A 144,179-nucleotide genomic window follows, 5' to 3' on the forward strand; every position below is an offset into this window, starting at 1 on the left:
TGCTAGCTGGGAAAATACCATACTAATTTGAGTATCCCAGATTGACTGTACTATATTACGTATAGTCTATGAGACCAGGCTGGAACAATCAAGTAAATGTGGAGGAGGAGTTGAGATGCATTGTTGACAGAGATACTTTAGAAGAGATGGGAAACGTGTTAAGGCCTATTGTGTACATTGCACATGCTACGTCAATGGGCCGCACGATGCATTCTGGGCTATTCTTGGAGTTCCGAGGTGGATGAGCGTTCAAAAGATTTTTCCCAGTCTGAGCTCGCTTTTTTCCGAGTTCCCAGTTGTCTTTAACGCACTGAAGTCGGAAATCTGAGATTTCCCAGTTGTTTTGAACTCGGCATTTGCAACAACGTGATGCAGAATGACAAGGTGAACGCGATTGGTCGACAGTCTGCGTGTGGGGCGTTATACAGTACGTTTCTCCAATCGTTGCCCAAATGAGCCCCACAGCGGATGACCTCATAATACCCATAAAAACTAGCAGTAAAACACGGAAATGGTTCCAACCCTTTTTCAGCATATAGTTTATTCATTGTGGATTTTTAGAAACACTTCAAATAAGTGTTTTGTGTAGGCTTACCCTGGCGTGACGTTTTGATAACAGTATAAATCTCTCTCGGACAAGGTGACTTTTATTACTATATTTGGCGCTCAGATTCAAAAATACTAATTAGCATCAAAGCAAACATCATGCAAGACTACACATCCTTGCAAGCTTCCGCATCATCATCACCTTTGCTGTCAGCAAGCTAGCTACTAGTTACCTTGATCCAAAACTAAAATATATTTAAATTTACTGTTCCATATGTTATTTAACTAATATTTGTTGTCTTATTTATACATTTGGTCTTGTGTCTTGCACATGATTCTATACTAGTAGCAGTCAGATATTTTTAATGTGCCATGAATACTAGACGTTTTTTGTTTTTTGCAAAGAAGCTACAGTGCATTCAGAAGTATTCAGACCCCTTTCCACATTTTGTTACGTTACAGCCATATTATAACATTTATTAAATTCAAAATTTTCTTCATAGATGGGGCGGCAGGTAGCCTAGTGGTTAGAGTGTTAGGCCAGTAACCGAAAGGTTGCTAGATCGAATCCCTGAGCTGACAAGGTAAAAATCTGTCGTTCTTCCCCTAAACAAGGCAGTTAACCAACTGTTCGTAGGCCGTCAATGTAAATATGAATTTATTCTTAACTGACTTGCCTAGCTAAAAAAATAATAATAATCTATCTACACACAATACCCAATAATGACAAAAGTGAAAACAAGTTTTTTGAAATTTTAGAAAATGTAATAAAAATAAGAAACAGAAATACCTTATTTACATAACTATTCAGACCCTTTGCTATGAGACTTGAAATTGAGCTCAGGTGCATCCTGTTTCCATTGGCCATCCTTGAGTTTCTACAACTTGATTGGAGTCCACCTGTGGTAAATTCAATTGATTGGACATGAATTGGAAAGGCGCACATCTGTCTATAAGGTCCCACAGTTGACAGTTCATGTCAGAGTAAAAACCAAGCCATGAGGTCGAAGGAATTGTCTTAGAGCTCCAAGACAGGATTGTGTCGAGGCACAGATCTGGGGAAGTGTACCAAAAAAATGTCTGCAGCATTGAAGGTCCCCAAGAACACAGTGGCCTCCACCATTCTTAAATTGAAGAAGTTTGGAACCACCAAGACTTCCTTGAGCTGGCCGCCCGGCCAAACTAAGCAATCGGGGGAGAAGGGCCTTGTTCAGGGAGGTGACCAAGAACCTGATGGTCACTTTGACAGAGCTCCAGAGTTCCTCTGTGGAGATGGGAGAACCTTCCAGAAGGATAAACATCTCTGTAGCACTCAACCAATCAGGCTTTTATGGTAGAGTGGTCATACGGAAGCCACTTCTCAGTAAAAGGCACATGGCAGCCCACTTGGAGTTTGCCAAAAGGCATCTAAAAGACTCAGACCATGAGAAACAAGATTCTCTGGTCTGATGAAACCAAGATTGAACTCTTTGGCCTGAATGCCAAGCGTCACGTCTGGAGAAAACCTGGCACCATTCCTACGGTGAAGCATGGTGGTGGCAACATCATGCTGTGGGGATGTTTTTCAGCGACAGGGACTGGGAGACTAGTCAGGATTGAGGGAAAGATGAACGGAGCAAAGTTCAGAGAGATCCTTAATGAAAACCTGCTCAGGACCTCAGACTGGGGTGAAGGTTCATCTTCCAACAGGACAACGACCCTAAGCACACAGCCAAGACAACGCAGAAGTAGCTTCGGGACAAGTCTCTGAATGTCCTTGAGTGGCCCAGCCAGAGCCCGGACTTGAACCTTTATCGAACATCTCTGGAGAGATAGGAAAATAGCTGTGCAGCGATGCTCCCCATCCAACCTGACAGAGCTTGAGAGGATCTGCAGAGAAGAATGGGAGAAACTCCCCAAATACAGGTGTACCAAGCTCATAGCATCATACCCAAGAAGACTCGAGGCTGTAATCACTGCCAAAGGTGCTTCAACAAAGTAAGGGGTCAGAATACTTATGTTAATGTGGTATTTTATTTTATTTCTAAAAACCTGTTTTTGCTTTGTCATTATGGGGTATTGTGTGTAGATTGATGAGGAAAATAAACAATTGAATACATTTTAGACTAAGGCTGTAACCTAACAAAATGTGAAAAAAGTCAAGGATCTGAATACTTTACGAATGCACTGCAGCTATCTACCTACCTAGATATTAGCAACATACATTTATTTTACCAGATCCTCTTCTGCTTCAGCCGGTGGAGATTTTTTCTTATTTCTGACAATTATATGAACAAGGTGAAATCTATTTCAATTGATGGTGTCAGAATGCACTGCTTTATTAAAGCAATTCAGAACTAACTTGTTATGTTGCAGACTCGAAAGCCTGATTAACTCATTGCAGAATGTATCCATAAGGATGAATGAATACGCATATTTATTTGACAATACACCTAATCACCCATCAATCACATTGTTTTAAAGAAATCAAAATAGTAAACAATGCATACATATGCCTTTTATACGCAAGATAACATATAAACATCTGAATTTAAGTAAACATTAAATTATTTATTCATCAATGCCACAAACCTTGGACATCGAAGAGCAACGTATGAACTATTGTTACTATCCAAGAGAGCACAGATTCTTCTGCTTTTCCCTTTTAGGAATTAGACCAGTAAAAATAACACAAAATGTAAAACAGCATATTGTGCTTTTTAGGGTGAGTTACAAATGGATACAGGCTGCTTAAGGTAGGTTTTATATAAGATACTAGGTCAACTCCAGCAGAATGAGAAACACTTAGACTCAAAACAAGGAAGCCATGCCTAAACGCAGCTACTGTATATCAACACCCTTGTAAATTTAACAGGTCCATGTTGCTGGCAATTGTAAGCAGTACATTTACCACTGCATTCAGTCTGAACCCCAGAATAAGCAGGACCGCATTACACAGGTGACAAAAAGGTAGTAAAAACAGTACATCACAACACGTTTAAACATGTTATCAAATCAGGAGAAGAAAAGGCAAAGGAAGCAGCATAGGGAAAATGGGTGAAGGTAGGGTGGGATTACAGAGATAAGAAGGAGAGTTCCAAAGTGTTGACACAAATGATAAACTAAGCAATACGATGCAACAAACTACTACACATATGAAAGAATGTACTCCACAGGCCAGTACAATAGCCTACACATGGAGGGGTACCTAATGGCACATACAGGCTGTGTGCAGCAGTTAGTGGTTATGAGATGGTTTGGCTTGGAAAGGTTTTTTCACCTGGTCACAGACAGTCGATGTGTTGTTCACTGAAGTTCACAAGCGAAGGGAAAAGGTGAGAGGAGGAGAGCACGTAGATGCGAAAAGGAATTATACAAAGATCAAAGTTTACATGCTATTTGCATGTGGCTGCTATGAAGGTGAACTGTGTTTGCGTGTGATTAGTTGTGTATTAATTCCGCCGATTCTGTTGAAAAACAATTCTTAAACAGAACAAAACAGGAATAAACATACCTGAATTTGTCCAATATAAACTCTTGTTTGCAACTGTTGGACTAATGATTACACCCTAGATCAGCTAGATGCAGGCAAGAGTGTGCAAGGCGGTATTGAATGTGTCACTTTCTGTCACCTTGATTACTCAAATTTCTCGACCTGTGCACCTGTTGTAAACTTTTATTCATAGGCTAGGTTGTAGCAACCTCATCATGGGTATAAGGAAGTAGTAGCCTAAATCTATCGATGTTACATTGAGATGAGTGAATGGAATATGAATGACAGTCATCTAATATGCTGTAATAGAAATAAGTGGCCGATTATAGGGGTGGTAATGTGTGAGGTAATGGAGCCCAGGTGTTCCTCATGATGACGTACAGGTGCGTGTAATGATTGATGCCAGGTGTGCGTAATGATGGATCCCAGGACCGGTGGTTAGTATACAGTCGACGTTGAACCCCGGAGGGTAGGAGCGGGAGTAGACATGACAGAACCCCCCCCTGACGCGCATCTCCAACCTCAGGATGATGCCGACCAGAGGGACGGACCCTGAGGATGAGGAGCGGGCCAGTCCGAGCGGCAAAGGTGGAAATCACGGATGATGTTGGGGTCCAGAATGGTACTGAAGCCGACCCCCATGACGTTGGGAGTCCAGTAGAGATCTGACGGCATAGGCCAGACCAGGGGGGGGCGGAGGGGTGTCGTGGGGGACAGCATCAGCTAGGGGACCAGGAACCACCGGCCTGAGAAGGGAGACATAAAAAGAAGGTGAGATATGGTAGTCACTGGGAAGCTGTAACCTACACGTCACCTCGCTGATCCTCCGGAGAACCTTGAACGGTCCCACAAACTGGGGGCTCAGCTTTTTACAGGGCAGGCGGAGTGGGAGCTTCCTGGTAGAGAGCCAGACACGATCCCCAGGGATCGTCCATGGAAGGAATCGAGCCCTGACTCCTCAGGAACCTTCCCAGCTCCTGGTTTATCCTCTCCACCTGCCCGTTGGACTGAGGCCTATACCCGGAAGTGAGGCTGACTGTGACCCCGAGCTTCTCCATATAGGCTCTCCATACCCATGATGTGAACTGGGGGCCACGGTCAGAGACGATGTCCTCCGGAAGACCATAATGCCGGAAGACCTGCTGGAATAGTGCTTCAGCGACCTGGAGAGCAGTAGGGAGACAAGAAAGATGGATTAAAGGACAGGATTTTGAAAATCTATCCACAACCACCAAAATGGTGGTGAAACCGTCAGAGGAGGGGAGATCAGTAACAAAGTCAATGGATAGATGGGACCAGGGAAGCTGAGGCACAGGAAGGGGAAGGAGTTTCCCTGCTGGAGTGTTCCAGGGGGATTTGGTTTAGGCACATACGAAAATGGAGTTGATGTAGCGAGTGACGTCCTGCGCCAAGGTGGGCCACCAGTACTTCTCAGCGATGGATTGATTAGTGTGAGAAATACCTGGATGTCCAGCAGAGACAGCTGTTTGTGCCCAGGTCAGCAGCCAATCCCTTATCCCCATGGGAACATAGATGCGCTCGGGAGGACAGTAAGGGGGTCCGGGCTCCCTCTCCAAAGCCTAGCGAATGTCCACATCTACGTCCCAGACCACTGGAGCTATGTCTCAGGAAGGGATTATAGGTGCACTCTGGACAGGACCCTCTCCCGAATCGCAGAGACGGGACATCGGCCTTTGTGTTCTTTGAACCTGGGCGATAGGTCAGCATGAAGTCGAACCTTGTGAATAAAAGGGCCCACCTTGCTTGGCGCGGATTCAGCCTCCCCGCTGTCCATATGTACTCCAGGTTCTGATGGTCGGTGAGGGTGACGAATGGTTCCTTGGCGCCCTCCAGCCAGTGTCTTCACTCCTCTAATGCCAACTTCACAGCCAGGTGCTCTTGATCGCCAACGTCGTAATTCCTCTCTGCAGGGGACAGTTTCTTAGAATAATATGCACAAGGATACAATTTGTGGCTGATTTGGTAGCCTAAGTAGGAGACAGTCTTCTGATGAAATTGGCACTTTTAAGCCTTGATGAACAGGTGGTTAGCCAGGAGGCGTTCCATGACTGCTCGAACGTGAGTGATGTGATCCTCCAGGGTAGCCGAGTAGACCAGGATGTCATCGATATACACGACCACCTGGCGTCTGAGCATGTCCCTGAACACCTCGTTAATGAATGTCTGGAACACTGACGAAGCACTGGCTCAACCAAATGGCATCACCAAGTACTCGCAGTGACCAGACATCATGCTAAACGCAGTCTTCCACTCATCCCCAGATGAGATTGTTTACACTCCGCAGGTCCAGTTTGGTAAGGAACCTGGCCCCGCAGAGCTGTTGGATGGCTGCCGGCACCAACGGGAGAGGGTAACGGTACTTTGTGGTAATTTCATTGAGTCCTTTGTAATCAATACATGGACATGACCCTCCATCCTTCTTGGCCATGATGACGAAACCAGCCGACGCAGGAGAATTGGACGTGCGGATGAAACCTTGGAGTGCCTCTTGGATGTAATCCTCCATTGCCTGGGTCTCAACCACCGACAGAGGGTAGATGCGTCTGCGCGGAGGCACAGACCCTGCCAGCAGGTCGATGGCACATTCCCAGGGGCGATGAGGGGGAAGACAGGTGGCGTGGGTCTTGGAGAATACCTCCCGCAAGTCCTGGTATACCTCCGGGATGTTGGGCTGAAGGCCAACCACAGGACTCTCAACCGACGTGGAACCACAGGGGATGGGGAAGCAGGTCCTCCGGCATTCGGGTGACCAGTCTGATTCTCATCCTCGACTATGAGATGGTGGGGTTATGGCGTTGAAGCCAAGGGAGGCCGAGGGTGATCTTGTGACCTGGTGCACTGGTGATGAAGAAGGAGATGTTCTCCTGATGAATGGACTCTGCGGTGAGGATGAGTGGTTGGGTGATGGTTCCGGATCCTAGTGGCCGATTATCAAGGGCTTGAACCGGGAAAGGAGAGCGGGTATGAGATGTTAAGAGAGGAGATAAGGGTCTGGTCTATAAAGTTACCGGTGGCTCCCGGAATCCACTAACGCTGTAGACACAGTACATGAGGGACAGTCAACTAGTGTGATGGACACCAAAAAGAGTTTAGCAGAAAGTGATAAAGATGGAATACTCACTCCTGCCCTATGAGGTGGAAGAGCACGTATTCTGCCGTAATTAGAGTAAGCGCTCACCTCCCTCTCTGCCCTCCGGGGATGATCAAAGATGCATTTGAACAGAGACATGAACCCCTCATATGAATCTAGCTCTTCCTCTCTCCCAGACGGCCGTGGCCCATTCCAAAGCCCTCCTAGTCAGCAGAGAAATAACCATGGCAACCTTGGACCTCTCGGTGGTGGGGGCTTCCCTCTGGTGTGTAAAGTAGAGGGAGCACTGAAGTAGGAAGCCACGGCATTTAGATGGGGTACCATCATATTTATCCGGTAGGGACAAACGGGCATCGCTGACCTGAGCGGGTTGCTGAATAGGATGTTGTGCTGGATCGCTGGGTCGACTGGTTATAGAGTATCCTCCGCTAGTTGACAGCAACACCTCCTGGGTATGTTCGAGATGTTGCACACTGCGAAGAACCTCTCCCATAGCCGTCCCCAGTTGTGCGAGCTGGTCCTGGTGTTGACATAGAAGGTATCCCTGCTTGTGGACCGTCTGGGAGATATTTTGTTCTCCTGCTGCTTCCATTGTTTGAGTCAGTATTCCATAACGAAGACGCTGTGAGTCGAGAAGCAGGTGCAGCTGAAACATTTAATAAAACAACAAACATGGAACGAGACAATATAACAGTAGCATCTTTGCATAAACACAGGATCAATACTGACTGGGGAAGGAACCTAAGGGAGTGCCAGATATATGGGAGGTAATGAGTAAGGTAATGGAGTCCAGGTGTGCCTTATGATGACGTACAGGTGCGTGTAATGATTGATACCAGGTGCGTGTAATGATTGATACTAGGTGTGTGTAATGAGGGATCCTAGGAACAGTGGTTAGTATACAGGCGACATTGAACGCCCGAGGGGAGGGGAGGAGAGGGAGTAGACGTGACACATACAGTGTACAGTCTCCAAGCAGTTTAGCAGTTACACCAGTGGACCCCGGTGGCATTAAATTGATAAAAGCTTACCTTGACTTGAAAGAGTACCAGTGTTTGAATAGGCTAAACTAGCTAGCTGCATTTGCTAGCTAAGTAAGTGAAAGTGAAAGAAATATGAAATTTAGCTAGCTCTCTCTCGCACTCTCTTGCTTTCAGTACTAGATATATTCTCTGATCCTTTGATTGGGTCAACAACATGTCAGTTCATGCTGCAAGAGCTCTGATAGGTTAGAGGACGTTCTCCGGAAGTTGTCATAATTACTGTGTAAGTCTATGGAATGGGGTGAGAACCATGAGCCTCCTAGGTTTTGTACTGAAGTCAATGTACACAGAGGACGGAAACTAGCTGACTCTGGCTACACCATGGTGCTACCCTACAGAATACCTTTTATGCTATTGTAGACCTTATTATTAATACATTATTTTTTAATCAGTTATTTGGCGACGTGAGTATATTTAGTATAGTTTTATCTAAAAAGGATAACTGATATTGTTTCACTATTTTTATGAAATTCACTGAGGAGGATGGACGTTTGTTTTACTATCCTTGTGGGGACCAAAACATTTATTCCCATTCAAAATCCTCTTTTCCCCAACCTTAACCGCTAACTCTTTGCAATTACAGTTTATTGTTTCCTTTCACAATATAACAATGCAATTTAATCACATTTAACACTAAACAATAGACAGACAGGCATGAATATATATACAATAGAGAATATATTAAAGGAAACAAATATTTTAGCCCGTTTAAACATGAGCTTCTCAGTCTATCAATATCCTTAGTGATATTCAGTAATAGCATAGCAGGATTTGCAAGTATTGTGGTACCCATTTATTCCCCAGTCTATTCCGTTACCCTATGCCAAAAGCTTCCCAAACTTGGACATTTACAGAACATATGGATAATTTCACTTGTACTTTTTTATATATGTTTTTTTATTTTGTTTATGAATTCTTAAATATAATTTACTGTTTTTTTTACCCCCTTTTTCTCCCCAAATGGTAGTTACAGTTTTTTCCCATCGCTGCAACTCCCGTACGGACTCGGAAGAGGCGAAGGTCGAGAGCCATGCGTACTCCGAAACACAACCCCGTCAAGCCGCACTGCTTCTTAACACAATGCACGCTTAAGCTGGAAGCCGGCCGCACCAATGTGTCGGGAAGAAACACCGTACACCTAGCAACCAGTGTCAGCATCCTTGCGCCCGGCCTGCCACAGGAGTCGCTAGAGCGCGATGGGACAGGGACATCTCGGCCGGACAAATCCTCCCCTGACCTGGACGATGCTTGGCCAATTTAACGTCACCTAATGCCGGCTGCAACACAGCCCAGTATCGAACCAGGATCTGTAGTAACGCAGCTAGCACTGCGATGCAGTGCCCAAGACCGCTGCGCCACTCGGGAGGTCTATGTCAGCTGTACTTGATTGACATCTCCAGCATAGGTTGGATTCTATCAAACCTATTCTGTTCAGCCTCAGAGGAGTCCAATAAATCCCATTGAACACTTTAAATTGAATCAGCATCCCTCATAGGGATCTGCATCTGCATCTGTTGTACTATTTTGTTCCATTCCTCCTCTACAAATGTTACCTCTAGGTCTTTTTCACCATACAGCCTTTAGGCCCTTACAAGTTTCATTAAATCCACCTATAAGGTGGCGATATATAAGCCCTGCGGTATGTGGTCATTTTCAGAGGATTTCTATCTTAACATTTACATCAGAATATACAGGGAATTTGTTGTTTTTCAGTCCCACCGTAAACATACAATCTCTAAACTGGAGATAATGTATCTCCAAAAGTCTTGTTCCTGTAAATTATACTTGGACCTTAGTTCTTCAAAAGAGGTAAATGTGTTTTCTTGATTTAGACACCCAATGTTCTTTATCCCCTGTCCTCCTATTTTCAATTTATGGTTGTTCCATAACAAAGCAGAGCTTTCAAGAAAGGTGAATATTTCTCTCTCTTATGAATCTCACTCCACATATTTTTTGAATGGGACATTATTGGATTCTGCCATCCCACCTTTTGTTGACTCAGATAATCTGATGCTCCAAATGGGGCATTAAGTTCTTCTTCGATGTCCACCAAAATTGGCCTATTGGAGTTCTCAATGAAGAGAGAGCCTACTTGGGCAGTTATAAAGTCTTCTTGACATAATTGCATGTCAGGGAGCTTTAATCCTCCCTTCTCAGTCTTTGCCTGTAATCTTGCCAGTTTCATCCTGGCCCTTTTCCCGGCCCAAATAAAGGGAGTATTAATTTTGTCCCTAGATTTAAAAGGTACCGACAGGTATGGATAGTGGTAACATGCTGATGATGTAATTCAGTTTTGGGAGCTATGACCAATCTTTATATGCCTAGTTAAATAAAGGTTAAATAAAGAATAATATAAACAATTATAAACTGTTTCCTACCCCATAATGCGATTGGTAGCTTATCCCAGTTCTTAAACTGGAGTTGAATTTTGTTGAATAGTTGGTTAAGGTTTTCAGAAATCACGTTCTCTTGACTAGGATTTAAAGCAATCCCCAGGCACTTCAAGTTTTTAGGGACCCATTGATACCTCCAGTTAAGGAAGTCATGTTTTGATAGGGGCATTACCTCGGACTTGGTCAAATTTACTTTATACCTCAATATCTCTGAAAATTAATTTACTAGGTTGAGTAAAGGAGATATGGAGAGTTGGGGGTCTGATGTTAATAGTAATATGTAGTCTGCATAAAGCAGTAGTTTATTCTATCTACCTCCCACAGTAACCCCTTTGACTGACTGATGCAGCCTAATGGCTTTGGCTAATGGTTCTAGTGCTATAATAAATAGGAAAGGTGAGAGACAGTCACCTTGTTTTGTGCCTCGCCCTACTTTAAATGGAGATGACCGTAATCTGTTAGTGACTACTATGGATTTGGAGTCGTTGTACATAAGTGTAATAATATTCTGAAAGCCCTGTCCAAATCCAAATGTATTTAGAGTATAATGCAGGTAATCCCAACCCACTCTATCAAAGGATTTCTCTGCATCTAGGGATAAAGCTGCCACTGAAGTATCCACATTTTTTGCCTTCCAGATTACATGCAATAGGCATCTAAGATTATCAGATCAGTTCTCCACCTGGTCTGGATTTATGATTTTCTTAATTATATGATTCACCATCATAGACAAAAGTTTGGTAAATGATTTTCCATCACAATTTATCAAAGAAATTGGACAGTAGCTCCCACAGTCATGGGGATTCTTTCCTTTTTTAAGGATTAGGGCGATTACTGTCTTACTCATAGAAGGTAGGAGCTTACCTGTGTTAATCGATGTGTTAAATGTTTTCAATATCTCTGGGCTAAGCTGCTCTGCAAAACTTTTATCGAAATCACTGGGTAGCCCATCCAAGCCTGGAGTTTTACCAATGGTGCTTGTCTTATGGTTTCGGTCAATTCCTCCAAAGTAATGGGGCAATCTAATCAATTCCTGTCAATTCCTGTCTTCCGCTGTTAGATTTATGCAGGTTCAAATTCTGAAAGAACGTCTCTGCTTTCTGCATATCTAAAGGACCATCTGAAGTATAACGTTTCTGATTGAAGTCTCTAAATATATTGTTTTCTTTATGATTGGTAATCAGCATGCCTGTCTTATTTCTGATTCCACCTATTTGCTGAATTGTTTCAATTGACTGGCCAACAGTTTTCCTGCCTTTTCACCTGATTCGTACCATCTGCTTCAACCTGTACAGGGAATATTCAGCTTTTTTACTGAATAAAGTATTCCGCTCGTAGATCTTGGCCAACAACCTCCTTCCCTCAGTAAGAGCATTGAAGATGGGTTGTGGCTGGGTCTTCCAGCATGACAACGACCCGAAACACACAGCCAGGGCAACTAAGGAGTGGCTCCGTAAGAAGCATCTCAAGGTCCTGGAGTGGCCTAGCCAGTCTCCAGACCTGAACCCAATAGAAAATCCGTATTGCCCAGCGACAGCCCCGAAACCTGAAGGATCTGGAGAAGGTATGTATGGAGGAGTGGGCCAAAATCCCTGCTGCAGTGTGTGCAAACCTGGTCAAGAACTACAGGAAACGTATGATCTCTGTAATTGCAAACAATATCCCTCTCCAGCATTTTGAACTCCGTTTCAAATTTATAAACGTTCTATTTATCAATTTTTTTAATAGTATCTGATCGTTGTGTCATTACTTCGCGTATGTAAGCTTTAAAAGCCTCCCAAACAAGTATCTGTTTCGCACTGTCATTGTTTGTTTCAAAGAATATTGTAATGTTTGCTTTAAGGAATTCACAAAACACCTTGTCCTGTAAGAGGCTGGTGTTCATTCGCCAACACTTCAATGTTTCTCTTTCTTCTCCTATTCCAAACGTCAGATCAATGGGTGCATGATCTGTCATAGTTATTGTGCCCACACTGCAAGCACCCACTTTATCTATGAGAGAGTGAGATCAAACAGTAGTCTATGCGGGAATAAACAGTATGCTTATTCAAAAAGAATGTGTAATCATGAGCGGTTTGATTGATCAGTCTCCATATATCATAAAGACCAGCATCTTTACACAGTGTTGGAATTGCTTCTTGAGTTTGAGGTCCTGTTTTTTTTCTCCTTATTATTTACTCCTTATTTATGACGGCCTACCCCGGCCAACTCTGGGCCAATTGTGCACCGCCCTATGGGACTCCCAATCACGGCTGGATGTGATACAGCCTGGATCGACCAGTTTTAGATTAATCTAAAATGCATCAGGGACCTGATTATAATCCCTCCCTAGTACCAGAGGAAAATCATCTAAATCCAGTATTATTTTGCAAAATAACTGATGTCACTTGTTAAATCCACTTCAATCAGTATAGATGAAGGGGAGGAGGCAGGTTAAGGAAGGATTTTTAAGCCTTGAGACATGGATTGTGTATGTGTGCTATTCAGAGGGTGAATGGGCAAGACAAAAGATTTATGTGCCTTTGAACAGGGTATGGTAGTATGTGCCAGGTGCACCGGTTTGTGTCAAGAACTGCAACACTGCTGGGTTTTTTATGCTCAACAGTTTCCTGTGTGTATCAAGAATGGTCCACCATCCAAAGGACATCCAGGGAACTTGACACATCTGTGGGAAGCATTGGAGTCAACAAGGACCAGCATCTCTGTGGAGCGCTTTTGACACCTTGCAAAGTCAATGCCCTGACAAATGGAGGCTATTCTGAGGGCAAAATTGGGGGTGCAACTCAATATTTGGAAGGTGTTCCTAATGTCTGGTATAAATTCAGTGTGTGTGTCACCTCCGTGAACACATTTCACTTGTCCTGAACATCCTTGGAAAAGTCAGGGAAAAACTCCACCTTTGCCCCTTTCCAGTGAGAATTTCTAAGAGCTTTTGCTCTGAGCCAGACCTTCTCCCTGTCGGTGTATTGTAAGATTTTCACCAGGTTGGGGCAGTGTCGTCGCTGTCCGATGTGTTCTCTCGATGGTCATGTTGTTAACATCCTCAGGTGTGTCCTAAAATGTCTTTCACACAATCAAATAACATTTTATTTGTCACATGCACTGAATACAACAGGTGTAGGCCTTACTGTGGAATGCTTACTTAACCAAGAAAGCAATTTTAACAAAATAGAGATAAGAAGATATTTACTAAATTAAGTAAAAAAAAAAAAGTCAAGTAACACAAAATAACAATAATGAGGCTATATACAGGGGGTACCGGTACGGAGTCAATGTGCGGGGTACAGCTTAGTCGAGGTATTTTGTACATATAGGTAGGGGTAAAGTGACTATGCATAGATAATAAACAGCGAGTAGCAGCAGTGTAAAAACAAAGGGGGGGAGGAGGGAGTTCAATGCAAATAGTCCAGTTGGCCATTTTATGAATTGTTCAGAAGTCTTATGGCTTGGGGGTAGAAGCTGTTAAGGAGCCTTTTGGACCTACACTTGGAGCTCCGGAACCGCTTGCCGTGCAGTAGCAGAGAGAATAGTCTATAACTTGGGTGACTGGAGTCTTTGACCATTTTTTGGGCCTTCCTCTGACACCGCCTAGTATATAGGTCCTGGATGGCAGGAAGCTTGGCCCCAGTGATGTACTGGGCCGTACGCACTGTCCTCTGTAGCGCCTTACGGCCGGATGTCGAGCAGTTGCCATACCAGGTGGTGATGCAACTGGTCAGGATGCTTTTGATGGTGCAGCTGTAGAACTTTTTGAGGATCTGGGGACCCATGTCAAATCTTTTCAGTCTCCTGAGGGGGAAAAGGGGTTGTCGTGCCCTCTTTACGACATTATTGGTGTGTTTGGACGATGATAGTTTGTTGGTGATGTGGACACCAAGGAACTTGAAACTCTCGACCCGCTCCACTACAGCCCCGTTGATGTTAATGGGGGCGTGTTCGGTTCACCTTTTCCTGTAGTCCATGATCATCTCCTTTGTCTTTCTCAAATTGAGGGAGAGGTTGTTGTCCTGGCACCATACTGCCAGGTCTCTGACCTCCTCCCTATAGGCTGACTTATCGTTGTTGGTGATCCGGCCTACCACCGTTGTGTCGTCAGCAAACTTGATGGTGTTGGAGTTGTGCTTGGCCCGCAGTAATGGATGAACCGGGAGTACAGGAGGGGACTAAGCATGCACCCCTAAGTGTTGAGGATCAGCGTGGCAGATGTGTTGTTGCCTACCCTTGGGGCGGCCTGTCAGGAAGTCCAGGATCCAGTTGCAGAAGGAGGTGTTCAGTCCCAGGGTCTTTAGCTTAGGGATGAGTTTTGTGGATACGGTATGGTGTTGAACGCTGAGCTGTAGTCAATGAACAGCATTCTCACATAGTTATTCCTTTTGTCCAGGTGGGAAAGGGCAGTGTGGGGTGCGATTTTATTTGACCTTTATTTAACTAGGCAAGTCAGTTAAGAACAAATTCTTATTTTCTTATTTTTTTAATATAATATGTTTATTATTTTCCAATAAAAATAAAGTAAAAAAGACAGCAATACAAACAATGACATTCATTGTACTGTTGAATGGGATGGCCAATTTAGAGGACAAAACAAAAGTTAACTCACACTTACACAAAATAAAACAAAATCCTATTAGGTGGTACATGTATAAGAAGACAGCATATAGTCATTACAAGCAGTGTAGTTAAGCCAAAAATAAATATTGAGTGTAGTACAGCACCGAGTAGCAGCAGATCGTCAGCCCAGTTATGAAGCGGGACTAGACCATTTATCCAGTATCGGCTGCCATATTTTGTAAAACAATGGACTTCTATTGGAGGTGTTGTATCGAATCTTTTCCATATGTATTACATTCCCTAAATCCCGTAACCACATTTCAAAGGTAGGTACAGTCTCCAATTTCCAAAATTGCAATATGAGCCTTTTGGCTAATAGAGTACAAAGAGAGACAGCTTTCCCTTCCTGGTTATTCCCATCAACTGTACCAAACAGAGCGATCAATGGGTCTGGGGCTAGAACTCTATCAAAGGCCTTAGATAAGTAATCAAAAATGAGAGCCCAGTAAGCATGTAATTTAGGGCATGTCCAGAATAAGTGGGTCAACGTCCCCTCCTCCTGCTTGCACCTCTCACACAGTGGTGAGGTGTCCGGGAATATTTTATGCAGTTTTACTTTTGAGTAGTGTAACCTGTGTATCACCTTAAACTGTACAAGGTTGTGTCTGGCATTCACTGAACTGTGGTTTATATTCCTGAGAGCTTCTATCCAGTCCTCATTTGAGATTTCTGAACCAAGTTCTTGTTCCCAAGCGCTTTTAATGGTGTCTGTGGATACCTCTATGTGGGCCTATAGCACATCATACAGTCTAGAGACCGACCCTTTTGAATGGGGTTTGACAAGGATCAAGCTATCTAATGTAGGACTATTTGGCTTCATGCCATACTGTGGGATATGTGTCCTTAAGAAATTCCTGATTTGGAGGTATCTGAAAAAATTTGTTGTTGGCATGTTGAACTTTGCCTGTAATTGTTGAAATGAAGCTAACTGACCATCTATGTATAAATTACCAATTGTTGTGAGCCCCTTCTCCCTCCACTGTGAAAACACCACATCATCCAATGCAGGGTGGAAAGCATGATTCAGGCTAATCGGGCTGTCTATGTAAACAGTGGGTATGATAAGAAAATCCCTAATCTGTTTCCAGATCCTAAGCGTATGACAAATGACTGGATTGGAGTCATAAGTGGCTTTTTTCACATATGATGGGCTATTAACAAGTGCAGGGAGTGAGGAACGTTGACAGGAGGCCTGCTCGATCAAAAGCCATGAAGGCATATCTTTCTGTCTCATCGCAGGTAAACTTTCCCTCCAGAAAGACACAATGTTCAGATTAGCAGCCCAATAATACAGTTTGAAGTGAGGAAGGCCAAAGCCCCCCTCTATCTTGTACTTGCATAAATGCTTCTTTGAAATTCTGGCTGCCTTGTTATCCCATAAAAATGGAGTTACTATTGAATCCAGTTTCTTAAAATAGCTTTGTGGTATGAAATTGGGTAGACATTGGAAGAGGTAAAGAAACCTGGGTAGGACAACCATTTTAATAGCGTTTATACGACCAACCAAGGAAATAGGCAGTTTTCCAAAAATCTATATTTTGTTTAAGCTGATATATTTTCATGTCCCAATTCGCTTTCAATAGCTGATCAAGGTCTCTTGTCACTACAATGCCAAGGCTTGTGAACTTGTCCCTCACTGTTCTAAACGGGGTAGATTGCAGAAATTGCATATCCACAGGCCGTCAAATTCTTATTTTCAATGACGGCCTAGGAACAGTATTTGTGCCTTGTTCAGGGGGCAGAACGACAGATTTTTACCTTGTCAGCTCGGGGATTCGATCTTGCAACCTTTTGGTTGCTAGTCCAACGCTCGATCCACTAGGCTACCTGCCGCCCCGATTGAGATTGCGTCATCTGTGGATCTGTTGGGGCGGTATGCGAATTGGAGTGGGTTTTGGGTTTCTGGGATGATGTTGATGTGAGCCATGACCATCCTTTCAAAGCACTTCATGGCTACCGATGTGAGCTGTCAAATTATGGTTGCATACACCTTAATTAAGGAGGACAGTACACCATGAGTCACAGAACATTGAGTCAATTAACCGCTGGCTGCCTCTCCACCACAGAAAGCACCGAGCTAGGCTGAAACACCTGCATTTTGGAACTGCCTTACTCAAGAAAGCAAAAAAGAGACCATGTTTGTTTGCAAACTGCTATGTGACACGTATTAATGCCAAATAACTACACAAAAGTGTTTATCTTAACAGGTGGGGCAGAGCACTGAATGACGGGTCGCCACTGCATCCTGTCACTCGTTAAACAGTTACATATTGATGACAGATGCAAGTCTAACCTGCAGTCTAATGCGATTTAATTACCTGTGTTATTCAGTGCAGGATGGGCTACTACCACCTATTTCGACCACATTTTGAAGTGGTTTTGTATTTTCTAGTGAAGAAGCGAGTCATGTGGGGGTGCGGCAAGGCGTTCGAAGAAGTGGACCAAATACAAATGAATGGCATTCGTTGGTTTAACAAGAGCGAGTGCTGCTCAACAATTGTGTATTTTCAGTCAGCCGTCTCATTTGTTTTCATAATCAATTTTACTTACAAAGTTGTCGATTTGTAGCTTCCAACTTGCAAGTGTACATGCATGAGAATGGGAGTTGTTTTTCAAATGACTTAAGACTTCACAATGTACAAAATGTATAAGAAACAATATTTCCAAAAATGATGGCATGAGTTAACTAACATTCCAGATTTCGCCAGGACACTAATGAATTGCCTTTGTAATTCAATGCAAAAGTAACCTACATGTACCTCTCCAAATGTGTCCCCATAGCCTTCACCAATGTGCCCAACTTTCCCTTTCCTTCACTGCCGGTCTGACCCTATGGCCTGCCCGCCCTGTTTTCAGCACAGGGAAAATGTTTGTAAAGGGTGTCCAGGGTTAAACGCAAAACCAAAATTCCTAAAAAGTGTTTATTCCAGAACGACATTTCCACATTTGCCAGTAAACTTAGTTCCACACATTTCTAATGACTGTCACCATTAGATTTAACAAACAAATTAACCCTTTTATTTGACAAAAAGATAAATGAAAAATATGTTATGGTGACACCTTAAGTTGACCGCGTGGATTTAGTAGAATGATGAACGGTTTTACAAACATGACATTTTCCTATTATCAGATGGTGAATGTGTTCTGTAACATTTTATAACCTGTGACAAATTAAATCTCAAATGACAAACAGAATGTAGATACATAAAAAGCTTGAGGATTCTACAAAAACCTAAAAGCCAGAGAATTGAAAAGACTTGAAAGAGATTTAATGTATTAATAGAACAGTTCAGCATATTTCAGAATGTGTGCCTTCTGTCCTCTTCACAATACCATCCCTCCACCCATGATCTCCATCCTCTGCAGAGAACAGAAAAAGATCACAGTTTATATATTTGTACTACCCATTACAACAGGAACAGACATTGTACAATTTTATGCATATTAGGCTTATGGGTTGTTGTATGTATACTGAACAAAAACGCAACAATTTCATTGATTTTACTGAGTTACAGTTCATATGAGGATATCAGTCAATTGAAATGAATTCATTAGGCCCTAATCTATGAATTTCACATCACTGGGAATACAGAAATGCATCTGTTGGTTACAGATAAAAAATAAATAAAATGGGCCTCAGGATCTCATCACTGTATTTTTGTGCATTCAAAATGCCATTGATAAAATGCAATGGTGTTCGTTATTCGTAGTTTATGCCTGCCCATAACCCCACCATGGGGCACGTGGTCTGCGGTTATGAGGCCGGTTGGACGTACTGCCAAATTCTCTAAAATGACGTTGGAGGCGGCTTATGGTAGAGAAATTAACATTAAATTATCTGGCAACAGCTCTGGTGGACATTCCTGCAGTTCGCATGCCAAGTGCACCCTCCCTCAAAACTTGAGACGTCTGTGGCATTGTGTTGTGGGACAAAACTGCAAATTTCAGAGTGGTCTTTTATTGTCCCCTGTACCAGGTGCACCTGTGTAATGATCATGCTGTTTAATCAGCTCTTTGACATGCCAAACCTGCCAGGAGGATGGATTATCATGGCAAAGGAGAAACGCTCACTAACAGGGATGTAAACGAGTGTATAAATTCTAGAAAAATACGCTTTTCGTGCAAAATTTCTGGGATCTTTTATTTCAGCTCATGAAAAATGAGACAAACACTTTACATGTTGCTTTATATTTTTGTTCAGTGTATGTATGAGTATATTTAGGGGTTCACAACAAAGCTGATATGGGAAAAATAAATAAATCCAATCACTGACTTTGTTTTGTGGAACACCCCTCCTGCCCCTTGTCACCAGAAACAACTTAAATGACGGCAGTCTCAGACTAATGCATGTAGCGAACGACAAAGCAGCGGAAGAATTTAATGTGTTGTCCTCCATCTTGACATTTTGGAAAACCTTAAAAATATTATAGTCATGAACCATAAGTCCAAAGACCACAATGTGGCATGTAGGCCCATGGTACATCTCTTAACGCTGTTTGAGAAAAGCTAAGAGATTGGTTAAGAGATGGCTGAGTTATTGATAAATCAGGAAATCAGACTTGATGTGTCCATTTAAATCCACTCCACAATGGCCTATCAACTTTAGACTTTTTAGGGTCATCAAAGACATGACCATGATGAACCATGTTAATTTTGGCATTGATATCTTAAAGAAATAAGGGCTTGTTAGCTAGCATGAGTCATCTCAGCCATTTTCTTGTAAAACAGCTCAGCTAGCTAGCGAAATGCTAATTGACAATGCTAACGTTAGCTAGATAACATGTTAGCTAGACTGCTTCTAGACTTGGGAGCTCATGGGGGCTTCAGGAGGCAGCAGGTTAGATGATTCCACCATGGGCAACAAATGGCTACTAGAACTGAACTGATGTACATGGGGCAATGAAATTTGGTATGTGAACCTTATATAAACTCAGCAAAAAAAGAAACGTCCCTTTTTCAGGACCCTGTCTTTCAAAGATTATTCATAAAAATCCAAATAACTTCACGATCTTCATTGTAAAGGGTTTAAACACTGTTTCCCATGCTTGTTCAATGAACCATAAACAATTAATGAACATGCACCTGTGGAACGGTCGATAAGACACTAACAGCTTACAAGGCAATTAAGGCCACAGTTATGAAAACTTAGGACAATAAAGAGGCCTTTCTACTGACTCTGAAAAACACCAAAAGAAAGATGCCCAGGGTCCCTGCTCATCTGCGTGAACGTGCCTTAGGCATGCTGCAGTACTTAATGCAGCTGGTGGCCACACCAGATACTGACTGTTACTTTTGATTTTGACCCCCCCTTTTGTTCAGGGACACATTATTCCATTTCTGTTAGTCACATGTCTGTGGAACTTGTTCAGTTTATGTCTCAGTTGTTGAATCTTGTTATGTTCATACAAATATTAATGTTAAGTTTGCTGAAAATAAATGCAGCTGACAGTGAGGACGTTTTTTTGCTGAGTTTACGTCCTTAGAATCTTTGAATATAAAGTCACCAGATGGTGGCAGTATATATCATTGGCACCAGAGGATACTAGAGCAATAATTATTGATCAAGTGGACTTTATTTGATGCAAATTTAAAATTATGCAGATGGACATTGTGGATTTTCGTTATTCGTATAATCACATAGTTGCCCTCATTATTTGTATTTAACCTTTATTGAACTAGGCAAGTCAGTTAAGAACAAATTCTTATTTACAAGGACGGCCTAGCTGCCTTGTTCTGGGGCAGAATGACAGATTTTTACCTTGTCAGCTCGGGGATTCGATCTAGCAACCTTTCGGTTACTGGCCCAACGCTCTAACCACTAGGCTACCTGCCGCCCCTTATGTGGTCTGAACGCAGTGAAAAGTGGATATTTTATTAGGTCAAATTTAAAATGGGATGTCCTGCCACTTTCAGCCAGCGTTTTACAGCTGTGAGAGTGTATCAAAGTATTTTGGAACGCTAATGTGGAGTGTTCCAACAGATTTCAATTCTAAGTGGTAATTCTTTCAAAAACTGCACGTAAAGACAATTCCTACATGATAATGCATGCTTTGTTATCCAACTGATCATGTATTTTCTGTCATCCTGTGAACCCTGTTCATTGCTGCTAGCAACTATGACTTTTGCTGTTTTTCGTCTTTTTTTAAACAACAGCACAGGTAAGATTTCCAATGTATTCATTACACATGACAAACGTGAAAAACAAGTTAATAATCATCCTATAACACATAAGAGAACAGGAAATTGGACGGATAACAGCATAGAAAAAAATATCACCTGAGGCGGTTCTATGAAAGCGAGCCAATCAGAAGAGTGAGTTGGGAGAAGACCCATTGACTGACACTTGTAGATAGCCAATGCCGAGCCCAACAGGTTCCCTACAGAATAGACCAGCCCCTGGAGCCACTGCTGGTTAGAGTTCTCCAACAGCTTGAATGCTGAAGAGAGAAAGGGCAAGAGTGAGCAGTGATAACACGGTTATAAACGACATTATACAAACCGGGTAGTTAGGGTCCCAGATGCTGATTGGCTGAAACTTTATTTCAGCTTTGTGTAGATCAGACAATATACCACAGATATGACACAAATACTTATTTACTGTTCTACTTATGTTGTTAACCAGTTTATAATGGCATTAAGGCACCTCAGGGGTTTGTGATATGGCCAATATACTCCGCTTTGCGTTGTGCCTAAGAACAGTCCTTAGCCGCGTTTGATTGGCCACTATAAACTGGGTGGTTCGAGCGCTTAATGCGGATTGGCTGAAAGCCGTGGTGAATCAGACCGTATACCACGGGTATGACAAAACATTTATTTTTACGTTAGTAACCAGTTTCTAATAGCAATAAGGCACCTCTGGGGTTTGTGATATATGGCCAACATACCACGGCTAAGGTCTGTGTCCAGGCACTCCGCGTTGCGTTGTACAAAACAACCCATAGCTGTTGGTCTGTGATATATGGCTAATTGTACCACGGCTAAGGGCTGTGTCCAGGCACTCACCCCATACATGGAAAAACAGATAGTCCAAAAATAAATCAAAAGGAAGTTCTGGAGAGCTCAATGACAAAGGTTGGTGAACACTGCTGTAGTCTCAAAGAGCTAGGCACTGGCAGAGCTACTCTTTGGCGTATTTGTACAGCTGTAGTGACGATTGTATTGTATTATGGATCTCCTATATCTGGTTCAACCTGCCCAGAGACTATGGATGAAAATGTGCACTTTTGATAACTGACTCATACATTGACTGATGTGGAAACAAATGTTGATTGAGGTGCACTGTCTGTACCTGTTGAAACACATTTCTTTCATATTGTGAGATGCAGGGCACCCTTGCAAAAGAGACATTGGTCTCAATGGGACTCCCTGCTAAAAGAAAGGTAAAAATATATATACAATAAATACTCACTGGCAGACATGGACATGAGAGCCTGGATGGGCCTCCAGGCCATCATACAGACCATCATGATAGGGAAGATTGAGATGGTGTTCCCAGACATGTACATGATGAACAGGTTCATGGGAATCTGCTTCAGAGGGCCCAGGGCCACGTCCCAACAACGCTGTTATAGAGGAGGGAGGAGGTAGAGAGAAAGGGTGATGGGGTAAGGAAGGGAGAGCAAGTTAACAACAATATATTAATAAAGTAAGATGAAAAAGTAGAAAACGTAAACTTTGTGAACAATAGATCATGATGTTGTGAAATCACCCTCTTCTGGTGACCTACCTTTTCCACCAGGTTTTTGTCTGTTTCCTGAATGCTGGTGTCTGGGACTGGTTTGTCTGAGTATCCAATGGGGTACATCACATCTCCCTGGTTACTCTGTCTGTCTCCACGACCCCTGGAAGACAAAGAGGACAGTTAGAGGGCGATCCATGGGGAAGAGGTCAGAACAGAAGCTTTAGGTTATAAATTAGTTATAACAAGGTGGATCTTGAAGCATGTCATGCCTGTTTATCTGTGTAACTGTTAATCTGGACTCATTTGAAATGTCAGCAAAATATCAAGTGTATCAGATAGTGAGAGAGGATGACAGTGGGGAAAGATAGAGGTTGTGTCAAAGGGCAGGCCGGATTCAAACAAATGCAGACACTTTCATTTTGTATTTATTTAAAATGTAACCTTTATTTAACTAGGCAAGTCAGTTAAGAACAAATTCTTATTTACAGTGAAGGCCTATCCCAGCCAAACCCGGGCAACGCACTCCCAATCACGGCTGGATGTGATACAGCCTGGATTCGAACCAGGGACTGTAGTGATGCCTCTTGCACTAAGATGCAGTGCCTTACACCGCTGCGCCACTCAGGAGCACTGAAGACGTGAGCAGTAAAATGCAGTCTTACCTAGCATTGCCCAAGCTCAACTCCAGAGCCCATTTCATCCTCCTAGCTCCTGCTCCTCTTGTAGACACTGCCCCTCCTCCCTGTCCCCCTGGAGACGCCATGGCAATGTATAACTATGTTGAACCACAAGAAGAACACAATATTATAACATGAAAGGAACATGACTGAGTGACATTTGACAATGACCAAAACACTGATATTTTATTTTTGCTGCGCTTCATAGAAGATCTTGCTAGTGTCAGCGACTAGGTTATTCCTAACCCATTCAGCGCCTATTGACGACAGTATCTTCTGGCTGGGGGTGTTCTGTTAAGAGCCCCGGCAATCGTTCTGAACGTTTAAATGCATCGCTTACGGTAAGGTTTTGGAGCGTATCTTTCATATCTGCGAGGAATAATAATAAAACATGTTAAATTAACACACTTTATATGGCTGATAGTGTTGTTTACGGAAAGACAGGGGAGGCCCACTGTGTTAATTAGCTATGTAGCGTGCTTCGAAAAACGTTTCGCAAGCGATGTTTGACGTTTCTAAACGTTAAAACACAGCGTCGGAATGGACAGTTACGGATAATATTTCTTAAACTAGGCTATTCCAAGACAACCCCTGACTAGCTACGAAGTGAGGCATTGGCTTGACATAAAGCAAGATGGGGGTGAAATGTTCAGGTTTCTTAGTTTAACGTTACCTATCTAAGTTAGCAGCTAGGCCATCATTGCTGGTCATACAAATACTTGTATTACATATGCACTAGGGTTAGACTATAGGTTTATGGACTAACGCTACGCTAAATGACACACAATTATGATGCTGTCCAGTATTGCATTCATGAAAACTGGTACTACTGTTAACAACGTATAAACATGCATAGTTAGCTACTGCTAGGTTAACCGAAGCAGCTAGCTAGCTTGTTAGCTCACACATCTAGCCAGAGACAGAGGCTTAAGAGATGAAATGACAACACTCCTCACCTTAGAGACGTTCCAACTAGTGTTTACTTTACTTTTATGTTACTCTCGAGCAGAATTAGCCAACCGTACGTGAATATTCGGCTAATTATTCACAAGCAGTTAATTCAGCTTAAATCGACGACATACGATGGCCGGGCACACAATAGTGACGTTTTAGTATTGGCGTCGCGCTTCACTTCTTCTTAAAATGTTATGTCAGACTATACCTATTGGTGTATTTCCGCCACCTACTGTACGGGGTATTGAAACCAAAATAAATCAAACAACAATCCAACTCGTTCAGTCACATTCAAATCACATCCCTACACAGGCTCAGGTGCATCAATCGACCGGATTCCTTGTAATGCCTCTGCAGAAAAATCCCTGAGTCAGCTGCACTTACAATGATGCCTATTTTCTCAGATTTTCTCTGTTTGCGCTTTGCAGTTGATAACCAACGTAATGAGAAGGGAGACTCATCAAAAAAACAATAGAGTGGATGTTAGTGTGCTTCTGCACTCCATCTACCATGCGGTCAGTCATTGTGCACCAACCACTTGATCCAATTTGTCACGTACAGTGTATTCGGAAAGTATTCAGACCTCTTCACTTTTTCCACGTGTTGCTGCACAGCTATTTTCAGGTTTTTCCAGAGATGTTCAATCGGGTTCAAGTCCGGGCTCTGGTTGGGCCACTCAAGAACATTCAGAGACTTGTCCCGAAGCCATTGTCTCTGCTGTGAGCTTAGGGTAATTGTCCTGTTGGAAGGTGAACCTACACCCACAGTCCTGAGCGCTCTTGAGCAGGTTTTCATCAAGGATCTCTCTGTACTTTACTCCGTTCATCTTTCCCTCTATCCTGACTAGTCTCCCATTCCCTGCTGCTGAAAAACATCTCCACAGCATGATGCTGCCATCACCATGCTTCACTGTTGGGATGGTATTGGCCAGGTGATGAGCGGTGCCTGGTTTCCTCCAGACATGATGCATGGCATTCAGGCCAAAGAGTTCAATCTTGGTTTCATCAGACCAGAGAATCTTGTTTCTCATGGTCTGAGAGTCCTTTTGGCAAACTCCAAGCAGGCTGTCATATGCCTTTTACTGGGGAGTGGCTTCTGTCTGGCCACTATACCATAAAGGCCTGATTGGTGGAGTGCTGCAGAGACGGTTGTCCTTCTGGAAGGTTCTCCCATTTCCACAGAGGAACTCTGGAGCTCTGTCAAAGTGACCATGGGTTCTTGGTCAGGTCCCGACCAAGGTCCTTCTCCCCTTGATTGCTCAGTTTGGCAGGCGGCCAGTTCTAGGAAGAGTCTTGGTGTTTCCATACTTCTTCCATTTAAGAATGATGGAAGCAACTGTGTTCTTGGGGACCTTCAATGCTGCAGACATTTTTTTGTACCCTTCCCCAGATCTGTTCCTCGACACAATCCTGTCTCAGAGCTCTATGGATAATTCCTTCAACCTCACGGCTTGGTTTTTGCTCTGACATGCACTGTCAACTGTGGGACCTTACATAGACAGGTGTGTGCCTTTCCAAATCATGTCCAATCAATTGAATTTAGTGGACTCCAATCAAGTTGTAGAAACATCTCAAGGATGATCAATGGAAACAGGATGCACCTGAGGTCAATTTTGAGTCTCATAGCAAAGGGTCTTAATACTTATGTAAACAAGGTATCTGTTTTTAATTTTTTATAAATTTGCAAAAAATTCTAGAAACCTGTTTTCGCTTTGTCATTATGGGGTATTGTGTGTAGATTGATGAGGATGTTTTTTTATTTAATCCATTTTAGAATAAAATATCAAAATGTGGAAAAAGTGAAGGGGTCTGAATACTTTTCGAATGCTGTATATTGCTTTGTATTTACTTCTAGTGCCACCCCAGAGTTAACACTCTTGATTAGGCGCCCTTGCTTCGAAGATCCATACATGACACATTTCAATCCGACATATTCTTGAGGCGCAGAGCACGCTCCTTCTGTTCCATAGAAACACAAAAAAAACAAAATAAGCCCAGCTCTCATTATTCTCATCTACGCCATCTCATCCAACGCATCCACAATTTTAATTGAGACGCCAATCGGATCTCCCAGGTAACAACATTGATCTAAAACCCTTATTACAACCAAAAATGTTTGTCGAGATGTAACAGTATAACTTTAAACCGTCCCCTCGCCCCGACACGGGCGCGAACCAGGGACCCTCTGCACACATCAACAACTGACACCCACGAAGCGTCGTTACCCATCGCTCCACAAAAGCCGCGGCCCTTGCAGAGCAAGGGGCAACACTACATCTAGGTTTCAGAGCAAGTGACGTAACTGATTGAAACGCTACTAGCGCGTAGCCGCTAACTCGCTAGCCATTTCACATCCGTTACAGAGACACATGCAGGCGTCACAAAGCGGCCGGCGGGCAGGCTCTCTTAAGGAGGCGGGGTCTAGCCTTAGTTTTTCATAGAATGCTTCTGCTTTCAGGGATATTCAAGGGGCAAGAGCTTTTTGAGATATGCAGTACTGCAGACTTTCATTTGCCCTGTAATCATGGGGTTATTCAGATCTGAACACCAGGTAAGTAGACTCTGCAGCCCTCAATCTCCCAATTTAAATACCCCTGCTATATCATAGTTGACGTCTCTCACCTTCCCTGTCGGTCATACTGTCAAAGAAAAGCCAGTTGTCAGGGTGGGGCTCGTGCTTGATGAAGCTCACCTAGTGACTGGTCTCGAAGCACGTCACAGCAAAGAGAGCCAATCGCTGACAAGTTCCATGCAGTGGGCCGTGCACGGACCCCCAGCCACATCCATCTGAAATGAATTGTGGGACTGACGCTTCCTGTGGGTGTGTACCTGATGGAGGGAGGAAGAGAGGGGGGAGGGAGAGAAACAAACAAACAGAGATAGAGAAGGTGGAGAGGATATAGTTGGTCACGCAAAAGGGACTTATACAAATCAAACTTTATTTGCCACATGCGCCGCTACAGCAGTTGTAGACTTTACCGTGAAATGCTTACTTACAAGCCCTTAACCAACAGTGCAGTTCAACTACATTTGTTGTCACGCCGGACCACGTGCTGACACAGACCAATCACTGGCCGACAGGCTACAAGGAGGCTCCCGGTTGACTCTCTCAGGCAGGATGAAAGTCTATTTTTACAACTTTCTATTGAAATTCATTGTGGAGAGCTTATTTATATATTTTGTGATATGAATACTGAGTATGTCTACTTCACCATCAGCCCATTTTATAGGTAAACTGCAGGGTAATGTAAAAGTTGTATTTTTTAAGGATCCAATATGTAATATTGTACACTTATCATAATTAGGTTTTAGTCCAGAGAGTACAGAAAAGTTCTTCAATGAGACATTGCAGGGATCTAGCTTGCGGACTTAATATAAAACTTGAGTCATCGGCATACATGGACACCTTTGTTTTTAAGCCTTGGATTTTTAATCCTCTAATGTTGTTATTGGATCTGATTTTAATAGCTAGCATTTCGATGGCAATAACAAATGGATATGACAGCGGACACCCTTGTTTAACTCCTCGACAATTCAAAACTCTCTGAGAAGTAGCCGTTATTTACTATTTTACACCTGGGGTTGCTATACATTATCTTTACCCATTTTATAAGAGAATTACCGAAATTGAAAAAAATCCAGGCATTTATAAATAAAATCCAGTCTTACTTTATCAAATGCCTTTTCAAAATCCGCTATAAATACCATTCCTGGCTTCTTATATGTTTCATGATGTTCTATTATTTCTAGTAGTTGTCGTATATTATCTCCAATGTATCGTCCATGTAAAAAACCTGTCTGATCAGGATGAACAATATCTGGTAAAACCTTTTAAATTCTGAGTGCTATGCATTTTGCTAGTATTTTTGCATCACAACATTAAAGTGTAAGGGGCCTCCAGTTTTTTAGATAGACTGGGTCTTTATATTTGCCATCTGGGTCTTGTTTTAATAATAGAGAAATCAGACCTTCCTGCTGAGTACCTGACAGACTACCATTTCTATAGGAGTAGTTAAAACAATCGAACAATGGAGCTTTAACTATATAAAACAATACTTGATATACCTCTACAGGTATGCCATCAAGCCCTGGGGTTTTTAGCCTCAATTTCTTCCTCTGTAATTTGGCCTTCGCACTGATCTTTCTATACATTTGTACAATAAGTTCCTCGAGTTCCTTTTGTTTTTCCTCTAACTTATTTTGTATCTCTGTAGTATCGTTTATTGCTATCTACCTGTACTATTAGTTCATGGATTTCCCTTGTTAGTCTTGTCTCTTTAGCCAGAAACAGCTTTTTTATTATTGATGAACATTGAATTGAATGACCCCTCAAGGTACATTTAAAGGTATCCCAAACAATAAGGGGATTTGCTGAACCTATATTATACTGGAAAAATTCAGTTATAAATTATTTTTTTAGTTAGTTAAAAATAAGTTGTCCTCCAGTAAACTTTGATTCAATTTCCAATATCCCCGTCCACGTGGAAAATCTATAAGAGTTATGTGAATGCCAATTAGATGATGATCCGATCGCATTCTGTCTCCTATTAAAACATTTTTAACCTTTGATGCAAGAGAGACAAGAAAGTAGTCAAGACGACTAGCTTGATTAAGTCTCCTCCATGTATATCTCACTTGGTCGAGGTTTTTTAGTCTCCAAATATCCACTATTTCTAATCTGTCCGTAATATTTGTGATTTCCTTAAGGGCACGGTGATGATAGTTAGTAGAGTGATTACCTTTATGCTCCATTGAGGTACACTGTGTTATAGTCTCCTACCATAATGATTAGATCATTTGTTGCCTGTAAGTTCAATAAATTGGTATACATGTTTTCGAAGAAGTGTGGATCATCCTGATTTGGACCATATAGATTAATGAGCCAAATCTCTTTTTCGTCCACTTTCTTATTCAAAAGGATCCACCTTCCTTTTTATTTTTTTATTTTATTTCACCTTTATTTAACCAGGTAGGCTAGTTGAGAACAAGTTCTCATTTGCAACTGCGACCTGGCCAAGATAAAGCATAGCAGTGTGAACAGACAACAACACAGAGTTACACATGGAGTAAACAATAAACAAGTCAATAACATAGTAGAAAAGAAAAAAAAGAGAGTCTATATACAATGTGTGCAAAGGGCATGAGGGGGTAGGCAATAAATAGGCCATAGGAGCGAATAATTACAATTTAGCAGATTAACACTGGGGTGATAAATCATCAGATGATCATGTGCAAGTAGAGATACTGGTGTGCAAAAGAGCAGAAAAGTAAATAAATAAAAACAGTATGGGGATGAGGTAGGTAAATTAGGTGGGCTATATACCGATGGACTATGTACAGCTGCAGCGATCGGTTAGCTGCTCAGATAGCAGATGTTTAAAGTTGTTGAGGGAGATAAAAGTCTCCAACTTCAGAGATTTTTGCAATTCGTTCCAGTCGCAGGCAGCAGAGAACTGGAAGGAAAGGCGGCCAAATGAGGTTTTGGCTTTAGGGATGATCAGTGAGATACACCTGCTGGAGCGCGTGCTACGGGTGGGTGTAGCCATCGTGACCAGTGAACTGAGATAAGGCGGCGCTTTACCTAGCATAGCCTTGTAGATGACCTGGAGCCAGTGGGTCTGACGACGAACATGTAGCGAGGGCCAGCCGACTAGAGCATACAGGTCGCAGTGGTGGGTGGTATAAGGTGCTTTAGTAACAAAACGGATGGCACTGTGATAAACTGCATCCAGTTTGCTGAGTAGAGTATTGGAAGCTATTTTGTAGATGACATCGCCGAAGTCGAGGATCGGTAGGATAGTCAGTTTTACTAGGGTAAGTTTGGCGGCGTGAGTGAAGGAGGCTTTGTTGCGAAATAGAAAGCCGACTCTAGATTTGATTTTGGATTGGAGATGTTTGATATGAGTCTGGAAGGAGAGTTTGCAGTCTAGCCAGACACCTAGGTACTTATAGATGTCCACATATTCTAGGTCGGAACCATCCAGGGTGGTGATGCTAGTCGGGCGTGCGGGTGCAGGCAGCGACCGGTTGAAAAGCATGCATTTGGTTTTACTAGCGTTTAAGAGCAGTTGGAGGCCACGGAAGGAGTGTTGTTTGGCATTGAAGCTCGTTTGGAGGTTAGATAGCACAGTGTCCAGGAATGATTCCTTGCGAATCATTCCTGACTATTTGCACATTCAGATTGAAATGTTAATTAATATCATCACACCCTTTGGGTTCCTTTGTCCATGACAGAAAATTATTTCACTACCCCATTCCCTTTTCCATGCAACTTCATCTACGGATGTAGAGCGAGTTTCCTGTAATCAGTATATGTTATATTCCTTTTCTTTTAGCCATGTAAAGACTGATTTTCTTTTTTTATAATCTACTAAACCGTTACAATTATAACTGGCTATACTTATTTCACCCCTTACCATAACTAGATACTATTCTCAGTCTAAATTGACCATAATTAGTGCTTGTAAAGTTACTGCCATCAGAGGTATTATGAAGGTCAAAACTAGAGCTTTCAAATGTCTGATATTTAGAATTCAAGAAATAGGTTCTAGCAATATTTGTTTTATTCCCTTGCCTGTTTGCCTGTGAGCCAATGCCACAGATGTTAGAAAACCGTGATCCTTAGCTAGTTACGGCCACTTTCACCATGATCCTTAGCGATTTATTTGGTGCCATTTAGCCCCATAGTTGCCCCGTGATTGGCTTAGTGAGCTGTCACTCATGGGGACACTACGTCACCACAAAATCTACAGAAAGAGCTTGAAAATTCAAGCCCATTTGGGTGCTGCCATAGACTTACATTAAAGTGCCCATCCATAAAGGCTCAAGGTCATTGGCCACAGATAAAATGACATCAAATCACGTTATATCTACCGTAGCTTTGATTGGACTGATCATGTCAATATCATACTTTAAAAATCTTAGCTAGCATGAATCAAGTCGACAATCTACTGACAAATTATTTTCAATCCTTGTCATATGAAGAGAAATTATACTGTAGATAAAACGTATCGGTGCCATAACATATTGGCCATAAACATAACACAACAAGTTGGACATTGCAAATTCAACAATGAGTGGTTTGGAAGGAATTAGTGTCTAACTGCAAGCGTTGCAAAGCAATCACTTGCCTTCTATTCAGTGGAGAGGGTGTGTGGTCTAATGCTGGGTTTAAGGGTCTCCTTTCCAAGCTTTAAAGGATAAATATCTACATTTTTACCTTTATTTAACTAGGCAAGTCAGTTAAGAACAAATTCTTATTTTTAATGACAGCCTAGGAACAGTGGGTTCCTGCCTTGTTCAGAGGCAGAATGACAGAGTTTTACCTTGTTAGCTCGGGAATTTGATCTTGCAACCTTTCGGTTACTAGTCCAACGCTCTGATCACTAGGCTACCTTTCTGAGCCATTTAACACCATGGGCCAGAAAAAGTTGAATACATAGGCCATGCTGTCAATCCAGCATGACTTCTGCCTCGTTCAAAACAAATTGGAAACTCAGACTGTAGTGAGTTCAAGACAACTCAGAAAAAAACGAGCTCCGACTGGGAAAATACGTTTTGAACGGTCATCCAACTCGGAATTCCAAGTCAGGAACTCTGACGTCTTTCTAGAGCTCTGACCTGAAGATCAATGACATCATGATTCTACCTTGTTTTTTTTTTTTAAGTTCCCAGTTGTTTTGAACGCACTGAAGTCTGAGATTTCCCATTTCCGAATTTCCAGTTGTTTTGAACGTGGTAGAAGTTATGCAGGATTGACAGCATTGCCAATGTATTCAACCTTTTCTGGCCCATGGTGTTGCATGTGAATGTTTATTATTTTAAGCTTGGAAAAGAGACCCTTATACCCAGACCTTTAAACCAATTTATGGCTATTGTGGACTGACCAATGTAGATTGTTTCAAATACATGCAATTTAAAAGTTACATATCACAACATTTTGATTTTAAATATTTTGGACATCAGAGCAACCATGAGGGAATCTCATCTGAGTCAGAATTGGATGTTCATATGATAGGGAAGATATACAAAATTTGCAGAGAGCATATCCAACTGACATGCTCTTAGAAAAAAATATAAACTGTTGGAACCAAGACTTAAAACGAACTGATGTTGGCACAAGATGGAGGGAAAGTTGGAGCATAACTAACCAAATTACAGTTAGCGAAAATGTACACTTAATCCAGTATAAACTAATGTATAGAATATAATTGATTATACAAGTGACAAAATTCACCAATTCTACAGAACAAAAGCAGAGTCATGTCTTAAACTAATAATATGACTCAATAATCCATGCTTTCTGGGAATCCTATAAAGTCCGGAAGTTGTGGGCGGAGCTAGAAAGTTGGATGTCAGAAGTATTACAATGTAAACGTACTTTTAATCCATCTGTCTGCATATTGCAAGACATGGCATATGGGGGTGTAGTGAGATACCCAAAGGGCTGGACAATTCTCTTCTCATCTTGAAAAAATGTATACTAAAAACTTGGAAATCAATAACACAACGAAAAAAATCTGATGATTTATTATTTAAATATTGAAAGTCTGTGGGCTACAGAGAGAAACAAAATGGTGCAGTTTCAGGCCATGTGGCGGATATTGATGCGGGCGCTGGTGATGGGGGTGTGTGTTAGTGGGTTTGGGCAGGTGTGATGTAGTTGATGTTTGTATGATGTTGCCATTTGTATGTTTTGTATTGTTTATAAAATATAAAATAAAATTGTACAAAAATAAAACGTTTTGTCATAGTGTGGTGCTCAGTACCTGGATGTGCAAACTACAAGCAAGCACAGGCTGCTGGGGTAACATTTAATCAGTTACCTTAATAAGATGTCGGACAGAGGTAACATAGCTAACTTAGCTAGCTAGCTAGCTACATTTGTTTATCTTCAAAATACATTGGCTAGATATTTCAAAGCAAATCAATGTAATTAGCCAGCTGCTATCTGGCAATGTGATTTGTAACTTTGTAAGCTATCTTTCGCTACGTTAGGTTACGTTAGCTACAGCCTACCATACCGTATCTAACCATTAGCCAGCTAACTAGCTAGCTATCGTAGTGGCTAACGTGACTGGCCTATGTGTTGTATTTACAGAGTCCGATCCCATCAACATCTGCAGCGGCATCAACATCAAGCTCAGCATCAGGAACTAATGTAAATCACCTTTGCTAAATCTTTCCATGACTCCATGATGAGAAAATAAATATAAATATACTGGAGCTAGGCATAAACATGATCCGTGTTTTGTTGTCATAGTTGGTGTGTTTATAAGTAGGCTACAACTTCTACTGTAGTTTTCTCTGTATTATGGAGGCTTAGTTGATTGTTTATGCAAAACTTGAAGCCTAAATTGGAGAAAAACAGAGTTATTCGTAAGGAGGGGATGGTGTGGGTGACTGACTGGTGTCTGTTTGGGGTGAGTATTGTGTGTGTGTGTGTGTGTGTGAAGGTTAGTCAGCATCGACGCAAGGGGGACGGGTGTATATAGTACCTTGTTTGAGTGTGTATTGATGGGTTCAAAGTAGTAAAATGTTTGCTAATCACTTATTAGTGTACTGTATGTCCTACAGACTAATCCTGCTGCTTCTGCTTACAGTGCCTTGCAAAAGTATTCATCCCCCTTGGCATTTTTCCTATTTTGTTGCATTACAACCTGTAATTTAAATTGATTTTTATTTGGATTTCATGTAATGGACATACACAAAATAGTCCAAATTGGTGAAGTGAAATGAAAAAAAAACTTGTTTCAAAAAATTCTAAAAAATAAAAAACGGAAAAGTGGTGCGTGCATATGTATTCACCCCTTTTGCTATGAAGCCTCTAAATAAGGTCTGGTGCAACCAATTTCCTTCAAAAGTCACATAATTAGTTAAATAAAGTCCACCTGTGTGCAATCTAAGTGTCACATGATCTGTCACATGATCTCAGTATATATACACCTGTTCTGAAAGGCCCCAGAGTCTGCAACACCACTAAGCAAGGGGCACCACCAAGCAAGCGGCACCATGAAGACCAAGGAGCTCTCCAAACAGGCCAGGGACAAAGTTGTGGAGAAATACAGATCAGGGTTGGGTTATAAAAAAATATCAGAAACTTTGAACATCCGACGGAGCACCATTAAATCCATTATTAAAAAATGGAAAGAATATTGCACCACAACAAACCTGTCAAGAGAGGGCCGGCCTCCAAAACTCATGGACCAAGCAAGGAGGGCATTAATCAGAGAGGCAACAAAGAGATCAAAGATAACCCTGAAGGAGCTGCAAAGCTCCACAGTGGAGATTGGAGTATCTGTCCATAGGATCACTAAGCCATACACTCCACAGAGCTGGGCTTTACGGAAGAGTGGCCAGAAAAAAAGCAATTTCTTCAAGAAAAGAATGAGCAAACACGTTTGGTGTTTGTCAAAAGGCATGTGGGAGACTCCCCAAACATATGGAATACGGTACTCTGGTCAGATGAGACTAAGATTGAGCTTTTTGACCATCAAGGAAAATGCTATGTCTGGCACAAACCCAACACCTCTTATCACCCCGAGAACGCCATCCCCACAGTGAAGCATGGTGGTGGCAGCATCATGCTGTGGGGATGTTTTTCATCGGCAGGGACTGGGAAACTGGTCAGAATTAAAGGAATGATGGATGGCGTTAAATATAGCGAAATTCTTGAGGGAAACCTGTTTCAGTCTTCCAGAGATTTGAGACTGGGACGGAGGTTCACCTTCCAGCAGGACAATGACCCTAAGCATACTGCTAAAGCAACACTTGAGTGGTTTAAGGGGAAACATTTAAATGTCTTGGAATGGCCTAGTCAAAGCCCAGACCTCAATCCAATTGAGATTCTGTGGTATGACTTAAAGATTGCTGTATACCAGCGGAACCCATCCAACTTGAAAGAGCTGGACCAGTTTTGCCTTGAAGAATGGGCAAAAATCCCTGTGACTAGATGTGCCAAGCTTATAGAGACATACCCCAAGAGACTTGCATCTGTAATTGCTGCAAAAGGTGGCTCTACAAAGTATTGACTTTGGGGGGGTGAATAGTTATGCACGCTCAAGTTCTGTTTTTTTGTCTTATTTCTTGTTTATTTCACAATAAAAATATATTTTGCATCTTCAAAGTGGTAGGCATGTTGTGTAAATCAAATGATACAAACCCCCCCCAAAATATATTTTAATTCCAGGTTGTAAGGCAACAAAATAGGAAAAATGCCAAGGGGGTGAATACTTTCGCAAGCCACTGTATGACTACCTTGACAATAGCTTTAGTAGTGCAGATCCTGTGGACCAGTGGTTCCCAAACTTTTTATAGTCCCGTACCCCTTCAAACATTCAACCTCCAGCTGTGTACCCCCTCTAGCACCAGGGTCAGCGCACTCTCAAATGTTGTTTTTTGCCATCATTGTAAGCCTGCCACACACACACACACACATATGATACATTTATTAAACATAAGAATGAGTGTGAGTTTTTGTCACAACCTGGCTTGTGGGAAGTGACAAAAAGCTCTTATAGGACCAGGGCACAAATAATAATATAATAATAATCAATAATTTTGCTCTTTATTGATCCATCTTCCATATAAAACCTTATTTGTTCATAAAAAATTGTGAATAACTCACCACAGGTTAATGAGAAGGGTATGCTTGAAAGGATGAACATAACTCTGCAATGTTGGGTTGTATTGGAGAGAGTCTCAGTCTTAAATCATTTTAAACATACAGTCTGTGCCTGTATTTAGTTTTCATGCTAGTGAGGGTCAAGAATCCACTCTCACATAGGTACGTGGTTGCAAAGGGCATCGGTGTCTTAACAGCACGATTTTCCAAGGCAAGAAACTCTGAGCGCAGCCCTATCCAGAAATCTGGCAGTGCCTTCTGATTCAATTCAATTTTCACAGAACCGCTTGTTGCAATTTCGATGAGGCTCTCTTGTTCAGATATCAGTAAGTGGACTGGAGGCAGGGCATGAAAGGGATAACGAATCCAGTTGTTTGTGTCGTCCATTTCAGGAAAGTACCTGCGTAATTGCGCACCCAGCTCACTCAGGTGCATCGCTATATCACATTTGACATTGTCCGTAAGCTTGAGTTCATTGGCACGCAAAAAATCATACAGTGATGGAAAGACCTGTGTATTGTCCTTGTTAATGCAGACATAAAAGAGCTCCAACTTCTTAATCATAGCCTCAATTTTGTCCCACACATTAAATATAGTTGCATAGAGTCCCTGTAATCCTAGATTCAGATCATTCAGGCCAGAAAAAACATCACCCAGATAGGCCAGTAGTGTGAGAAACTCATCATCATGCAAGCGGTCAGACAAGTGAAAATTATGGTCAGTAAAGAAAACTTTAAGCTCGTCTGAATTTAAAAAAAACATGCCAATACTTCCCCTTGATAACCAGCGCACTTCTGTATGTTGTAAAAGCGTTACATGGTCGCTGCCCATATCATTGCATAATGCAGAAAATACACGAGAGTTCAGGGTCCTTGCTTTAATAAAGTTAACCATTTTCACTGTAGTGTCCAAAAAGTATTTCAAGCTGTCAGGCATTTCCTTGGCAGCAAGAGCCTGGTTGGATTTTGCAGTGTACCTAAGTGGCGTCGAGAACAACAGCTTGCACGCGCGTTACCACTCCACTATGTCTCCCTGTCATGGCTTTTGCGCCATCAGTACAGATACCAACACATCTTGACCATCAAAGTCCATTTGATGTCACAAAGCTATCCAGTACTTTAAAAATATTCTCTCCTGTTGTCCTGGTTTCAAGTGGTTTGCAGAAGAGGATGTCTTCCTTAATTGACCCCCCATAAACATAACAGGCTGTGCCAGGCCCGCCACGTCTGTTGAATCATCCAGCTGTAACGCATAGAATTCACTGGCTTGTATGCGAAGCAGTAATTGTTTCAAAACATCTCCTGCCATGTCACTGATGCGTTGTGAAACAGTGTTGTTTGATGAAGGCATTGACTGTATAGTTTTTTGGGCCTTTTCCCCCAGCATTGTCCCAGCCATATCCGTGGCAGCAGGAAGAATGAAGTCCTCCACAATAGTATGGGGCGTTTATATGTCTTACTACTCGAAAGTCATCTTAATTCTCGCTCAAAAAACTCCCATGGCTTATTTTTCAAATTGGCATGTTTAGTTTCTAAATGTCTGCGCAAGAGTGAAGGTTTCATTGAGTTGTGAGATAGTACTTTGGCACATATAACACACTGTGGCTGAGGAAAGGCACTACTCCTAGTATAAGTGAACCCCAAATCAATGTAGATATCATCATATTTGGGCCTCTTCGATTATCCAATGTCCCTGTCTATTCTTCGGTGCTTTCCCGGGTAAGGTGGCAGTAGCTCTTCGGCTACATCAGATTTACAACTGTCAGTGTCCATGCTAGCTGGGCTAGCAACACATGTATAATTACTGATGCTAGCATTGGATGTGCTCGTGGAGGCAGAACAACTTGTGTCGTCGACAGGTGCAGGTGTAATACTGCTGGAAGTAGCAATACTACCAGTAGAGCTGGTATGTATCTCTATGGACGCGGGCCTTACTTTTTTGAACCATTTATTCATTTTCGAGCAAACGGAATGAGCAGCAGCTACGTTTGGCTACATACAGACCGTTAGTGGAATTCCCGCGAGAGAAATGTATAGCTTTGTTGGAAAATCGAAATGGACTGTTCGAAAATGTGTATAACATTTTTATTTGATGTACCACCAACGGCATTGTGCGTACCCCTGGGGGTAGCCGCCCTATATAATGCACTACTTTTGAATTGGGGGCCATTTCAGAGCTTTGTCTGGAACTACTCAGAAGGGAAGAAGGGACAGGAGTTTTTCCTCAACTGGTAATCTGACCATGAACTGACCATCAGTCTGTCACCAAACTTGACCCTTTTTCTCTTTCTATGCCCCCCCCCCCCCCCCCCCCCCTCTATTCTCTCTCTCTAACAGCTTCTCTCTAAGCCAAAGTTCTGTTCTGTGGAGAAGATTAAGACTATTGGCAGCACCTACATGGCAGCTGCTGGTCTGACCAATCCTGCTATAGGGGACGAGCGAAAGGTTGGTAGTAGCCTATTGTATACAGCTCTGTTCTGCCTCACTGGGTCCTGTTCAAATACTTGTAAAAACACAACCTTACTTACTTCCTTCTCTAAGGTAGTCATGGATCTGTACATGATTGGATAAGCAAAATAAAGGTTACTTATTATCCTATTGCTTTCCACAATCAAATATCGTCACATCAATGAAGTGAAAGCTCTTAACTCTTGGAAGTTAGGAAGGAGGAAATCCATGTCTGAAGTATTTATTCGAACACGGTCTCTAGTCTGTCTGCCTGTATGGATTCTAACTGAGTGTTCTGATTCAGTGTGTTCTCATAGCCTGGTTAAACCAAGACTGAAGGCTGCACTCACCATTGATTCTTACTGAGTGTTCTCTTAGCCTGGTTAAACCAGACTGAATTCTGAGCTCACAATTGATTCTGACTGAGTGTTCTCTGTCTCCACCAACAGGACTGTGATGTGTCCTACAGCCATGTACGCAGCATGGTAGAGTTTGCCATCGCTCTGAAGAACAACTTGGAGTCCATCAACCAACACTCCTTCAACAGCTTTAAGCTACGCATCGGTAGCGTTCTATCGTTCTGACCTCTCCAACCAATCATCATCACTCATCGCCACACAAACACTGACCTATCACAATCGTCCTTATTTATTCTCATGCAGTAATGCTGTGAACGGGGACACTGCATTAGGAGGAAGGAGGTGCTGTCTTTTGGATGAATATGTTAAACCAAATACAGAATGTCAAAAAAGAAATACTTGGTTGGTAGGCAATTTGTGATAATTTATTACTTGTGTTTTGAATGAATCTGTCACTACTCATGAACTACTGTATCTATCTGTGTGTGATCTTTGATGACAGACAACAAAGCAAAGCAATTTAGGAATATGCTCTTACTAATGACAGTGACACAGAGTGGGTTCAAGGCAAGCAATGACAGTGAATGTTCCTTATTAGGAAATTATAGGCTATATGGAAACACAAGATTGTGTACTTTTCAATGGTTTCCTATAAGGGATGTTATATATAATAAGAATAAGTATGGGCTGTTATGTTATTTCAATGGATGAGGAAGTAGTTGACAGTAGGCTATCACTGCCAAAGGTACTGCTGCATTCACACTTTTGAATCCATCTGCCACCACTTTAACACTGTCTGTATGGCCAGAGGGACAAGAAAGATATGGACTCCATTAATCTTTCCTCGATTACGTGCATCCTCTCTCCTTGCCTGCTTCTCAAAATGTATTGGAGAAGAAGGTCAGACAGGAGGGACCTTGGACTTTCTCCTTCAACACTGTTGAGAAAGGATGGACGGAATCAACGGACGACAAAAAGAGATTGAGACTTTTACAACTCAACTCCCTTGATTTGATAACCATTTTAGTTTTGGCAGTGAAACGAGGCTACTCAGGAGAGAGAAAAAACATCACCCAAATGTATAGCCCCGTCAGAAAATATAAATGTACTGTTTGAAAATGTGAAGAAGAACGGCATCGCCCCCGACGGCTTTGCACCTTTGAGAATAGCTGCTGTAGACCCATTGGATGAAAGCTTTCAGCTGGGAACAAGCTCAACATCACCTGACTCTGAAGAGGAAAAGACTGCGTAGGCCTGGAAAAGCCAAAGTGTATAGTCTATGTCCCAGATCATGACCAGCTGCCGTTGCCCGACACAAGACGACGTTCACCAGCTGAAGAACACTCAGGAGCCCGACCTTTAATAACATTCAGCCAACACAACATCCATATTCACTTAGACTGATGTGTAGCATAATATAGAATGACTAGTATGCTCACAACTGCATTGTGCGGAAGACACATTTCAGTTGAATACATTCAGTTGGACAACTGACTAGGTATTCCCCTTTCCCTTTGGTATAGAAAGCTCTTGTACATAAAATAAATGATGCAGGGAGCAGATGTATCATTTCAACTTTAATTTGTTGGCAAGCAAACATGCTTCAATATAACATTAGATTAGTCTGTCATTGTAGCAAATAAGTAGACGGCTTGTATTCAAGACTATGTTTATTTGCTCTGGAGACCGAGGTGAGTTTACACAACAGTATGCAGGAACAGTTCTGGCAATGTACGGCATATACAGTGAATTCGGAAAGTATTCAGACACCTTGAATTTGTACCACAATTTGTTACGTTACAGCATATTCAAAAAATTATTCAATTGTTTTTTCCCCCCCTCGTCAATCTACACACAATAACCCAAATGGCACTAATACATGTTCCATGTCTCAGTTGTCTCCCGGCTTAAAAATCCTTCTTTAATCTGTCTCCTCCCTTTCATCTACAGTGATTGAAGTGGATTTAACCAGTGACATCACTGAGGGATCATAGCTTTCACCTGAAGTCACCTGGTCAGTCAGTCTGTCATAGAAAGAGCATGTGGATCATAGCTTTCACCTGAAGTCACCTGGACAGTTAGTTTGTCATGGAAAGAGCAGGTGTTCATAATGTTTTGTACACTCAGTGCATACAGCGGAAGGAAAATATACTACTAACGCCTATAATAAATACTACAGAGGGAATACTTGCATATGGTGTGTTGTTTTGTTGTTGTTACCCTTATTTTACCAGGTAAGTTGACTGAGAACAATGACCTGGGGAATAAATGAGCCAATTGGAAGCTGGGGAGGATTAGGTGGCCATGACAGTATGAGGGCCAGATTGGGAATTTAGCCAGGACACCGGGGTTAACACCCCTACTCTTACAATAAGTGCCATGGGATCTTTAGTGACCACAGAGAGTGTAGGACACCTGTTTAAAGTCCCATCCAAAAGACAGCACACTACACAGGGAAATGTCCCCAATCACTGGCCAGGGGATATATTGTATTGGGATATATTTTTTCCCCCAGAGAAACTCCTACTGGCCCTCCAATACCAGTTCCAGCAGCATCTGGTCTCCCATCCAGGGACTGACCAGGACCAACCCTGCTTAGCTTCAGAAGAAAGCCAGCAGTGGGATGCAGGTTGGTTTGCTGCTGCCCAAGGTGCAGTGAGGGTTCGGAGTCACTTTGATACAAGGGGAGATTGTTGTTATGGCCCTTTCACATCTCCTTTTGAATTGCTTTAATGGCCCGAACAACACACGTAGGCAACTTCAAGTTGTAGTGGTACTACTAAGCCCCATTATGGCTGGATCGATCACAAAATTATGCTGTACTTAACAACACTTTCTCGTGTGAAAAGAAAGCGTAGCTATATTGCTAGCTAGCTACCGAAAACAAAACAACTTACTTGTTTGTCATATGTTTGTATGTAAAAAAAACTTCAAAACCTGTTTCGTCATCCAGGTCTTCTTGAAAAGAGGAATTGTCAGAAGCAGCCATTGTAATCAATTTGATAGCCATCAGTAAAATAGCCTCCCGTGTACCTGGGTACCGCCCCCATTTTGAAAAGCCTGCCTTCGAGGGTCGGAAGAAGGAAGCAGGACTCCCGTCAGCCTGTAGTCGTTACAAAGCCAGGGAATATGAGTCAAGCTACATGTCCTGCAATATCGTGGCAGACAGGAACAACCATATTTATTCGCTGCTAGCATGATCGTGCAATCGGAAAAACACAAAGGCCACAATAATTGCTACAAAACATTACTCCATTAATTGTTTTATCAGACAGCAGGCTCAATCAACCAATGACCTGATTGGCTGAACTTTCCTGGCGTGAAAATTAAAAAAATACCGCTATGTTGCATAATTATGTCTGAAACACCTCTCATCACTAATAATTATGCAGGGAGACTGGAAAAACAGTGTCTAGTTGAGAAGTAACCCTTTCAGTGTTAATTTGTGATTGTATATTCCACTTGATTTGGCGATGTTAACATATGTATCCCATGCAAATGATTAAGAGGGGTTGGGTTAAATGCATTCAGTTGTACAACTGACTAGGTATCCCCCTTTCCCTTTCCTTTCCCAAATAAAGCCCATTTTAAGAGAGATAGATATAATCACTGTTGAGCATTCCATTTAAAATGGTGTAAAAACTTTGCTAGAGTCATATTGTCTCAGCACAGTAGGGTACAGCAGGGTTAGAGAGATATGCAGACATAGGTTCATTGGGACAGGATTATTGCTTCTCAGCAGGGTGTTGTAGGAGGCGGTAGGACCTTGAGAGCATCATGTCCACTGGATAGGGCTGAGTGGCTGAACTGTGTGAATGGTCCTGTCGGTATTTTTGTGTATATGAGAGAGAGAGAAAGAGAGAAAGAGAGAGAGAGAGAGAGAGAGAGAGAGAGAGAGAGAGAGAGAGAGAGAGAGAGAGAGAGAGAGAGAGAGAGAGAGAGAGAGAGAAGAAAGGGAGAGAGAGAGAGAGAAGAAAGGGAGAGAGAGAGAGAGAGAAGAAAGGGAAAGAGAGAGAGAGAAGAAAGGGAAAGAGAGAGAGAGAAGAAAGGGAGAGAAGAGAGAGAGTGTGTGTAGAGGAGGGGGGGACCAAGTAATATTACACTGGTTCCATATCATTGATGATCAACACCCCCACAGTGGGTATGTGCTGATGTAGAATCTTAGTTTGATGATTTTTTCACAGCAGGAAAATAATCCTGCAGCAACAGGAAATGTGAATTATTGTGTGGATTATAATTACTTGATACTTTTGTAAGGGTTGATCAATATTTGGTTAGGGAAAGTCTCACATTTTAAAGTGCTTATTCTGTTGTGTAGGAATTTCCCTGCAACAACAGGGTGATCAAATTAAGATCCTACACCTGTATACATTCAGAAAAGACAATTGTCGCAACAGAAGAGCATAGCCTTTGTCTGCCTTTCAATGAGCGGGAAAGGATGTTGGTGAAATATACCAATGCCAATAAAAAGGCTTATTTTAACTTACTGTAGGTGGTGTGTACTTCTGAGTAGGAACAAAACAAACAATAAATAATAATACGTTGAATAAATGTTGTTGTTATTTGTTTTCTGTTATTCCATATCCAATTTTGGCACAATAATTAAGAAAACAAGTCAATTTCCGATTTAGTTTTTTTTCAAATTCATAAAGGTTTTTCAAATTCAGCTGTTTTCTGTTTTTCCACTCTTTTTGTTTTGACTCAAAATATTGAAACGTACACGGGCCAAAGAGGCAAGTGATGATCGGTTCTTTGAGGTCTAGAGATGCCCTGAAAAGTCTATTTTAGCATTTTTGGGAAGTCAATTCAAAATTCAAAATATAGTTTAATATTGAATTCACGTTATCTTGCTTCACCAAACTATCATGCGTCTAAATAATTGTTTAAATATGACATATTTCTACATGTCCAGTGCTTCACATGTTCCTGAAACATTATGAGTAAAAAGAAATGCACATATCTTACAAAAACATCAATGCAATTTGGTATTTGGTAGCTTACAGAAGCGATTGCGCAACCTTCCACATCTTAGTTTATTTGTATGCACATTCATATACTGTATGCCCAGGCGTGCTTATAAAATTGTTCAGAATAGACAAAATATATCAATCTCTTTAAAAACAAAATAAAAAACATTTATCTGAAATTACATTACCAAAAGTTAAATACAGTAAGTTATATTGCATTTTCATGGTATTAAAGTGGCGGCAGATGGATTCAAAAGTGTGAATGCAGCAGTACCTTTGGCAGTGATAGCCTACTGTCAACTACTTCCTCATCCATTTAAATAACATAACAGCCCATACATATTCTTATTATATATAACATCCCTTTTAGGAAACCATTGAAAAGTACACAATCTTGTGTTTCCATGTAGCCTATAATTTCCTAATAAGGAACATTCACTGTCATTGCTTGCCTTGAACCCACTCTGTGTCACTGTCATTACTAAGAGCATATTCCTAAATGGCTTTGTTTTGTTGTCTGTCATCAAAGATCACACACAGATAGATACAATAGTTCATGAGTAGTGACAGATTCATTCAAAACACAAGTAATAAATTATCACAAATTGCCTACCAATCAAGTATTTCTTTTTTGACATTCTGTATTTGGTTTAACATATTCATCCAAAGACAACACCTCCTTCCTCCTAATGCAGTGTCCCCGTTCACAGCATTACTGCATGCGAATAAATAAGGACGATTGAGATAGGTCAGAGTTTGATGTGTGGCTAAATGAGTGATGATGATTGGTTGGAGAGGTCAGAACAGAGAAGATGATTGGTCAGTCGGTGTTGATAAAGTAGGTCATAAGTTCTCCCTTGCCCTTGACGGTGATGACTCCTCTCTTGGTCACACTGAAGCCAAAGGTCTTTACCACCTGCGCTGTTTCCTCGGTCACCTGTAGAGGGAGACAGAACCATTTAACAAGCGCTCTCTCTTTCATTCAAAATGTTTCTCCCCTCTCTCCAACACTTCACTCTCGCTGTCTCTCCCTCCCCTCTCCATCTCTCTCCATCTCTCTCTCACCTGGATCTTGTCTAGTACTCCGGTGCTGTCCATCCTACTGGCCACGTTCACAGAGTTCCCCCAGATATCATACTGTGGTTTGTGGGCTCCGATCACCCCCGCAATCACTGGACCATGGTTTATCCCTATATAAAGTAAAGGAGATGAAGTGATGAAAAAGTTAGTTGGGAGGGGGAGATGGTTATCAAATCAAGGGAGTTTTGTTGTAAAAGTCTCAATCTCTTTTTGTCGTCCGTTGATTCCGTGCATCCTTTCTCAACCGTATTGAAAGAGAAAGTCCAAGGTCCCTCCTGTCTGACCTTCTTCTCCAATACATTTTGAGAAGCAGGCAAGGAGAGAGGATGCACGTAATTGAGGAAAGATTAATTGAGTCTATATCTTTCTTGTCCCTCTGGCCATACAGACAGACTCACCGATGCGTAGCTTAAAGCTGTTGAAGGAGTGTTGGTTGATGGACTCCAAGTTGTTCTTCAGAGCGATGGCAAACTCTACCATGCTGCGTACATGGCTGTAGGACACATCACAGTCCTGTTGGTGGAGACAGAGAACACTCAGTCAGAATCAATTGTGAGCTCAGAATTCAGTCTGGTTTAACCAGGCTAAGAGAACACTCAGTAAGAATCAATGGTGAGTGCAGCCTTCAGTCTTGGTTTAACCAGGCTATGAGAACACACTGAATCAGAACACTCAGTTAGAATCCATACAGGCAGACAGACTAGAGACCGTGTTCGAATAAATACTTCAGACATGGATTTCCTCCTTCCTAACTTCCAAGAGTTAAGAGCTTTCACTTCATTGATGTGACGATATTTGATTGTGGAAAGCAATAAGATAATAAGTAACCTTTCTTTTGCTTATCCAATCATGTACAGATCCCTGACTACCTTAGAGAAGGAAGTAAGTAAGGTTGTGTTTTTACAAGTATTTGAACAGGACCCAGTGAGGCAGAACAGAGCTTTATTTTAATAGGCCACTACCAACCTTTCGCTCGTCCCCTATAGCAGGATTGGTCAGACCAGCAGCTGCCATGTAGGTGCTGCCAATAGTCTTAATCTTCTCCACAGAACAGAACTTTGGCTCAGAGAGAAGCTGTTAGAGAGAGAGAATAGAGAGGGTGGCATAGAAAGAGAAAAAGGGTAAGGTTTGATGACAAGACTAATGGTCAGTTCATTGTTAGATTACCAGTTGAGGAAAAATTCCTGTCCCTTCTTCCCTTCTGAGTAGTTCCAGACCAAGCTCTGAAATGGCCCCCAATTCAAAATGTGTGCATTATATAGGGCGGCTACCCCCAGGGGTACGCACAATGCCGTTGGCGGTACATCAAATAAAAATATTATTCACATTTTCAAACAGTCCATTTCGATTTTCCAACAAGGCTATACATTTGGGTGATGTTTTTTTCTCGCCTGAGTAGCCTCATTTCACTGCCAAAAATAAAATGAAACCATCTAGTGTTCAGCGAAGTAACAACACAATGTCAAATACAGGCATCCTAGTCAAATAATTAACATCCAATCACATTAATCGTTTCTCTCGCGGGAATTCCACTAACGGTCTGTATGTAGCCAACCGTAGCTGCTGCTCATTCCGTTTGCTCGAAAATGAATAAATGGTTAAAAAGAGTAAGGCCCGCGTCCACAGAGATACATACCAGCAGTATTACACCTGCACCTGTCGACAACACAAGTTGTTCTGCTTCCACGAGCACATCCAATGGTAGCATCAGTAATTCTGCATGTGTTGTTAGCCCAGCTAGCATGGACACTGACAATTGTGAATCTGATGCAGCCGAAGAGCTACTGCCCCCTTACCCGGGAAAGAACCAAACAACAGATAGAGACGTTGGACCATCAAAGAGGCGCAAATATGATGAGAATTACATTGATTTGGGGTTCACTTATACTGGGAGTGGTGCCTTTCCTCAGCCACGGTGTGTTATATGTGCCAAAGTACTATCTCACAACTCGATGAAACCTTCACTCTTGCGTAGACTTTTAGAAACTAAACATGCCAATTTGAAAAATTGCCACAGGAGTTTTTGGAGTGAGAATTAAGACGACTTTCGAGTAGTAAGACATATATAAAAGCAACAGATACCATTAATAAGAAGGGGCTAGAAGCGTCTTATATGGTGAGCTACCGAGTGGCTAGGACAGGCAGGCCCCTTACTATTGTGGAGGACTTCATTCTTCCTGCTGCCGCAGATATGGCTGGGATAATGCTGGGGGAAAAGGCCCAAAAAACTATACAGTCAATGCCTTCATCAAACAACACTGTTTCACAACGCATCAGTGACATGGCAGGAAATGTTTTGAAACAATTACTGCTTCGCATACAAGCCAGTGAATTCTATGCGTTACAGCTGGATGAGTCAACAGACGTGGCCGGCCTAGCACAGCTCCTGGTATATGTCCGTTACGTTTATGGGAGGTCAATTAAGGAAGACATTCTCTTCTGCAAACCACTGGAAACCAAGACAACATTAGAGGATATTTTTAAAGTACTGGATAACTTTGTGACATCAAATGGACTTTGGTGGTCAAGATGTGTTGACATCTGTACTGATGGCGCAAAAGCCATGACAGGGAGACATAGTGGAGTGGTAACGCGCATGTAAGCTGTTGCTCCCGACGCCACTTGGGTACACTGCAGCATCTACCGAGAGGCTCTTGCTGCCAAGGTGATGCCTGACAGCATGAAATACTTTTTGTACAATACAGTGAAAATGGTTAACTTTGTTAAAGCAAGGCCCCTGAACTCTCGTGTATTTTCTGCATTATGCAATGATATGGGTAGGGATCATGTAACGCTTTTACAACATACAGAAGTGCGCTGGTTATCAAGGGGCAAAGTATTGACAGGTTTTTTTTAAATTGAGAGACGAGCTTGAAGTTTTCTTTACTGACCATAATTTTCACTTGTCTGTTCGCTTGCATGATGACGAGGTTCTCACACGACTGGCCTATCTGGGTGATGTTTTTTCTGGCCTGAATGACCTGAATCTAGGATTACAGGGACTCTCCGCAACTACAATGGTTCCTCCTTTAAAAGTTGCGAGCTTACGCCGCGGGACTTAGCGGTACCCAGCGTCACGCCTTCATTGCTCCAGACTACTGCAGGGGGGAGTTAGAGCACTCATTATGCATTTGGGTCCCAAGGTTTTTATATGACCAATCAAAATCGAGTGGGTCCAATGACAAATTCCACGTAATGCCACCCGTCGCTGATGACTTTCTTCAGCAAAGCTGTCTGACAAAAACATTATGGTGGATGCAAATGTAAGTAATTATAACGTCATAATGAGTCAAGCAAAACATGTACAATTGAGAGGAAGATGTTAGTTAATGTAGAAACAAACGATTGTGCATATTTTTTTGTTATTAAGTAAATTCACGAAAATCGCTATTTAGCGTTGTTTTTTCCAGTCATATCCAATACCAGGTGTATCAAACTCCATTCTTTGAATGATGCTGTGTCTGCATCTATGTATTACAAATATACACTTGTGTTTACCACTCCTGCGCCTGGGACATCAATGATTACACAATGTAACTATGCAGTAGACTAGAAACATGATTTAAGTAAAGGCTGATTTGTAATTCATATATACAGAAAAAAACAGTACACTACACTTCCTATGCATATCTAACTCCCTTCATCTGCATTGATCTGAGGAGGTTCTCCCAGCCATGTGGACGATTGAAAACAGGGCAGCAAAGTTTGTTTGTCACCAGAGCGGTTTAGAGCAGATTACTATTTGCCTGTGAATAACCAGACCATACAAACTTGCTATGCTGAATTCTTGACGCACAACTGAAGGTGCTGCCATATCCTGCCAGCACGCCCACAAGCCACTCAGACGGAGAATGGCGCATGGAAGAGGGCGAGGAACGAGATGGGAGTAACAATCCAGGCTATTTGCTCTGAGACCAGGCATAATAATGTAATGAAACAAGCAGGGAGCGGGTTTCGAACCCTCAACACTCTAGCCCGAAGTCCAGCACGCTATCGACTGTACCCAAATGTATGAATTGGGGTTGGGGCGGATTGTGGCTAAAATCACTTTATCATTTGGAATCTTTAACAATTGGAAAGGCAAAAAACTATTATTATTCATTTTTCACAAGCGTAGCAGGCTGTGAATTCTGCTAACAACATTTCTAGGATGGGCTATTAGCTGAACAATAGACTATTCATCCTTTAATAAAGAATTGTATAATAGCCGAGCTAGGTGTGAGCCCCCCCCCCCCCCCCCCCCCCAACTTGAGCTAGGTGTGAAACCCCTCCCCCTCCCCAACTTGCAACAAATCATTTGTATCTACCTTTCCACATCTACCTAGTCGGAAAGGTAGATACAAATTATTTATGACATTGTGGTTACAATAAAGAATATAAACAAGATGCTGTGTTTTTATTTACAGTAGTGATGGACAACTGGAGGCATTTTGAAAACAGGTTTTCAAACACTTGTTTTTCACAGGTGTACTGTAGTACTGTAACAGGTGTAGCCCATCATGCAAATGTTTCCTATTAGCAGGACAATAGACTTTTTATAGATTTATTATCCAAATGGAAAAGCATATACTTTACAGTACTGTATTTCTTCATCGGCATCTTTATGCTTTTGTTAATAAAATAATGATAAAAATACTCTTTCAAAATGCTGATGTTTATTTAGTTATGGATCCATTACGAATTACTATGGGAATGAATATCACTGAATTACAGAAATATTGGAACAAAGTTGTCTAATGAAGGGAAACAAATTGTTGGAAAATACTCTTTCAAACACACAGTCACGTTGTACTGTGCCATTATGGCTATTAGCAGGGCTATATTTTGGCCTTTGTAAATATTATTTTGGCCTTTATTTAGATTACAATTTTTTTCAACAAAATCGTCTCCAAAATATTGTTATATATAGCCTTCCCGCTATGGATGTCTATTTCAGCACCGTTTTGTGCTGCTCTGACACAAGCATGGAGAAACGAAATTGTTCAATTATAGTCCAAGATATTCTTAAGATATATGTGTTGACTGCATATAAGCAAGTGATGTTTGCTAAATAATCAAGTTATGTATCTCCAGAAATAAATAATTCTAAATAACAAACTGGCTTTATTTACAAATTAGTGAGAATGTCTCACCCCATGTTCAAGAATTGCCTTTTTCTCGCTCACTCTAGGTTAAATGAAAACGAAATCTCCAAAATATTGTTACTTTTAAACAAAGCAAATTTTTATTATTATTAATTAATTTAGAATGATATAAAATCCACTTAAGATATTCTCAGATATTCTCACAGATCCTAACAGAAAATGCCCCTTAGATATTAATTTAGAATCCTCCAATCCTCTAAATGTAATTACTGGTGTCACGTCATTGAAAACAATATTTTTAGATATACTGTAGGCCTACCATAGGCAAATTAGTCTCACTAGTGTTGAGTAATGTACTGCTAAAAGTGATGTAGATCTTATTTATTTAAAGAGCATATTGAAGTTAGAAGCAATAGGATTTGAAGCAAAAGCTTATAACTATTTCAGCATCGTTTCACGCTGCTCTGAGACAAGCATGGGGACTGGTCTTGATAAATCAATGAGATTTTTATTTTCACTTAATCTCCGTTTGGGTATTGGTTAGACTAGAATTAGAAAATTAGGTTGCAGAAATGCTATGCTCTTAGTGTAACCTTTATTTAACTAGGCAAGTCAGTTAAGAACAAATTCTTATTTACAAGGACAGCCTACTCCTTCCTCCCCATCGGGGAATATACCCACATGCCCTGCCCGCACGACACAGGGATTCTTTAGCTAAATAGCCCAGTACTGTACTCCCGACCGTCACGTTGTACAGCGCCACATTGTACAGCGCCACATTTTCCATTCCATCTTAACGGAAACCCTGAGGGTTTTGTTTTTAGTTTTTCTCGGAATAGAAACACCATAATATTAATCAAATTAATTAAGCCATATTTCTTAAAATCAATGCCATATACTATGTTATTACAAAAAAGGTTTTAAATTCTCTGATAATGCCAATGTAGAAGACTATCAAATGCTTCTCAAAGATGCCCTCTGGTGGTCAAACTAGCAGCATTAACAGAAAAAATGGCTGACAATTAAATAATGTGCCACAGAATGCTGCAGCAGCCCACAAGGTGTGCTGCAGTATGACACAACTTTTAAAGGAGCAACCACTGTATATTCAATGTGCGGGACAAAATTGAGGCTATGATTAAGAAGTTGGAGCTCTTCTCTGTCTGCATTAACAAGGACAACACACAGGTCTTTCCATCATTGTATGATTTTTTGTGTGCAAATTAACTCAAGCTTAAGGACAATATCAAATGTGATATAGCAAAGCACCTGAGTGAGCTGGGTGCGCAATTATGCAGTTACCTTCCCGAATTGGATGACACAAACAACTGGATTTGTTATCCCTTTCATGCCCTGCCTCCAGTCCACTTACAGATATCTGAACAAGAGAGCCTCATCGAAATTGCAACAAGCGATTGAATTGAATCAGAAGCCATTGCCAGATTTCTGGATAAGGCTGCGCTCAGAGTATCCTGCCTTGGAAAATCGCGCTGTTAAGACACCGATGCCCTTTGCAACCACGTACCTATGTGAGAGTGGATTCTCGGCCCTCACTAGCATGAATACTAAATACAGGCCCAGACTGTGTGTTTAAAATGATTTAAGACTGAGACTATCTCCAATACAACCCAACATTGCAGAGTTATGTGCATCCTGTCAAGCACACCCTTCTCATTAACCTGTGGTGAGTTATTCACAATTTTTGCTGAACAAATAAGGTTTTACATGTAAGATGGCTAAATAAAGAGCAAAATTATTGATTATTATTATATTATTATTTGTGCCCTGGTCCTATAAGAGCTCTTTGCCACTTCCCACGAGCCAGGTTGTGACAAAAACTCACACTCATTCTTATGTGTAATAAATGTATTGTATAGTGTGTGTGTGTGTGGCAGGCTTACAATGATGTCAAAAAACAACATTTGAGAGTGCGCTGCCCTGGTGCTAGAGGGGGTACGCAGCTGGAGGTTGAATGTTTGAAGGGGTACGGGACTATAAAAAGTTTGGGAACCACTGATATAGGGAATAACGTGGCATTTTTGTACCTCGTCAAAGTCTGAGATGATCTCATTGAGGAAACGTAAACACTCCAGTCCATCTCGGTTCACACTGCTCTCGCTGTAGAACTCCTTAAACTGGGGTACCGAGGCGAACATCACACACACACAGTCACAGGACTGGCTGTACAGGTCCTGCAACACACCCGCAAGATACACATTACATCACAACACTGACACAAACACGTTATATACACACACACACAAAACACGTTATAACGTCATATCACAACCCACACACATTTCACAAGCACACACGTCATATCCCAACACATACACGTTATATACATACACAAACATATTATATGCATGTACACACACACACACACAATAATGACGCCTCACTTCGTCCTACCCAAGGCCTTGGTATTTGCATGGTCATTTACATGTTTTTTTTAGCATGATGTGTCCCTAACACAGTTACAGCATTGTTGCTGGTGGTGGAGCACATTTGCCTCACTGACCACACTACCCACTGTACTCTCCAGACCTAGGTTCAAATACTATTTTATATCGTTCAAATACTTGCTTTAGCCTGCCTGGAGTGCCAGGTAAGTGTCTTTTTCCTATTGGTTCCATTGCAACAAGCAAGCTTAATCAAACACAGCTAAAGTATTTAAAATGATTGCAAATAGTACTTGAACCCAGGTCTGACACTGACACACACAAGTTTACTTACCTGGTTGCTTCTGGTCTTGCCCATGAATTTAGATGCTACATGAAGAGGTAGGACATTCTTCAGTAGTAGTTTGTTAACATTCTCCATGGTCTCCATCTCAACCCTCTCAGTTCTGAAACACTGCTGCAGTAGGAACTCCACGCGACAGCCCAACTCGTCCTGACGAAAACACACATCGTTAAACACACATACACACACTCAAACACACGCACACTTTAAACACACACACACGCGCACACAATTTAAACACACACGTATAGAGTAAATATACACAAACACACATACAAGCAGAAAGGCATGGACGCCACAAGCACGTACACATGCTGAAAGCAAGCACGCACGTATGAACACAGACACGTCCCCTTACCTGTCGTGCCAGTATCAGGCATGTAAAATAGAAGACGAACAGCCAAACTCCAGCCATGATCTTAGGCTCCTTTAGGACTCCAGGCCTGTGGGAACACACACACACACACGCACACGCACACTTTGAGACACTATGTAATCATCCCTCTCTCCTTTGTTCTCTCTGTCATGCCACAGTCTTTCTTAAAACGTACTCAAACACACACGCATATACTGGTCTGACTCAGCCCAGGTTATTAGAGTTTCATACCTTTCTTCTGAGTCCAGAATGTGAATCCCAGACGATAGTAGCATTTTACATTTATTTATTCAAGCAGCCCATACAAAGGTCCAAGGAGATAACACCGCCTCAGGCTTCATTGACTAATGTATTGAGATACTCTCTGTGTTAGGTTCCATAACACCAAAGTGTATCGGGCCGTTACTAAAAGTGTGTGTGTAAGTGCAGGCGTACAGTTGAAGTCGAAAGTTTACATACACCTTAGCCAAATACATTTAAACTCAGTTGTTTTTCACAATTCCTGACATTTAATAGTTACAATTCCCTGTCTTAGGTCAGTTAGGATCACCACTTTATTTTAAGAATGTGAAATGTCAGAATAATAGTATAGAGAATGATTTATTTCAGCTTTTATTTCTTTCATCACATTCCCAGTGGGTCAGAAGTTTACATAAACTCAATTAGTATTTGGTAGCATTGCCTAAAAATTGTTTAACTTGGGTCAAACATTTCGGGTAGCCTTCCACAAGCTTCCCACAATAAGTTGGGTGAATTTTGGCCCATTCCTTCTGACAGAGCTGGTGTAACTGAGTCAGGTTTGTAGGCCTCCTTGTTCGCACACGCTTTTTCAGTTCTGCCCACAAATGTTTTATGGGATTAAGGTCAGGGCTTTGTGATGGCCACTCCAATACCTTGACTTTGTTGTACTTAAGCCATTTTGCCACAACTTTGGAAGTATGCTTGAGGTCATTGTCCATTTGGAAGACCCATTTGCGACCAAGCTTTAACTTCTTTACTGATGTCTTGAGATGCTGCTTCAATATATCCACATAATTTTCCTGCCTCATGATGCCATCTATTTTGTGAAGTGCACCAGTCCCTCCTGCAGCAAAGCACCCCCACAACATGATGCTGCCACCCCCATGCTTCACAGTTGGGATGGTGTTCTTCGGCTTGCAAGGCTCCCCCTTTCTCCTCCAAACAAAACGATGGTCATTGTGGCCAAACAGTTCTATTTCTGTTTCATCAGACCAGAGGACATTTCTCCAAAAAGTACAATCTTTGTCCCCATGTGCAGTTGCAAACCGTAGTCTGGCTTTTTTATGGCGGTTTTGGAGCAGTGGCTTCTTCCTTGCTGAGCGGCCTTTCAGGTTATGTCGATATAGGACTCGTTTTACTGTTTCCTCCAGAATCTTCACAAGGTACTTTGCTGTTGTTCTGGGATTCATTTGCACTTTTCGCACCAAAGTACGTTCATCTCTAGGTGACAGAACGCGTCTCCTCCCTGAGCGGTATGACGGCTGCGATGTCCCATGGTGTTTATATTTGTATACTATTGTTTGTACAGATGAACGTGGTACCTTCAGGCGTTTGGAAATTGAGGTCTTGGTTGATTTATTTTCATTTTCCCATGATGTCAAGCAAAGAGGCACTGTTTGAAAGTAGGCCTTGAAATACATCCACAGGTACACCTCCAATTGACTCAATGTCACGCCCTGACCTTAGTATTCTATGTTTTCTGTATTATTTTGGTCAGGTCAGGGTGTGACGAGGGTGGATATGATTGTTTTGTATTGTCTAGGGTTTTTGTATGTCTAGGTGTGTGTGTGTAGTCTAGGCATATGTAGGTCTATGGTGGTCTAGATTGGTTCCCAATCAGAGGCAGCTGTTTATTGTTGTCTCTGATTGGGGATCCTATTTAGGTTGCCATTTTCCAGTTTGGTTTGTGGGTTATTGTCGATGTAATGTTGCATGTCTGCACTCGTTTCTTATAGCGTTCACGTTCGTTTTTCTTATTTTGTATAGTTTGTTCAGTATTCGTCTTTATTAAAAAGGAAGATGTATTATAATCACGCTGCGCCTTGGTCTCCTCACTACGACGCTCGTGACACTCAAATGATGTCAATTAGCCTATCAGAAGCTTCTGAAGCCATAAAATAATTTTCTGGAATTTTCCAAGCTGTTTAAAGGCACAGTCAATTTAGTGTATGTAAACTTCTGACCCACTGGAATTGTGATACAGTGAATTATAAGTGAAATAATCTGTCTGTAAACAATTGTTGGAAAAATTACTTGTGTCATGCACAAAGTAAACTATAGTTTGTTAACAAGAAATCTGTGGAGTGGTTGAAAAACAACATTTAATGACTCCAACCTAAGTGTATGTAAACGTCCGACTTCAACTGTACATGTTACTATCTATTATCCAGTCTAACTTGGTATCGTCGTAGAGCAACGTGTGTGTGTGTGTGTGTGTGTGTGTGTGTGTGTGTGTGTGTGTGTGTGTGTGTGTGTGTGTGTGTGTGTTAGTCTCACTTTGTATCGTTGTAGAGCAGGGCCATGTAACAGTCTGAGCGAGGTGCGTAGACGTAGAGGAAGAGAGACAGGTAGACTACTACAGCCAGTGTGAGGAGCAACACCTTGATGGACATGCACGTCCTCACAAACACCACCACACCTAGCATAGCCAGCAGGCAGCAGTACAGGTAATACTGTAGGGAGAGGGGAGGGGGAAGACAGACAGACAGACAGACAGACAGACAGACAGACAGACAGACAGACAGACAGACAGACAGACAGACAGACAGACAGACAGACAGACAGACAGACAGACAGACAGACAGACAGACAGACAGACAGACAGGTGGGAGAGAAGAGAAAGAGAAAATAATACATTGATATTACTTATTACCGATAATAGAACCAAGTGTAGTTTTATGCACTTTATGACAAGTGTGTCCATTACACTACATGTGTAATTGATTGGTTGATTGGTACTTACAGGGATGGTGTACAGGTTGAGGTTCTGTAGCTGCGACGTGTTGTACGAGTTGGAGGTACAGTCGTTTCCAGGTAGAAAGAACTGGGGGGGAAAAAACACAATGGGTCAAAGTGTGTGTGTATCTGTCCGAGTTTGTGCCCGTGTACGTGGATTTATATATTTGTGTGTATGTGTGTGTGTGTGCTGACTCACAAAGTTCAGTATGGCCATAAGCAAGGTGATGAGTAGACAAAGGCAGACCAGCAGTAAACGTGCCGCCGGCCTTGTGGCCACTCCTTGCGACAGCGACGTCACCCACTGTAGACTGAGAGGGATTTTAGAGCGCCAAATCTAAAAACACCCACACAAAAAAATACCTGGTTAGAACACTCAAACAGTGGAAATGTTCAAGAGAAACATGCCGCTAGGGTTGAGCCGTCATTAGGGTTAGGTTTAGTGTTACCTTGAGGTATCCAGTGCAGACCACAGAGAGAAGCAACACTAGAACAGGGAAGGTGACACCATACGACACAGCCATGTGAAAGTTCCTGAGAGAGAGAATGAGAGAAAGAGCGAGAGCAATGAAATGAATTCTCAATTTCTCTCCATTTCGATCCTCAGGCCCTCTACACCTCTTCCCCCCTCTCTCCTTTTATCTGGATGTTGTTTGTGGTCGATGCTCACAGTAAGTGCAAAACGCAAATTCCTTTTTTCTTCCGTTCTCTGCTCCATTTGCATGAGTTTGCATTGTGACGTTGGCATTTGCATCAAAACAGTAGTATGTGTTTGTGTTTTTGTGTGTGCATAATGTGCGTTGAAAGGTTTTTATACCTCACGCACACGGGATACTCACTTCTGGGAGACGAGCATTTGGACAGTAAACAGAGACACGAAGATGAGAGCCATGCAGCCTACTGACTGGTGTAGACCTTTGACCTCTGAGAGACGAAACTGCAACACACACACACACAACAGACAACGCCATTAGCCTATATCATTACACAGACAACACACAACCCTATAATACCAAACACAACTCAGATATAACCCCCACTAATAAATTAGGCACAACACCAGGTACACCACCATTACATCAGATACACTGAACTAATACAACAGTCAGTCATAATAGGTTTGGAAATGTCATTAATATAGCTGTCAAGTTTGACAGAAGGGGGTCCACCCTATGTTCTCTCAGCCCTATGTTCTCTCAGCCCTATGTTCCCTCAGCCCTATGTTCCCTCAGCCCTATGTTCCCTCGGGATCCAATGAACCAATTCCAATCAAAATTGGCTCAAATGCTTATTGTGATAATGTAGAAAATGCTGATTATTTCATGTAAGGATATGGGACCTACTGAACATGTTCAATCACTATGACCTTGACCTTTTGTCAATATTACAGCAGCGCATTGCATTTCCTGAAGAAGAAAAAAATGGATCTCAGCATCTACTCAATACATTTATATAATGATTGGATCAAATGTGTCAACTCATATGGCCTAGGACCCACTGAAATATTGAATCACTGGTGACGACATGAAGTTGGAAAATGGCTCTTCCTCTCATTTGGTTTGACAACCCCTGGTTTAGAAGTTAGAACTGAGGGAACATGGGGCTGAGGAAACATAGGGCTGAGGGAACAGACATGGGCTGCATTTTAAATTCAGAAAAGACACACCCTCGTCCACTTATCCTCGCTTTATGACCTTGGGGGAATCCCCGTGGCCATATTTGTCGTCGGTCCAAATGATTAGCCAAGCAAGGGAAGTTTGCAACATAAGCCCCTCAGCCCTCGTTTTTATTAATGGAGTTTGCGAGTGTACAATTATGTTCACTTCGGGGCTGGAAACGCCCCATAATTCAATTCATGATGATTGTACATCCGCTAAGAAAAGTCTGCCAAAACTTAAAACCTCAACATCAATATGGAGTCAACATACAAGTGTAAGTAAAAAGTAATGTAAATAAGTTACAAATTGTGCTACTAATGCACAAACACGTCTCATAAAAGTAATGATGTTTTTGTTTGGTTAGCTTTTGGAAATTGTAGAAATCAAACATTTTCCTTCTTCAAAAGTTCTCGCTAAGCAGGCTAACGTTAGGTAGCTAATTAATTAGACCTCTCCTTAACCAGTTTCAACTGAGATTGTTCATTATGAACTGTACTTGCTAGCTTAGTTCGTTGCTAGCTTGGTTAGCTCGTTGCTCGCTAGCTTGATAAAACAGCTCTGGCAATATCATTTTTGTCAGATAGCTAAATTGTACAGTCAGCATTTTGTCTAAATTGATCCTCATACAATAACCAAACGATTGGATAAACAAATCATTTGTGGGTTCTATATAGAACCGCAAAGCAGCCTTATTTTTAGGAGTGTACTGTTATACCAGACCGATCACAACATACAACACAGACATTAACACCACACTTCAAAAGACAAATCTAACACACAGACATGTCACAAAACATAACTATTACACAGCAAATGAAAAACGGCAGCATAAAAACTCCCACCTGTTTCTCCAGCTTTAGGTCATTGAATAACAGCGTGATGCAGTTCAGCTTCTTTTCTCTCCGCCTGTGATAGATAGAATAAGAGAAGAGAGGAGACAGATAGTAGAGAAAATAACAGAAAACAACAGAACGATCTTACAGCTATGGAAAAACACTTACCCTGCAGCGTCAATAGTATCTAACGACCCTCTTATGCCATCGTCCAGGACCGGACTGGTACTAAGGGGGGATTATTTTGATTAATTATTTAAAATTACACTTATACAACAATTGGAAAATAATTCAAAGTAAAATAGAAAAGCTGGTTAACCTGCTGGAATCGGTCTGAGTAGGTGGTCTATCCTACAAACAAACACACACACACCCACACAGTCAACAAAACACACACACAAATCAAATATTATTTGTCACATGTGCCGAATACAACAGGTGTAGACCTTACAGTGAAATGCTTACTTACTAGCCTTTAACCAACAATGAAGTTTTAAGAAAAATAACTGTTAAGAAATTATTAACTAAAATAAACTGAAGTAAAGAAAATAGACAATTTAATAACAGTAGCGAGGCTAGCTGTTCAGGAGTCTTATGGCTTGGGGTAGAAGCTGTTAAGAAGCCTTTTGAACCTAGACTTGGCGCTTCGGTACCGCTTGCCGTGCGGTAGCAGAGAGAACAGTCTATGACTTGGGTGGCTGGAGTCTTTCACATTTTTTAGGGCCTTCCTCTGACAGCGCCTAGTATAGAGGTCCTGGATGGCAGGAAGCTTGGCCCCAGTGATGTACTGGGCCGTACGCACTACCCTCCGTAGTGCCTTGTGGTCGGAGACCGAGCAGTTCCCATACCAGGTGGTGATGCAACCAGTCAATATGTTCCCGATGGGGCAGCTGTCAAACCTTTTGAGGATCTGAGGACCTATGCCAAATCTTTTCAGTCTCCTGAGGGGGGAAAGGTGTTGTTGTGCCCTCTTCATGACTATCTTTGTGTGTTTGGACCATGATAGTTTGTTGGTGATGTGGACACCAAGGAACTTGAAGCTCTCAACCTGCTCCACTACAGCCCCGTCGATGAGAATGGGGGCGTGCTTGGTCCTCCTTTACCTGTAGTCTACGATCATCTCCTTTGTATTGATCACGTTGAGGGAGAGGTTGTTATCTTGGCACCACACTACCAGGCCTCTGACCTTCTCCCTATAGGCTGTCTCATCGTTGTCGGTGATGAGGCCTACCACTGTTGTGTCGTCGTTAAACTTAACAATAGTGTTGGTCATGCTTGGCCATGCAGTCATGGGTGAACAGGGAGCCCCAGGGTCCTTTGCTTAGTGATGAACTTTGAGGGCACTATGGTGTTGAACGCTGAGCTGTAGTCAATGAATAGCGTTCTCTCGTAGGTGTTCCTTTTGTCCAGGTGGGAAAGGGCAGTGTGGAGTGCAATAGAGATTGCGTCATCTGTGGATCTGTTGGGGAGCTATGCAAATTGGAGTGGGTCTAGGGTTTCTGGGAATGTTGTTGACGTGAGCCATAACCAGCCTTTCAAAGCACTTCATGGCTACAGACATGAGTGCTACAGGTCGGTAGTCATTTCAGCAGGTAACTTTGGTGTTCTTGGGCACAGGGACTATGGTGGTCTGCTTGAAAGATGTTGGTATTACAGACTCGGTCAGGGACAGGTTGAAAATGTCAGTGAAGACACTTGCCAGTTGGTCAGCGCATGCTCGCAGTACACGTCCTGGTAATCCATCTGGCCCTGCGGCCTTGTGAATGTTGACCTGTTTAAAGGTCTTACTCACATTGGCTATGGAGAGCGTGATCTCACAGTCATCCGGAACACCTGGTGCTCACATGCATGCTTCAGTGTTGCTTGACTCGAAGCGAGCATAGAAGTAATTTAGCTCGTCTGGTAGGCACGTGTCACTGGGCAGCTCGCGGCTGTGCTTTCCTTTGCAGTCCGTAATAGTTTGCAAGCCGGTGATGTACGATTCAATCTTAGTCCTGTATTGACGCTTTGCCTGTTTGATGGTTCGTCGGCATAGCAGAATTTCTTATAAGCGTCTGGGTTAGAGTCCCGCTCCTTGAAAGCGGCAACTCTACTCTTTAGCTCAGTGCGGATGTTGCCTGTAATCCATGGCTTCTGTTTGGGGTATGTTCGTACCGTCACTGTGGGGACGACGTCATCAATGCACTTATTGATGAAGCCAGTGACTGATGTGGTATACTCCTCAATGCCATCGGAAGAATCCCGGAACATATTCCAGTGTGTGCTAGCAAACCAGTCCTGTAGCTTAGCATCTGCATCATCTGACCATTTCCGTATTGTGCGAGTAACTGGTACTTCCTGCTTTAGTTTTTTCGTGTAAGCAGGAATCAGGAGGATAGAGTTATGGTCAGATCGAGGGAGAGCTTTGTACGCGTCTCTGTGTGTTTCGTAAAGGTGGTCTAGAGTTTTTTTCCCCTCTGATTGTAACACAAATGTAACACATACACACACACACACACACACACACACACACACACACACACACACACACACACACACACACACACACACACACACACACACACACACACACACACACACACACACACACACACACACACACACACACATACACACACACACACACAATGTTCGAGTTCACTCTGAATACATAAGATTAACTCTGCCAATATTGAAAGATTGACAGAAGAGAAAAAAGAGAGACAAAATAATTTTGTGAACATTGTTAGGATTGCTAAGGCAATATGTTCATGAAAGGCATAAGAATGAGTGGGAGAAAGATTTAGGGTGTCTGTATTTGTGAAAGTATGTCATGCATGTGTGTGTAATAGGAGAAGGTAGAAGGGACTAACAGGGTCATGTTCATTAGGGCACACAATGGTAAACGTTTAAAAATGTGTGTTTCTTGTTGGACAAGTCCAGGTAAGTTTACTTCCACTTGGTGCCTTATGACCCTGGTATGTTACTTACTTAGGAATATGAGTGGGTGGGATGGGATATGGGGTGTGTGTTTGTGAAAGTTTGTCATGCATGTTGGCATGATTGTGTGTGAATGGCATAAGTGTGGATCAGCGTTGAGTGTGTGTGTATACGTGTCTGAGTGAACAGAGAAGGTAGGCGGGTTCAACAGGTACATTACTCACTGCGGATGGCTGTGATTGGTTCGTGCTGGCGCAGGTCGGGTTGATTGGCAGCTGGGTGGGTGTGGCCTCAGGGTTGCTGAGGTCAGAGAATGGACAGATGGTCTGCCAGGACTGCAGGTACTGAGACATCCTCACTGAGGCTCGCTGCTTATGACCACTGACCGTCAGGATGTTTGTCTGGAACACATGCAAACATCAGGGATGCAGGCATGCACACTAGGGCTGACCCCATTTAGTCGACTGGTTGATTGTTTGGTCGATAGGCTGTTCGTCAACAGAAATGTTATTAGCCGAACAGTCTAAAATACATACAGTATATATATTTTTTTGGGGCACATGAGGCACCTGTCTGATTCACGCCTGTCTCAGTGGACTAATCCATTGGAGACCGCGGGGATGGCCCACCAGTATCACCAGTAGTACATTTACCGTTAATTCTCATAATTTCTAATCTACAATGTTTGTTTGGTTATGGTAATTTCTGTTAATGCATTCAGTATATTATTATTACAGTCTTTTACCGTTCTCATTGTCGGAGTGGACACGTTGTTTGCGGACTGCACAACCTTTAGGCTACACTTGTGAGGAACACGTTTTTGTTTAATTCATCCATTTAGGAATTGACAATTTATTCATTGTCGTTTGTTTGTAGCCCCCCTGTCAATGTCGAGTAAGGACACACACCTGATTATAGGCTAGGCTACCTGGCCTGCGCACAAATGTAGGCCTATAAATGTGCCCATTTGGGGATCTGATAGTATTTCCGATTGTCTTAACTCACCACCACTGTGGAACTTCTCAAAGTAATTTTTTCTTCACCTCAAACAGCAAGTCAACAAAGTCTGTTTTTACATCCATTGAGAATGACAATAGTTCATCAATGAAGCCTATTTGAAAAATCTTTCCAGCTCTCTTTCGATAGAGTGAAATGGGGAGAAAAAATGTAATGCTCTGATCCGGTGGAAACCTCATAAAATAGGCCTGACTGATTACTTCTCTCTTGCACAAATACCCTACAGCTATGTCTTTCTGGAGCTCACTGGAGTGGAAACTCTGAGAACCCAGAATATTTAATACAATGTTGCAAGTTTGCTAGCAGAGCTTCAACCCCAGTTAGTTGTTGATACAACATTTCAAGTTCCCTGCAGGCAGGCCAGGCTGAGCCAATGTGATTTATAGGATATTTATTTTTATCAGGATATTTTCTACCTGCAGGTGGCAATGTTTTTATTTGTTGGCTTTATGTAGACTATTTTACATAGTTGGAAATGGCAATAGAAGTTACTTTCAGAATTTAGATTTTGAGATATGAAGACTTTGTTATAAATTAAATTGAACTGTTCAATGAAAATGTGCATATAAAAATCATAACTGGCACACAGATTGGTAGAAATGGTAAGATAAATTGCCACTCCAAATGGAAAAGGTTGCCGACCCCTGGTGTAGCCTATTAGGAACGTAACAGCAGAATCCGCGAAGCCCCGCAGCAACAGGAGGAAGAGAGTCGGGAACAGGTATTTTTTCTTCTGGTTAGGCTTGATCTCTGACTCCCTCCAGTAATTTGTGTGTCTTAATGATGTAATCACACTGCACACACACACACACACACACACAAACGTCAGGTATGCACGCACGCACACACAAACACACACACACACACACACACAGCCACGCACACACATCAGTGATGCATGCACACACACACATGCTGAAACATGTACACACATCATTTTTGTACAGGTGCAGGCATCTAAGAGAATTTAAACGCGTACATACACACACACAGAGATACAAGGACAGGCTTTCTAAAACATGCACATTGCACACACCTTTTCCTTCCTCTTAGAGGTGGTGTCTTCCTTATGGGGGTCGATCACCAGGTAGGTTTTCCTCCCCTTTAGCAGAGCATCCCGGCTTCCCCCGTCAGTGTCCTCCATTTGGTACACCCCAGCTAAGTGTCCCAGTGTCTCCTCTGTGATGTGGACACGCCTTGGGTGGGAAACATTGCAAGTAGAAATGTAATGAATAGAACAGGCACAATTCCTTTTCTGCATGGCAAACAATCATATTTGTTTTACGTAAGGTGTTTCTATCTGAATTAACTGTTAAATTGTGCCCTGCCTCCTGAACACACACTTGCAGAAAGCATATTTGCGTAAAGATATCACACACAAACATAATAACACATGTATAACACGTCTATTACACATTTACAATAGTTTATAACACATGTATGTCATCTTATTACACATTTATAACAGTTTATGACACCGATTATAACACAAGCACATGCATTTCCTGGTTCCTTACCCTGGCATGCCCCCAGACTCCATATGGTTGGCCAGGGTCACGTCATGTGACCAGACGTCGTACTGCCACTTCTGTAGACCAATCACGCCACAGAGAACGTTGCCGGAGTGCACACCCACTCTCATACTGATCTCCACACCAGTAGCCTCCCGTAGTTTACTACAGGACATGACATGGTTATAACCATGGTTACAACAATCAGCCAGGACCTCAAACCAATGTCATACAGATTATGTTCAACTATTTTTGCATTAAATCATATTTATGGCAGCATCATAAGGTGATATGTCAGAAATATGTCTAAATTTAATAAAGTAGATAAGCACATGTGATTGAGATTAATAATTTAAATATTTACATGTTATCATAAAATGATATACCTTTCTATAACAATCTGTATAAGCAATTCACTAAAGTGATTCTCAGAGGTGATACACATGGAGTTGATTGACACATATTGGATGACAGTTAGATACAGATAAAGGAGAGACCTATATATGAGTGGTGATGGAGAGCAGTGATTGAATTATCGATTGATTGATTGGCAGACTGACTTGATAGCCGTGCACATGTCGAGTCCCATCTGAACACAGTTCCTGGCGTGGGCTGGGATGGGGTCTGGCAGACCCGACACACAATAGTAACAATCACCCAGGATCTTTATGCGCAAACACTCGTTCTTCTGGAGAGAGAGAGAGGGGGAGAAGGGTGGATGGGTATAGGGAGAGAGGAGGGAGGAGAGAGAGAGAGGGGGAGAAGGGTGGATGGGTATAGGGAGAGAGGGGGGGGGAGAGAGAGAGAGGGGGAGAAGGGTGGATGGGTATAGGGAGAGAGGAGGGAGGAGAGAGAGAGAGGGGGAGAAGGGTGGATGGGTATAGGGAGGGAGGAGGGAGGAGAGAGAGAGAGGGGGGAGAAGGGTGGATGGGTATAGGGAGGGAGGAGAGAGAGAGAGAGGGGGAGAAGGGTGGATGGGTATAGGGAGAGAGGAGGGAGGAGAGAGAGAGGGGGGGAGAAGGGTGGATGGGTATAGGGAGAGAGGAGGGAGGAGAGAGAGAGAGAGGGGGAGAAGGGTGGATGGGTATAGGGAGAGAGGAGGGAGGAGAGAGAGAGAGGGGGAGAAGGGTGGATGGGTATAGGGAGAGAGGAGGGAGGAGAGAGAGAGAGAGAGGGGGAGAAGGGTGGATGGGTATAGGGAGAGAGGAGGGAGGAGAGAGAGAGGGGGGGAGAAGGGTGGATGGGTATAGGGAGAGAGGAGGGAGGAGGGAGAGAGAGAGGGGAGAAGGGTGGATGGGTATAGGGAGAGAGGAGGGAGGAGAGAGAGAGAGGGGGAGAAGGGTGGATGGGTATAGGGAGAGAGGAGGGAGGAGAGAGAGAGAGGGGGAGAAGGGTGGATGGGTATAGGGAGAGAGGAGGGAGGAGAGAGAGAGAGGGGGAGAAGGGTGGATGGGTATAGGGAGAGAGAAGGGAGGAGAGAGAGAGAGAGGGGGAGAAGGGTGGATGGGTATAGGGAGAGAGGAGGGAGGAGGGAGGAGAGAGAGAGAGGGGGAGAAGGGTGGATGGGTATAGGGAGAGAGAAGGGAGGAGAGAGAGACAGGGGGAGAAGGGTGGATGGGTATAGGGAGCGAGGAGGGAGGAGAGAGAGAGAGGGGGAGAAGGGTGGATGGGTATAGGGAGAGAAGAGGGAGGAGAGAGAGAGAGAGACAATAATAGTCAAGTTGCCTCAGTAAATGTGCACTACATCATAAGGATCCATTGACCTGTAGTTGAGATATTGTGTTGAGAGAATCTCTAGCTAGCCAAAACATTTCTATACCTATACATCCAGCCCAGGGCAAGGTGAGGGGAAAGGTGACTGACTGATTGGTTAAGGGAAGCTCTCACCTTGGCAATGTCATCGAACCTGCCGAAGAGCTTATTGAGGACTCCCACCAGCTCCTCAGGAGAACAGGTACTGGCCAGCTTAGTAAACCCCACAATGTCAGCATACAGAATACTAGAGAGTGAAGGACACAACAGGGATGGTAGTGACCAGGTATAGACCCTGGACTAGGTCTGCTTTAGCCCTATCAGATAAAACCTGGAAGTTAACAAAAGTCCTCAGGCTCTAGGATCAGGCCCCCTCTTTCCGTGTAATCTTATTTATTATGATTATATAAGACAAAACTGTTCCTAGAGCAGAATTCTGACTCTGACACACTTTATGAATCCTGGCCCAGGTCTCAGACAAGGTTATATTCATCACATCAAATCAAATTTGATTGGTCACAAACACATATTTAGCAGATGTTATTGCAGATGTAGCGAAATGCTTGTGTTCCCAGCTCCAACAATGCAGTAGTTTCTAACAATTCACAACGATACACACACATCTAAAAGTAAAAGAATGGAATTAAGAAATATATAAATATTACATTGAGCAATGTCGGAGTGGCATTGACTAAAATACAGTAGAATAGAACACAGTATATACATATGAGATGAGTAAAGCAATATGTAAACGTTATTTAAACCTCACTAAAGTGACTAGTGTTCAATTCTTAACGTGGCCATTTATTCCAAGTCTATATATATTTAGGGCAGCAGCCTCTAAGGTGCAGGGTTGCGTAACTGGGTGGAAGCCAGCTAGTGATGGCTATTTAACAGTCATGTTATCCATTGTGTTGTGTGTATAAGCGCACGTTTCCTCACCTGACATCTTTGTGTTGCCGGATGTACAGACTGTGAAAGTTCTGTCCTTTCTCTTTATTCTCCGACAGTCGTTTGATGATCTCCGTCTTCAGCTCCATGGCGATATATCGTGGCAACACAGACAGGAGGAGGTGCTCCTGTTGTCAAGGGGAGGGGCATGAGGAGGGTTTGTGTGTTCATTGATTAAATGATCAAACTATTGACTTACAGTAGCGGACTGTTTGCATGCAGGTCATAAAGGTGGGCATCTATGACTGAAAGCGCTCTTGGAAGAGGATGCCCTTTGATGGGCTCTGAGGGGATTGATTAATAGGACTATAGAATTTTATTGAGTCGAGTTGAACTGAATCGAATTGAACTGAACAAGTTTAATTGATTCAGCTACCTGCTGGTGTTTTTGCATGTCCCTCTGGGAGCGCATGGCGCTGAACCTCTCTTTCTTCTTACTGGACTTCCTGTGGGCATGCTCAGTCAGCCACAGGTGAAAAACTCCCACACAGTTCACACACAAAAACAACACAGCATTGGCCACCAGCTGTCAGGGAGGGAGAGCGGGGAGGAGGGGGAGAGAGAGACGTTTTTATATAAAAAAAAACATTTAACCAAGGCAAGTCAATTAAGATCAAATTCTTATTTGCAATGAGGGAGTGGCGAGAGGGAGGAAAAGAGGGGGGGGGGGTTAGAGGGGGGAGGGGTTGGGTGAGTAGATGAGAGAGTAGGAAATGGAGGGAGGGAGAGTGAGAAAGATAGAGCGGGCAGGTCGACAGGGAGAGAGGATAAGGAGAGAGAGATAGAGGGATGGGGGAAACAAAGGGAGAACGGGCACAGCAGCATAGCAGGTGGGGTTCTTACTTATCATTGTTCAGTAAAACGACAGAACCGCCATGTCGTACCAAGCTGAACTTAGACACACAAACAACATAGGAAACAGTGTGTTGTGGACTGTGCTAGCGTACACAGTGTCCTGGCGAATTTGAATAGGGATGCTATCAGACGATGCAAATGTGAGTGTGTCTATGTCTGTGTCTGTGTGCTTACTGTAATTCATTCTTTCGTTCTCTGCAACTCATTTGCAAGAGTTTGCCTGTGACCTTTCCATTTGCAGAACATTTAGTGTGGGTGTTTCTTTCATACCACGGCACCGAGCTGAGACAAACCAAGTTCTACTGTGCTGGACTTCATGGGTACACAACCCTTAAAGTTGCCGAAACCAAATCCACAATGACAATATATAAAGAAAATATCTGATTTGCGTCGGCACAATAGTGTGAATAGGGTTTCTGTGTGTGCGTGTCTATCTATGTGTGTGTTTGTGTGTCTATCTATGTTTATGTGTGTGTCTATCTACACTACCGTTCAAAAGTTTGGGGTCACTAAGGAAATGTCCTTGTTTTTGAAAGGAAAGCACATTTTTTGTCCATTGGCAATTTCTCGCATGGAATAGCCTTCACTTCTCAGAACAAGAATAGACTGACGAGTTTCAGAAGAAAGTTATTTGTTTCTGACCATTTTGAGCCTGTAATTGAACCCACAAATGCTGATGCTCCAGATACTCAACTAGTCTAAAGAAGGCCAGTTTTATTGCTTCTTTAATCAGATCAACAGTTTTCAGCTGTGCTAACATAATTGCAAAAGGGTTTTCTAATGATCGTTTAGCCTTTTAAAATGATAAACTTGGATTAGCTAACACAACGTGCCATTGGAACACAGGAGTGATGGTTGCTGATAATGGGCCTCTGTACTCCTATGTAGATATTCCATAAAAAATCTGCCGTTTCCAGCTACAATAGTCATTTACAACATTAACAATGTCTACACTGTATTTCTGATCAATTTGATTTTATATTAATGGTCAAAAAATGTTATTTTCTTTCATAAACAAGGACATTTCTAAGTGATCCCAAATTTTTGAACGGTAGTGTATGTCTACGTGTGTCTATCTATGTCTATGTCGGTGTTTCTATCTATGTCTATGTGGGTGTTTCTATCTATCTATCTATCTATCTATCTATCTATCTATCTATCTATCTATCTATCTATCTATCTATCTATCTATCTATCTATCTATCTATCTATCTATCTATCTATCTATCTATCTATCTATCTATCTATCTATCTATCTATCTATCTATCTATCTATCTATCTATCTATCTATCTATCTATCTATCTATCTATCTATCTATCTATCTATCTATCTATCTGTGTGTGTGTGTGTGTGTGTGTGTGTGTGTGTGTGTGTGTGTGTGTGTGTGTGTGTGCGTGCGTGCGTGCGTGCGTGCGTGCGTGCGTGCGTGCGTGCGTGCGTGCGTGCTACTATGTTTCTTTTACCTGCACTGCCAGGTCTGGTGTGTTAGGCCTGGTGACGGGAACGTAGACACTGATGATGATGATGTGTGACACACTGGTCCCTATGCCCACCATCAGAGCCCAGGCTAGGGACAGGGGCAGCACCGTGTACACACACAGAGACAGGAAGAGGAAGAACGCTACCTGTAAAGGGAGGAAGGGAGGGAAAGAGAGAGAGACAGTGAAAGAAAGTTCTCGCTAACAGCTCGCCACGTCTCAGAATAAGTGCTGATCTAGGATCAGTTTTCCCTTTTAGATCATAATCAATAAGATTACATGGACAGGGAGGACCTGATCAGAGATCAGCACACGCACACTAAGACGCTTTGTGAATACAGGCCTTGACCTGCTCCTCCCCCCTCATTAATTCTCCACCCCCCCCATCCCTATCTTTGACCTGCTCCTCACCCCACCCCCTACCCTTCCAACCCTTCCCTCAACCCGGTCCCTTCTCCTGTCTGACCTGTTCCCATGCGGTGACGGGCCCTCCGGTGAAGGTGAAGACTATAGCTGTGACATACAGGGCCCCCCAGAGGCAAAGTGACAGCGCTCCCCCACACCGCCTCACCACGGCCAGCCAGGGCAGGGCCACCAGCAGGGCTGTGCTCAAACACAGCACCACACAGACCACAGACAGGGCCCCTACATGGACACTGATGTTCTGGAGAGTGGGAGAGAGAGAGCGAGAGCCAGAGGGAGTTAAACACCGCAACATACACCACACTGATACTCTGGAGAGGGAGTGTGAAAGGGAGAGAGATAGAAGGGGGGGGGGGGGAGAGGTGGGGGAAGAGAAGGGAGAAGGGAAAATTGAGAAGGTTGAAAATGGTTAATAGTTTGTTAATTCAATTATAAATATATCTAGAATCCAAAACAGCACCTCAACCCTTCATTTACCTCCCCATCCTCCTAGCTCTTACCCCTGGCTACGGTACACCATCCACACATCCTCCTTCCCCCCAGCTCTCTCACCCTGCTTGTGGCTGGGATGAGATTGATTATAGCCCCAGAGTCCATACTCCATACTCCTTCCCCTCTACCTCCCCCTACCCTTCCATCTCCCCCTCCATCTCCCCCTCTATCCCCTACATCCCCCCCACCTCTTTCAGCCTTCCGGTAGTTGGTATAAGGATGATGATAGCCACACAGAAGCCCATGGCCAGCAACAGTCCAGGGAGCATGGCTGGTGTCTCCTCTAGGCACCTTATGAGAGAAGGGTTTATTTCAATAAAGGCAACATAACATTGGTATCAATAGCATTGAAGGCTAAATGATTTGATACAATTGACGGTTTCCACAAATGTGAAGAATAAGCACACGCTGGAATTATGCAACAAACAATACACATTTAAAATGTATGTTTAGTGCAGAGCCGTGGTGTCGTGGTAACATTCCACGGCTTAAGTCACATGTACTACTCTCCACTGGAGACAGGGGTTCAATCCCTGTGTCCACTGTTTCTCCCACTTGTCCGTCTCCCCCCTTGATTTTTTGCTGTTTGAATAAAATAAAGTGTAAAAAATACCTACAAAATAAATTAAAATAATTAAAATACAGTTTTAAAAGGTAAAAATCATACAGACCTTATGAAGGCCTTGTGTACTGCTCTGTAGCAGCAGCACACCCCCTCTGCTACACTCCTCTGTGAGGGCGGTCTACCGTCGCCTTCACCCCCCTCCCTGACGTTCGGGGTGTCGTCCCATGTGATGTCGGGCGCAGGGGCCGATTGGTTGAGAGGGACTGAAGTTTCCGATCTGGAAGTGGAAGTGTCGTCGGACGGGATGTCGGGGGTTGTGTAGTTGTCGTGGTTACGTCTGCAGAGGGTTGTTGTGGAGTCCATCATGGCCAGATCAGAGTTGTGATTGTGTGGGTTTGTTTTTAATTTAAAGGCATCAGTACTCTTTTTGTGCGAAGAATCTTCACCGTTGACTTTGCCGCTATCATCTAAGTTATCATAAGTGTCAGTGGTCGTTTTAGCGCTATCATTATCAGAGTCATTGCTGGATTTTGTGCTGTCATTCATCAAAGTGTCTGTTTTAATGTCAGTGCCATGGTTACCAGTGCTCGCAGTGGACGGGAACTCCGGAGATTCTTGGAAAGACGATTGGGCCTTGAGTGGTTCCGAGGCTAGCTCCACCTTAGCCACGCCCACCTCTATGTAGACCCGAGGCTCACTGTGCTCTGATTGGCTCTCGGAATCACCGTTGACCTCATCTCCGAAGTCATCACATTGAGTCCTGATGTCATTCATTTTTGCTGTGATGTCCTTCCTTTGCGTTATGATGTCACCGCCCTCATCTTCTTCTGCAATCGGATGTTCATTGTCTGTTGTGCTGCTGGTCAAATCCTTCAGCTCCATGCTTGTGTCTTGCCCATCTCCCCTGTCTCCCCCATCTCCCCCACCAGCAAACCCACTACCAGTCCTGTGGATGTCTCCCGTTCTGTTTCCCCCAATCACCAAGTATCCCTCAGGGTCGTCCTGCATGGTACTTTAGTGCTTATCTCTATGTCCTTGTTGTCAGGGAAAGGCGACTGAAGGACAAACAAAAGACAAAGTCACTGTATAGTCCCTTCAGGTCCTCTGGATAGTTCTAAGACATGCTAGAAGCACAATGTCGTTTCCTTGGAAGACTGTAAGTCCATATGGAAATGGAGGAATGTTTCACTGTCAAAACAGATAAAGATGAAAAGTAACTCCAAAACCCACACATAATCCTCAGTGTTAAGTCATGCTAACCACTACTGCTAACCAGACCATAATTCTATTACCACTTATGCTACCCACATATGCTAAAGCTAACCACCTGTTATTTATGCTAACCAAGCCATAATGCTAACCACCACTTTCCTAAATACAATCCTTTCTCTTCTCCAATAAAGAATTGTACTGGAAAGCTTACATTTTCTAAAATGTTAGACTAACCCCTTATGCTAAACCAGGACATAACAACTACTGTCCTAAACACAGCCTTTCTCTTCTTCAATCAAGTAATAAATGAGGCTGTTTGGTTGACTGCTGTCAGTCAGGTTTTTAATGCCAGTTAGATTACACGTTTCCCAGTCAGTCATTTCCCTATTGTGTTAAACAAGTTCTGCTAGATGAAGGTGTTTCCTCATTCACTCTGATGACAGGGGTGAAGTTTTCATAAGGTACAGAAATGCAAAACTGACACAAGATCAGTGTTTATGGGCAACTCCACCCTGCTACACCCACTGATGACTCCACTAATGCAGACCTGGGTTCAAGTAGCATTTTAAATCATGCTTGATTGACCTTTCCAGCCGTATTGGACCAATAGACTAGTCCCAAATCTGTAAACCCCACCCATCTTGCACTCTAGGCAGGCTAGAGCAAATGCTTGAAGTATGTGAAAGATTTCAAATAGCATTTGAATCCATGTCTGTTCTGACGCTCCCTGTCCTCCTCCCTGTTGGTCTGTGACATGATAGTGACGCACCCCTAGCAATTATCATGACACTCATTCATGTCTTTCTTCTCTCTCTCTATCTCAAAGAGCAATATGTGAATGAGGAGAATTCTAAACAAATGAACAAAAACTATACTCAACTGCATTTCAAATGATATGTAACACAAATGAATAAAACTGCATTTCCACATTTCAAATAATATTTAGGTCTACATAACTGTTTACAAATGGGTACAGATGAAGGATCTTAATTTGATCACCCTGAATTTACGAAAGATACATCAACCCCTACAAAAAATGCTCATTAATTATAATCCACATAAATATTCACATTTCCTGTTGCTGCAGGATTATTTTTCCTGCTGTTGCAAACTGGCTCAAATTAAGATCGTTTATCTGAATCTCCCAGTCTCAGTTATTAGTGTTGTGACACTAGGCTACACTACATTCTTAGAAAAAAAGGTGCTATCTAGAACCTAAAATGGTTCTTTGGCTGTCCCCATACGAGATCCCTTTGAATAACCCCTTTTTTCTTCCAGGTAGAACCCTTTAAGGTTCCATGAAGAACCCTTTTCACAGAGGAAACAATTTCCAAGGTTCTCCTATGGGGACAGCTGAAGAACCCTTTCGGAACCCTTTTTTCTAAGAGTGTAGGAAGATAGCACACACGGTTGAATTACTTTGATACAAAAATCACAGCTATCAGTAACAAAACAAAAAGTTAAAGTCGAAACCAGTAACCTACCTTGTTTTTCAAGTTGTTTTATGTTAGTCTGGCTGACTGTTGCTTGCTCTCCCCCCTCTCTTTTTCTCTCTCTCCCTCCTTCTTCCTCTCTGTTGCTCTCTGTATCGCTCACAGGTCCATCTCTCATTTTCCTATCCTCCTTTTTTTATGACCTTTTTCTGTTTTCCTCCTCCACCTCCTCTACCCTTTCGCTCTTTCCTTCTCTTTCTATCTGTCCGACTGATTTGAAACCCAACATACATCAACACATCTGAACTGAAACCACGATCCTTTTAACATCAATTGAATTCACAGCTGTATAATATCACATCCATGATTTAAAGCCACAATATGTCATTTGAACAAGAACAAAACAGCAGCCTGCTCTTGGTTTGCTATAAAACTGAGGTATGACACTAGGGAAATGTAACCACTCTCAAATTCAATTGAGCTATAACGCATGAGGAATTTATAAATGATATTCAATGAGATATACTGCTCAAAAAATTGCAGAGTGGGGCTTTAGGAAAATAAGTGTGTGTGTGTGTGTGTGTGTGTGTGTGTGTGTGTGTGTGTGTGTGTGTGTGTGTGTGTGCGTGTGTGTGTGTGTGTGTGTGTATGGTTGAATCCCAAATAGGCCCTGGTCAAAAGTAGTGTACTATAAAGGGAATAGGTTACCATTTAGGACGCAACTTATGTGTGCACAGACAAGTGCGCATGTGTGTTACAATGAAAAGTCCCTGCGCCAGCTATGCAAATACACTGAGGTAAACATAGATGAACGAAAGAGACGGAAGGGAGAGAGGGAGGGCAAGGGGAGAGACGTGAGAGAGGAAGGAGAGAACGCGGGGATAAGAGGGCATGGGGAGAGGGAGTGCAAAGGGAGAGGAGAGAGAGGAGGGAGAAAGGAAGGGAAGAGAAGGAGGGAGAAAGAGGAGAGAGTGATGGCAAAGGAAGAGAGGAGTTTCGGCTTTCCATTGTGACATCATAAAGCAGTAAATTGGTTAACAGAACAATAACAAAGAGAGTTCCAAACCTACCTGCCAATAAAAGCTAGTTTTCAGTTTTCACCTCCCAGACAGTTCAAGCAAATTATTGCTTTAGAAATAGCTAAAGAGCTATTTTTGGCCATTTTAATGGAAATCTGTTACAGTACGGTACCCAAAAGTGATATGATATTTAAAAAAATATCATGCATGTATAAAGTCATACACATGACAGTTATAATAAAGTGTTACCTCTATATCTTGATGGAGAGGATCCTTATCTGGTCTCTTGTCTAGCTTATGCAATCACAAAGAGATGAAATGAGGTTATTCTCCAATCAGATTGAACCCATAAATACTAGTAAGTATAGGTAAAGTTATAAAGTAAGTATATCTCTTGAAATAATCCACTGTTATAAATATGCCAGCAGTTTCTCAACATCGGTACATTATTAAAGCCAGAAACCATGATACCCTCACCTCGATCTCTTTCTCTCCCTCTGTCTGTCGAGAGTCTCTGTGTGTGTGTGTGTGTGTGTGTGTGTGTGTGTGTGTGTGTGTGTGTGTGTGTGTGTGTGTGTGTGTGTGTGTGTGTGTGTGTGTGTGTGTGTGTGTGTGTGTGTGTGTTGCCTATTCTTTAGGAATGTTCCAAAAATAGTTGGCGGGTTCTCTTTTTCCTCACCTGAACTTGACAAACCAGTCCTAGATCACCACAAGCTTTAGTGCATAATGAAATGTACAGAATAGACTAGAATAGACTAGAATAGACTAGAATAGACTAGAATAGAGTAGAGTAGAATAGAATAGACTAGATTAGAGTAGAATAGACTAGAATAGAGTAGAGTAGAATAGACTAGATTAGAGAGAATAGACTAGAATCTAATGCTTAAAGAGACTTGTTTGTCCTAGACTTGAAATTATGGTTGAAAATACAGAGTGGGGCTTTCAATCATGGATGCAATATCATACAGCTATGGGTTCCATTGATGTTTCGATTGTTTGACATCAGGAACTACGTAATAAAATGTCTAGAATAGAATTTATGCCCCAGAGACTTTTTTTCTTGCATGTCAGAAACAAATGTATTGTCAGGTGAATTCTCCTTAAATGTACATTTAATTGTTTCACATTGTGATTTTATGGGGCGGCAGGTAACCTAGTGGTGAGAGCGTTGGACTTGTAACCGAAAGGTTGCAAGATCAAATCCCGAGCTGACAATGTAAAAATCTGTCGTTCTACCCCTGAAAAAGGCAGTTAAAATGACCTGAAAATGACCTGCCTGGTTAAAATAAAGATCTTTCACCTGTCTTGTGATTGTCTCCAACCCCCACCAGGTGTCTCCCATTACCTTGTGTATTTATACCTGCATTTTCTGTTTGTCTGTTGCCAGTTTGTCTTGTACTATCAAGTCCTACCAGTGTGCTCTAGTTTTTGTCTTCCCAGTTCTGATCTTTCTTTCTGTCCTGATCCTGATCATTACACTTGTGCTGGGAACAATAGTATTTCTGTCTGTAATAAAGCCCTTTTGTGGGGAAAAACTAATTCTGATTGGCTGGGCCTGGCTGCCAAGTGGCTGGGCCTACAGTATGCCCTCTCAGTTCCACCTATGGCTGTGTCCCTGCCCAGTCATGTGAAATCCATAGATTAGGGCCTAATGAATTGATTTAAATTGACTGATTTCCTTATATGAACTGTAACATTCTTGAAATTGTTGCATGTTGCGTTTATATTTTTGTTCAGTATAGCATTTACAGTTCTTCCTTTATACTCTGATCAGTTTCTTCTCTCTTTTTCTCCTTTTCTTCCTTGTGCAAGATCTTTCTATCGAGCTGCTCCTTCCATCTCAGTTTGACGTCATCAGACATCCCCTTGTCCCTCAGCTCTTTCTTCATCTGAGGAACTTAAACGGAATTTTGTTTACTGACTATTGACTATGCAGCCAGCACTGGCTAACACTTTACTGTTCGCCCCCTTATGCATGCATTCATACAGCCTTTATAACAGCTACATAAGACATAACATCAGTAAAGTCATAAACATTATGAACAATGGCATAATGTGTTATGAAGGTACTTGTAATGCTATTATAGATGACAGGCACATCCGTACTAGATGGCCAGAGCAGTAACCCTTGATTACACTAACGTGGCTCTAATTTCTCAAAGAGGAAGAGATTCACCTGCTGTACGATAGCCTCCTGCACGGCAGGATCAGTCAGGTCCATGTTCTAGTCCTCTCTCGCCGTCTGCTGTATCTTGGTTGTGTAGTTGTTGGTAGCCCAGTAGTTGCTTGTGTAGTTGTTGTCACAGTAGGATCTGCAGTTTTAACATATGCCATTTGGCAGACACTTTTATCCAAAGCAACATACAGTCATACAGTTTACGTATGGGTAGTCCTGGGAATCAAACCCACTACCCTGGCGTTACAATTGCCCTGCTCTACCAACTGAGCTACAAAGGACCACCGAGGAGTAGTTGTGATTGTCGTAGTAGGAGCTACAGTTGTGGTTGTCGTAGCAGGAGCTGTGGTTGTCGTAGTAGGAGCTGTGGTTGTTGTAGTAGTTGTTAGTAGTAGAAGCTGCATTTGTGGTTGTAGGAACTGCAGTTGTGGTTGTCGTACTAGCTGCTGAAGCTGTTTTGGTTGTTGTGTACGTCTGAATCATGAGTTAATAAGCAGGAAGTCTGGAATCCTCCAGACAGAATTTCTGGAAAACCTGGGAATTTTGGGAAAGTTTCCGGAACTTTGCAACCCTACACTGAGCGAGACATTCAGTCTGGTTAAACCAGGCAGCAGTTCTCGTCGGACCATCTTTCCTGAGTCCTTTAATGAAGCAGAAACACACAGGTAACCTGGAGACGAGAATAGAATATACAGTCAGGTCCAAAATTATTGGCACCCTTGATAAAGATTAGCAAAAAAAGACTGTATAAAATAAATAATACAAATACTGAGCTACTTTTATGAAAAATGTATCCTTTTATACTAATACAACTGCTCTGAGAAAGAGATTTTCAAACCACAGATGTTGAACTTTACCCAGTAACAGGACATTTTAGTCAAAAACCTGGTTGCCTCTGCCAGGAGGCTGAAACTTGGCCGCAAGTGGATCTTCCAGCATAACAATAACCCCAAGCACACATCAAAGTCCCCCCCAAAATTGTTAATTGACTACAAAATCTAAGTTTTGCAATGTCCATCTCAGTTTCCTGGACTAGAACCCCATTAAAAACCTGTGGTTTGAATTGAAGAGGGCAGTCCATAAGCGCAGTTGACGAAATATCAAGGATCTGGAAAGATCTGGAAAGATTATGTATGAAGGAATGGTTTAAGATCCCTCCAAATGTGTTCTCCAATCTCATAAAACATTTTGGAGAAAGTTTCATTGTCATTATCCTTGCAATGTGAGTTATTGAAAGGTATTGAAAACAGTGGTGCCAATAATTTTGACCCCTATCTTTTTGAGGGGAAAAATATTACTTGTTAAAGGTCCCGCAGAGTCATCCTATTTCCCAAGTAAAAATAGTCTCTGAATCACCCATAATATTTCCCTAGTACCCTTTCTCTCATCTCTAACTACCAAGAAGCCTGAAAGAACAGGCTGAGTGAGCGGGGAGCTGATATTCATGAGCTTGCCTTGACGGACAGCTCTTGACTGACAGCCACCCTAAAGTGTTCAGGCTACCATTAATTCATACAATTTGTAACCTTCATCTCATGTCCGAATTCTTAAAAAAAAAAAATACAAAGTAACAAAATGTGCTATCATATCACGTAAAAGTGAATTACTTAGGCTCAGTGGTGGAAAAAGTACCCAATTGTCATACTTGAGTAAAAGTAAAGATACCTTAATAGAAAATGACTCAAGTAAAAGTGAAAGTCACCCAGTAAAATCCTACTTAAGTAAAAGTCTAAAAGTATTTGGTTTTAAATATATTTAAGTATCAAAGTAAATGTTATTGCTAAAATATACTTAAGTATCAAAAGTAAAAGTAAAAATATAAATAATTTCAAATTCCTTATATTAAGCAAACCAGACACCACCATTTTCTTGTTTTTTATTTACGGATAGCCAGGGGCATCATTTACAAATGAAGCATGTGTTTAGTGAGTCCACCAGATCAGAAGCAGTAGGGATGACCAGATATGTTTTCTTGATAAGTGTGAATTAGACCATTTTTTGTCCTGCTAAGCATTCAAAATGTAACAACTACTTTGGGTGTCAGGGAAAATGTACGGAGTAAAAAGTACATCATTTTCTTTAGGAATGTAGTGAAGTAAAAGTAAAAGTAGTCAAAAATATAAATAATACAGTAAAGTACAGGATGGATCGCACGCACAGCACGCATAGCCTCCCCACATGCATTGCTGGATCAAGGGTGACTTTTGACATTTAAAAAATTTGGAAATTTGGCATTTTTATTTTGGCCATTTGTTGACCATGGCTGCCATCTTTTACATAGACCTACTGCAGACAACTACTACTGCAGGTTTTTATGATTGTAATCATAGATATACAAGAAGATCAAGGTTCCCACGTTAGCGGAGACTGCATTCATGGTAAACCCTGCATATGTTGGCTCAATCGGAAATTACCTTTAGATTTCCTTTACATTTCTAGTGTGCAAACTGGAACGATTCAGCCACACAGACTGAATAGAGCCCTAACAGTCGCTAGTCATTTGACTGGCTCTGTTGTTGACTAAGGAAGGACCAGTCATTTGTTGATCATGGCTGCCATGTTTTACTCTATTCTACTCTACACTATTTATTCTACTCCATTGTAAACTAGTGGTAGAGAGAACGTGACATGTTTTCGGTGACATGTTTTCAGAATATATACAATAATAAACACAGAGATTAATAGGTGTATTGTAAACCCCATTATTCCCGAACAGGGACTATAGGCAGTTCTTCCCTACAGAGATCGGTTCAGATTGACAGAAAGACTCTACAGTAGTACATCAGGTAAGAACATTTCACCATTACTGAGTATAGCTGGTTTTCTTGACAAAAGTAAAATATTAGACATTTGATTAATTATGTTGCAAAGGATGATGATGATCATGAGGACGATGATGCTACCGCTGATTATCATGTTGATTATGACAATAAAGACAATTCCAGTGTCATGTCTAAGGGTGCGTTCGTAAATTCACTGTGGCTATCTACTCCGATTTCAGAGCACTCTCATCTGAGTGTGCCAGAGCGCAGAATAACTGACAAATTGACAACGCTCAACACCCGTTGAATGTGGCCTGTGTCAGTAAACGTTGGCAAAAAAAAGCATGATTATATTGTTGCCAGCAGCAGTTACAGTCACCAATGCTCTGGATAACATTAAACCAGCCAAACCAGTTCCGTTAGGGCGAGTAAAATGGTTAGCGTGAGGTTTGTGTGTGGAAGTAGCTAGTAAGCTAGCTAACATTAGCCAGTTAGCTTGGGTGCTTGACTGCAGTTCGGAGAGCAGAACGCTTGGATCAACCATACTCCTAGGCCAGAGTGTCCAGTGTCTGCTCTGAACGCTTCGAGAGCGAAACGCTCGCCCAGAGGGCACTCTGAGCGCACTCTGGCACTCCAGATTGAATTTACGCACACACCCTAAGTATAATAAACTTTGTTCAGGAGGGCTGTCTGTGTTGTTATGCGTTAATAACATTTAGACTATGTTACCCAGCAGGCTATGGGGGGGGGGGGGGGGGGGGGTTGAAGAATGCCTTGAATGGCTAAACAAGGAGTTTTCTAGCTGAAGTATGTGTTCATTAAAAGTAGTTAAACCTACGCCCCGGTTTGTCATTATATAAGGAACAAACATAACACTGTCTTATCAAGTCATGGGAAAAAAAGTGGTGGGGCCGGGTTCACAAAACAAAACATTTATAAGTTCATAACATGGTTCGTAAGTGCAATTCCTCAACAATATCTTAAGATTGAATGATTTTCTTATGAACTTCACAAATATCTTGTTGGGTGGTCCTTTGCACGGGGTGATGTAAGTTTCCTTCATCAATCAGTCTTCCAGATAGATGACACAGACACAGGAACCTTGATATAAAACTCTTTAGAAATAAAATGCAATTGCAGACAGAGAATCACACATAGAATACCTCTGTAGTCTATAGTAAAGATCTGTGTGGCGAAACAGGAGACAACACTCTTTAAACTAAACTCAGCAAAAAAAAAGAAACGTCCTCTCACTGTCACCTCACTGTCACTGTCAGCAAACTTAACATGTGTAAATATTTGTATGAACATAACAAGATTCAACAACTGAGACATAAACTGAACAAGTTCCACAGATATGTGACTAACAGAAATGTAATAATGTGTCCCTGAACAAAGGGGGGGGGGGGTCAAAATCAAAAGTAACAGTCAGTATATGGTGTGGCCACCAACTGCATTAAGTACTGCAATGCATCTCCTCCTCATGGACTGCACCAGATTTGCCAGTTCTTGCTGTGAGATGTTACCCCACTCTTCCACCAAGGCACCTGCAAGTTCTCGGACATTTCTGGGGGGGAATGGCCCTAGGCCTCACCCTCTGATCCAACAGGTCCCAGACGTGCTCAATGGGATTGAGATCCGAGCTCTTCGCTGGCCATGGCAGAACACGGACAGTCCTGTCTTGCAGGAAATCACGCACAGAACGAGCAGTATGGCTGGTGGCATTGTCATGCTGGAGGGTCATATCAGGATGAGCTGCAGGAAGTGTACCACATGAGGGAGGAGGATGCCTTCCCTGTAACATACAGCATTGAGATTGCCTGCAATGACAACAAGCTCAGTCCGATGATGCTGTGACACACCGCCCCAGACCATGACGAACCCTCCACCTCCAAATCGATCCCGCTCCAGAGTGCAGGCCTCGGTGTAACGCTCATTCCTTCGACGATAAACGTGAATCCGACCATCACCCCTGGTGAGACAAAACTGCGACTCGTCAGTGGAGAGCACTTTTTGCCAGTCCTGCCTGGTCCAGCGACGATGGGTTTGTGCCCATAGGTGCCGTTGTTGCCGGTGATGACTGGTGAGGACCTGCCTTACAACAGCCCTACAAGCCCTCAGTCCAGCCTCCCTCAGCCTATTGCAGACAGTCTGAGCACTGATGGAGGGATTGTGCATTCCTGGTGTAATTCAGGCAGTTGTTGTTGCCATCCTGTACCTGTCCCGCAGGTGTGATGTTCAGATGTACCGATTCTGTGCAGGTGTTGTTACACGTGGTCTGCCACTGCGAGGACGATGTGTCTAAGGCACGTTCACACAGATGAGCAGGGACCCTGGGCATCTTTCTTTTGGTGTTTTTCAGAGTCAGTAGAAAGGTCTCTTTAGTGTCCTAAGTTTTCATAACTGTGACCTTAATTGCCTACCATCTGTAAGCTGTTAGTGTCTTAACTACCGTTCCACAGGTGCATGTTCATTAATTGTTTATGGTTCATTGAACAAATCAAATCAAATGTATTTATATAGCCCTTCTTACATCAGATGATATATCAAAGTGCTGTACAGAAACCCAGCCTAAAACCCCAAACAGCAAGCAATGCAGGTGTAGAAGCACGGTGGCTAGGAAAAACTCCCTAGAAAGGCCAAAACCTAGGAAGAAACCTAGAGAGGAACCAGGCTATGAGGGGTGGCCAGTCCTCTTCTGGCTGTGCCGGGTGGAGATTATAACAGAACATGGCCAAGATGTTCAAATGTTCATATTTGACCAGCATGGTCAAATAATAATTATCACAGTAGTTGTCGAGGGTGCAGCAAGTCAGCACCTCAGGAGTAAATGTCAGTTGGCTTTTCATAGCCGATCATTAAGAGTATCTCTACCACTCCTGCTGTCTCTAGAGAGTTGAAAACAGCAGGTCTGGGACAGGTAGCACGTCCGGTGAACAGGTCAGGGTTCCATAGCCGCAGGCAGAACAGTTGAAACTGGAGCAGCAGCATGGCCAGGTGGACTGGGGACAGCAAGGAGTCATCATGCCAGGTAGTCCTGAGGCATGGTCCTAGGGCTCAGGTCCTCCGAGAGAGAGAAAGAAAGAGAGAAAGAGAGAATTAGAGAGAGCATACTTAAATTCACACAGGACACCGGATAAGACAGGAAAAGTACTCCAGATATAACAAACTGACCCTAGCCCCCCGACACATAAACTACTGCAGCATAAATACTGGAGGCTGAGACAGGAGGCAAGCATGGGAAACAGTGTTTAAACCCTTTACAATGAAGATCTGTGAAGTTATTTGGATTTTTACGAACCATCTTTGAAAGACAGGGTCCTGAAAAAGGGACGTTTCTTTTTTTGCTGAGCTTAGTTGGTGTGGACAAACTACCGTCAATCATACCTTAACATTGTTGCATTGGATTAGATACAAAGTGTCTAAGATGTGAAAAACATGTCTAGACAGTGGTTTCTCACTCTACTGTAAGCCATCAACCACACCTGTGTAGTGTCAGGCGCTTTGCTACTTTCGGAACATCTCGGCCTTGAGGCTGCATGACTATCAGCAGGTGCAGGCAGTTCTCAGCCCGAGAACTAAAGCAGTACATCTCCATTATCCAGTACTTTTCCATCATTGCGCATTGCAAGCATACAAAGGTTATCACATATATACAGTAATCATGGCATTGGTGTAGACCCACATCTGACCCCCAGTGTAACCCCCAACAATCGTCTTGCGAATCTTCTTAAGATGTTTGTTGCTAGGCAACCAATATAGCTAGATATCTAGCTAGCAATGGCAATCATGTTAGCATACTAATAATCTCTACGGGGGCTGTGTGTTGGTGTCTGGTAAGGCAAATGGGAAGACTACACATGTGAGATGAAACTTCCCTTCTGTTGCTACTGTGGTGAGTTATATGTTATAGTGTGTGTATGTGTGTGGTGTCGACAGGGTCTATCTGATGAGCAAAACATGAATAACGCTTGACACCCAGCGTCATAACACGTTATGACACGGTCATAACCATGTCATAATATGTCATAACAGGTAATGACATGACCTGTCATTACCTGTTACAATATGGTCATAACACTGTCTTGACACATACACCCTTGACTTTTTCCACATTTTGTTACGTTACATCCTAATTCTAAAATTGATTAAATCATTTTTTTCCTTCATCAATCTACACACAATACCCCATAATGACAAAGCAAAAACAGGTTATTGGAAAATTTTGTAAATGTATCTAAAAACACCCGGAAATATCACATTTACATAACTATTCAGACCCTTTACTCAGTACCTTGTTGAAGCACCTTTGGCAGCGATTACAGCCTTGAGTCTTCTTGGGTATGAGCTACAAGCTTGGCACACCTGTATTTGGGGAGTTTCTCCCATTCTTCTCTGTAAATCTTCTCAAGCTCTGTCAGGTTGGAAGCGAGTGTCACTATACAGCTATTTTCAGGTCTCTCCAGAGATGTTCGATCGGGTTCAAGTCCGGGCTCTAGCTGGGCCACTCAATGACATTCTTGACTGTGTGCTTTGGGTTGTTGTCCTGTTGGAAGGTGAACCTTCACCCAAGTCTTTGGTCCTAAGTAGTCTGGAGCAGGTTTTCATCAAGGATCTCTCGGTACTTTGCTCCGTTCATCTTTCCCTCGATCCTGACTAGTCTCCCAGTCCCTGCCACCGAAAACATCCCCATAGCATGATGCTGCCACCACCATTCTTCTCCAAAGGGATGGTGCCAGGTTTCCTACAGATGTGACGCTTGGCATTCAGGCCAAAGAGTCCAATCTTGGTTTCATCAGACCAGAGAATCTTGTTTCTCATGGTCTGAGAGTCCATTTTGGCAAACTCCAAGTGGGCCTTTTACTGGGGAGTGGCTTCCATCTGGCCACTCTACCATAAAGGCCTGATTGGTGGAGTGCTGCAGATACAGTTGTCCTTCTGGAAGGTTCTCCCACCTCCACAGAGGAACTCTGGAGCTCTGTCAGAGTGACTATCGGGTTCTTGGTCACCTCCCTGACCAAGGCCCTTCTCCCCCAGTTGCTCAGTTTGGCTGTACGGCCAGCTCTAGGAAGAGTCTTTGTGGTTCCAAACTGCTTCCATTTAAGAATGATGGAGGCCACTGTGTTCTTGGGGACCTTCAATGCTGCAGAAATGTTTTGGTACACTTCCACAGATCTGTAAAATATGGTGGTGGATTTTTTATGTTATGGGGCTATTTTGCTTCCACTGGTCTTGGGGCCCTTGGTAATGTCAATTGCATCACAAACTTTACCCGTACCAGGATATTTGAAACCCATTGAAAACCTGTGGTTTTGATTGAAGAGGGCAGTCTGATGGCTATCAAGGATCTGGAAGGATTCTGTATGAAGTAATAGACCACTGCGCCTCCCGGGTGGCGCAGTGGTCTAGGGCACTGCATCGCAGTGCTAGCTGCGCCACCAGAGTCTCTGGGTTCACGCCCAGGCTCTGTCGCAGCCGGCCGCAACCGGGATGTCCGTGGGGCGACGCACAATTGGCATAGCGTCGTCCGGGTTAGGGAGGGTTTGGCCGGTAGGGATATCCTTGTCTCAGTATGTAAATGTAATAAAATGTATGCACTCTACTGTAAGTCGCTCTGGATAAGAGCGTCTGCTAAATGACTAAAATGTAAATGTAATGGTTTAAGATCCCTCCTAATGTGTTCTCCAACTCATAAAATATTTTTGAAAAAGGCTCAGTGTCGTTATCCTCACAAGGTGAGGTATTGAAAGGTATTGAAAACAGGTGTGTCAATTTTGACCCCTATCTTTTTGAGAAAAAAAAGATGACTTGTTAAACAAAACAAAACCGTATTTGTATAAAATATTATTTCCATACATTATATATTTTTGCATACAATATAGCTCTGTATTTTAATTATTTATTTTATACAATCATTGTTGCTCATCTTTATCAAGGGTGTCAATGATTTCGAACCCAACAGTATGTCGGATGACCGTATCGGTATCTGTTAGTCCCAGTGAAGAGCGAGGCTAGAACACGGACCTGGCTGAACCTGCCATTCAGGAGGCCATCTTACAGCAGGTGAGTCTCACCTGCTCTTCCTCTCAGCTATCATTTACTACAGATTTGCCTGTCTTCTGCAGCGACCATTAAAAGTACCTTTCAAAGCATCTTAGGCCCTTGGTCATGTTTATGACTGCCTATCGCTGATGCCATAATGTGTTATGTAGCTTTATGAATGCATACATAAGGGAGCGAACAGTAAAGGGTTAGTAAAGGCTGCATAGTCGGTAGTCAGTACACAAAATGCTGTTTTATTCCTCAGATGAAGAAAGAGCTGAGGAAGAAGTGGATGTCTGATGTCACACTAAGATGGAAGGAGCAGCCCGATGGAAAGATCTTCGACAAGGAAGAATAGAGCAAGAAGAAAGGAGGAAAAAGTGAACCGAGTATGAAGTTGGAACTGTAAATATTGTTACAGGAGGCTATTTGGGACATTTCTGACAAACATCCCAATTAGCCAAAACCTAAAACTGGCCTTACCATAACCATAACCAACCCCTTAACCCTAACCTAATTTAAAACAATTTGAAAATGAAATATTGGCTCGCAAGTCAGTCAGGTCCACTTAGTTTCCCCAACTATTATTTAAAAAAATCTGATTCTTTATAATCTCTAGCCAACAATAGTTAAATATTATTACTACTGCTACATTATGTCAAATTGCATTTGGATTTTGTTGGTTATGAATTGTTCAAACAATAATTCCAAGAAATGTCAATGTTTCACCATTCATTTATTTATTTAACCTTTATTTTATCCAGGGGTCCAAGGTCTCTTTTACAGATGAGCCCTGAATTACATAAATTACAGAAAATACACACATTAATATAAATACAAAATGCAAGCAGAAAGAAAGAAAATACACGGCCATAAAAAAATAACACATTCATCAGTAATAAGGTCCTAAAATCTGCTTTCTGAATTGCCACAGAGGCACCAAAACAACAAATTTAAGAACATTTTGAAGATCGTTCCACAAATAAGGTGCATGAAAACTAAAAGCTGATTTACCTAACTCAGTAGACACCAAAGGAATTTCCAGAGTTAACCATCCCTAAGACCAGGTGTGGTAACTCGTATGTCTAAAGTTTAGTAATGACGTTAGGTAAAGTGGGACTTTTTGTAAAAGTGCTTTCATAAATGAAAACATAGCAATGTATCAACCTACGTGACATCAAAACGGGCCAACCAACTTTCTGGTAGAGAATGCAGAGGGATGAGCATTAAAATTGTCGCACGTAACAAAGCGCAATGAGCTATGATAAACTGCATCTAACGGCTTTAATGAAGTAGCAGCTGCTTTCATATAGATGATGTCGCCGTCGTCTAGGACCTATAGGAATGTTGACTGAATAATCTGCTTTCTACTATTTAGCGAGAGACAGGACCTATTTCTATAGAAGAAGCCCATTTTTATTCTCAGCTTCTTAACTAACTCATGAATATGCTTTTTAAAAGACAGCTTTTCATCTATACAGATATTTGTAAGCAGGGACACGATCAATATTGACACCATACAAAGTACATATGCTTAAAACAGAGTTATGTTTATGCGCTCTAGAGAACTACATATACTTTTACCTGTATTCAATACTAATTTCAGGTCAATAAAGTGTTTCTGTAATACAATGAAGGTAGACTGTAGTTCAGACAGAGCTTGGTCAGACAGAGCTTGGTCAACCGTGCTTGGTCAACGATAGCATAAACAACAGTACTTTAGGCATACAAGTGCAGGTTACAATTTTTTACAGACAAGTCGATTTTGTTAATGTAAACAGTAAAAAGTACAGGACCCAGAATCAAACCCTGCAGCACACCTTCCATGTTTTTGATTCAATGTATTTACTTTTCTTGTTATTTCTAAGTGTAAACAACTGTCTTAACATGACAAACGTGTGTTTGAATTTACATTCTGTGGGTTACATTCAATGTAACAGTCCCCACAAGGAGAACATGTGTAATTGGTTAATTCATTGATTGATTAATGAGATTTGATTGATTATGATATTTTTTCAATATTACCAATTAATGATTGTTCAAATTTGTTCATTCTTACTATAGTTTATATGCATTTTCTAACTCTTCTTACAATAATATTATTCCTATTTCAAACTGCATTTATAGTATGAATATACAGTATAAAAATAAACTAATCATTGTCTTACTCTTTAAACTACAGTTCATGCAATAACATTAACAAAGTTATACTATTGAAGTACGACACCTCTGAGTTTGAAATTATTAATTGGAAGTTGAGCATCATCAACTTATTAATTTCATGCTGTAATGTCATGTTTAATAGATAACATTGTACACTGAATTCAGCAACACTACTCATCCCTAACACTAAATCCAACAGTGGCCAGTGTGTTACAATAAGTGTTACAATAAATAAAATAAAAATGTAAGGGTAAGAAATATGTTTTAAAAATTGTGTTGCAGTATTTAAATCCTGTTTCCAACATTAATTGGATAAAAATCTATTAAGAAACATAATTTGAAGATCTGTCTGTCTTTTAACTAAACCTATCATTCAAACACTTAAATAATATACATTAATACATCAATATACACACGATGGACTCGACTGAATAGAAAGGAAGAAAGAAAGTGAAAGTTATTGGTATTCGAATAGTAGTCTTATTTTTCTGGAATACCACCTCAAACACACACACACACAAACAAACAAGCATCCTCCCCCCATTACTCAGTCTACACCCCCCTGCTCACTCTCCATCTATTGCTGCAGCATAAAGTCTGACAGTGAATTGATGTCAGTCACTGTAGGGTTACACTGCAGCACCAGAGTAACAATGCTGTCTTGTCCTGGGAACACCTGGGATAAGCTCTCCCTAAGTCTGGAGGTCTCTGCTGCACTCCTCTCCATATCCAGGCCAAGGCCCATCCCCGGAACAAGGTCCATTCCAGGGCTACCGTGTCCAGCCTTAGCCTGCCCCTTCCTTTTCCCTCTGCCACGGGCCTGGCTGGACTTCAGGACCTCTGTCTGGGCCCTGGGAGCTTGGGGGAAGGGGGTGGAGGCAATGCCCGCAAATGAGTGACTGCCTGGGACAGGAGTCCTGAGAGAGAGAGAGAGAGACAGAGAGAGAGACAGAGAGAGAGACAGAGAGAGAGAGACAGAGAGAGAGAGACAGAGACAGAGACAGAGACAGAGACAGAGAGAGAGCGAGACAGAGACAGAGACAGAGAGAGAGCGAGACAGAGAGAGAGCGAGACAGAGAGAGAGAGACAGAGACAGAGACAGAGACAGAGACAGAGAGAGAGCGAGACAGAGAGAGAGCGAGAGAGAGAGAGAGAGACAGAGAGACAGAGAGACAGAGAAAGAAAGGGAAGTAGGGAGAGAAAGAGTATGAGCAATGTGTACATGTTTATGTGGGAGAAATCTAGTCAAAGAGTAAGAGGAAATGTGTATGTGTTACCAGTGCAGTGAGCGTAGGAAGTCATCCAGATGGGGTCCTTCTCGGCCCAGCGGGTCATCAGGCACCATGAAGTGATCACCTACAAACGTGTACTGGAGGAGTCTGGGTAATACAAAATCAGTATGACACTGAGACCTAATTTACAGCTTGTATTATTCCTATCTGAACAGCTGTGATTAGGATGACATGCCGAACATGGGCCTCGCATTTACTTGCAATTAAACCTTGTACATAAAATGCGTGCACTCTGGCCGCATTGTGTTCGGATCTAACCTTCCCTCTCATTTATGCAGATAATTTGTGCTCACAATTCAATTATATACAGTGTATAGCCTATAGGCCTACATAAGCGGTCACCAACCTTTAATGAGTGAGATCTACCACTCAGATTTTTTTTTACATTAATTAAAAAACGTAAGCCTACGCAACATTAACCTATTAAAAACAGTACTGTAGCAATGAGGTTTGTGCAGTAGGCTATAAGCCCAAAACATAAAAACATTTGAGGTAGGCCATATGATCACACCGGTAATATTGTTGTATTACTTGTGAAGCACAGCTGAGGGAGCATACATTTAAATAATAAGCTTTTTATTATACTGGGCTATTTTACTGGGCCAGCATCTGATGGTCAGTCTCAGTGGAGGGAGAGAGCAGCAGACAAAGGGTCTGCCTCTCAACATCCCTCCACTAACACTGACCAAAAAGCGGCACAGTCATCCAGATAATACCGAAACTCAAGTCGCACCGCATTATTTCTGCATAATGCACAAATTAATGTTGTTACTCCTATGAACAGAGAAAGTTAAATATTTCTCGATATTAAAAGACCCAAGCCGCTAATAATAACAACACAAGCCTATAGATACACTTTCCTTTTACTCATTCATACTTCTGCAGTGCTGGTTGTAGCGCGAGTAGGACACACATTTTATGGCTTATAAAAGTTGAGTAAAAAGCTCCTAGCGTGGAACTGAGAAAAATAGCTTTTATTCATACAATGTGACAGAATAACCAACCCTAAATGGAGACAGCGGGAATGGCCCGTCCGACACCGCCGCAACTTCGGCAGCCGCAACTGGCCCGCACGCCGCCGCAACTGGGCCGTCTGCCACAACTATGGCAGCTGCAACTGGCCCGTCTGCCGCCGCAACTTCGGGCAGCTGCAACTGGGGCGGCAGGGTAGCCTAGTGGTTAGAGCGTTGGACTAGTAACCGAAAGGTTGCAAGATCGAATCTCCGAGCTGACAAGGTAAAAATCTGTCGTTCTGCCCCTGAACAAGGTAGTTAACCCACTCTTCCTAGGCCGTAATAGAAAATAAGAATTTGTTCTTAACTGACTTGCCTAGTTAAATAAAGGTAAAACAAAATTTAAAACTGGCCTGTCCGCCACCGCAACTTTGGGCAGCTGCAACTGACCCGTCCGACAACTTCGTGCAGCTGCAACTGGCCTGTCCACCGCCGTAACTGGCCTGTCCGCTGCAGCTTCGGGTAGCTGCAACTGGCCCGTCCCACGCCGCAACTTCGACAGCTGCAACTGGCCCTGACCGACACAACTTTGGCAGCTATAGGCCTTTCGTTGGCCAGCTGCCGACGTTACGTAGGAATACCTAATAGGGAGTTTTAATACTCCACCCAAAAATACAACATGCCATGAAAAGGCACGGGGACGAAGCCCTAAACATACACATATACAAAAACACAGGGAGGTAACCCAAACAAAAGAGTGAGGTTAAACCTCTAATAAATACACGGGACGAGACCCGTAATAACAAGTGTACAACAATACACGGGACCCGTAATAACAAGTCCACAACAATACACGGGACGAGACCCGTAATAACGAGTACACAATACACGCAGCACGAAAGTCGAAACAACTAAGCACAGGTACTCATAAGACCAACGGACATGGGAACAATAACCGACAAGACAATGGTGAACAGAGGGCACATACAGTATATATATAATTACTAATCAAGGGAATTGATAATGACAGTTCAGTGACACCTAGAGGCCGGGGACATAGACCTCCGGAGCTGGTGCACGGAATGAGCAGCAGTACCGGGGGAATCCGTGACAGCTACATTACGTCATTATGTCAATGGAGTGCTATTCAACTTTTTCACGTTAACTGTTTTCCATCGTTCCCTTTGAGCGTCATCTTAGGCTATTCCGGAATGAACATGCCAATATTTGCTGACATCTTCACTGCAATAACTATTTACCTATTCCGGACTAAACTATTTACCTATTCCGGACTATTCTGCACAGGTTTTATTGCATATTATGATGAGTGAGAATGTGATCGTTGGAACAGGTTATAGAGCAAACAATGCAATTATTACAACATAAGTGGACGATAAATGACATCAAATCACGTTATCTACCATAGCTTTGATTGGACTGATCATGTCAACATCATACTTTCAGAATCTTAGCTAGCAAGCAGTCATCATCATGAATCAAGTTGACAATCTACTGGCAAATCCTTTTCAATCCTTGCCATTTGAACAGAAATTGTAGATAAAACGTATCGATACTCATCGGCCATCAGACATAAACACTACACAGTTGGAAATCGCAAATTCAACAATGAGTGGTTTGGAAGGAATCAGTGGCTAACTGCACGCGTTGCAAAGCAATCACTAGCCTGCTATTCAGTGGAGAGGGTGTTTGGTCCATGTTTGGGTTTAAGGGTCTCTTTTACAAGCTTAAAAGGATAAACATTCACATGCAACACCATGGGCCAGAAAAGGTTGAATATATTGGTCATGCTGTCAATCCAGCATGACTTCTGCCGCATTCAAAACAACTGGAAAATTGGAACTAGGAAATCTTAGACTTCAGTGAGTTCAAGACAACTGGGAACTCGGATTATACCCTTTGAGTGGTCATCCAACTCGGAATTCCTAGTCGGGAACTCTGACCTCTTTCTAGAGCTCCAACCTGAAGATCACGTACATCATGATTCGACCGTGTTTTTTCAGAGTTCCCAGTTGTCTTGAAAGCACCATAAATCCAGAGAATGCCAGACTGAATACATAGTTTTATGACAAAATTTGCCCACAAGAAGGACTGCCGCGCCACCTTCCTGTTCAAGTGAGCACAGCAAAACAAAGTCCAAAAATGTATTGTATGCTGCTGCATAAAGGATGTAATATGCCAGGGAGATACATATACTGTAGCTAAGAAAGTAATACTAAGTGTATGTTGTGTAGTAATCTGTTAGTAGCCCATGTGCCTCACCCTAATAATTTGGTCCCTTTCCCCCTCATAACGTAGCCTACTGTTCTGACTTGGTAGTGCACATGTAGCCTATAGCCTGTTTTAGATAAATGTCATCATCGAATATTGTTAGAGCTTTCATTGTCTGCTTATATGCCGCTTTATTTATCCTATGGTTCTGACTTGGTGTACAGGGAGAATACTGTAAGAGTGGCCCATGTTCTGAATTATGTCACTGTATATTTGAGAACAAATAGTTATATTCACTAAGTCCGTCTTAGCTCGGTCATTAATGTCTTAATAGAAATGACGGATTGCCTCTTATCCGCTCATCGTTCCCTTATGCCATAGTTTGTACATCTGAATTGTCAGTAGAAACCACATTTGTTTAAGCAAGTCAGCCATATCAGCTATGTTTTTTTTTCAAAGGCAGTAAATGAGGCTGAATGAACTGTTTCGCTGCCAGACAAGGCTCCGCTGATAGCCAGGTGTAGCGGTGGTAAGGATTCACTCCATGGTGCTGAAAAGAAAGCTCTGCTGTTGGGACAGATTTATGTAGGCCCTAACAGTTTGTGGACACCTTTTGTCACCGTTTATAGCGCAATTAATGTATTGTTTAGTGTTGTGTGGATGCTTTGCTGGTATGCATCAAAACATTTTTGGAGGAGTTTGCCCCACCAAGATCTACATGCTAAAATCGCCACTGACTAGGCCTAGTCTATTTGTAGAAATAGAAAGCAAAATATCAGAAATAAATGAGCCTATAGCTTACCGGATAATGCAAAGACATAATGTATGAAACTCGATGGGGAAAGTCTGAAGGGGAGAGAGAGACGGTTATAGTGCGATAGTGATGACGAAGACGAAATTGAAAACTTCAAACAAAAATGATACGCACCTGTCCTAAATAACGGTCCGCCGTTGGCACGTTTTAGTAAAACAGGCGGTTAAATGCCGACACCACATTTTGAATTTTGTGTGCAGTAGTCCGCTCTCCCCTTGCTCTTTTTACATTCAATAGGTGGAACACTTGAATAACGCTTTATTTTAGACGGAGCACTGGATGATGTTGCCCACTGAATGTGGTCCCGGCTGGCCTAATTGCATTTGCACAGAGAAAATCTGCATTTAGACCTGGCATGAAGATGCGTTTCTTGATATGCGAATACAAATGTGCACACAGTCGGCATTTTTAAAACAAGATGTAAATAGGGTCTGGTGTTATGGAGATATGAGCCCAAAATATCCCTTTCAAATCAAAAGGGTGTTGGTTTATACAAAAGGTTGACTTTAGTTGTCAAATCCACTAAGGGAGAATGAAAATGATATTGTTGCTGCCCGGTGCAAGGCACACATCTATCCAAAATCTATTTCTGAAAATGTTTCTGATTGCATTGGACAGTTGCCAATATACAGTCAACTTATTGACCAATAATATTTCATGCCCATCGTCTCAACTGTTTCCTCTCCTCCATTCCTTTCTTTCTCTTTCTCTACCTTTTCTTGATGATGTCTCTCCATTTATGGGACTCATCCAGCAGGTCTCTAAGGTTGTCATTTGTCACGATCACTCCATCCGTCTCCTGGGCCAGCTGCAGCATGAACCTGCAGAGAAGAGAGGGTTGAAGGACGAGGGAAGAGTGCAATGGGGACGTCAATTCATCCATTTAGAGAATATTCCCTATTAAGCACGAACAAGCCTTATAATGTGCATATATGAACTTAAACTGTAACAAAGCTGTTTATAAGCAGTTAAGGGAGTTTATAAAATATATTCATGCAACGTTTAGAAGCCGTTAATAAGCAGCTGTTTATATAAAGATTGTAAGCTGTTTATAAGCCATGTATATAGTTTAAAAGCTGTTTCCAACAGATCTATAGTATGACAGAAGCGAGGATCCAACCTGTCATCGTATGAGTTTATCCTCTTCCCCTCGATCTCTCTGGAGGGGGTGTAGGAGAGCAGACCCAGGTTCTGGAGGTCAGTAAGGTAGTGCTGCTCTGAAAACAACAGACCAAAAACTGCTCATTTACAACATAGTATACACAGTCACACACATTTGCCACCATGAATCCATTCCTTAGGGATAATACTATACAGGCTTGGTGTCAATTCAGGAAGGGAATTAATTCATGGACAAATACATTAATGCCAAATCCATACAAAAAAACTTCACTTCCTGAAGTGACTTGACAAAACTGGTGAAATGAAAGAGCTGGATGGATGTAAAGTCTGGCCTTCCAGACGGACAGGAAGTGTTACCTTTGACCCGGGAGTCTCTCTTCTGCCTCCACTGGGGCAGGAAGGTGCTGACTCTGCGATGGCCGCGGTTCCAGAAGTGTTGCACGGCCAGGGCGATTCCTCGACACGAGAAGAAATGACCCAGACCGTGACTACAGAGGAGTGAGATAAAAACATTAAACACGGCTGTGTAGTATACTTGTTATTTGAATCATGAAAACAATAGCTGTTAGTTGGACCATAACATTACAACTAAAACAGTTGTGGATTCATGTAATCCAAGGGCCACACAGGTATGTCACTTTGTTGTTTCTACACTGCTTTCAGTGAAAGCGTTTACTAAATAACTTAATGATTGAATGAATAATCTCAACATTTTGCCTGCTCTTTTACATTTTCCATCTTATTTTTTATATTTTCATCCTCTCACTTCTCTCATTCCCTCGTTCTCACCTCATGGCAACATTGCTCCCGTCGATGACCACCATCCTGAGCCCTGGGTCTCCTGGTTGGTCAGTCAGCTTGAGGTCAAAGGGCGTCTGTAGTCCTTCCAGGAAGCGCTGCTGCCCCGTCACTAAAGACCCTGCTGCCATGGGCGGGAGACCCCATCTTTCAACAGCCGGGGCAGGGAGACCCTTTCTTTCTGGAACCTCTGTTGCTAGGGTAAGGAAACCCCGTTTCTCCTTCACTCTGGTTGCTGAGGAGTTATTCACGGTGAGGGCGGAGTCTAAGGTGGTCTGGTGTGGCTGGGTGAGAGGGTAAACAAGTTGATGGGGAAATAAGGGAAGGTTGGTGGGTTGTGGAGGTAGTGTGATGGGGTAGGTGGGCTGGGGAGGCCCTCTGACTAAAGGGGGGCTGGCTCGACGGGGGGTGTGTGTCTGGGCGGGCTGCTGTCGTGTCTGTGTGGGGTTCTTCTGGAGACCATGGGTCGGGAATGGAACCTGGTTCATCACAGCATTCCACTGAGCCAGATCCGGTTCAACCCTAACTGGGCCATCAACGGTTCGGTTTGGCACTTTCACTCCTCCTACCTCATCCGTCTTCCTTTCACCTTTGGCATTCTTCCTTTCTACTCCTCGGTTTTCAGTAGTTGTGAATGTTTGTGCCGGTGCCTTCCTCTCTTTACCCCTCTCCTTCTCCGTTTCCTCTTTTCTGCACTTCTTTTTCCGTACCTCTGAGTCAACCTCATTCACCTCTCTTGGTTCGTCACGTACCCTGTCCTGGGATTTGGCTTCTGTCTCTCTGGTGCCTTCTCTCTGTAGCTCCAGGAGTAGCTGACGTATGGACAGTTCAGGTAACGTACTGTATACTTCTGTTACCTTCTCCTCTGTGTACCCACAGTTGGCCGCAGCCCTCTTCAGCACCCCCAGTACAAAATCCTCCTCGTTCCCCACCTCTCCTCCCTTACTGTTCCCTTCATCGCTCTCCCTGCCCCCCTCACCTCTCCCTACCTCTTCAGACAATCCTGCACTCTCCCCCCCTCTTCCCTTCTCCTCTCTTTGCTCTTCTCTAGCCCTCACCCCTTCTCCCACGCCTCCTTCCATCTCCACTCTTTTATCTATACCGCTTCTCTTTCCTCTCACTTCTTCACCTCCGCACTCCTCCCCCTCTCTTCCCCTCTCCTCCACCTCTCTATGCGCTAGCTCCACAAGGCCGTTCATGGCCAGTCTGGTCCGGTTCTGCTCTTGTTGCACCAGGTCCAGGATCTGGGAAGCTTCTCTGGGTCTGGTCTGGGCTAGGACCCTCAGTACCACGTCTTCCGCATAGCCCATAGCCGTGAAGAACTTCAGAAGCAGGCCAAACTCCTCCTTGCTCCCTACTGACAACATGTTCCCTTCTCCCTCCTCTGTCTCCATCTCCTCCTCCTCTTCCAGGTGTCCCTCCTTTACCTCCTGTGGGGAATGCCCTTGTACCTCTTTTGCCCCCTCCGACCCCTCGGCTCGACCACGAATGTCTTCGTTTTGGGGGAAAGAGTGGAAGATGGGATCTCGGGGGGCTGCTTCGTTCCCAATCCCTATCCCTCCGTGTGTCCCATATCTGCTTCCCTCTCTACCTTTTACAGGTGCGGTAGTGAACGTCTGTTGAGAAAACTGTTCAATATTCCGTAGACCAGGGTCTTGGTTGTGGTAGGAATGTTCGGAAGGTTTGGTCGTTGATTTGGTCATTGAAATCCCCTGCACTTCCTGTATGTCCCTTGCCTCTCCAGCTCTGGTCCCTATTCTGCTATCCATAAGTGTTAGTGCCTCTAATTCGTATTGGCTGTCCCATAGTCTCTGTGTATCAGTGTCCATTAGACCCACTCCGTCTCTAGACCCCCCAAGACCAAGGTTCAAGCCCAGCCCTGGACCGGGATTTAAACACCCATGACCTGGGTTTGAACCCCCATGACCCGGGTTCAAGCCCCCGGGACCAGTGTTAGATCCCAGCCAAGATTCCCTCACCAGATCCAGTAAAGTCTCCTTCACTGCTCCCGGTAGCACTAGCAGGTCCAGAGTGTGCCTGTCATCCCATCTCTCCACCAGGGACTTGAAGGCCCGACGAGAATCCAGGGTCTCGCCTGCTGTCCTGTCACTAGGCTCGCTGAGTTGTCCCTGGGTGCCCTTGGAGCGCTCCACAAGGTCTGTGATCAGGGAGTAGGCCCTGACCACTGGTTCTGCCAGACCTGAGATGAGCAGGAAGCCTGGGGAAACCACCTGGAGGAAGGAACATTTGAAAAAAGGGAGAAGATCAACTTTAGTCTCTCAAGGACTAAAGAGACTCAAACCCACAACCTTCTTCCTCTCCTCTAATGTGCATTTCTTTCTTTCGTTATCCATCTATCCATGTGAGTGAGTGAGTGAGTGAGTGAGTGAGTGAGTGAGTGAGTGAGTGTGTGTGTGTGAGAGAATACACTTGTCTGTGTGCCTGCATTTGAGTATGCGCCTGGGAGCGAGCATGTGTATGCTTACCACTATGCGAGCAGAGGTGTTTCTGATCAGGCAGTCCATGAACAGCCCCCGTGCTCCACAGAACACACAGTGAAGGACCCCTGGATACGGAACCTCCTGCGGGGCCTCCTGGTTCACAACTCCCTTAACAAACAACTGGAGGAGAGAGGGAACGTAAGCAACTTCCACACAGACCATCCGCTGGCATGGCGCAGTGCTATATTAACACACTACCCCTCTGTCAAGTGGGGGGGTGTTAGCGATGGGTGGAAACTCAGGACACTAGACAACAAGGACTCTGATTAAGCCAATGTTAAGTCTGGAACAGTATTGGTACAGGGCAACCCCAAACAGTTCAGCTGGACCTACACCGAATCAAAGAGGGAGCGCAGCAGGAGAAGCTCTCTCTTGAGAAAGACTCCCCCACCCCGAGGGAGTCAGACCTCTTCATTATACAACCCCATAGACGAGCAACCCAAGCAGAAAGTCAACCTCCCAGCACAGAGCACTACACCCTCACTAAAATGAAGGATAAATTCACCCAGCTGGAGGTGAGGCAGGTGGAGCTGGGAACAGCAAGTGAACACACTCCAGTCAACACAGACCCAGACAACAGTCCAGCACAACAACACCCCCCCCAACCAGACCTGAAGAGCTGGAGGGGGAGAGAGACATATCAGAACCCTGGATTGTGCTGTGACAACTTCAACAGGAGAAAGAGCAGGGGCTGAAGAAGAAGGCCCAGCGGCAGGAGAAGAACAGAGCACGAGAGGAGAAGGTGGAGGGAGAAGGTGAGAAAGATGACGTGTGAGAGAGAACAACCCATTAGAGAGCTGGCCTCCCCCGAAGAGAAGCGAGCAGAACAGCCCACCTCAGATCCTAACCATAGCCTCGACATCACAGCAGGACAGATAAATGAAGAACCCAAAGCCCAGGGGATCCCACCCCCTCTGAGCACCCCCCCCCCCCATAGCCCTACTGAAACCCCCCCTACACCCACTGAGGACATACGTAAGCCACAGATTGTACTTCTTATGGACTCAAACAGGAAATATAAAAACACAAAACAAACAATACCTCACAATGATGGGGTGCATATAACTGAACTAAATAGTGTGTGACAATGACATACAGGTGTGTCGGAAGCAGACATTACAAGTGTACAACATAAAACACCAAATAATGCATGCAGAGCAGAATTAGCTCGATACCCGCAATTTTTTTAATCTAATCTAAATTCTACAACCACCTAAAAGGAAGCGATTCCCAAACCTTCCATAACAAAGCCATCACCTACAGAGAGATTAACCAGGAGAAGAGTCCCTTAAGCAAGCTGGTCCTGGGGCTCTGGTCAAACACAAACAGACCCCACAGAGCCCCAGGACAGCAACACAATTAGACCGAACCAAATCATGAGAAAACAAAAATATAATTACTTGACACATTAGAAAGAATTACCAAAAAACAGAGCAAACTAGAATGCTATTTGGCCCTAAACAGAGAGTACGCAGTGGCAGAATACCTGACCACTGTGACTGACCCAAACTTAAGGAAAGCTTTGACTATGTACAGACTCAGTGACCACAGCCTTGCTATTGAGAAAGGCTGCCATAGGCAGACCTGGCTCTCAAGAGAAGACAGGCTATGTGCACACTGCCCACAAAATGAGGTGGAATCTGAGCTGCACTTCCTAACCTCATGCCAAATGTATGACTATATTAGAGACACATTTCCCTCAGATTACACAGACCCACAAAGAATTCGAAAACAAACCCAATTTTGATAAACTCCCATTTTTATTGGGTGAAATACCAGTGTGCCATCACAGCAGCAAGATTTATGACCTGTTGCCACAAGAAAAGGGCAACCAGTGAAGAACAAACACCATTGTAAATAAAACCCATATGTATGTTTATTTATTTTCCCTTTTGTACTTTAACTATTTGAACATAATATGACATTTGTAATGTCTTTATTCTTTTGGAACTTTTGTGAGTGTAATGTTTTCTGTAAAAATATATATAGTATATTTCACTTTTGTTTAATATCTATTTCACTTGCTTTGGCAATGAAAACGTATGTTTCCCATGCCAATAAAGCCCCTTAAATTGTATTGAAATTGAAAGCGAGAGAGATAGAGCGAGAGAGATGGGTTGGGATAATGGTGGGGGGAAGATTGAGAGAGAGAGAGAAAGAGTGAGAGACACAGAGAGAGAGAGCGCGAGAGAGAGCGAGAGAGAGAGCGAGAGAGAGAGCGAGAGAGAGAGCGAGAGAAAGACAGAGCGTGAGAGACAGAGAGAGAGAAGGGTGAGAGACAGAGAGAGACAGAGACAGAGAGACATGTTAAATACAGATGACAGGTACTTGGGTCCTATATAACGTTTGGAGTTTTCCCCAGTCAGATCACGTGATCAGAAAAACCCCAGGGTCCTTATGACACATATAGTGAAATTACCACCTAGTGTTAATGCAAAAGACTAAAAGGTTAATCTCAACTGTAAAACATGTTAACATAAGGGCATTTCCATCTAAAAGGACCCATGAGCACCAACATCTGAAGTTCATAGGAGCATGTCAAATTGGGTGTCAAATGAAAGCTAAGAGTCTATATATTATTTAAAAACTTTTTTCAAGCATTTTCCATCCTGAAAATGTGGAATAAGCAAAGGCTTTGATTTCTGGTCAAACATGGAAAAGAGGTCTTAGACAACAAATGTCTTAAAAGCTATTAGAAATACAACAAAACACAATATTGTTGAATTAATGACCCCTGCCAACTAATATCTACACTTACATTTGGTTTTGGAGAAATGATTTGCCTTCTGTAAGTTTAAGAAACATTTCCTTGTAATTCCGTTACCAAAAACCCACATATCTTGAAGATATTTTCTAATTTCTCTCCCTCATGTGGAGGGAGGAAAATGTATGTTCATAGAAGTAACAAGTAAAGGTTGAACTACAAAATAGTTAGTGTTTTTACTGACAATAAGTTTGTTTATGAATTATTAAGTGAATAAAACTCATAATTATGTTAGGACTTACCAAAAAAATCAGTAACAGAATTACTGCAATTGAATTGGCTACAATAGTAGTCAAAAACCACAGTTGGGTCACTTGCTACTGTCCTCCCTTCCACTGGCATACTGTTATGTTCAGCTCATAACAGTTTTATTCTCTTTCTGTCGTTTGGTGGTCAAAGCAAGACTGTGACTGTCTTGACAACCTCTCCCTCTCACTCACTCTCTCTCTCTCTTCTCTCTCTCTCCAGTTAATGTCACCTCTACCGGCTCTTACTGACACCTACCATGACACCTACCACCTACACTATTTCGATTTACTGTAACAAACATCCTCACCCACTGAGCACCGACCAACACTGGACGTCAATGTGTGTTAAAAAGTAGTTGAAATTTGGTCCTGGCCGGAACAAATCTGAACCACTCATAGACGACTATGTTGCACAAGTTTGGACAGCACAGTACAGTAGATCTCAGTAGAGAACAGTACAGTAAAGACACGCATAGTAGAGTAAAGTACAGTACTGTAAAGTAGAGTTCAGTACAGTACAGTAGGGCACACTAAAGTAGAGCACAGTATAATATACTGTACTGAACATATCTACTTTACTGTGCTTTACTGTACTGTGCTCTACTGTATTGTACTGTACTCTACTGTGCTGTACTGTGCTGTCCAAAGTTGTGAAACATAGACGACTATGATTGGTTCAGATTTGATCCAGTCCGGACCAACCAAATGTGGTATTTTTTGGGGGTGGAGCTCATTACAATAATAGCCAGATGTGTAGAATAATACCCATATATGCAAAAGAAGTATATTGCATATTTCTACCTTTGTTTACCTATTCAGGATACATCACCATGAAGAGAATGATATTCATATCCATAATTATGCATTTCTGTATAGTACAGATCAGGGACCCATAATGTAATTCCATTACCGTAATTCCATTACCAGATGTAAATCCACTTCACCTACTGTAGTTCAATAACAATATTTTGGGGGGGGGAAACGTGGTCGCATAAAAAACTGAGGGAGATTTGACCGTAACTCAGTTACCAAACTTTGGTATCAGCACGGTTCTTCCAGTAAATGTTTGTTTTTAAATATCTGTGTAAATTGGTCGAAGTAGTCCTTGTGAATAGAGTTGTATGGTTTGTTAAGCTTTCAAATCAATTGTTTTTGTTTAGCATACATTTTAAAGTGAAAATCCGAGTCAAAGCGTAATTCTGTTACCATGAAATTGCACATAACATTAAAACTAAAGAGTTCAGAATAATAATAATAATACGAGTAATTTCTTACTTTGGCAGCCACAACGTCGTTCCTTCCTCCTGTTAGTTTAAGCCAGATCTGTCCATCATGTGGCAACACAGCATCCTCCTCTCTCCCGATCATAAAGGACACCCCAAATATCCTCTCCAGGGAGGGGTGGAAGGACAGTAGGGCTCCGCGTAGCGCGCCGGAACATGCAAACTCATCCTCCACCTGGTCCTCTCCTCCTCCATCACTCCATCCTTCTCTCTCTCTTCCAGACATTGGAGAGAGATGGCTCAGGGCAGAGGCCATGGGAATGGGGGGTTGTGTCAGAACTCACTGAGAGGGTGGGAGAGAGAGATAGAGACAAAGAGAGACAGACAGAGGGATATGGAAAGAGAGAGAGCGAGACACACGGAGAAATAAATGGTCTGTCAATTTATTCTATTTCCAATAAAATATGAATAACTTAATATGCCCATGTCAGGCAATGATCTGCCATAGATCTATAGAGATAAATAGTAATGTTTTTTTTGGAGGCACTAACTCCGCCATGGCTCGTTGGACAAAGTCTATGGGGAAAATGAATGGCGTTTTTGGATAAACGCTGAAAATAAGGTCTGTGGTAAACACAGGCTTTGGAGATCTTATACGTTTTGTTCTAGGAGATAATCTTCATCAGCTAACGTCCCTTTTTGTGAATTTTGAAGAATTTATGTAATAAAAATAAGCACATAAAGGCTTAATAATTCAAAGGTCATGTTAGCTGACTGCTATTATTTCATAGAACAAAACGTATAAGATCTCCTACGCCTGTGTTAACCTTCTTTTCGGCGTTTATTCCAAAACTCTTTCCCCGTTCATTTTTATCATAGAGATGGTTGAACGAACGAGGTAACTAATTTCCGGGTTTTAGGACAACAAGCTGGCGAACTCTATGGGTCGAGCGAGATTTGGAAGGTTTGCCTCGCGAGACTTCTAGGTAGGAATAATAACAGGAATTGACAAACATTCTCTAAACCCAATCTCGTCCACAGCTAACAATAGTTTTATTTAATTTACAAAGTTAAATGTAGACTTTACATTTAAATAATATTATGAACAAACGCAACAATTCTCTAAACGCATTCATCCTTCTCCCAAAGTCGCTCTCTTTCACTGTGGCTCAAAATGTAGATTTCTAATAGGCTATTGGAATAATTTGATGCTGCCTTCTGCGAACTTAAAATAATACAGTACAAAATTCATAAATACCGTAAGATCAAAAAACGATGTGCCAGACCGACAGTAGCCGTTGGTAAAATAAAACGAGATGAAGTGTCAATTGAACAACATTTGAGTTTCTGTCTGAACTTGTGTGGTCTTCAAAAACGAAACAATAGACACAACAACGTAAATCCTAGAGTATCTGCGACATTCATAAAGTCAACTCAACTCCTATCTCTTGCCAGTCACATGCACGACTTCAATTGGTTATTATCGGTAATACCGTAAACCGACAGCTAAGTTAAGTTGCGTATTCATTATTTATTAAATATCGTTGGTGCTTTAGAATTAGGACTAACAGTTTTACAGAAATATGACATTCAAAGTTACTTAATACTTGTAAAACAAGCACATTAAACCCGACCTCTCGGTGAATGGTGACACCAGGAAACAAATATGCGCAGATACACCAGGGTGTACGATCAAAACACAGAGAGTAAATCAAGAGATAAGGGGAATTCCATTTACGTCATGCCCGACATAGAACACTTCCCTTTCCATAGATAAGTAGGTGGTTCCGCTGTAAACTAGAATTAACTTCACCCTGTAATTCTTTGCAACAAATAATCGAATCTAGCATTTCGTGACAGTAATTGTCAGTTGAAGAATCCAAGCCTAAAGCCATCATATTAACCATAACCCCTCTGTTGCATTACTTATATAAATTATAATGGGATTGGGGTAGGGGTAGGGGAGAGAAAAAAACATTGGATATTTATATATGGGGACCATTCTGTGTGGAGAGCTACCAGCGCTGCTTTGTAAGCGGTTCCCTCATGATATGCTCTTATTTATTTAGTTGTGGGGGTTTGGAGTCAGACACACGCTCTGCTGTACAACATACAGTATCGTTTGAGTTAAGTCGGGGTTCTCTCCCTCTCTGTTCCTCTCTACCAGTCGTGGTGGATATCAAGTGATCTGGAGCAGTGCTCGCAATTAATTGTTCAGTTCTGTTTTCTATTAGTTTACAATTCTAACCTTGGCTAAAAGGGAATGGGAAAAATATCAAATAAGGAACATGGCATTATCTCGCCCTAGGCTCGCAGGCCTGCTCCTGCCCATGTCAAAGGCCTGCTCATGACCACAGCAAGCTACACAGTGCTGGGTGTGGCCCAGAGAGTGGATCTTGCCACCTGGTCTCAGAGCATTTTATTATTTTGTACGTAAATCCGAGACACTCCATTTAGTATGATATGTTACGTTTGTATGGTATGTATTCATTTGTGGATGTCCATTCCCCATTTCGTATGATATGCTACGATTTACAATTTATATTATATGTTACAAATTTGTAAAACATACAATATGTTATAATTTCTAGCTAGGTACCTAGGTGACTAACGTTAGAAAGGTTTACAATATTATGCGTTATTGTTTTAGCAGTGACACAGGCATTATACTTTATGAATCTTGCAGGAAGATTAACCAACCCAGTTGCTTTGTTTGTGCTCATTAAGCATAGCAGATTGGAAACTTTGTTCTCTGTTACCATACCCAGCTAAAACAAGTCATTTGTGATACCTTTGCTATGGTAAAAGTTTTCAATCAAAGTGCTTGACTTGGGCATGAGCTCACCAGAGCTGAGTGCCGGCACATTCCATTTTCTACTGCTTGAGTTCCTGTTCCTCTTACAGAATATTAGCTCAAACCTATTGTGGAGCTCCTTCACATAAATATGAACAGTACCAGCACCCAAAATGAGTACAGGCACCTATTTCAGTTCAAGTCAAGCACTGGATATGTCCTTTACTTGTTTGCGGAGTTCACAACCTGCTACATTTCTGGGAAACAAGTTTTGGTTTATTTCTTACCATCATTTACTAATGTTGACAATTTTTTCATTGTATTTTGTAAGGAGCGCTCCATGTGATCAATGAGCATGTGTCTCACGATCGTCGTATTGTGGAAGAGAGGAGGACCAAGGCGCAGCGTGATAACAATACATCTTATTTTATTGAAGACGAAAAATGAAGAACACTATACAAACTATACAAAACAACGACCGTGACGCTATAGAACAAATAGTGCTGACACTAAACACTACACATAGACAATCACCCACGAACTACCTAATGAATATGGCTGCCTAAATATGGTTCCCAATCAGAGACAACGATAGACAGCTGTCTCTAATTGAGAACCAATCTAGGCAACCATAGACATACATAGACCTAGACTAGACACTGCCCCATAAACATACAAAACCCCCTAGACCAGGAGTGTCAAACTCATTCCACGGAGGGCCTAGTGTCTGCAGGTTTTTGGTTTTTCCTTTCAATAAAGCCCTAGACAACCAGGTGTGGGGAGTTACTAACTAATTAGTGATGTTAATTCATCAATCAAGTACAAGGCAGGAACGAAAACCCGCAGACACTCGGCCCCCCGTGGAATGAGTTTGACACCTGTGCCCTAGACAATACAAAACACATACATCCCCCATGTCACACCCTGACCTAACTAAAATAATAAAGAAAACAAAGATAACTAAGGCCATGGCGTGACAATGTGTCTGGTTTCTCTGTCCTCGTAATGTTGATGGAATTCGCGATCCTGAGCACAAATATGCTAACTGGATGTCTGATTTATTATTGTCTTAAATCACCACCACTAATAAGCTGAGTTTCTCAGTCATTTTTTCTTCACCTCACACAGTAAGTCAACAAAGTCCGTTTAAAAAAAACTGATGATATTACCTCACAGTATTTGAAAAATCTCTCCAACACTCTCCCCCCACCAGTGGCAGCCTGCTCTCATAGACTAAATGTAACATAGTAAACGTAAACGACACACCCAAATTAGTATAATATGTTAAGTTTTGTATGGTTAAAATGAAAGTAGTGTAGTTGGTCGGGATGGGTGAGTAGGCATATAACGCAAATGTCTATGAACCCAAAGCTTGCGAGTTCGAATCTCATCACAGACAATTTGAGCTAATTAGCGGCTTTTCAACTACTTACTACTTTGCAACTACTTAGCATGTTAGCTAACCCTTCCTCTAACCCTGACCTTAACCCTTTTAGCTAACCCTTCCCCTAACCCTAACCTTAAACCTAACTCCTAAACTTAAGCCTAACCTTAACCCTAACCCCTAACCTAGGTATTAGTAGTGGTAAATTCCCCCAATGATCTCAAAACAGCCAGGGTGGATCCGGTCCACAAGAAAAGCAGTAAAACAGATGTAGGAAACTAAAGGCCTGTATCAATCCTCAGCACAAACTTTAAAAAAAAAAACTCCAATATGGTTTTAGAACAGCTCATTCCACTGATACTGGCCTTATCCACCTTTTTAACCACATCAAGCAGAAAAGTGAGAATGGGAAGTACAGTATACAAGTAGGGCCATGTTAGACTTGCAAAAAGATTTTGACACTGGACAATGATATTCTCCTGATGAAATGGAAATGCATGGGTCTAAATGATGTACTGTAGCAGTGATTTGGTTTAGGTCTTATCTGACCAACAGAAATGTAACGAAATGCTTTTGTTCCTAGCTCCAACAGTGCAGTAGTGTCTAATAATTCACAACAATACACACATCTAAAAGTAAAATAATGGAATTAAGAAATATATAAATATTAGGATGTGCAATGTCGGAGTGGCATTGACTAAAAAACTGTAGAATAGAATACAGTATATACATATGAAATGAGTAAAGCAGTATGTAACATTATTAAAGTGACTAGTGATCCATTATTAAAGTGACCAGTGATTCCATGTCTATGTATATAGGCAGCATTCTCTAAGGTGCTGGGTTGAGTAACCGGGTGGTAGCCGGCTAGTGATGGCTATTTAACAGTCTGATGGCCTTGAGATAGAAGCTGTTTTTCAGTCTCTCGGTCCCAGCTTTGATGCGCCTGTGCTGAGCTCGCCTTCTGGATGGTAGCAGGGTGAACCGGCCTTGGCTCGGGTGATTGATGTCCTTGATGATCTTTTTGGCCTTCTTGTGACATCGGGTGCTGTAGGTGTCCTGGAGGGCAGGCAGTGTGCCCCCGGTGATGTGTTGGCAGACCACACCAACCTCTGGAGAGCCCTGTGGTTGCGGGTGGAGCTGTTGCCGTACCAGGCAGTGATACAGCCCGACAAGATGCTCTCAATTGTGCATCTGTAAAAGTTTGTGAGGGTCTTAGGGGTGCAAGGTTAATTTCTTCAACATCCTGAAGAGAATAGGCACTGTTGCGCCTTCTTCACCATGCTGTCTGTGTGGGTAGACCATTTCAGATGGTCAGTAATGTGTACGCCGAGGAACTTGAAGCTTTTCACCTTCTACACTGCGGTCCCGTCGATGTGGATAGGGGTGTGGTCCCTCTGCTGTTTCTTGAAGTTCCTTGATCAGCCCAGTCAGTCGTTGAGGGAGAGGTTATTTTCCTGGAACCACTCCGCAAGGTCCCTCACCTCCTCCCTGTATGCTGTCTCGTCATTGCTGGTAATCAGGCCTATTACAAGTTTGTAATGTTGGTGATGTTCTGTCAGAGCCCAAAGAAATATCCTGTAGAATACTGCAGGGATCAATTTTAGGGTCTCTATTATTTCTTATATATGTCAATGATATGCTAGACTCCTGCTTTACGCTGATGACTCAGCGATACTGGTATCAGGGAAGGATACGGCTTAGAGGAGACCTTGAGTAAGGAATTGCCTTATGTAAGAGATTGGTTGACTGAACACATTGTCGCTACATGTGGGAATAACTTAATCAATTTTGTTTGTAACAAAACTTAGATTGTTTAGGGCTAACAAGATGAAGGTAAACTGTGTAGGATTTTTAACATTTTTTATTTAACCTTTATATGACGGTTGTTTTTTAAGATCAGGGAAATTTGTAATGAATGGGGGTGGCAGGTAGCCTAGTGGTGGTTAGAGTGTTGGGCCAGTAACTGAAAGGTTGCTGGATTGAATCCCTGAGCTGACAAGGTAAAAATCTGTCGTTCTGCCCCTGAACAAAGCAGGTGACCTGCTGTTTCCTGGTTGGCCATCATTGTAAAATAAAATAAAATTCTTAACGGACTTGCCTAGTTAAATAAAGGTCACACACAAGTCAGTTAAGAACAAATTCTTATTTACAATGACAGCCTACCCCAGCCAAACCCAGAGGACGCTGGGCCAATTGTGGGACTCCCAATCACGGCCAGATGTGATGCAGTCTGGATTTGAACCAGGGACTACAGTGCCTTCGACCAATGCGCCACTTGGGAGCCAAAAAAGTGTAACTTATCTTAGTGTGTCCATAGATCAATCCCTTTCTGGAAACAAGATTGCTAACTGACATTTCTATATCATAACACTAGATACCTTAACATCAAAGTCAAGAAACTGCTTATCTCAACCTTCAGTGTCATTATGATTATGCCTGCTCTGCTTGGTGATTATGCCTGCTCTGCTATAGTGGGCTATCAAAAAAGCTGAACAAGAGAATGCAGGTCACACAAAATAATGTTATCAGGTACAGTACATGCTGAATGTCCCCCCTAGGACCCACAGGGGAACAGGAGTTCCGGGAGGTGGTCTTGTTGCCTTTGGAGTCCAGAGTGGACCAACTTAAGCTCAATCAAATGTTTGACATCTTAAATGATCGTGCCCCAGGTTATATGAAATACCACATTGATATGGTATAACCAGCACAGTTACAATACCAAAGATAGTGTTATGTCTTGTAAAATCCCAAGAGTAAACAGTACTGCTAGGTGCACGTTTTTCTTTACAGGCATTTGTCTCCCCTTGGAGATAAAGGAAAGAAATAGTAGAAATAGCTTTAATAGCAGGCAAAGGTTTTCATTTGGAGGTCGCCCCCTTGTGGCCCCTACTGCTGGTCAGGTGTATTTATTTTTTATTTTTTATTTTATTTCACCTTTATTTAACCAGGTAGGCCAGTTGAGAACAAGTTCTCATTTACAACTGCGACCTGGCCAAGATAAAGCAAAGCAGTGCGACACAAACAACAACACAGAATTACACATGGAATAAACAAACGTACAGTCAATAACACAATATAAAAAAATCTATATACAGAGTGTGCAAATGAGGTAAGATTAGGAAGGTAAGGCAATAAATAGGCCGTAGTGGCGAAGTAATTACAATTTAGCAATTAAACACTGGAGTGATAGATGTGCAGAAGATGAATGTGCAGGTAGAGAGGTGCAAAGGAGCAAAAAAAACAAAAACAATATGGGGATGAGGTAGTTGGACGGGCTATTTACAGATGGGCTATGTACAGGTGCAATGATCTGTGAGCTGCTCCGACAGCTGATGCTTAAAGTTAGTGAGGGAGATATGAGTCTCCAGCTTCAGTGATTTTTGCAATTCATTCTAGTGGCAGCAGAGAACTGGAAGGAAAGGCGGCCCGATTAGGAATTGGCTTTGGGGGTGACTAGTGAAATATACCTGCTGGAGCGTGTGCTAACGGGTGGGTGGGTGCTGCTATGGTAACCAGTGAGCTGAGATAAGGCGGGGCTTTACCTAGCAAAGACTTATAGATGACCTGGAGCCAGTGAGTTTGGCGACGAATATGAAGCGAGGGCCAGCCAACGAGAGCATACAGGTCGCAGTGGTGGGTTGTATATGGGGCTTTGGTGACAAAACGGATGGCACTGTGATAGACTGCATCCAATTTGCTGAGTAGAGTGTTGGAGGCTATTTTGTAAATGACATCGCCGAAGTCGAGGATCGGTAGGATAGTCAGTTTTACGAGGGTATGTTTGGCAGCATGAGTGAAGGATGCTTTGTTGCGAAATAGGAAGCCGATTCTAGATTTCATTTTGTATTGGAGATGCTTAATGTGAAGGAAAGAGAGTTTATAGTCTAACCAGACACTTAGGTATTTGTAGTTGTCCACATATTCTAAGTCAGAACCGTCCAGAGTAGTGATGCTGGACGGGCGGGCAGGTGCGGGCAGCGATCGGTTGAAGAGCATGCATTTAGCATTTATTTGAAAGACAGGGATGATGTTCAATAAATAGATTGTTTCCTAGTTTAGGGATGATGTGCAATGAATAGGTTGTTTTTTAAGGTTAGGGAAAAGTGCAATGAATAGTGCCAGTTTCAAGGATTTCAATATAAATTAATGTATTTATGGCTGTTTGTAATTTCGTTTTGCCTTTTAATCATTATATGGGGTATTACTTTTGCCATCGAGGACCACTTTGGAAACAATGAATCAATACTTTGTTAATACCTTTAAGTGCTATCCTCTGGGTCCACATTGTACATTTTGTTGTTTATGTCTATTACCCAAATAGATTAAATTCAATTCAACAACGTTTCCACTCCGGCTTCACAGTAAACGTCACAGTAAATTACTGTAGGCCTAATTAATCCATGTATTAACAGAAACTAATGTTACCAAATGACAGGGATTAAAGGTAAATTTACTATATACTATATACTAGATACTGGGAATTGCTAAAAAATAAACAATCAAATGGCAAACTAGCACAATAAAACAATGAATGCGCAAAAATTGTCGGGAGACAGCTCAGTGCATTCTGGAGAGCAGCATCTCAATCAGCTACATGCGATGCCCAAATTGCGGGCTTCCTAACAAGACATATAAGCCTACACATTTGTGATTTGAAACAATCCACAGCTTTAAAAGAAGCAAATGATCCTCTGTGGCTAAGTCATGCTCTTCCCGCAGCTATGAATAAGGGGGCAGTTGAAATTGATGAGGGGGCACAGTTTTGGGGGGCTCTTGCATCATATTTATATAGAATTCTGCTTACAGTGCATTCGGAAGTATTCAGAACCCTTTACTTTTTCCACATTTTGTTACGTTACAGCCAAATCAAAATCAAATCAAATATATTTATATAGCCCTTCTTACATCAGATGATATATCAAAGTGCTGTACAGAAACCCAGCCTAAAACCCCAAACAGCAAGCAATGCAGGTGTAGAAGCACGGTGGCTAGGAAAAACTCCCAAGAAAGGCCAAAACCTAGGAAGAAACCTAGAGAGGAACCAGGCTATGAGGGGTGGCCAGTCCTCTTCTGGCTGTGCCGGGTGGAGATTATAACAGAACATGGCCAAGATGTTCAAATGTTCATAAATGACCAGCATGGTCAAATAATAGTAATCACAGTGAACAGGTCAGGGTTCCATAGCCGCAGGCAGAACAGTTGAAACTGGAGCAGCAGCACGGCCAGGTGGACTGGGAACAACAAGGAGTCATCATGCCAGGTAGTCCTGAGGCATGGTCCTAGGTCTCAGGTCCTCCGAGAGAGAGAAAGAGAGAAAGAGAGAATATACTTAAATTCACACTGGACACCAGATAAGACAGGAGAAATACTCCAGATATAACAGACTGACCCTAGCCCCTCGACACATAAACTACTGCAGCATAAATACTGGAGGCTGAGACAGGAGGGGTCAGGAGACACTGTGGCCCCATCCGATGATACCCCCGGATAGGGCCAAACAGGCAGGATATAACCCCACCCACTTTGCCAAAGCACAGGCCCCACACCACTAGAGGGATATCTTCAACCACCAACTTACCATCCTGAGACAAGCCCGAGTATAGCCCACAAAGATCTCCGCCACGGCACAACCCATGGGGGGCGCCAACCCAGACAGGAAGACCACGTCAGTGACTCAACCCACTCAAGTGACGCACCCCTCCTAGGGACGGCATGGAAGAGCACCAGTAAGCCAGTGACTCAGGCCCTGTAATAGGGTTAGAGAATCCCAGTGGAGAGAGGGGAACCGGCCAGGCAGAGACAGCAAGGGCGGTTCGTTGCTCCAGTGCCTTTCCATTCACCTTCACACTCCTGGGCCAGACTACACTCAATCATAGGACCTACTGAAGAGATGAGTCTTCAATAAAGACTTAAAGGTTGAGACCGAGTCTGCATCTCTCACATGGGTAGGTAGACCATTCCATAAAAATGGAGCTCTATAGGAGAAAGCCCTGCCTCCAGCTGTTTGCTTAGAAATTCTAGGGACAATTAGGAGGCCTGCGTCTTGTGACCGTAGCGTACGTGTAGGTATGTATGGCAGGACCAAATCGGAAAGATAGGTAGGAGCAAGCCCATGTAATGCTTTGTAGGTTAGCAGTAAAACCTTGAAATCAGCCCTTGCCTTAACAGGAAGCCAGTGTAGGGAGGCTAGCACTGGAGTAATATGATCAAATTTTTGGGTTCTAGTCAGGATTCTAGCAGCCGTATTTAGCACTAACTGAAGTTTATTTAACCGGAAAGTAGAGCATTGCAGTAGTCTAACCTAGAAGTAACAAAAGCATGGATAAATTTTTCTGCATCATTTATGGACAGAAAATTTCAGATTTTTGCAATGTTACGTAAATGGAAAACAGCTGTCCTTGAAACAGTCTTGATATGTTAGTCAAAAGAGAGATCAGGGTCCAGAGTAACGCCGAGGTCCTTCACAGTTTTATTTGAGACGACTTTACAACCATCAAGATTAATTGTCAGATTCAACAGAAGATCTCTTTGTTTCTTGGGACCTAGAACAAGCATCTCTGTTTTGTCCGAGTTTAAAAGTAGAACATTTGCAGCCATCCACTTCCTTATGGCTGAAACACAGGCTTCCAGCGAGGGCAATTTTGGGGCTTCACCATGTTTCATTGAAATGTACAGCTGTGTTTCATCCGCATAGCAGTGAAAGTTAACATTATGTTTTCGAATGACATCCCCAAGAGGTAAAATATATAGTGAAAACAATAGTGGTCCTAAAACGGAACCTTGAGGTACACCGAAATTTACAGTTGATTTGTGAGAGGACAAACCATTCACAGAGACAAACTGGTATCTTTCCGACAGATAAGATCTAAACCAGGCCAGAACTTGTCCGTGTAGACCAATTTGGGTTTCCAATCTCTCCAAAAGAATGTGGTGATCGATGGTATCAAAAGCAGCACTAAGGTCTAGGAGCACGAGGACAGATGCAGAGCCTCGGTCTGACGCCATTAAAAGGTAATTTACCACCTTCACAAGTGCAGTCTCAGTGCTATGATGGGGTCTTAAACCAGACTGAAGCATTTCGTATACATTGTTTATCTTCAGGAAGGCAGTGAGTTGCTACGCAACAGCTTTTTCTAAAATTTTTGAGAGGAATGGGAGATTCGATATAGGCCGATAGTTTTTTATATTTTCTGGGTCAAGGTTTGGCTTTTTCAAGAGAGGCTTTATTACTGCCACTTTTAGTGAGTTTGGTACACATCCGGTGGATAGAGAGCCATTTATTATGTTCAACATAGGAGGGCCAAGCACAGGAAGCAGCTCTTTCAGTAGTTAAGTTGGAATAGGGTCCAGTATGCAGCTTGAAGGTTTAGAGGCCATGATTATTTTCATCATTGTGTCAAGAGAAATAGTACTAAAACACTTGAGTGTCTCCCTTGATCCTAGGTCCTGGCAGAGTTGTGCAGACTCAGGACAACTGAGCTTTGGAGTTTCGCACAACTGAGCTTCGCAGATTTAAAGAGGAGTCCGTAATTTGCTTTCTAATGATCATGATCTTTTCCTCAAAGAAGCTCATGAATTTATTACTGCTGAAGTGAAAGCCATCCTCTCTTCGGGAATACTGCTTTTTAGTTAGCTTTGCGACAGTATCAAAAAGAAATTTCGGATTGTTCTTATTTTCCTCAATTAAGTTGAAAAAATAGGATGATCGAGCAGCAGGGAGGGCTCTTTGATACTGCACGGTACTGTCTTTCCAAGCTAGTCGGAAGACTTCCAGTGTGGTATGGCGTCATTTCCGTTCCAATTTTCTGGAAGCTTGCTTAGGAGCTTGGGTATTTTCTGTATACCAGGGAGCTAGTTTCTTATGACAAATGTTTTTAGTTTTTAGGGGTGCAACTGCATCTATGGTATTGCGCAAGGTTAAATTGAGTTCCTCAGTTAGGTGGTTAACTGATTTTTGTCCTCTGACGTCCTTGGGTAGGCAGAGGGAGTCTGGAAGGGGATCAAGGAATCTTTGGGTTGTCTTAGAATTTATAGCACGACTTTTGATGCTCCTTGGTTGGGGTCTGAGCAGATTATTTGTTGCGATTGCAAACGTAATAAAATGGTGGTCCGATAGTCCAGGATTATGAGGAAAAACATTAAGATCGACAACATTTATTCCATGGGACAAAACTAGGTCCAGAGTATGACTGTGGCAGTGAGTAGGTCGGGAGACATGTTGGACAAAACTGTGGACTTTTCCATGTGAATATTAAAATCACCAAAGATTAGAATATTATCTGCTATGACTACAAGGTCTGATAGGAATTCAGGGAACTCAGTGAGGAACGCTGTATATGGCCCAGGAGGCCTGTAAACAGTAGCTATAAAACGTGACTGAGTAGGCTGCATAGATTTCATGACTAGAAGCTCAAAAGACGAAAACGTCTTTGTTTTTTTTGTAAATTGAAATTTGCTATCGTAAATGTTAGCAACACCTTCGCCTTTGCGGGATGCGGGGGGGGATATGGTCACTAGTGTAACCAGGAGGTGAGGCCTCATTTAACACAGTAAATTCATCAGGCTTAAGCCATGTTTCAGTCAGGCCAAACACATCAAGATTATGATCAGTGATTAGTTCATTGACTATAACTGCCTTGGAAGTGAGGGATCTAACATTAAGTAGCCCTATTTTGAGATGTGAGGTATCACGATCTCTTTCAATAATGGCAGGAATAGAGGAGGTCTTTATTCTAGTGAGATTGCTAAAGCGAACACCGCCATGTTTAGTTTTGCCAAACCTAGGTCGAGGCACAGACACGGTCTCAATGGGGATAGCTGAGCTGACTACACTGACTGAGCTAGTGGCAGACTCCACTAAGCTGGCAGGCTGCTAACAGCCTGCTGCCTGGCCTGCACCCTATTTCATTGTGGAGCTAGGGGAGTTAGAGCTCTGTCTATGTTCGTAGATAAGATGAGAGCACCCCTCTAGCTAGGATGGAGTCTGTCACTCCTCAACAGGCCAATTATCTACAAATTCTATCTTTTGGGAGGGGCAGAAAACTGTTTTCAACCAGCGATTGAGTTGTGAGACTCTGCTGTAGAGCTCATTACTCCCCCTAACTGGGAGGGTGCCAGAGACAATTACTCGATGCCGACAAATCTTTCTAGCTGATTTACACGCTGAAGCTATGTTGCGCTTGGTGACCTCTGACTGTTTCATCCTAACATCGTTGGTGCCGACGTGGATAGCAATATCCCTATACTCTCTACACTTGCCAGTTTTAGCTTTAGCCAGCACCATCTTCAGATTAGCCTTAACGTCGGTAGCCCTGCCCCCCAGGAAACAGTGTATGATCGCTGGATGATTTGTTTTAAGTCTAATACTGCGGGTAATGGAGTCGCCAATGACTAGGGTTTTCAATTTGTCAGAGATAATGGTGGGAGGCTTCGGCGTCTCAGACCCCGTAACGGGAGGAGTAGAGACCAGAGAAGGCTCGGCCTCTGACTCCGACTCGCTGCTTAATGGGGAGAAACGGTTGAAAGTTTCTGTCGGCTGAATGAGCGACACCGGTTGAGCATTCCTACAGCATTTCCCTCCAGAAGCCATGAGAAAGTTGTCCGGCTACGGGGACCATGCGAGGGGATTTATACTACTATCTGTACTTACTGGTGGAACAGACGCTGTTTCATCCTATCCTACACTGAAATTACACTTGCCTAACGATTGCGTCTGAAGCTGGGCTTTTGCAGCACAGCTATCCTCGCCGTAAGGCGATCGTTCTCCTGTATATTTTGAGTACAGCGACTGCAATTAGAAGGCATCATGTTAATGTTACTACTTAGCTTCGGCTGTTGGAGGTCCTGACGAACCATGTCTAGATAAAGCATCCGGAGTGAAAAAGTTGAATGAAAAAAAAGTTGAGTGAGGGAAAAACTAAAAATATAAACGGTAATTAAAAGGTAAAAACCGTAAAGTTGTCAGGTAGCAAAGTAAGGTTAGCAACAAAACGCACAGCAGCACGTAAACAAGTCTGCAAGTTGTGACCGGAAAGCCTTATTCTAAATTGGATTAAAAAAAAAAAAATACTCATCAATCTACACACAATACCCCATAATGACAAAGCAAAAGCAGGTTTTTAGATATTTTTGCAAATTTATAAAATAAAATAAAAACTGAAATACCTTATTTACATAAGTATTCAGACCCTTTACTATGAGACTCGAAATTAAGCTCAGGGGCATCCTGTTTTAAATCAAATCAAATTGTATTAGTCACATGCGCCGAATACAACCGGTGTAGACATTACAGTGAAATGCTTACTTATGAGCCCCTAACTAACAATGCAGTTTAAAAAAATACGGATAAGAATAAGAAATAAAAGTAACAAGTAATTTAAGAGCAGCAGTAAAATAACAATAGCGAGACTATATACAGGGGGGTGCTGGTACAGAGTCAATGTGCGGGGGCATTGGTTAGTTGAGGTAATATATACATGCAGGTAGAGTTAATAAAGTGACTATGCATGATGATAACATGATAACAACAGAGAGTAGCAGCGGTGTAAAAGAGGGGGGGGGGGGGGTACAAATAGTCTGGGTAGCCATTTGATTAGGCGTTCAGGAGTCTTATGGCTTGGGTGTAGAAGCTGTTTAGAAGCCTCTTGGACCTAGACTTGGCGCTCCGGTACCGCTCGCCGTGCGGTAGCAGAGAGAACAGTCTATGACTAGGGTGGCTGGAGTCTTTGACAATTTTTAGGGCCTTCCTCTGACACCGCCTGGTATAGAGGTCCTGGATGGCAGGAAGCTTGGCCCTAGTGATGTACTGGGCCGTTCGCACTACACCCTCGGAGGCCGAGCAGTTGCCATACCAGGCAGTGTTGAAACCAGTCAGGATTCTCTCGATGGTGCAGCTGTAGAATCTTTTGATGATCTGAGGACCCATGCCAATTCTCTTCAGTCTCCTGAGGGAGAATAGGTTTTGTCGTGCCCTCTTCACGACTGTCTTGGTTTGCTTGGACCATGTTAGTTTGTTGGTGATGTGGACACCAAGGAATTTGAAGCTTTCAACCTACTCCACTGCAGCCCTGTTGATGAGAATGGGGGCGTGCTCTGTCCTCTTTTTCTGTCCTCCACAATCATCTATTTTGTCTTGATCACGTTGAGGGAGAGGTTGTTGTCCTGGCACCACACAGCCAGGTCTCTGACCTCCTCCCTGTAGGCTGTCTCGTCGTTGTCGGTGATCAGGCCTACCACTGTTGTGTCATCGGCAAACTTAATGATGGTGTTGGAGTCATGCCTGGCCGTGCAGTCATGAGTGAACAGGGAGTACAGGAGGGGACTGAGCATGCACCCCTGAGGGGCCCCTGTGTTGAGGATCAGCGTGGTGGATGTGTTGTTACCTACCCTTACCACCTGGGGGCAGCCCGTCAGGAAGTCCAGGATCCAGTTGCAGAGGGAGGTGTTTAGTCCCAGGGTCCATAGCTTAGTGATGAGCTTTGAGGGCACTATGGTGTTGAACGCTGAGCTGTAGTCAATGAATAGCATTCTCACATAGTTGCTCCTTTTGTCCAGGTGGGAAAGGGCAGTGTGGAGTGCAATAGAGATTGCATCATCTGTGGATCTGTTGGGGCGGTATGCAAATTGGAGTGGGTCTTGGGCTTCTGAGATAATGGTGTTGATGTGAGCCATGACCAGCCTTTCGAAGCACTTCATTGCTACAGACTTGAGTGCTACAGGTCGGTAGTCGTTTAGGTAGGTTACCTTAGTGTTCTTGGGCACAGGTACTATGGTGTTCTGCTTAAAACATGTTGGTATTACAGACTCGGACAGGGAAAGGTTGAAAATGTCAGTGAAGACACTTGCCAATTGGTTAGCGCATGCTCGCAGTACTCGTCCTGGCAATCCATCTGGCCCTGCAACCTTGTGAATGTTGACCTGTTTAAAGGTCTTACTCACATTGGCTGCAGAGAGCGTGATCACACAGTCTTCCAGAACAGCTGGTGCTCTCATGCATGTTCAGTGTTATTTGCCCCGAAGCGAGCATAGAAGTAGTTTAGCTCGTCTGGTAGGCTCGTGTCACTGGGCAGCTCACCTGTCTATGTTTCCATTGATCATCCTTGAAATGTTTCTACAACTTGATTGGAATACACCTGTGGTAAATTCAATTGATTGGACATGATTTGGAAAAGCACACACCTGTCTACATAAGGTCCCACAGTTGACAGAAACCTCACCAATGCAACTCACCAATGCAACCTCTTGTGGAGTCTTGCGGAATTAAACGTTCACCAGCTCCTTCATTTCGGACTGAAACAGCACTGCTGCTCCCGAGTGTGGGAAAAGCTTCCGACTTCGACAGCATCTGAAAGTTCACCGATGGGTTCACATGGGTGCCAAACCCTTCTGCTGCGATGTATGCAGGTTAACATTTGTCATAATGAATCTTGTTCTGGAGACAGCTCTGCAGAGTGGTCACTAGCTGGCACAGACACAACGCCATAAAATCGGATTTTAAACCTAACCTTATCCGTACAGCTAACCCTAATGCCTAACACTAACCTTAAATTAAGAACAAAAAGAAAATGTCTGTTTTCATACATTTTTACAATATAGCCAATTTGTACATTCCAGCTGGGGAAATCGCTCAGTTCTGCCTCTAGGATGAATTAAACGTCAAAAATAAACGTAAACCTGCTCAAAGTATGTGGCAGCAAATTCTCTGACCATACAAACTGGAACAGAAACAAAGATCCACATGGGCAACAAGCCGGAGGAGTGCTCAGACTGCGGGCTGAGGTTCAACTGTCTTTTCACCCTGAAGTTGCACCAGTTAACTCACACCAAGGAGAAACCGTACGCTCGCAGTGTCCCCAACTGTGGTAAACGGTTCAGTCAACCGTTGAGTTTGTGAAGACATGTTCAGACACATACGGGAGAGAAACCATTTGCGTGTTCCAAGTGATTACAGATCCACAGACAAATCGACATTATGAACCCATGAGAAAAGACACACTGGTGTGAAGCTGTATTGCTGTGATGAATGTGGCAAGGCTTTTTTTATCAGGCAAAAAGCTGGAAATCCATCAGAGAATATACACAAGGGAGAAGCCATACCACTGTGACATATGTGGGAGAGATTTCTCCCAGCTAAGTAACATGAAAGCGCATTAAAAAAAATCTACAAAATACGTTTGCATGCAACAGGTGTGGCAAGGGGTTTGCCTTAACGGGGCCTTGACATATACAAATAGCCACCAATGCTGAGCCCTTGGGGCATCCACATTTAACAGTCTAAATCCATTTCATAATTAATAAATCCATTTAATATACACCATCACAAATAAATCCATTATTTTGTTTAGGCAGATCATAAGAAACATTATTATACTAAGAAAATCTATTTCCAAAGAACAGAATAGCTGAGTGTCGCGAGAGCTCACATGTGGAACCCGTGGAACTGCGGTTATTCTGCAAAAAAGTTATATTTTGTAAAAAAAATGAAAAGCATGTGCTCTATTCTCTCTGGGTCAATTATACACTGCACTGTTCATCAGTCTCTTCATACACTGTTTGACAATTTATCATATTGTCACCCATCAGACTATTGTGAATTTAATCTTAACTTTACTACATCTATTAGTATATGCGTGAAATTAGTCTCGATGTAGTTTCATTGGGCCATTATCAGCTGGGCAGGCAACTGTCGGTGAATAACAATTTAAAACTACTTATGACAGCTTATAACCAAAGGCAACATTTTGCAATGACCACAAAATCAACATTTTACAATAGCCAGATCAGCCTTTGGACTTGAACCCCATTGAAGACCTGTGGTTTGAACTGAAGAGGGCAGTCGATAAACGCAGACGAAGAATATCATTATTTTTTTAAATTCCATATGGAGAAATGGTCTAAGATCCCTCCCAACGTGTTCTCCAATCTCATAAAACATTTTAGAAAACAGCTCATCCTTGCAAGGGTAGGGTGCTGGAGTACTGAAAACAGGGGTGCCAATAATTTTGACACATCTTTTTTAGATTTTTTAAAATTACTTGTTAAACCAAAAAGAAAAAATCTGCGCAATTGTATTACTATAAAATACTATAATTAAAAAAGAATTGAGCATGCGATATAAGTTAATATTTATTTTAGACCGTATTTTTTCTCATTTTTATCAAGTGTCAATAATTATGGACCTGACTGTATGGCATCTTCAGATGGGGAGACTAGATATATAAATTGCTTTATAAATTGTTTTCATTTAATTTTCGACCAGTGCCTCCACACATTTTGCACTCTACAATCTACAATCCTTAATGAACAAGTCTCTTCTTCTGTATGAGTTTATCTCTGACAGTGACTTTGACATGATATGCCTCACTGAAACATGGCACAGAGAGGGTGACTTTTACCATCTTCAAGAAGCAGCTCCGCCTGGATACAAATACATTGAAAAGGCGTGCAGCTTGACCACAAGACTGTGACACTGTCTTGGCACTGCTCCAACTCCCCTCTACTGCCCAAAGAAGACCATTAAATTCCGCAACCTGAGTAAACTTAACCCATCCTTCTTTCAAGAACACATCAAGCCCAACTTTGCGTCTGACTGCAGTAAGCTGGCCTTCGATGACATGGTCAATCTGTATAACAGCACTCGGAGTAATACCCTGAACATCATTGCCCCTGAAAAAACATGTGAAGTAACATTCCAACGCTCGTCTCCTTGGTTCACTGATGAACTGCGCAGAAGGACGACTCATGGCTGTAAGCTTGAGAGACATTGGAGGAAGTATGGCCTCGTACTGGCCTATAAAACCACCAGCACATGCCTTAAAAGCAGCACGATCAGCCTTCTACTCTGCCACGATTGACAATAACAACGTTAACCCCCCCTGTTCTCTACCATCGACCACCTTTTCAACCCTGCAAACTCATGCTCTCCTGCAGCCTTATCTGAGCAGTGCAATAGCGTCTCAGATTTCTTCACGACATAAATTGACACTATCAGGACAAACATCATCCTCTAAGACGGCCTGTACCCCACCTCCTGAGCCTCAAACCTAGACTGCGCCTCCCTTCAGCAGTTTTACAGAAGTACCATCCGCCGCTGAGCAGTCAATAATCCCTCAAATGAAGGCCACCACTTACCACATCCCTACTCAAAACCTGCTCATCTAGCATGCTTATGTTTGTCACCACCCTGATCAACAAGTCCCTGCTGCCAAGAGAGGTACCATTGATCTTCAAAACAGCTGCAATCACCCCCTTACTGAAGAAACCCAACCTTGACCAGGACATCCTATCCAACTACAGGCCCATCTCCATCCTCCCCTTCCTATCAAATGTACTGGAGAAAGTGGTCACGAATCAACTTCAAATGCATCTGGCATTTAATCAGTTGTACCAGGTTTTCCAGTCTGGCTGCTGATTCTGGATCTCTCAGCATCCTCCACCTCCTCTTAGATCTCAGTTCTGCTTTTGACACCGTAGACCACATCATCCTCCTGTGGTCGTCTCAGAGCACACTTCTGTCTCTGGAACAGCTCTGAACTGGTTCTCCACCAGTACATAACTAATGGAAGGAAGCAGTACATAACTAATGGAGAGTCCAGATTAGAGGAGTCTGCAGTCCCATGCGGCATACCACAGGGGTTAGTGCTGGGGCATATCCTGTTTTTTATTTACATGCTCCCCCTCGGCCAAATCCTCAGAGATTATAACATCAATTTCCACTACTATGCTGACGATACCCAGGTCTACATTAACACCAAACCGGACAACATCTCTGCCCTAGAAAAACTCAGCAGCTGCCCAGAGGACATCAGAGAGAACTTCCTCCAGTTGAACAGTAGCAAGACTGAGGCTATGCTTATTGGGACATCTAAGCAGGTCACCAGTGGTGGAGACATCTGCCCTACAATCAACGGCCAGGCCAGCTACCTGTCCTCTGTCATCTCCAACCTAGGAGTCAAGTTTGACCCTTCTCTGTCATTCGATACCCACATAAAACAAATATGTAAAACATAATTTTCCATCTTAAAAACAAAGAAACTTCATCTTCATCTTCAAACTTCATCTTCTCTCGGATTGACTATGGTAATGCGCTAGAAGTCCTGAAGACACGTCTCTGAACTATGGGGGACAGAGCCTTCTGCTCCCTTGTCCCTCGCCTATGGATTGCTCTCGGGAACTTTTGAAACGGGCCTTAAAACCTACTTATACAGACTACCTTTTTTATAGTCTTATTCCCTATCTAAAATGTATTTAGCACCTAGCACACTATTGCTATTTGACCTGCCTTGATTCTAAATTAATGTTGTTTTTATTGTACTGTATATATAAAAAAAAAATCCTCAGTAGAGCTTTAACATCACTCTGTTATGAAATGTGCAATACAAATAAAATGTATTATTATTTAAAAACAATTGAACAGTAAATCAAATATGTATGAAAATACCCCCCAAATAAAAGGTGACATTTGTACATTTTGTCACCTCATATGAAACATTTGATATCAAGTCCAAAATGCTGGAGTATAGAGACAAATGTAACATTTTAGCATCACTGTCCAAATACATACATATAGTACCAACAGTAACATAGGGAAGTGTATCTGTATATATTAAGCTTTATAGTAACACAATTCCATAATCACTCACTCCTATATGTGCTAACACATGCCTCTGCTACACCCTCCTATGTGGTAACACACACACACACACACACGTCTATGAAGAATGAACAAAGCACTCCTATGTGCTTATAACATACCTCTGCTGTGTATTCGAGCAGCGAAACAAATTGGTTGTGACAGTGTACGGTGTGAACCCCACAGGTTCCTGGCAACACACACACACACACACATACATACACACACGGCCCTCGCCAAAACTCCCATCTGTCACCGGATCCGCCAGGACGAGCCGCATGAGCCCTTACCCAGAATCCTCCTCTCGGGGCGTTGAAGGTGGCTGCGCTATTTACAGGACTAACAGATGCACCGCTTGGAGAAAATGAAAGTTTCCCCTAATCACTGATTCAGGGTCAGCATTTCTTCCTAATGGAGAAAAGGAGGAGCAATTGTTTCAGCTAGTGACAGTCACTTTGAAGAAAATCCCGTATTTACTGTACGACCAACCCTTTTTATTAGCACGTACAATTATTTGCATGCAGACAACAAAAGCCAACACATATTACATGAATACTCAAGCATAAACTGAACACACTACAGTATCATTTCAATAATGGAGCAGTGTATTTAAAAGTGCATTCAAAAATCGTAACATTCAGGATTTTCAGATACAAAGCGAGCCATAAACTCATTGTAAGTTTCATACATACACACTCGTCCTCCTAACCCTAGCTGTGTCCTCACTTGATGTCTACCCTGTGTCACCTTGCTTGCCTTTCCCCTGTCCCTCTCTCTTTTTCTCTTTTACTCTCCCTCCCTCTTTCCCTCTCTACAAAGGAAACACCAGAAACCCAGAGAAGGTGGAGTATTTCCATCCCCCCATCAGGTTCCCTCTCTCCAGTTTGAGATAAGCCTTGTCTCCTCTCTCCATGGTAACCAACCCAGCGTTGGTGGCTGCTTCCCTGGTCACGTCCTGGTCCCCGGCGAATGCTGAAATCACCGGGTGTCCGTTCAATACCAGACTCACCTGAGAGAGAGGGATAGAGGCATAGAGGGTGGGAGGGAGGGGTAGAGAGAGAGTAAAGCGTTGTTCACATTGTGCTTCTACACCTGCATTGCTTGCTGTTTGGGGTTTTAGGCTGGGTTTCTGTACAGCACTTCGAGATATTAGCTGATGTACGAAGGGCTATATAAAATAAACTTGATTTGATTAGCAGTTTGAAGTGGCTCATATCCTATTATTTTACATTTGAATCTTTTTCCTGCAGTCTGAAGAGCCAAAACGCACATGGAATCAGATATTTAAAGCCACATTTCAAGCCACCTTCGTAGGTGCTTTGATGTCCGATACAAATCTGATATATTTGCCCTCAAGTGTTTTTTTTACTCTTATTTAGCATATCTTCTTGCTTGCTAGGTACTCTGTTGACAGTTTGACAAGAACATGGGGTAGCTAACTAGCTTGTTAATTATTTACAAACAAATTAGTGAATGTGCTAGAAAGCTAAACAGCTACCTAGCTAGCAAGTTGACTTCTGTGGCTAGCCAAAAAGTACTTGTTTTGAAAGTTGAATCATCTTATCCAGTGAGGCTTTAAAAGTGCTCTTACACTATGATTTTGAACATTCAAAGCAACTGGGAAACTTCCATGGCAGGCATTGTTGTCACCTTAGCTTGCTACATTGGCCTCCCGAGTGGCACATCAGTCTAAGGCACTGCATTGCAGTGCTAGGGGCGTCACTACAGACCCGGGTTTGATCCTGGGCTGTATCACAACCGGCCGTGATCGGGAGTCCCATAGGGCGGCGCACAATTGGCCCAGCATCGTCCGGGTTCGGGGAGGATTAGGCTGATGGGGCTTTACAAGTAGGCAGTCATTGTAAATAAGAATTTGTTCTTAACTGACTTGCCTAGTTAAATAATGGTTAAATGAAAAATAATACAATAAAAATAACTTCTGAGTTATAGGAAGCACGAGCACCATCAGAAATCAGCCTCAAACACTGAGCACACACTCCTTGTTACTAGCATAGCCATGTCAGCAAATTACTGCTGTCTGGTCACTTGTAACTTGCTGTTTGGACAGTCAGTATTTCAAAACAGATTTGAAAAACATAACTGATTTGAGCATTAAAGCCTGCAGTGTGAACAAGGCTTTATGTCCTGGTCACTGGTGAAAGCAGTGATCCCAAATCGCTTTGTCCGTAAGGGAGGGAGAGAAAGAGAGAGAGATAGGAAGGAAGAAGTGGCAGTCGGTGTCGTTTAAGATTAGGGATGATGATTTTTTTTTTTATGAGCATGGCCTTATTTGTATTACAGCATATTGGATGACCGTCATTCATATTCCATTCACCCAGTTCAATGTAACATTGATAGGTTTAGGCTACTACATGATACTCAAATTTTTCCTATAGCCATCATGAGGTTGCTACAACGTAGCCTACGAATGAAAGTTTACAACGCACAGTGCCTTCAGAAAGTATTCATACCCCTGGACTTATTCCACATTTTGTTGTGTTACAGCCTAAATATAAAATGGATTCAATTGATTTTATTTCTCACCCATCTATCCATAATGAAAATGAAAACTTGTTTTTAGAAGTGTTTGCAAATTTATAGAAAATGAAATTCATAAATATTCGCACCCCTGAGTCAATACTCTGTAGAATCACCTTTGGCAGCAATTACAGCTGTGAGTCTCTCTGGGTAAGTCTCTAAGAGCTTTACACACCAGGATTGTGCAACGTTTGGATGTTGATCAATGCCGTACAACCATTTTCAGGTCTTTTCATAGTTTTTCAAATAGATTTCAGTCAAAACTGTAACTCGGCCACTAAGGAACATTTTCTCTCATCTTGGATTATTGCACCACTGAAAGGTGAATTCATCTCCCAGTGTCTGGTGAAAAGCAGACTGAACCAGGTTTTCATCTAGGATTTTGCTAGCTGTATTCGCTAGCTAAGTAAGTGAAAGTGCTGCTTCTCCTTCATTTTTTATGAATTTGTTCAAAACTGTTCAACTATTGTCTTTCTCTCTCTTTGAGTCAACTACTTACCACATTTTATGCACTGCATCACTAGCTAGCTGTAGCTTATGCTTTCAGTACTAGATTAATTCTCTGACCCTTTGATTGAGTGGACAACATGTCAGTTTATGCTACAAGAGCTCTGATAGGTTGGAGGACGTCCTCCGGAAGTCATCATAATTACTGTGCATGTCTAAGAAAGGGGATAAAAACTGAAAACCATGAGCCTCCTAGGTTTTGTATTGAAGTTAATGTACCCAGAGGAGGACGGAAAATAGCTGTCCTCTGGCTACACCATGGTGCTTCCCCAGAGAGTGCTGTTGAGGCTACAGTAGACCTTCATTATAAAACAGTGTGTTTTAATCAATAATTTGGTGACGTGAATATATTTAGTATAGTATCATCTAACTTTTTAATGTTATACTATTTTTATTTTTATGAAATCCACTAAGTAGGATGGTACTCCCCTTCCTCCTCTGATGAGCCTCCACTGGAAGGGAGACAAAGATAATATACATCAATTTGCTGTAATATTATTTGTGTTTTCATGTCTAACCCATACCTGTATTGTCTGTCGGTTGTATACTTTGACCACATGGAAGCAGAAACTGAAGACTCCTTTTCTGGGAGCCACAAAGATGCTGCGTGCTGGGTCAAAATGGCTGCCCACATTCACCAGGATCTGAGAAAGAGATGGAGAGAGAGAGGTGGGGGGAGAGAGAGAGGGATAGAGGTGGAGGACAGAGAGATGGAGAGGGAGAGAAACAAGTTGACAAAAGTTGACTTTTTTATCATGTAAAAGTTGACCACAGTTATTCAGTCTATTGGATGGTCATGGTATGGTCTCACTAACCTGGTCAAAGTAGATGGTCATGGTACGGTTGCTCATCTCAGAGGGTTCGTGGTTAGTGTTCCTGACAGCGGAGAACGCCACTCGACCGGCCCCCGACCGCACCGACATCCCCAACGCGTTACCCGACGGTTCCGACGAGGGGGTGGAGTCACAAACCACAAGACACTTCCCCTCCAACACGATTGGCTCAGTGTCATTCTGAGCTCTGGCCCCCAGGGGACCCCATTGGAGGATTAAAATTAGCCCAAGGAAAAAGGTGTGGTTAAGTGTTATTATGGGGCGGGGCAAAGATGAACAAGGAAGAGGAAGGCGGTGCATATTGTCTCAAATGGTTGTAGGGTGTTTTTTGGATGTTGGTTTTTCAATTTGGACACTGTTGGAAATGTCAGTTGCCCACACAGTTTCAGTAGAAAGAAACACTCCTTTGTGAATACTAGACAAATTTCAGTAAACCAATGTCTGTCTTTTCAGTCTTGTCTAAACCACACGGTAATCAGCTAGATCACAGTTTAAATCCTTCCGGAATCTTTAGTTGGCTCTGAAAGGTTGAATCCCAGATGGTCAATTGATCCAAACCCACTGAATCTGAATGGTGGATGGTGTATGCCCGATCACTTGAAACCCACCTTTGGGCCACGACCCAAACCTCCTGCAGGTACGGCCAAGTTTGTCCAGGTTCCCGACCTGTTTTAGCAGATTTGTAACACAAGTCTCAGTGGAGTTGGTCAGGTGGTTTTTCACAGGCCAACCTTGACCCTGCCAAAGATAAAGATTCAGAACAGAAATTGATTCACTGAGAAAGACAGTCTAAAGTCTTAGAATCATAGTATACAGCATTAAAATATCATAGTATCCTAGACAAACTCTTGAAGCAGGCCTAAAGTGAATGTAGTGCTCAAATGTAAACAATAGTTCCATTTTTGGGTGGTGTAGATGGAGAAAGAATTCGAGGGATGAGAAGGAAAGGAGGAGGTAGAATAAGGGATAATTTAATGGATTGGCTTAAAGAGGGAGGGGGAGGGAGGGGGCTGAGGCTATTGAAGCCAGCTGGACACAGGAGGAGGGCAGGAGAGGGGGAGGAGGGTAGGAGGAGAGGCCTGCATCATCACTTCTGAGCTACCATCTGTAGGACCCACTCTCCTCACATTCCTTTACACACACGCATGCACACACATACACATAGACGCACACATGCGTAATCGCCCATGTATTTGCAATTCCATATATTTATCCATGTACAAAAATGCACATAGAAACTGTAAATTTCCCCATTGTTCCTCATAGTATGCATAGTATGCATAAAGACATGGCTAAAGGTCAATCAGATTTGTGAAAATAATCCCTAGCTGTGTATTGCCGCTTTCCATGTTGTCTGTTGTCTGTAGCTTGTGAGGTGTGGAAACACTTTGTTGCTTTTATGAATTTTGTCTTGCTGCTTTTTGTTCTATGTTGCTCTGTCTGTATGCTACGTCTTGCTTGTCCTATGTTGCTCTGTCTGTATGCTATGTCTTGCTTGTCCTATGTTGCTCTGCGTGTGCTCACTGCTCAATGATTGTCTATATTGTAATTTTTTTAAATAACCTGCCCAGGGACTGCGGTTGAAAATTAGCCGGCTGGCTAAAACCGGCACTTTTACTGAAACGTTGATTAATGTGCACTGTCCCTGTAAAAATAAAATAAATAAACTAAAAACTAGTCTAAATTCCTTTAAGCTCATTGGATGGTGAAGGACACACAGTTTTTACATAAGACGTCTGTCTATATTTGCCCCTTGTGGAAAATGTTCTCTTTATTGACAAAGATCATTACAGAAAACATAAATGAAAGAGTAATAAAGTGACAGAAATATGACATGACAACAATATTGAACCATTTTCAAAAAACCATCTCACATTACCATGGAAAATAGTTTTTTTTGTGTATAGCAGGAAAAATAATAATAAATAATTACAACAGTGAAAAAAACGAAATGTTAAATCTTACCTTTTACGATGAGTATATTTCCTGTATCGACGTGGAAGTTACTCTGTCCCAAGAGGCAGATTCCCCTTTCTCTGTCTCTTTTCTCTGTCTTTTCACTGACTCCCTCTCCCTCTCTCTCTCCCTTTCTTTTTCTCGCACTCACACTTTTTCTCCCACTCCCCACCTCTCTCTCACCCACTCTCACACCTCTCCCCCCCTCTTCCCTTTTTCTCCTTCCTCGCTCTCATCCCACCCTCTCTCCTTCTCAGTCTCTCTATTTTTCTCTCTCCCCATCTCCTCCCCTCTCTCTCTCTGTCAGGGAACCCCTGTGTTCAAACAGACGTTTTATCATATCACAACCATCATAAATCGTCTGTTTTCTCTCGCCCACAACCGCCTACCTGTTCCACACTCCTCCCTCTTCTCTCCATCATCTCAGATCCTCTTTCCATTCTCTATCCTTTCCCACTCCTTTAAATGCCATTGAGCTACTGATAAAAAGGTGATTTTTGCTTACACTTGTTGCGCATTTAGACACTTGGATTTAGAAAAATGTAAGAATTGAATATAGACTTCTCACAGTAGAATAAGAATATCTATATCAGTAATTTGACCTTACGTGGTTACAAAATGTTGATTACATTTTTTTAATCAGTACAGTTAGTTATTTCTATTTCTGGCCAGAATTGAGGGAAGATCTCCAGTCAGACAACAGTCTCAGAACAACGTGATGTGATCGAACGGATGATTGACAGCTCCTCACAGCTATAGATAGGGCCACGGGTAGGACTTTAGACCTCACAACTGTATACGCCCTTTCCACCAAACAGATAACCAACGGGGCTGTGTTCTTTCCGCCGCCATGGAGACGGGCTAAAGTACGGATACAGGGTCTCGGTGAAGACACACCAACTATAACTATAAATATGAGCCTTATCGTCCACATTATAAAAGGAGACCAATCCCTCCTCATAATCCACAAACACCCCCACCTTCTTGGGCTTGTCTCTCAGGTGATGGGGGATGGATGGCCCGACACAGGCGTTGAGGTTTCCCCCTTTCCCACGACACACGGCCCAGTAGCCTTGGTCTGGCCTCACCGTGACACTCTGCTTCCTGTTGACGGACTCTCTGGCCACATACACATCCCGGTCGGTCTTGTCACCCACCTGGAGGGAAGCGGGAGTAGACAGACAGTGCTTGAACGTACATTTTTTCCCTTTCCTTTCACTGCAGTGTAATGTTTTTTTTAAGGCCCAGGGTCACGTTGGTCTCGTTTAGTAATCTTTTTCATGTGTTGTTTTCCATTTTCAAAGAAAAGTGCAAATAGATAAACTAAACAAATAAAATAAAATAAACTAGACTAACCAAAACTGTGAGCTGAGGTACAACAACATAAATCATAAGAACATCATCAGAGAATAGGTGCAACTCTCACTCAAGATTAACTCACAATTCAATTGTTTTTAGTTTTTCGTTGTGAGCGAGAGTCACTCCTAGCTACAGTATAATCTCTTCATATTTTCCCTCACCTGGACTACCCAGTAGCACCTCTCGGTGGCGAAGCCTTGTTTTCCCAGCACACATACGCAGTAGCCAAACCTTTTCGGATCATCAACCAGGGAGCAGTTCTGCTGGTATCCCAGACTCACCTGCTTCCCATCAGAGGACAGGTGGACCAACGAGGAGGCTGTGACCGGGTCCAGGGTCATGTCCGCTGTAGAGAGATGTTCTTTAATATTTTTTATTTATTTCACCTTTATTTAACCGGGTAGGCCAGTTGAGAATAAGTTCTCATTTACAACTGCGACCTGGCCAAGATAAAGCAAAGCAGTTCGACAAAAATAACAACACACAGTTACACATGGAATAAACAAACGTACAGTCAATAACACAATAGAAAAATCTATATGCAGTGTATGCAAATGTAGTAAGATTAGGGAGGTAAGGCAATAAATAGGCCATAGTGGCGAAATAATTACAATTTAGCATTAACCCTGGAGTGATAGATGTGCAGATGATGATGTGCAAGTAGGGATATTGGGGTGCAAAAGAGCAAAAATAAATAACAATATGGGGATGAGGTAGTTGGGTGGGCTATTTACAGGTGGGCTGTGTACAGGTGCAGTGATCGGTAAGCTGCTCTGACAGCTGATGCTTAAAGTTAGTGAGGGATATATAAGTCTCCAGCTTCAGTGATTTTTGCAATTCGTTCCAGTCATTGGCAGCAGAGAACTGGAAGGAGAGGCAGCCAAAGTAGGTGTTGGCTTTGGGGATGACCAGTGAAATATACCTGCTGGAGCGCATGCTACGGGTGGGTGTTGCTATGGTGACCAGCGAGCTGAGATAAGGTGGGGCTTTACCTAGCAAAGACTTATAGATGACCTGGAGCCAGTTGGTTTGGCAACGAATATGAAGCGAGGGCCAGCCAACGAGAGCATACAGGTTGCAGATGTAAGCTCTGATAAGTTATATGTATGATATATAAGTTATGAAATATGATAATTTTGGGGAACGATCAATTTAAGTTAATTTCATTTCAATTCTATTCAATTTATTAACATAACTTTATTTATCCCATCTAGGGAAATTTAGAAAGGCAAAGTCAGTTTACAAAATAACATGTTATATCAATGTATCAGTATTGAGATAAAAGAGACACTGACCTGTATGAAGTGGAGTTGTTCATCAGTGTGAGAGCTGCTCTAGCTCAGTGCTTCTCCTTTTTACCTCAGTGATTTCCTGATACAGCTCTTTGATGAGCCCCTCAGCCCGCCTCTCTGCTGCTTTCTGCTTCTCCTCAATCACCTTGATGAGCTCAGCCTGGGTTCTCTCAAGCCTGGCTTATCTCTTTTTCAGCACAAGACCAAAGAAAATAATGCAATATTAAAGACAATGGTTTTGAACAAATGTTCTTGCTGAAGTCCTGCATATTCATCAAACCACGTTAAATTTATACAACTACAGAGGACTCAGAGTTGAGCCTTGGGGTACCCCACATAGATGAAAACAATAACAGTCCGGATGCTTATCATAAGAACTCACTCTACTGAGCTTACGGTACTGTATATTTAATAAATATTATTTATCAAACCAGATTGAATTAATACAACTTTAATGGACCCAGAGTTGAGCCCTTGGGTACCCCACAACATTCAGGATGCTTATCATGAGAACTCACTCTGCTGAGCTCCACTGAGTGTTTGATCTCATCCATCTTACTCAGTCTGTCCTAAACCATCCTCAGCAAATCTCCTTCAGTCTTTTTCATAAGTCTGTGAAGACAACCCGGAAACTGTAGGATTACTAGCCTGTAAAACTGGAAATGTCTTTGGATAATACTGAAAATCACATTTGTTGGAGAGTATGTGCCTGAATTGGCAAGATACAATTTAGTAACACTTTATTTAAAGCTTGCAGGTATAATGTTTTATTATGAAGTTAATTATACGGCTTTTAATATTTAGAGCTACGTTCAACTTGCTCCCATCTTTTTGCTGTCTCTTTCTCCATAGAAATAGTGTTGTGGCCCTTGTCTCGGTGCATCTCGCACACACTGGTTGTTCCTGTTGTTCCTGCAGAAGAGGCCCAGGGGCCGCTCGTGCTTCCTGCACACGGCGGGCGTGGTGAAGGTTGCTGTGTTTGTCAGCCTGTGCCTCTGGAGGGCCGGCTCTCTCTGTTGAGGTCCCAGGTGTGTCTTGCAGTATGACACCTGACACACAAGACAGGACTTAACAGCCTTCTGCTTCGTCCCAGTGCAGAAATTGCAGGAAACTGCATCGGGCTCAGGACTGAGCCCTGGGGAACACTGTGCCACTGATACTCCTATATCTTGATAATCGTCTTCCTCCGCCTGCCGGGCTTTGACCTTTATAAGATAATATAAATATTAATAATAATATTAATAATTATATAAATATAATATAAATACAGTTGAAGTCGGAGGTTTACATACACTAAGTTGACGGTGCCTTTAAACAGCTTGGAATTTTCCAGAAAATTATGTCATGGCTTTAGAAGCTTCTGATAGGCTAATTGACATCATTTGAGTCAATTGGAGGTGTACCTGTGGATGAATTTCAAGGCCTACCTTCAAACTCACTGCCTCTTTGCTTGACATCATGGGGAAATCAAAAGAAATCAGCCAAGACCTCAGAAAAAAATTGTAGGCCTCCACAAGTCTGGTACATACTTGGGAGCAATTTCCAAACGCCTGAAGGTACCATGTTCATCTGTACAAACAATAGTACGCAAGTATAAACACCATGGGACCACGCAGCCGTCATACTGCTCAGGAAGGAGACGCATTGCGTTCTGTCACCTAGAGATGAATGTACTTTGGTGCGAAAAGTGCAAATCAATCCCAGAACAACAACAAAGGACCTTGTGAAGATGCTGGAGGAAACAGGTACAAAAGTATCTATATTCACAGTAAAACGAGTCCGATGTTGACATAACCTGAAAGCCCGCTCAGCAAGGAAGAAGCCACTGCTTCAAAACCGCCATAAAAAAAGCCAGGCAACGATTTGCAACTGCACATGGGGACAAAGACTTTTTGGAGAAATGTCCTCTGTTCTGATAAAACAAAAATAGAACTGTTTGGCCATAATGACCATCGTTATGTTTAGAGGAAAAAGGGGGAGGCTTGCAAGCCGAAGAACACCATCCCAACCATGAAGCATGGGGGTGGCAGCATCATGTTGTGGGGGTGCTTTGCTGCAGGAGGGACTGGTGCACTTCACAAAATAGGTAGGAATGAGGTAGGGAAATTATGTGGATATATTGAAGATACATCTCAAGTCATCAGTCAGGAAGTTAATGCTTGGTTGCAAATGGGTCTTCCAAATGAACAATGACCCCAAGCATACTTCCAAAGTTGTGGCAAAATGACTTAAGGACAACAAAGTCAAGGTATTGGAGTGGCCATCACAAAGCCCTGACCTCAATCCTATAGACCAGTAGTGGGCAGAACTGAAAATGTGTGTGCGAGCAAGGAGGCCTACAAACCTGGCTCAGTTACACCAGCTCTGTCAGGAGGAATGGGCCAAAATTCACCCAACTTATTGTGGGAAGCTAGTGGAAGGCTATCCAAAACGTTTGATCCAAGTTGGTGAAGATGTCTAGGCAAATACAGCACTGGAACTTGTTACAGGAATCAGGAATCGAAAGAAGAACCTTCCCTCTGTTACATCACCTTTTATGTGTGTTTTGCACATGTGCAATTATGTTAAATAAACCTGAACCTGTTTCTTTGTTTGCATGAGATTTACAACTAGACTACTTTACAACTAGCTGAAGCATTAAAGGGCAGGTAGCATAAACGTAACCACATGAAACATATGCATTTGCATTAGCATACACATCAAAGTCCCTATGCAAAGTTCTACCTTATTTTTAATTTTTTTGAGTTATTACATAAAACTGACCAGAATTCCGAAGAATACCAAAGCCATGTCAGAAAATATTTTTCTGGGGTGTGATGTCATATGGAGGACCAGGCAAGAGCCTATTCCCTATCATGTGAACTCCAACAGAAATAACTTTAAATGTACAGCTTTAAATTAAACCAAATTGTTTGCACTCATCACTACTGGTTTTAATTATATTTTCTGCCAATTTACAAGCAAACACTTTATGAATGTATTGTTACAAATCAACTTGCAGGGTTGCTAGCCAACTAGCCTGCTAACAGTAGCCCTACTATTCTGCTAACGTTAGCCTTACCAGCCTACTAACGTTACGTTAGCACTGAATGAGTCAGCCAGTTGCTATAAACACCTAGCTTACAGCTACATTAAAGTGTTAGCCAGCTAACATTAGCTATTTAGCCAACTAGCTATTAGCCTAGCCAGCCTAGCCAACCACCACGGTTATGCTTGGCAAACTGGAGAACAGCTAGAACACAACTAACACAACACAGCTACCAAAGTGAGGGGGAGGTGGGCGCTTCACCGGGCCGAAATCCCCAAAAATAGATTCCAGATATCAGTCAGCTAGCATGCTAGCACTAAGCCAAGGTGGTAAAAGTTACAAAACCCATAACCTACTATACAGAGAACCTGTCGAAAAGTTTGAAAAAAAGAAAAAAAGAAGCAGAACAGACAAGGTACTACACAATTAGAGCAAGCAGATATGATTTTCTCTATAGTTTTGAGCCCACGGCAAGAAAGCACCAGAGCCTGCCAAGCTAATGGTTTCCCATTAGATAACCCAGCCACAAAGTCTGTGAATAGTTTGAGGTGTGGCTAATGTTAGCCAGCTTGAGCTAGCTACCGAGCTAGCATTTTGAACTCGGTATCACAGAGTAGATCCTCTAAATTACGTTGAGAAATAGTGCATTGTGGGAAGTTTAGAAGTTATCCGGAAATAAATAAATATGTATTAATCCCAAAACATAACTATGTTTGTACTTACAGGTAACTAGATCGTGACTACAACTAAGTTACTAAGTAAAAACTCATGCTTCCTACCCTTTAAATAACAACCAAATTGACCTCAGACAGGAGGCCTTAAGTTAGACAGAATGGACCTAAAGTTAAGTACAGGAATCCTAAGGCCTTGGAGTTCCAAAAGACAGGGAGGAGGAAGTTGCATTACATGAATCAGGATTCAGGGTAGAGTACTATAAAATAGCCTATTGATGCTTATTAACTGTGTTTGTTTTGTTTATTTAAATACATGTTGTTACCCTGGATCTACTACAACACCCCTAGCAAGGGCAACACTATCAAGGAACAGCCAAATTAACCTGAGGAGAACATTTACTGAAAAGCTGCAGCTGATGATTTGAGTCATTACCAGAATGTCAAACCATTAACTGGTTAGGTAGCATACAAACTCAAACCTTAGGAAAACAAAACAGTTTTTCATTGTCACATGACTGGAAATTCCTCGTCCCTAGCTTTCTCCTACAGTGACTCATGAAATTGCACAACAATTCTTCTATTCTTGTTCTTCTTTTTTTACGCTACCAACAATGGAATGCTGCTGAGCTTGTGCAGGAATGATGGTGTGAGAGAGATGGTGCAACAGTGGTGTAGTGGTGCCTGGAGAAGTGGGTATACTCTAATTTTGTCAGTTTGTTCAGGTTTTCTTTTTCAAAGTCACACTTAAAGTCACACTTTTGAGGCCTCTAAAACATTTAGATTTTTGAGAGTAGTTGCCCTTTAATTGAAGTGTGCAAGCACCTAGCACTATTGTTTGATCAGCAGTGTTTTTGTAGAACATGAGATGTTAAGGGTGTTGAGCCAGTAACCAAAAGGTTGCTGGTTTGATTCTCCGAGCTGACTAGGTACAAAATCTGTCGATGTGCCCTTGAGCAAGGCACTTAACCCTAATTGCTCCTGTAAGTCGCTTTTGATGAGTGTCTGCTAAATGACTAAAATGTCAACTGCATCATAACAAGCCAATATCTATGAAGAATATGTGTATATGTTTCTATATGAGATGTGTTTTTCATAGATATTGGATTACACAAACAATGTAAGATTTACTGTATCACGTTCAAGGGGGTGATACAATTGTGCAATGGATATAATTATCCAACAAAGGTTGTTTTAAAGTGTTCGTCCCATGTTTCATGAGCTGAAATATAAGATCCCAGAAATGTTCCATATGCACAAAAGCTTATTTCTCTCCAATTTTGTGCACAATTTTGTTAACATACCTGTTAGTGATAATTGTATCCTTTGGCAAGACAATCCATCCACCTGACAGGTGTGGCATATCAAGAAGCTGATTAAACAGCATGATCATTACACAAATGCTCCTTGTGCAGGGGATAATAAAAGGCCACTCTAAAATGTGCAGTTTTGTCACACAACACAAAGCCACAAATGTCTCAAGTTTTGAGGGAGCATGCAATTGGCATGCTGACTGTAGGAATGTCCACCAGAGCTATTGCCAGAGATTTAATGTTATTTTCTCTACCATAAGCCACCTCCAACGTTGTTGGCTGGGCCTGGCTCCCAAGTGGCTGGGCCTATGCCCTCCCAGGCCCACCCGTGGTTGCGCCCCTGCCCAGTCATGTGGAATCATAGATTAAGGCCTAATGAATTTTTTTCAATTGATTCATTTCCTCATATGAACTGTAACTGAGCAAAATATTTGAAATTGTTCCATGTTGCATTTATATTTATGTTCAGTATATACAGTACCAGTCAAAAGTTTGGATACACCTACTCATTCAAGTGTTTTTCTTTATTTTGACTGTTTTATACATTGTATAATAATAGTGTAGACATCAAAACTATGAAGTAACACATATGGAATCATGCAGTAACCAAAAAAGTGTTAAACATATCCAAAGATATTTTATATTTAAGATCTTTGAAGTAGCCACCCTTTGTCTTGATGACAGCTTTGCACACTCTTTTGCATTCTCTCAACCAGCTTCATGAGGTAGTCACCTGGAATTCATTTCAATTAACAGGTGTGCCTTATTAAAAGTTCAATATTGGAATTTCTTTCCTTCTTCATGCGTTTGAGCCAATCAGTTGTGTTGTGACAAGGTAGGGGTGGTACACAGAAGATAGCCCTATTTTGGAAAAGACCAAGCCCATATTATGGCAAGAACAGCTCAAATAAGCAAAGAGAAACAGCAGTCCATCATTACTTTAAGACATGAAGGTCAGTCAATGCGTAAAATGTCAAGAACTTTTCAAGTTTCTTCAAGTGCAGTCGCAAAAACCATCAATTGCTATGATGAAACTGGCACTCATGAGGACCGCTACAGGAAAGAAAGACCCAGAGTTACCCCTGCTGCAGAGGATAACTTCATTAGTTACCAGCCTCAGAATTCGGCAGTTAACTGCACCTCAGATTGCGGCCAAAAACATACTTCACAGAGTTCAAGTAACAGACACATCTCAATCTCAACTGTTCAGAGGGGAACAGGCCTTCATGGTTGAATCGCTGCAAAGAAACCACTACTAAATTAACCTGTTTGGGATAGGGGGCAATATTTTCACGTTCGGATGAAAAGTGTGCCCAGAGTAAACTGCTTGCTACTCAGGCCCAGAAGCTAATATATGCATATTATTAGTAGATTTAGATAGAAAACACTCTGAAGTTTCTAAAACTGTTTGAATGATGTCTGTGAGTATAACAGAACACATATGGCAGGCAAAAACCTGAGAAAAATCCAACCAGGAAGCGGGAAATCTGAGGTTTGTAGTTTTTCAAGTGATTGCCTATCCAATATACAGTATAAATGGGGTCATATTGCACTTCCTAAGGCGTCCACTAGATGTCAACAGTCTTTAGAACGTTGTTTCAGGCTTCTACTATGACGGGGGAGTGAATAAGAGCTGTTTGGATCAGGGGTCTGTCAGAATGCCTTGAGCTAAATCTCGCGCGCGGCCGTGAGCGCAAGCTCCGTTCCTTTTCATTTCTAAACACAAAGGAATTGTCCGTTTGAAACATTATTGAAGATTTATGATAACAACATCCTAAAGATTGATTCTATACATCGTTTGACATGTTTCTGCGAACTGTAATGGAACTCTATTGACTTTTCGTCTGGATAAGTGCTCGCGCCTTGTGAATTTCGATTGGTGAACTAAATGCGCTAACAAAAAGGAGATATTTGGACATAAAGATGAACTTTATCGAACAAACAAACATTTATTGTTGGAACTGGGATTCCTGGGAGTGCATTCTGATGAAGATCATCAAAGGAAAGTAAATATTTATAATGCTATTTCTGACTTTTACTGACTCCACAACATGGCGGGTATCTGTATGGCTTGTTTTTGTGGCTGAGCGCTGTACTCAGATTATTGCATGGTGTGCCTTTGCCGTGAAGCTTTATACGAACTTTATAAAACATACATGTATTGTGTAACATGAAGTCCTATGAGTGCCATCTGATGAAGATCATCAAAGGTTAGTGATTCATTTTATCTCTATTTCTGCTTTTTGTGTGATCCTCTCTTTGGCTGGAAAATGGCTGTATGTTTTTTGTGACTAGGCGCTGACCTAACATAATCGTATGGTGTGCTTTCGCTGTAAAGCCTTTTTTGAAATCTGACACGATGGCTTTAATTTGGGGTATTGCACTTGTGAATGTATGAAAGTTAAATATTTCAATATTTCCACTAGCGGAACCCCTAGCCATAACAGGTTTTAAACTAATAAGAAAAAGAGACTTGCTGGGGCCAAGAAACACGAGCAATCGACATTAGACCGGTGGAAGTCTGTCCTTTGGTCTGATGAGTCCAAATTTGAGATTTTTGGTTCCAACCGCTGTGTCGTTGTGAGACACAGAGGAGGTGTACGGATGATCTCAGCATGTGTGGTTCCCACCGTGAAACATGGAGGAGGTGGGATGATGTTGGCGTGCTTTGCTGGTGACACTGTCTGTGATATATTTAGAATTCAAGGCACACTTAACCAGCATGGCTACCACAGCATTCTGCAGCGATACGCCATCCGATCTGGTTTGCAATTAGTGGGACTATCATTGGTTTTTCAGCAGGACAATGACCCAAAACACACCTCCAGGCTGTGTAAGGGCTATTTGACCAAGATGGAGAGTGATGGAGTGGTGCATCAGATGATCTGACCACAATCACCCGACCTCAACCCAATTTGGTATTTTGGTATTTTATTAGGATCCCCATCAGCTGTTGCAAAAGCAGCAACTACTCTTCCTGGGGTCCAAATTGAGATGGTTTGGGATTAGTTGGACTGCAGAGTGAAAGAAAAGCAGTCAAGAAGTGCTCAGCATATGTGGGAACTCCTTCAAGACTGTTGGAAAAGTATTCCAGGTGACTACCTCATGAAGCTGGTTGAGAGAATGCCAAGAGTGTGCAAAGCTGTCATCAAGGCAAAGGGTGGCTACTTTGAGGAATTTTGAATATAAAATATATTTTGATTTGTTTAACACTTTTTTTGTTACTTAATGATTCCATATGTGTTATTTCATAGTTTTGATGTCTTCATTATTATTCTTGGTTTTTCCGAAATAGCGCTATTTTCTGTATACCACCCCTACCTTGTCACAACTGATTGGCTCAAACGCATTAAGAAGGAAAGAAATTCCAATATTGAACTTTTAATAAGGCACACCTGTTAATTGAAATGCATTCCAGGTGACTACCTCATGAAGCTGGTTGAGAGAATGCCAAGAGCTGTTGAGAGAATGCCAAAGCTGTTATCGAGGAAAAGGGTGGCTACTTTGAAGAATCTCAAATCTAAATTTTATTTTGATTTGTTTAACGTTTTTTGGTGTTATTCAATATTTGTGATGTCTTCACTGAATGAGTAGGTGTGTCCACACTTTTGACTGGTACTGTATATTATACAATATTCTACATGAATGTGACTCACCTGTGTGTAATTACACCCAGGTAAGCAGAAAAAAAACGTGTTCAGTCGATTCCAATACAGGTGTACCTGATAGGAGGCGGGGAAATGGTAATATTTAACCACACCTCTCTAATCAGGGAACATACTGTCCCATTAAACCCGCCCACCTCTGCCCTCACTGCTCTGGGTAAGAGTTGCCCTTTAAAGTTTGTGTTGACATAGAAACAAAAACAGTCACAAGTGAAGTAGTCATCCTTTATTATAATTTGCTTCCAAATTACAAAGATCAACACTAATTCCAGAAAATGTGTACCTTATTAATGACGTTTTTTTAAATTAACATTTCATGATTATAATTAAATAAAAGAAGAGGACCAAAATGGAAATAGGTTTTTACACTATGTACATTTTTATCCTCAATGATTTTAAATGAATTCTATTTGTGTTTTTAAATTGTCAATCAAATCAAATTAATAACCCCCCCCACACACACACAAAAAAAGTTGAGATATTTTAAGACACATTTATAATACACACTCAAACGATATTTCATACAAAATGTCAGATTATATCTAAAGCCAGAAGGTTATAAGTAACTTATATGATCCGACACCATTTAGAGTTAGATCTCTGTCTTTCTCTTCATTCTCTTCTTCCCCCTTTTCTCTACCTCCTTTTTTCCTATCTGCCTGTTAATTGTTAATGAGTTAGTAATTGTTAATGATATATGTAATGTAATACATACTCTAGGACAGGGTTCCCCAACTGGCGGCCCAAAGAACAAATTTATTGTTGTTGTTAAACATAAAAGAATGTAAAAACACAAGAAAAACAGCTCCAAGTGATTTTAATTTGGGGAATCTGTTCTAAAGTATTCTATTGCAAATAGAATGATATACATTTAGTGCACAAAACATTAAGAACACCTTCCTAATATTGAGATGCATTTCAAAGCAAGATTTGAAATTATTCTGTTTTAGTCAAATATAACGTCTGTTTGGACTTAATGGTTAATTTGCTGCCTACAAATTATTTGAAATTATGTTCCGGCCCCCTGACCATCCGCTCAAGAACAAAATCGGCCCGCGGCTCAATCTAGTTGACGGTCCCTGCACTAGGAATGCATAGATGTTCACAAAATAATGAATCATTTTAAGTCATTGAATTAATTCAGGATAGTAACAATCTTAATGTGTGAATGTAAAATATTATCATTCCATATAGTTGGACACATACAAAACTCAAAATCAGCTAAAATAATATATAGGAGGAGTGTTTTCCTACGAATTAAGAAATATAATAAAATGTACAATCCTCTTTTTGTCATAACTGGTTCTCTCTCCATCTTTTGGGAACCCCCCTTTTCTTATTTGTGGAAGATCTTCCCATCGGGCTGCTCCTTCCATCTCAGTTTGACGTCATCAGACATCCCCTTCTCCCTCAGCTCCTTCTTTATCTGAGGAACAAAAATACACGGAACACAGTATAATGTGCTATGATATAATATAATAATGGATTATAATACAGTATAATGCATCGTGTTATCTTTTTTATACTTTAAATGTGTCAATAATAGGCCCCAAAAAGATACCATGAGACTCACTTGCTGTAAGATGGACTCCTGTACGACAGGATCGTTCATGTCCATGTTTTGGTCATTCGGGGTCAGTCTCACTCGCACCACCTTCTGAGTCGTCTTCACCTTAGGAGCTTAGAAATAAACAGACACGACAATTAAACTTTTGTCATGTTGATCGCAGTGCATGTTCTATAGGAAAGCGAAGGGAGAGTTATATTGACATTTTGTGTAGACCCTAATGCTCAAGACTACAATTAGAAATACATCATGTATTTGTCTTTTTACAAGCAATCCAGTTGTTCATCACTCTGTCAGAATAGTTTATACATTAACTCACTGCTGTAGCAAACAAAGGGTTGCCAAGTATTATCACAGGGCCAATCTGTCCATTCGTCTGTCACCGTGTTTCCTTCCTTGAACACTGCTGCACCACATCGAGGTTTACTGTCATTGTTATTGGGTTCTCCCAACTTCCAGTGCCTAAATGAGGAACCACTGCCATCTGACCACTTCCAGGAGTCGCTATACAGGCCAATCCACACATCACTATCACCAACCAAGATCTCCATTTCCTGGTTCTCAGCCTGGTTCCTCACACTGGCCAGGTCTCGGTAGCGTGTTCTGCAGTAGTTCTGAGCTTCACCCCAGCTTTTTTTTGTTTCATTTACTAAGATAAATCTCGGACTGTTATTTTTGTCACCTGCAAATAATGGATGGATTTAGAAATCAGGACGAGTGGGTATTTTCTTACAAATCTACATTTTGCACTTCAAGTAAGGTGGTCATGTGTGACTCAGTTGGTCGAGCATGGTGCTTGCCAGGCCAGGGTTGTGAGTTCAATTCCCATGGGGGAGCAGTGTGAAATAGTATGAACATTCATGCATTTTGGATAAGAGTGTCTGCTAAAATGTTTTAAAAAATGTACTTGACTTAATTACACTGAGGCTGCTCATCAGTGTTTACAGTATGCATGTTTGAGTGTGTATTTGTAAACATGGAAATGACAAGAAAAGTGATTAGCATAGTAATAGTCTACTTAAAACTCTAGACGGAGGAATACAGCCAAGAAAAAAACACATTTCTCACCGGTGCAGCAGATGAAGGAATGTTCCAGCTTGCAATCCTGATTTTTCCACATCCCATTTTTAAGGACCACACAGTGTTGTTCCGGAATGTTATTCGGTTCACCGCTCTGCCAGTGTCTAAACTCAGCCTCTCCCTTACTGTAGTAGCCACTGTCTTCAAGAGACCACCTCCAGCTGTTAATAACATCATCATACAGCCCTATCCAGACAGTGCCTATCCAATAATTAACACTAAACCTGTCCATTTTCATCAATCTGTTCATATCCTCAATATTGCCTATGGTGACCAGGTCAGTGTACGTATCTCTGCAGTAGGTCTGTGCTTCCTTCCAGGTTATCCATCTTTCCACAAAGTGGTACTGATATGGAAGGCATGGAGAAGGCAAATACAACCCTGGGAATAAAACGAATTTAGTGCAAACACATCTAGCCCTTACATGGTCACATACCTTCATCCAACAACACAGAAATATAACATATTGTACAGACACACATTTACTGTACTTACCTGTAAGAAACAGTAAGAGATGGGTTCTCCACCCCATCGTTTGGCTGACTAATAGAATATAAAAGGGATTAATCAATGAAATATAATAATAATAATAATGATATAGTACATATTTCTTATATATTTTGCATCGATTTCTTACATCATCAGTGATTGCTAACAAGGGCTAACATCTACAGTTTTTCTTTCATCTCTTTGGTGACATTTTCTCATGTAGGAATTCAATTTTCACAACTCTGAAAACCAAACATCAAAGTGGTTCATGTTTTAAAACTCTAAAGACAATTTCCTTTGAGTAAAACAAATTCACATTCCTTTGTTAACTGAACCAAATCGCTCTTTCACTGGTTTCACAATGCAATTCTCACATTACATTATAGCCATTGTTGTCACTTCTTAATCCAACTGCTCAAAACGGATAACTACTACAACTAGTTTGAGAATAGCTGAATTCAGTAAAATATATACGGTATTTTAGATAATAAATATATCAATTAAAATCAATTTACTTTGGAAGGTGAAACGTCTTTACCAAAAGATGTGAGGAATGAGTACCTTCGTCAGCCACTGTGCATCAATACATAGGACAAGGTGGAAAGAGTCACTATATGGTACCATTTTATACAGAGAATCCAATTATGAAAACCTAGCTCTCACACTTCCATTCAACGTATATTGCGACAATATCACTTAAGAAGATCTGTGTTTGACTTACAATTAAAGATTTTGGATCAGAAATATATATTTTTTTATGTCAACTGTTTGTACTCAAATTGGGTGCATTGTTTACTTCACAGGGCTTAAAATAAGACTCATAAGTAAGACTCATAACGCATCCAGAGATAACAAAACAATTAAGATCGGGTTAAAATTTCAGAGAACTATCCCTTGTAACCCCCTAGAGTCGATTGACCAACCTGTGCATCAATCTAAGTTACACAAATCCATCAGTTTCAGCTAGAGAACAGTTTTTTGTATTGGATGCATCTCAATCCACCGCATCCGTCAGTGTCACACTTCCACATCTGCAGTGAAAGGTGGCAGTGCAAGAGCGGGGTTTGTCAGACCATGCGATATCCTGACAAATCGGTCTTCTCACGAAAACGTCTGTAGCATCCGAATAGTTTGACCTACAAACTAAATGGAAAGTGGAGCTTCTCATGAACATTATGGTGTTCTATTTTTACGCTAGGGTCCCCACAAGTGTCACGGGACTGTCTGAATGTAACTGGTACAGGTTTTAAAAAATCTAATGGAAGTATGAAGGTAGTTGTGCCTACCCAAAAAGGGGGTTAAATGTATATGTAAAAAATACCATTTAAAAAAATATATAAAAATGGAAAGTATTCAGAACCCTTGACTTTTTCCCAAATTTTTTACTTGACAACTTTATTCTAAAATGTATTAAATTGTTTTTTCCCCCTCATCAATCTACAAACTATACCCCATAATGACAAAGCAAAAACAGTTTTTTGATTTTTTTTTCAGATGTATAAAAAAACAGAAATATTACATTTACATAAGTATTCAGACCCTTTACTCAGTACTTTGTTGAAGCACCTTTGGCAGCGATTACAGCATTGATTCTTCTTGGGTAAGACACTACAAGCTTGGTACACCTGTATTTGGGGAGTTTCTCCCATTTTTCTCTGCAGATCCTCTCAAGCTCTGTCAGGTTGGGTGGGGAGTGTTGCTGCACAGCTAGTTTCAGGTCT

The 144,179-nt window shown here is 42.2% G+C and overlaps 4 protein-coding genes across 5 annotated transcripts; all 4 read right to left on the reverse strand.

Moving 5' to 3' along the window:
* Window positions 1–18,081: 18,081 nt before the first annotated feature.
* Window positions 18,082–24,672, reverse strand: LOC120049785 (ER membrane protein complex subunit 4). The gene is made up of 6 exons (XM_038996201.1): window positions 24,489–24,672; window positions 23,518–23,630; window positions 22,901–23,015; window positions 22,583–22,736; window positions 21,451–21,611; window positions 18,082–18,534 (listed from the first exon to the last, which is right to left on the reverse strand). The coding sequence occupies exons 2-6, from the start codon at window positions 23,616–23,618 to the stop codon at window positions 18,499–18,501; spliced, it is 567 nt and encodes a 188-aa protein (XP_038852129.1). The 5' UTR covers window positions 23,619–23,630; window positions 24,489–24,672; the 3' UTR covers window positions 18,082–18,498.
* Window positions 24,673–43,929: 19,257 nt separating this feature from the next.
* Window positions 43,930–74,795, reverse strand: LOC120049786 (adenylate cyclase type 4-like). Of its 2 annotated transcripts, XM_038996202.1 has the most exons (28): window positions 74,740–74,767; window positions 74,512–74,552; window positions 70,705–71,786; window positions 70,222–70,324; window positions 69,585–69,782; window positions 69,104–69,265; window positions 67,160–67,309; window positions 66,775–66,911; window positions 65,968–66,079; window positions 64,641–64,768; window positions 64,087–64,245; window positions 63,606–63,765; window positions 61,777–61,953; window positions 58,953–58,984; window positions 58,802–58,861; window positions 58,643–58,706; window positions 56,982–57,079; window positions 56,592–56,676; window positions 56,342–56,479; window positions 56,150–56,230; window positions 55,684–55,859; window positions 53,149–53,233; window positions 52,782–52,940; window positions 52,091–52,237; window positions 45,928–46,035; window positions 45,360–45,474; window positions 44,947–45,071; window positions 43,930–44,818 (listed from the first exon to the last, which is right to left on the reverse strand). In XM_038996202.1, the coding sequence occupies exons 3-28, from the start codon at window positions 71,604–71,606 to the stop codon at window positions 44,702–44,704; spliced, it is 3,978 nt and encodes a 1,325-aa protein (XP_038852130.1). In that variant the 5' UTR covers window positions 71,607–71,786; window positions 74,512–74,552; window positions 74,740–74,767; the 3' UTR covers window positions 43,930–44,701. The 2 variants fall into 2 exon arrangements, with proteins under 2 accessions (XP_038852130.1, XP_038852131.1); XM_038996203.1 differs by having other exon boundaries at window positions 70,705–71,653; window positions 74,512–74,795.
* Window positions 74,796–87,519: 12,724 nt separating this feature from the next.
* Window positions 87,520–102,724, reverse strand: LOC120049787 (NEDD4-binding protein 1-like). Its single transcript, XM_038996204.1, has 9 exons — window positions 102,608–102,724; window positions 101,402–101,692; window positions 97,100–97,234; window positions 94,605–96,844; window positions 94,173–94,303; window positions 93,814–93,910; window positions 93,407–93,514; window positions 88,683–88,784; window positions 87,520–88,322 (listed from the first exon to the last, which is right to left on the reverse strand). The coding sequence occupies exons 2-9, from the start codon at window positions 101,663–101,665 to the stop codon at window positions 87,983–87,985; spliced, it is 3,417 nt and encodes a 1,138-aa protein (XP_038852132.1). The 5' UTR covers window positions 101,666–101,692; window positions 102,608–102,724; the 3' UTR covers window positions 87,520–87,982.
* A 20,247-nt stretch (window positions 102,725–122,971) lies between these two features.
* On the reverse strand, window positions 122,972–126,338 carry LOC120049030 (cerebellin-1-like). Its single transcript, XM_038995289.1, has 3 exons — window positions 126,021–126,338; window positions 125,730–125,849; window positions 122,972–123,169 (listed from the first exon to the last, which is right to left on the reverse strand). The coding sequence occupies exons 1-3, from the start codon at window positions 126,336–126,338 to the stop codon at window positions 122,972–122,974; spliced, it is 636 nt and encodes a 211-aa protein (XP_038851217.1).
* Between the last annotated feature and the right edge of the window lie 17,841 nt (window positions 126,339–144,179).

This window comes from Salvelinus namaycush, chromosome 6 (genome assembly GCF_016432855.1).
Source record: "Salvelinus namaycush isolate Seneca chromosome 6, SaNama_1.0, whole genome shotgun sequence".
In the NCBI taxonomy this organism is placed as follows: domain Eukaryota; kingdom Metazoa; phylum Chordata; class Actinopteri; order Salmoniformes; family Salmonidae; genus Salvelinus; species Salvelinus namaycush.

What these genes read in the sequence shown, in the direction of transcription:
- LOC120049786 (XM_038996203.1), bottom strand. Translation starts at nt 71,606, where the DNA reads ATGCAGGACGACCCTGAGGGATACTTGGTGATTGGGGGAAACAGAACG. An exon ending in ACTCAGACCGATTCCAGCAG is followed by an intron (nt 58,862 to 58,952) that starts GTTAACCAGCTT and finishes ATCCCCCCTTAG; the next exon opens with TACCAGTCCGGTCCTGGACG. An exon ending in CAAATGCTCGTCTCCCAGAA is followed by an intron (nt 56,677 to 56,981) that starts GTGAGTATCCCG and finishes TCTCTCTCTCAG; the next exon opens with GAACTTTCACATGGCTGTGT.
- LOC120049787 (XM_038996204.1), bottom strand. Translation starts at nt 101,665, where the DNA reads ATGGCCTCTGCCCTGAGCCATCTCTCTCCAATGTCTGGAAGAGAGAGA. An exon ending in ACACCTCTGCTCGCATAGTG is followed by an intron (nt 96,845 to 97,099) that starts GTAAGCATACAC and finishes TCCTTCCTCCAG; the next exon opens with GTGGTTTCCCCAGGCTTCCT. An exon ending in GAGAGACTCCCGGGTCAAAG is followed by an intron (nt 93,911 to 94,172) that starts GTAACACTTCCT and finishes TGTTGTTTTCAG; the next exon opens with AGCAGCACTACCTTACTGAC.
- LOC120049030 (XM_038995289.1), bottom strand. Translation starts at nt 126,338, where the DNA reads ATGCACCGCCTTCCTCTTCCTTGTTCATCTTTGCCCCGCCCCATAATA. An exon ending in TGACCATCTACTTTGACCAG is followed by an intron (nt 125,850 to 126,020) that starts GTTAGTGAGACC and finishes TCTCTTTCTCAG; the next exon opens with ATCCTGGTGAATGTGGGCAG. An exon ending in ACAACCGACAGACAATACAG is followed by an intron (nt 123,170 to 125,729) that starts GTATGGGTTAGA and finishes CCTCTCTCTCAG; the next exon opens with GTGAGTCTGGTATTGAACGG.
- LOC120049785 (XM_038996201.1), bottom strand. Translation starts at nt 23,618, where the DNA reads ATGGCGTCTCCAGGGGGACAGGGAGGAGGGGCAGTGTCTACAAGAGGA. An exon ending in TTGAGCTTGGGCAATGCTAG is followed by an intron (nt 23,016 to 23,517) that starts GTAAGACTGCAT and finishes TTTGTCTTCCAG; the next exon opens with GGGTCGTGGAGACAGACAGA. An exon ending in CTTTCATAGAACCGCCTCAG is followed by an intron (nt 18,535 to 21,450) that starts GTGATATTTTTT and finishes TGTTCTCTGCAG; the next exon opens with AGGATGGAGATCATGGGTGG.